At 45.4% G+C, this 144,179-nt stretch overlaps 1 protein-coding gene across 1 annotated transcript; it reads right to left on the bottom strand.

The window, feature by feature from the left end:
• Window positions 1-64,944: 64,944 nt before the first annotated feature.
• On the bottom strand, window positions 64,945-116,996 carry ABHD2 (abhydrolase domain containing 2, acylglycerol lipase). The gene is made up of 11 exons (XM_040414161.1): window positions 116,866-116,996; window positions 97,200-97,261; window positions 91,398-91,596; window positions 90,191-90,366; window positions 86,577-86,744; window positions 73,590-73,773; window positions 71,318-71,410; window positions 68,632-68,733; window positions 65,434-65,503; window positions 65,265-65,349; window positions 64,945-65,156 (listed from the first exon to the last, which is right to left on the bottom strand). Exons 3-11 carry the CDS (start codon window positions 91,589-91,591, stop codon window positions 64,960-64,962), a joined length of 1,269 nt encoding a protein of 422 aa, XP_040270095.1. The 5' UTR covers window positions 91,592-91,596; window positions 97,200-97,261; window positions 116,866-116,996; the 3' UTR covers window positions 64,945-64,959.
• Window positions 116,997-144,179: the final 27,183 nt, after the last annotated feature.

Raw genomic sequence — 144,179 nt, forward strand, 5'->3', positions numbered from 1 at the left:
CAGCGTTGCGTGAGAATAGAAGAATATAGATAGAACATGCTGCGATTTTCACGCAACGCACAAGTTATGCGTGAAAACCAACGCACATCTACACAGCCCCATTGAAATTATTTGGTCCGGATTCCATGTGAGCACAATGCGTTCGCATCACGCATTGCACCTGCGCGGAATACTCACTCGTCTGCAAGGGGCCTAAGTGTGTATACATAGATAGCTGTCAGTCACTGATAGTTGTACACAGGCAGGGGCGTAACTACCATTGCGGCAGACCATGTGACTGCTATGGGGCCCAGGGCAAGAGGGGGCCCAGTCTTAGTTGGGATTATTTCCTCTTCTACTGGAGGTGAAAACTTGGTCAGGACTCTACCCTGTAAAGGAACAACTTTTAGCAAATGAAGCAGTAGAATAATGGCCCAAGGGTCTTTGAAAAGGGTTTAGGCAGAAACCCTTCTGTCCTGTGTGGGAAGTCTGGTTTGATCCTTGCTATGGGGCCCTTACTTCTCTATGTATGCCACTGTACACAGGAGGTATTATCAGTGATTGATAGCATTCTCTGTGTAAGTGTGTATACAGAGATAGCTGTCAGTCACTGATAGATGTACATGGGGGAGGTGTTATCAGTGATTGATAGCATTGTCTGTGTAAGTGTGTATACATAGCTGTCAGCCACTGATAGCTGTACACGGAGGAGGTGTCATCAGTGATTGATAGCATTGTCTGTGTAAGTGTGTATACATAGCTGTCAGTGACTGATAGTTGTACACAGGAGGTGTTATTAGTCATTGATAACATTCTCTGTGTAAGTGTGTGTATATAGATAGCAGTCAGTGACTGATAGTTGTACACAGGAGGTGTTATTAGTCATTGAGAACATTCTCTGTGTAAGTGTGTATACATAGATATCTGTCAGTCACCCATAGCTGTAACCATGGAAGGTATTATCAGTGATTGATAACATTCTCTGTGTAAGTGTGTATACATAGATAGCTGTTAGTCACTGATAACTGGATATGGGGGGTGTTATCAGTGATTGATAGCATTCTCTTTGTAAGTGTGTATGCATAGATAACTTTCAGTCACTGATATATGTACACAGGGGAAGTGTTATTAGTGATTGATATGATTCTCTGTGTAAGTGTGTATATATAGATAGCTGTCAGTCACTGATAGATGTACTGTACATAGGGGCAGATTCAAACATAGAAATAGCTGAGATATAATGCCTAAATGACATGTTTTACTGAATCTTAACCCACAAAACTATACATAAATTTCTACTACACCAGTCTGCTCAGCATCTCCTACTCTATAACATGCCCCCTGCAGATTGCATTGCATTTTGTAGCGACAGCTCCTCTTTAAAGAGGTCCTGTCAATTCTTATGACATGTTTCTTAGTAACTACTTGCATCTTCCTTGTAATAACAATACTGGAGCATCTATTGTTATCACTCGGTGTTATGCCATTCCTTAATTATTCCTGCTAGAAGCTATGAATTAATTACTAGCAGTTTGCAATGAAGGTCCAGATGAGTGTTACCAGTTTGGGGGGGATCACTGCACAGTCTGACTTGATCAAATCAGTGCTACCAGTGACTGACTTTGAAGGGACACCCCCCCCCCACCCAACTGGTTACACCCAAACGAACCTTGATCATGGACTGCTAGCAATTCACTCATAACTTCTAGAATGAATAATAAAGTAATGGCACAACATAAAGCCATAAGGGTAGGTTGACACTTGCATTAAAACGGATCTGGCAGGCTGTTTCGATGGAAAAGCAGGCATATAGCGAAGATAGGTACCTACACATTCGGATAGACTATTGTCCTCTATGAGCACCCATCATCCAAGGGTGTGCAGATCTCATCCTTTCCAGTAGACAGCGTTGTTGCCTTGGCTGGGGCTGATCTAGTGTTTTTGACAGATTATTGTGCACTGACAAAATGTGGGTGAGGAGAATGTGTTTGTAGCAGTGATGTACCCCTGACATAAAGGATGACACCAGCACATCAGGTCCTCAGCACCAGTCCAGAACATTGCAGCAAACTTCAGATACATGCTAGTGCCATATACTGTCCATAAACTCACTAATGGAAGGTGAAAGGAAATGCTGACATTTTTCACATTGGTGGTAAATCGACAAAACGGTGAACACTAGAAAGTGTGTCTGTAATGTTTACATTGCCGGTATATGAAATTGACATTTCTGCTAAAAGTAGACCATAAGTGAGACATGTAGAGAGTGAACAGTTCCAGCATACAAATGAAGCATTATGCCTCCATCATCTGGCTTCACATCAAATCAAACAGGATGTCTGACATGTGGTCAATGACTCGGGAGGTGAAAGACGAGTGGGAAGAAGCCATTCTATATACAAAAGGGTTTTCACAAACTCTGAAAGATTATGAAGTACAGAATGACCTATTTAACAGTGTACGGGAATTATAGCTGTAAAACTAGTTCTCATAATTTGCCAAAACCTAGTTATCGGGGCTGGACTGGGAGTGAAATTCAGCCCTGGCATTTTAAAACACACTAGCCCACCTGCTGTGTGGTGAATGTGAAATACGTTTCTGCGCGCCCACCCCACCCCCACCTCAGTGCTAATGGCATATTTGTATGGACATTACATTATGCACTATCAAAAATACAGGAGATTACAGCACTACATACCTCTTACATCCAGTGATATCTCCTCTCACGTAGATGTTCTCTTTCCTCATCTTCTCCATTGGAAGCAGACCTCCATAATAAAATCTTTTAGCCACATCTTGTCTCTGCAGAGTTTATCACACATACATCTAAGATTTCTCACTTTTCCATCATCCCCCTCCCCCTCCTGGAGTCCTAGCAGTGTTATCCTACTGCTACCCCAAAAACTTTACCCGCTGTGCTCCCCAATGGCCACAAACACTATACTTCAGAAATAACAGTACCATTCAGATAGTCCCCCCATACAAATAGTGATTTCAAAAGCCCCACCAACTCTAATTATCTCCCAAAGTGCCCTCATTACTAATAGTGCCCCCTTAAAGTGAAACTGCTCCCTGAGAGTTAGTAGTAGTGTCCTCCATATCGTGCCCAATAATAATAGTGCCCTCAATAGTGATAAAGCTCCCCAAAGTGTCCCCAATAATAATAAGGCCCCTAAAGTGCCCCCACTGGTAATATGGCCATTTAAACTGCCTTCAGTAGTAATAAGGACCCCTAAAAAGTCCCCTGTGGTAATAAGGTCCCCTGAAGTGTTCCAGTAGTAATACTTCTCCCTGAAGTGCCCCCAGTAGCTATTAGCCCCCCCCCCCCCCAAGTACCCACAATCAAAATAAGGCCCCTTGAAGTTCTCTAGTAATATGGCCACCCTAAACTGCTCCCAGTAGTAATAAGGACCCCCTAGAGAGCCCCCATTAGTTATAAGGCCCCCTAAAGTGCCCTAATAGTAATAAGGCCCCCTAAAGTGCCCCCAGTATAAATAATGCCCCTTAGAGGGCCTACAGATGTAATAAGACCCCCTATAGTGCCCCCAGTACTAATAAGGTCCCCTTAAAGTGTCTTTAGTAGCAACAAGGCTCCCTGAAGAGCCCCCAGTAGTAAAAGACCCCATAAAGTTCCCCCAGTAGAGTCTCTGCAGAGTTTACCACACAGACATTTTAGATTTCTCATTTTTCCATTACCTCCCTCCCCTCTTCTGCTTCCCCAACAAGGTTATCCTGCTGCTATCCCCAATACTGTGCCTGCTGTGCTCCGGAAATGCCCCAAAACAGTGTACTGCAGAATTAATCGTACCATACAGATAGTCCCCTCCCCCCAGATTAACAGTGCTCTCAATGCTTCCAAAAGTCCCACCAATTCTAATTATCTCCCAGTGTGCCCTCATTACTAATAGTGCTCCTTGAGAGTGTCTGTTAGTAGTAGTGCCCTCCATATTGTGCCCAATAATAAAAATCATTCCCCCACAGAACCCCCATAAGTAACAATGCCCCACAGTGCCCTCAATAGTCAGAAAGCTCCCCAAAGCATCCCCGATAGTAATAAAGCACCTTAAACTGCCCACAGTAGTAATAAGGCCCTTAAAATGCCCCGTAGTAATAAGGCCCCAAATGGCCCCCTGTATTGCCCAAGTAGTTATAATGTCCGCCTGTTGTGTCCCAGGTAGTTATAATGCACCCCTGAATTGCCCTAGGTAGTTATATTGTCCCGTTTTGCCTCCAGTAGTTGTACAGTTCCCCTGTATGGTCCACCTCCTGTATTGTCTTCAAAAGTGACAAAAATAAAAATACACCTGATTCCCTCTTCTTGCCTCAGTCTGTGCAGCAGGCCTCTGCAACGGCCACACTTCCCCGCATTCTGATGCAATGATGTCATTCCAACCACCTAAGAACCATCACAGGCGGTCGCAATGATGTCATTAATTTGCGACTGCCTGCACTGCCTCATAGGCTTCAGTGGCCCATGAGAGTGAACCATTTTGTTTAATGTGCCCTGCCACACTATTAAGCTGTTTCACCATTCTGAGGATGGCAATACAGTTGTATTTGTGGTAGGACCCTACATTCGGGGTCCTGGGCAAAACATTCGGGGCCAAAGCTGTTATTTCTTCAGCACGGTATTTGCAGAGTAGAAGGAAAAGACATCCCTCGCCGCAAAGAACCAACCAGGTGCAGATGAAGAATCTTCAAAAATATTTATTGCAGAATCACTACGCGTTTCGGGGACCACTTCCCCTTCTTCAGGTGAATAGTGTTGCACTATTCACCTGAAGAAGGGGAAGTGGCCCCCAAAACGCATAGTGATTCTGCAATAAACATTTTTGAACATTCTTCATCTGCACCTGGTTGGTTCTTTGCGCCGAGGGATGTCTTTTCCTTCTACTCTGCATTAATCCTCTGTGAGGGCCCAGGCACGCTCACCTGAGGAGACCTGTATCCATGGCTGCATACCTACTTCTCCATTGGGGATTGATTTTATTCCCTACACGCCATCATTAGTGTTGTGCCTAATATTTGCACAATCATCTAAGGTGAGCCTCCAATTTGGAGTTTATTTTACCTTTCCCCATACGTTTTCACCCTATGGTGCGCCCTGTCTTTTGTTTATTTAGTAAATAAACACGTGAAAATTTGACAGCACAGTATTTGGGGACATTGGGAAGCACAGCGAGCAGAGTATTAGGGGTAGGAGCACCCTCAGGCAAGGGCAGTTGCTGAAACTCACATCGGGGTTGACGCATTACCCTTCTTATTTCAATACAGTCTAAGGTTTAGTATCTAGTCAATCTTTCTGTCTTAATCTTTATGGTATTTACTTGGTGTAATACTTGCTACTTACTAGCTATGGTCTAGAGGGTGTTTTTACTGGTGTTGAGGATACATTCTTTTCCCTCATCACTATAATGCTTGATTCATTATTTGTGTAGGTGTAGACTTTTCATTAAATTAATTGCATTTTTGACCATTTATAAACCCAGGGTTGAACGGGCCCACCAGAGTATCCTCTGGTGGGCCTAAGCTCTGACACAATAATGAGCCCCTTATAAAACAGATCTCCTAATGCCTAACAGAAGATAATTTGGAGCTGACTTTGGAGCCTACTAAATCAATCTCTGATGATAAGTCCTAAAGGTGTAATGATAACAAAAATTACTTTAAAGTGAACATGCACATGTCCTGTATACACAGAAGGTGGCCCCTTCCACTCACTTCCTCATTTCCACTTTTTCATTATTAGGGGGTTTGAATAGTATTTGTGGGCACTGGGAAGCACATTGAGCACAGTATTGGAGGTAGCAGTAGGATAACACAGTTGGGGCACTGGGTGGGATGATGAAAAAGTGTGGAATCTAAGATGTCTGTGGATCTTCTCCAGTCGAAACCCCCTGCAATAATGAAGCTTGTGGCGTACCATGCCAGTCTTAAGCAATAAACTTCATTGGCCAAACGTAATCCAGCAACAAGACAAGCACATCTTGGTGCCCTTGTAATTTATTTGAATAAATTGGGTTTTGCCCCTGACTCTTGAGGAAGGCATTTGAGCCATCTAAGCGTTAAGGTAGATTTAGACATGCAGGTAGTCGAGCAGAATATTGGGAACAAACATTCCCTACTAGGGATGAGAGAAGTGAGCTTCGGGTCCTAGATCCGACGTCACTTCGTTTTGAACTTGTTTTTATGCTGTACGGAGTTCCGTCTCCATACAGAATTTAAATGTATGGGCTCGGCAAAGAAATATGAGTTATCACCGAAGTCTTGCCATTTGATTATTAAACTTGAAAACTATTTTAAAACATGCATCTGCAGCCGACTTTGGAACCAAGTTTTGAAATGATTTTCAAGTTGAAAAATCTAATCCCGAACTTATTCACTGAACTCCCATGAGACTTTGGTGATAATGAATTTGGCTCGCTGGATCCCATACGTTTTAATGCTGCATGGAGACGAATTATCCATACAGCATTAAAACGAAGTTTGGAGCAAAGCGACATTGGATCTAGGATCCGAAGCTCTCTTTGTTCATCCCTAATTCCTAAGAGTGCTCGTTCACAACAATCGGCCTGTCTAAAGGTGCAGCTGATCACTCAACGAATGAGAAAAATGCTTGTTCACCAGGTGCAACTTTTGTTCGTGCAGGCACCTAAATTATCATTTCTGGGCAGCAGATCGTGCTGTCTAAACAGCGATCTGCTGCCCGGAAATAATGCAGCTATATGAGGATGAGCGATTGGAATAGGGATCCCTCGTCCAGTGGCATACCTCCAATGGAGGCAGACCACACAGCAGCTATGGGGTCCATGGGGAAGGAGGGCCCGCAGTGGACGAAAGACCTCACCCCCTAATTACATTGAACACAGGCTCCCATCTCACTCCAGTACGGATTCTCTGTCATCAGGGCAGAAAGCTAAAGGACCTGTAATGATGTACATCTAGAAGAGTTCCTCCCCTTTTATCTTCATTTGCCCCAATTCTCTGTTTTTACTCATACCTCACTCATATATAGTACTGCAGACAACTACAACCCCCAATACCTCATGTACCTCACACAGTGACCACAATGTATAACTGACCACATAACTGTACCCACTGCATCTATAATACCTCATACCTCTCACATCAGTACACGGCTGTATATACTATATACCTGTACTCACTGCATCTATTATACCTCATACTTCACATATCAGTACACTGCTGTATATAATATATATCTGTACACACTGCATCTATTATACCTCGTACCTCACATATCAGTATACTACGCTACATATTTTATATGATATAATATATGTAGTGGGTACAGATATAAGTATATCCAATGGTGCATTGATATGTTTGGTATGAGGTATAATAAATGAAGTGTGTACATATATACAGTATATACAGCAGTGTACTGATATGAGAGGTATGAGGTATAATTGATGCAGTGTGTACAGATATACAGTATATACAGCAGTGTACTGTTATGAGAGGTATGAGGTACAATTGATGCAGTGTGTACAGATATACAGTATATACAGCAGTGTACTGATATGAGAGGTATGAGGTATAATAGATGCAGTATTTACATATATACAGCAGTGTACTGTTATGAGAGGTATGAGGTATAATTGATGCAGTGTGTACAGATATACAGTATATACAGCAGTGTACTGATATGAGAGGTATGAGGTATAATAGATGCAATGTGTACAGATATACAGTATATGCAGCAGTGTACTGATATGAGAGGTATGAGGTATAATAGATGCAGTGTGTACATATATACAGTATATACAGCAGTGTACTGTTATGAGAGGTATGAGGTATAATAGATGCAGTGCATACAGATATACAGTATATACAGCAGTGTACTGATATGAGAGGTATAGGGTGTATACTATATACCTGTACACACTGCATCTATTATTACTCTTACTATCTGACCATCAGCAACATGACCTGTGACATCACACCTCCTTTTACCCACGTCATTCTATCTTCTACCAGAAGCCTCTGTCCCTCACATCCAGCCTCACTGCTCCTGTCCTGCAAGTCCAAAACAGAGGCGAGATATTTAAATGGGGACAATGATGCTGCTAGTGACGGAGGGGTTGTCAGGGGACAATAATGCTGGGTATTTGTACTTCATTGTGGTATTTATTTGGTGCTCTTGGGGAGATATTTTGTGCTACAATGTTGTATTTATATGGTGAAGGGAATTTGGCAATGCACACTGATTTCAGATGCTGCTGTGGAGGCGTTTTGAGCTTAATCGTGGTATTGCTGTTGGGGAGGGTAATGTATGTCCCTGACCACATGATAAGTCATTTTTGTGTTCTACTTTTTTTTCCTTTCTTGTATTGATGATTTACATAGGGGTATAGTAACATAGTTTATAAGGCTGAAAAAAGATGTGTTCATCCAGGTCAGTCTGTTATCCCACAAGTTGATCCAGAAGAAGGCAAAAAACAACCCATCTCTAGTGACTATAAGTAGAGATGAGCAAATTTCTCAAAAATTCGATTCTGACGGTTTGCCAAATTTTCCAAAAAGATTTGATTCGATCCGAATTTATTTGCGGCGAATCGCGTTAAAAAACTGCTATTTCCTGGCTGCAGAGAGACTGTATAGTGTTGTAGAACACTGTGCCTTGTAGTCACACGCATAGGGAGTCTGCCTTGGTAGTGAAACAATACTGTGAGTCAGTATGACATGCAGATGACAGGTGTGGCTCTTAGAATGACTGCACACTTCACTTATTTGGGCAGTTACGGGGCCAAAACTGACCAAATAACTAAAGTGTGAACTCAGCCTTACAGGTTGATGTTAGCGTCAGGTATAAAGAACCGTGCAGAGGCCCAAGATCCTACTGTAGCGTGAAAGAGCGCACTTCTTTCACACTGTCGTCAGCTGATTCCACATAGATATCTACAGAACCTGTTCTATTAAGGGCTCATTCAGACAGCTGTATGATATCAGCAAAAATGCGGATCCGTTTTTTTGCAATTTAGATGCTGACCCATTCACTTCTATGGGGCCCTTTTCTATTCCACGGTTCTGCAAAACAAATGAAACATGTCCTATACTTGTCCGGGAAAATCAGGACATGACCCCATTAAAGTCTATGGGTCCGCAAAAATACTGAATGCTATCCGTTTTTTTGTGGATCCTTGTGGATCTTTTGTTTTAGACTGTCAGTTCCAGCTACAAGTAGTAATAGCAGAGCATGTCCTGGTATTTTAGTGCTTGCACATGGAATCCTCTATGCTGATATAGATAGGACGGTGCTATATAGATCTGCTAACACAGCAACAAAGTGTGTGAATGAACGGGGTGTGCACCCCCGGCTCATATTCCAGCTAGGACACTAATACTGGAGTACTGACAGGATATCAGAAAGTTTTAATTCCTTTTGAGCTCACTTTCTTTTCATTCAGAAACTCTTAGTAGACTTAATAAAAGTTAAGGCTACTTTCACACCTGCATTAGGTGCGGATCCGTCTGGTATCTGCACAGATGGATCCACACCTATCATGCAAACGCTTGTATCCATTCAGAACGGATCCGTTTGCTTTATTCTTAAAAAAAAAAGTCTAAGTCAAAACGGATCCGTTTTCAATTGCACCATATTGTGTCAGTGAAAACGGATCCGTCCTTATTGACTTACATTGTCATCTGTTTGGCTCCGCATCGCCAGGCGGACACCAAAACGATGCAAGCAGCTTTTTGGTGTCCACATCCAGAACGGAATGGAGGCAGAACGGAGCCAAACTGATGCATTCTGAACAGATCCTTATCCATTCAGAATGCATTGGGGCTGAACTGATCCATTTTGAAACGTTTGTAAGATCCCTGAAATGGATCTCACAAACGGAATTCAAAACGCCAGTGTGAAAGTAGCCTAAGTTTTAATATCTGGGACAAGTGAGGTTAATAGCCTAAATAGGCCTGAGTTGTTGGTTAATAGTAAACCCTTCCCAGATAGGGTCTTGTTTTTTTGTTTAGTAGTAAGTTTGTATTGACGTCACTAATTATTTTGCCATTCCTCTGATCCGTCAGAACAATAACCCCCCAAAAAACGGGTCCTGTCTGTTGAGCATCCACCTTCACTCGGTCAGCATTTGGTCAGTAATCCATCAGTATTGCTAAAGCCAAAAAAAAAAAAAGGAGTGGATCCAAAACAGAGATGACACGTGAATGGAATATTTGCATGTCTTCTGTGTTTTGTACCCACTCCTGCTTTTGGCTACCAAATCATAAGCCAATTCTGATGGGACCAACACAGGCCTTACAGCTGCTACACAGACAAGATCTGTTGTGAGTCTCATTTCTCCTTCCTTCTGATAGATCAGATGAAGGGTCAAATAAATGATGATGTCAACCAGGCCAAAAAGGCAAAATAGTGGCCCAGTTATTGAGTGGGGAGGCTGGGAGAACAGCTTGAGAAGTGGACAGAGTGGCCCAATGACATAGTGTTGAGGTAGCAGCAGCATGAGGAGACCACAGAGTGGCCCAGTGACATAGTGGGGAGGTGGCGGCAGGAGCAGCAGCAGCATGAGGAGACCACAGAGGGGCCCATTTACATAGTGTTGAGGTGGCAGCAGCTTGAGGAAGCCACAGAGTGGCCCAGTGACATGGTGTTGAGTTAGCAGCAGAATGAGGAGGCCACAGACTGGCAAGTTGACATAGTGTAGAGGTGGCACCAGCAGGAGTATGAGGAGGCCACAGAGTGGCCCAGTGACATAGTGTTGAGTTATCAGCAGCATGAGGAGGCCACAGACTGGCAAGGTGACATAGTGTGGAGGTGGTAGCAGCAGCAGAATGAGGAGGCCCCAGAGTGGCACAATGACAGAGTGTGGAGGTGGCAGCAGCAGCATGAGACCACAGAGTGGCCCAGAGACAGAGTTGTGAGTTGGCAGCAGCATGAAGAGACCACAGAGTGGCATAATGACATAGTGTGGAGGTGGCAATAGCAGCATGAGACCTGAGTGGTGAGGTGGCAGCAGAATCAGGAGACCACAGAGTGACCCGGTGACAGAGTCGGGAGGTGGGTGGCAATAACAGTAGCCACTGATAATGGTGGGTGTAAGAAGGAGCACTTGGCATCAGATGTGTGGCATCAGGTGGGTGGCAGCATCAGAATAGTAGCTGAGGCAGGTAGCCAGAAGAAACCGGTCTCTTTTCTCAAGGTTTGGCAGCATGGATGATCTAATCTGATGCATCAAGCATTGGTGGGTGGAAATCCTGGCTGATCCACACCTGATTCATCTCGACAAAGGTCAGTTTCTCCACATTTTGGTTTACAGGCGAGTTCTCCTTGGGGTAACTATGGCCCCCGCCGAACTAAACACCCAATCTGATGCCACACTACTGGCCGGGCAGGACAGCTTTTCCAGGGCAAACTCTGCTATTTGTGGCCACAAAACCAGTTTGGCTGCCCAGTAGTCCAGCGGATCTTCAATGTGGGGTGGCAGGGTGCTGTCCAAGTATGCCACCACCTGCTGGTTCAGGTTCTGCTCCATATCTATCTGCTGCTGGTGAGTAGTTTCTTCACTAGGAGGGTGAAGAAACTTGCTCATCAGCGACTCTAGACTCAAGTTGCTGCTGATGGAGCTGGTACTGCTCCTACCCCCCATGACAGTGGAACATGAGCGCAGAGGGACCCCCCGGTCACACCTGCGAGAGGATGGACGATGGCGCAGATAGGCAGCGGCCAACTGACTACATAGGATGTCTCGATGGTAGTTCAGTTTGTCCTCCCTCTCAGCGGGTGTAAAAAAAGGCCCCCATTTTGGACCAGTAGCGAGCGTCTAACCTGGTGGAGAGCCAGTAGTCATCCCTGTGCCGAATGGTGACAATTCGGCTGTCACTGCGCAAGCAATTGAGCATGCATCGGGCCATTTGTGCAAGGGACTTGGAGGGACTCCCTGCTTCATCTCCACTGCATACTGCCACGGTGTGTCTGGGTCCTCTGCCTCCCTTTCCTCATCTCCCTCTTGCTCCTCCGGCTGCTCCTGCTCCTCCTCTCCTGTCACCTGTGTAGAAAAACAACCCATTTTGCTACACATCGCTTGTGCTCCAATGTCCTACTCCTCCTCCAGTTCAGCCCCCACAAAGCTCATGGATGGAAGACTTCAGGAAACGCTTGACAAGCAGATTGAACATGTGCGCCATGCAGGGCGCATGGCTCAGCCCTCCTTGACGCAGTGCCGACACCATGTTCTTCCGGTTGTCAGTCACCATGGTTGAGTTGCCGCCGAGAAAGCCAGGATTCGAATTCTTGATCAAGGACATGGAGCAGTTCCTCCCCTGTGTGACTCTGTTCACCCAGGCAAACTAGGTGCAGAATAGCATGACACCGCCGTGCCCTGCACATGTGGTATGCTGGTGGGGCACTGTGAATTGTCCCTGCAGTGGAGGCTGAGGACACGGTGGAGGATGAGGAAGCAGAGGCGGATATTGTCGCAGGACCAACGGCGTGAGAATGTGGAGGTGGAAGCGGAATCACCTGGCCAAGTTGCTGGTTTGGCTGGGCAGGAAGCACATTTACCCAGTGGGCCATAAAGGACATATATTGTCCTTGACCGTAGTCACAGCTCTACACGTCGGCGTGCCGTGCACTTTGGCAGACATCGACAGGCTCAAGAACTGGCCCACCTTTTGTTCTACATGCGTGTGCAGGGCTGGTACTGCCTTTTTGGCAAAGAAATGACAGCTTTGGACTCTCCCCCTCGGCTCGGCACAAGCCATCAGCTCTCTGAAAGGTGCAGAGTCCACCAGTTGGAAAGGGAGGGACTGCAGCACCAGTAACATGGCCAGGAGCATGTTCAGCTTCTGCGCCGTTGGATGAGTGCACGCATACTGTTGTCTCTTGGAAATCGCTTCGGTGATCGATTGCTAATGGAATGACTGACGAGTAGTAGGAGGGCAAGGAGCAGGAGCAGCAGGACTGGTAGATGATGGGAAGGAAAGACAGCTCCCTTTGGCTGAGGTGGTGGAGCATTGACTGCCTGAAATCGGGAGTGTGCCACTGGGTGATGCAGCTGTTGCTGCTGCAGGCTGGACCACCACATTGGAGCCACGGTTCTCCCAGGCCACTTTATGGTGACGCTGCATATGTTGACGCAGGGCCGTGGTGCCAACATTGGCACCCTGGCCACATTTCACTTTCTGCCCACAGATTCGGCAAACTGCCACACCGCCGAGTAGGTGATTTTGCCCCCAACACTCCGCACTGACTTACTGCTACTGCCGCTGCCTCTGTGAACCCCTACACCACTACTTTCAGAGAAGGTAGGCTCCTGCGAAGGAGGTGGTCTACCCTGGGCACGTTTGGCTCATGACCTCCCACTTCTGCCACCCTGCTGACTCCCGGTCACACTACCAACTTGCTGGCTCCGCCGCTGTCTCACGCGCCATCTGCCACCCTCTTCTCCCAATGATGATGAAGCCCCTTCGTCACCCGACTCCCAATTGCGATCGGCTACATCATCATCAAGTACTGTCTGCACGTCACTGATGTCCTCCTCAACGGTCTCTGAGCCAGGACCCTGACTGCTCGCAAGGCCAGCTCCGACGCCACTCTCTTAGTCACTTCTTGCCCACCTACCGGAGGAACCGACGGATGTCTCCTCCAGATCTTGGCTGTGCGGTAGCTGCTGACTCTCCTCTAGAAGCTCGTCCTTGCTGTATAGTGGAGCTGAGCCCACAGCATATAATACTTCTCTGGCTGAGGGAACAGAAAAGGACAGAGGCAGGTTGAGGACAGGTGAGGGCACAGAGCCTGCTCTCGGGCCATGCCAACTAAGGGTTGTGTCTGACGAACCCCCTGACTCTTGGCTGAGGGTGTCTGATGTCACTTGGGACGAAGTGGATGACCGAGTCAACCATTCGAGAACTTCTGGGTTGCTGGTCAAGACACGACCACTAGATGACATTGGGAGCTCAGGCCTCTCGAAGTGACCCCTGCTGCCATGCCCCCTTACTCTGCTGCGACCTGTACCTGCGCCAGAAACATTTAGGCCTCTGCCCCTCCCCTGTGAAGGGCCTGTCACTTCTCTGTCTGATATATGGTTAGATCCAATAAATAAATAAAAAGGAAATTAATACACCCTAAAAAAGGCTGAAATGTTCTCACTTCACCACACAACAGCTAATAAGCCCTTTTTTCCCACTAAAACACCCCAAAAAAAGTTTTAGAACATATAACTGCACTGCTGAACAGCTCATAAGCCCTTTTTATCCACTAATACACCCCAAAACAGGCTTTAGAACATATAACTGCACTGCTGAATGGCAAATAAGCCCTTAGTTTTTCCACTAATACACCCCCCAAAAAAAGGCTGTAATTTTCTCACTTCACCACGCAGTGGCTAATAAGCACTTTTTTACCATTAATACACCCCAAAAAAGGCTTTAGAACATATAACTGCATCGCTGAACGGCTAATAAGCCCTTATTTTTTCCCTCTTATACCTGCTAAAAAAGGCTTTAGAACGTATAACTGCACTGCACAAGGGCTAATAAGACGTATAAATATTTCCTAGTAATAAACCCTGTTAATAACTGTATCAAACAGCACTTGCACCCCAATAACAAGCAAAGTTTGCTGGAATTACAGAGGTATCATCTATTGCAAACCTGAAAGCAGCAGTATAATGGCAATTTGGATCCCCAGTCAGTGCAGCAAGGTGTAATAGGATTGTCCGTGTTACCCAAGCTGTACACTCCCCTATTGGACCCTGTTCTCCTTTATATAATTCCTCCCTATCCTTTCCCTACATTTCTAATGATCGTTCCCTGAACTTCTATAGAGCAAAATAAAAAAAATTATGTTTTTCATAGCACTTTCCCTAGCTCCTCCTAACGTCTCTCCCTGCACTAAGTACACTGGAAAATGGCTGAATCCAAGATGGCTGAGGCTATTTATAGGGCTGTGACATCACAGAGCTGGCTGGCTGCTGTTTGTCTGCATGCATGGCATTGTGGGTGATCCCTCGTTCCCAGAGTTCTATGCTCCATGTCCTAACATGCAGCAGCCATTTTAGGGAAAAATGCGATTTGTTAATATGAAGAGTCAGGAAATACGGAATCGGTGCAAATCAAAATTTTCCTCGATTCGCTCATCTCTAACTATAGCCTGTAATATTATTACACTCCAGAAATACATCCAGGCCCCTCTTGAGCTCTTTTAGTTAACTCACCATCACCACCTCTCTCACTCCTCTTACCGTAAAGAATCCTCTTCTATGTTTGTGTACAAACCTTCTTTCCTCCAGACGCAGAGGATGTCCCCTCATCTCAGTCACAGTCCTGGGGATAAAAAGATGACGGGAGAGCTCTCTGTACTAGCCCCTGATATACACTGCTCAAAAAAAATAAAGGGAACACTTAAACAACACAATGTAACTCCAAGTCAATCACACTTCTGTGAAATCAAACTGTCCACTTAGGAAGCAACACTGAGTGACAATCAATTTCACATACTGTTGTGCAAATGGGATAGACAACAGGTGAAAATTATAGGCAATTAGCAAGACACCCCCAATAAAGGAGTGGTTCTGCAGGTGGTGACCTGACCACTTCTCAGTTCCTATGCTTCCTGGCTGATGTTTTGGTCACTTTTGAATGCTGCCGGTGCTTTCACTCTAGTGGTAGCATGAGACGGAGTCTACAACCCACACAAGTGGCTCAGGTAGTGCAGCTTATCCAGGATGGCACATCAATGCGAGCTGTGGCAAGAAGGTTTGCTGTGTCTGTCAGCGTAGTGTCCAGAGCATGGAGGCGCTACCAGGAGACAGGCCAGTACATCAGGAGACGTGGAGGAGGCCGTTGGAGGGCAACAACCCATCAGCAGGACCGCTACCTCCGCCTTTGTGCAAGGAGGAACAGGAGGAGCACTGCCAGAGCCCTGCAAAATGACCTCCAGCAGGCCACAAATGTGCATGTGTCTGCTCAAACGGTCAGAAACAGACTCCATGAGGGTGATATGAGGGTCCGACGTCCACAGGTGGGGGTTGTGCTTACAGCCCAACACCGTGCAGGACGTTTGGCATTTGCCAGAAAACACCAAGATTGGCAAATTCGCCACTGGCGCCCTGTGCTCTTCACAGATGAAAGTAGGTTCACACTGAGCACATGTGACAGACGTGACAGAGTCTTGAGACGCCATGGAGAACGTTCTGCTGCCTGCAACATCCTCCAGCATGACCAGTTTGGCATTGGGTCAGTAATGGTGTGGGTGGCATTTCTTTGGAGGGCCGCACAGCCCTCCATGTGCTTGCCAGAGGTAGCCTGACTGCCATTAGGTACCGAGATGAGATCCTCAGACCCCTTGTGAGACCATATGCTGGTGCGGTTGGCCCTGGGTTCCTCCTAATGCAAGACAATGCTAGACCTCATGTGGCTGGAGTGTGTCAGCAGTTCCTGCAAGACGAAGGCATTGATGCTATGGACTGGCCCACCCGTTCCCCAGACCTGAATCCAATTGAGCACATCTGGGACATCACGTCTCGCTCTATCCACCAACGTCACGTTGCACCACAGACTGTCCAGGAGTTGGCAGATGCTTTAGTCCAGGTCTGGGAGGAGATCCCTCAGGAGACCGTCTGCCACCTTATCAGGAGCATGCACAGGCGTTGTAGGGAAGTCATACAGGCACGTGGAGGCCACACACACTACTGAGCCTCATTTTGACTTGTTTTAAGGACATTACATCAAAGTTGGATCAGCCTGTAGTGTGTTTTTCCACTTTAATTTTGAGGGTGACTCCAAATCTAGACCTCCATGGGTTAAAAAATTTGATTTCCATTTTTTATTTTTGTGTGATTTTGTTGTCAGCACATTCAACTATGTAAAGAACAAAGTATTTCAGAAGAATATTTAATTAATTCTGATCTAGGATGTGTTATTTTTTTGTTGTCTCTTTATTTTTTTGAGCAGTGTATTTATACATAGTTATTAGATCTCCCCTGAGTCGTCTTTTTTCTAAAGTGAATCTAAATAATCCTAATTTTGATAATCTTTCAGAGAACTGTAGTGCACCCATTCCAGTTATTACTTTAGTTGCCCTACTCTGAACCCTCTCCAGCTCTGCTATGTCTGCCTTGTTCACAGGAGCCCAGAACTGTACACAGTACTCCATATGTGGTCTGACTAGTGATTTGTAAAGTGGCAGGACTATGTTCTCATCATGGGCATCTAGGCCCCTTTTGATGCAAACCATTATCTTATTGGCCTTGGCAGCCGCTGTCTGACACTACATAGTAACATAGTACATAAGGCCGAAAAAAGACATTTGTCCATCCAGTTCGGCCTGTTATCCTGCAAGTTGATCCAGAGGAAGGCAAAAAAAAAAACCTGTGAGGTAGAAGCCAATTTTCCCCACTTTAGGGGAATAAAAATTTCCTTCCCGACTCCAATCAGGCAATCAGAATAACTCCCTGGATCAACGACCCCTCTCTAGTAGCCATAGCCTGTAATATTATTACGCTCCAGAAATACATCCAGGCCCCTCTTAAATTCCTTTATTGTACTCACCATCACCACCTCCTCAGGCAGAGAGTTCCATAGTCTCACTGCTCTTACCGTAAAGAATCCTTTTCTAAGTTTGTGTACAAACCTTCTTTCCTCCAGACGCAGAGGATGTCCCCTCGTCACAGTCACAGTTCTGGGGATAAATAGATGATGGGATAGATCTCTATACTGACCCCTGATATATTTATACATAGTTATTAGATCTCCCCTCAGTCATCTTTTTTCTAAAGTGAATAACCATAATTTTGATAATCTTTCAGGGTACTGTAGTTGCCCCATTCCAGTTATTACTTTAGTTACCCTCCTCTGGACCCTCTCCAGCTCTGCTATGTCTGCCTTGTTTACAGGAGCCCAGAACTGTACACAGTACTCCATGTGTGGTCTGACTAGTGATTTGTAAAGTGGTAGGACTATGTTCTTATCACGGGCATCTATGCCCCTTCTGATGCAACCCATTATCTTATTGGCCTTGGCAGCAGCTGCCTGACACTGGTTTTTGCAGCTTAGTTTGCTGTTTATTAAAATTCCTAGATCCTTTTCCATGTCAGTGTTACCGAGTCTTTTATCATTTAGTATGTACGGGTGACTTGCATTATTCCTTCCCATGTGCATAACTTTACATTTGTCAGTGTTAAACCTCATCTGCCACTTATCTGCCCAAGCATCCAATCTATCCAGATCCCTCTGTAGTAGTATACTGTCCTCTTCAGTGTAAATTACTTTACACAGTTTAGTGTCATCTGCGAAAATTGATACTTTACTATGCAAGCCTTCTACAAGATCATTAATAAATATATTGAAGAGAATAGGGCCCAATACTGACCCCTGAGGTACTCCACTAGTGACAGTGACCCAATCTGAGTATGTACCGTTAATAACCACCCTCTGTTTTCTATCATTGAGCCAGTTACTTACCCACATACAGACTTTTTCTCCCAGTCCGAGCATTCTCATTTTATATACTAACCTTTTATGTGGTACAGTGTCAAATGCTTTGGAGAAGTCCAGATATACGACATCCATTGATTCGCCGCTGTCAAGTCTAGAACTTACCTTCTCATAGAAACTGATTAAATTCGTTTGGCATGACCGATCCCTCACGAAGCCATGCTGATATGGCGTTATTTGCTTATTTCTGTTGAGATGCTCTAAGATAGCATCTCTCAGAAAACCTTCAAACAGTTTACCCACAACAGATGTTAAACTTACCGGCCTATAGTTTCCAGGCTCTGTTTTTGGACCCTTTTTGAATACTGGCACCAAATTTGCTATGCGTCAATCCTGTGGAACACTCCCTCTCAGTATAGTCCTTAAATATCAGAAATAAGCATCTGGCTATGACATTACTTAATTCTCTTAGGATACGGGGGTGTATGCCATCTGGTCCAGGCGATTTATCTATTTTAATCTTTTTAAGATGCCGCTGTACTTCTTCCTGGGTCAGACAGGGCCCTTTTTTAATGGGGAATTTACTTTCACATTCTGCATTTCATCTGACAGTTTATTTTCTTCAGTGAATACAGTGGAGAAAAAAATATTTAATAGCCTTGCTTTCTCCTCATCGCTGTCTGCAACTACCCCCTCATCACTCTATAAAGGGCCGACACCTTCAGATTTATACTTTTCACCATTTATATAATTGACCAAGTAAAACAAAATTTACCTCTGCAGTCTGCATTGCGCACTATTCTTTTTATGCAATATCCTATGTGGCTGGTGGGCCATGGGGCCCAAAGATTTCTATGTACGCCCCTGACCTCGTCCTCATAGTGTGGAGGTGATCACTGCAGTAATTAACTTCCACTTAATGAACAGCTGACTGTCGGGAAGAAGCACTTCCTTCCCGACAATCTGCTGCTCATCTACACTTCTAAATCCACCATTACATTCTGAATGGTCATATGTAATGCTACATTTCACCTCTAGTGGCCGCTGCAGGAGAAATTAGTAGTATTATCTGCGATAAGACAATCCAATTAAACATCTGCAGCTTGATGGAGACAGTTCCCCAATTTTGAGACTGACCTGTAGATGTAGGACAAACACTTGTTGGGTTAATTTGCCTAGATTAATGTGTATGGCTCATCTAATTTATGTACCATCTTTTGACCATATTACAGACCATAAAAATAATCTGACAGATAAAAAGGGTTGTCCCACAATTCAACATTACATTTCTGTTAGATCACATTAACGGTTTTCAGCTGGAATGATAAAACTGCTCCTGAGCCTAGATATTGCTGACACTTCTTATGGCACTCCCTAGTCTTCCTTGCAACTAATGTGTTCATTGCCAGTGAAAAGTTGCTACTAGTGCGCCAATTCTACAAAATACCTGCCACTGGTGTATGATGATCTGGGTGGTGGGACTTCGCTACTGAGCACGTGCGGCTACTGACTTTTTTACTTTTTTTTTACTAATAATTTCAGTTGAAAAATTGTTACGTTTTGCATTATCTGAGAAAATTAATACTGATTTAATATAATATTGATTTCCACATATACAGTGCCTTTCAAAATTACTTTTTCCCCTTGGTGTTTTTCCTGTTTTGTTTCTTTACTACCTAGAATGACAATTACAGAAGGAAGTATATGTCTATTAGGGGTATATGGGGTATATTGGGGTAGGGAAAACCCATATGTCACAGTCTGTGACCATCAGGCAACTAGTCTTCACATAACATACAGAGGGGGAGAATAAATAACACCTCTGTATGTTTAGAAAGACGAGGCTAAGACCTGACTAGCTAACTAGAATTACTAGGGTGAGCAAGTCAGGGAAACGGACACCAATATCAGTGTGAACGGATGCAGAGTGTGTGTATACCCGTGAACTTGTGGACTGTATCTGAGGACAATTCCGGGTGAATACCCACTGGTATATAAATCTCAATACACTAAGTCTCACTACCTCTATCAAATAGAAGTGTAATTGGATTTGAGACCACTAGATATAGAGTTTAGATAAATATGGCCTATGATCAGGACCTAACGTCGCAACTCTTTGTCCACAGCCAATATTAGCATACAGTCACTCAGAGCTAGTATATTATAGCTCCATACACACAACAACAGCCAGTATATTTTGGCTCATCCATACGTCACATATGTACTCTCAGGCTGACTAATAAGTTAGCATCTAGTGCAGTCCTGCCTAGAGAGCTGTGTCCTAGTTCATTTACAGCAGCTCTACGCGTTTCCACGTGATCTACACATTATCACGCTTCTTCAGGAGCTTGTTTTAGATATGTATGGCAAGACAGTTGGAGCCGCACTGTAGTGTGCTATGGCTCATGGCGCTGTAATGGCCGCATGCGGCCGATAGAACGCCGAGTTCATATGGCCGAAGCCCCACCCATCGAAGAAGGTGTGCAGGTAACATCTCCAATCAGAAGTGTGGGCGGGCACAATGGCTCCGCCCTCCGACCAGCCGATGCCGAAAGTGATACTGACACCTTCTAGCGCATGTAGCGCTTGTTACAGTAACAGGGGGAATGAAAGTCGCGGCCCGCACAATGCCATTAGATCCAGAGCAGATCCACTGGACGGGGTACCATAAGGATACATAAACCGAACCAGCAGGTACCGCTCACCATCCATGTCATATGACTCTAAACAGACTCTAATAAAGGTTTTGTTTTTTATTTTTAAACGTTCATCAGGCTGTTATCTTTCAAATATTCTACCGATTTAATTCTCCCAAGTGTGTAATTCATTTGAAGTAATTTCTAAGTCTGGGGAATGGCAGGCTTTTTGTCCCATGATCTGAGCTCCGAATGCTGGTTAGGGGATCCAAAGGAGGTATTTTCCGAAAAAGAATTACCTACTCAGTCAATCCAGACTAGTATCACTGCTTCCTTCAAAAATCTGAATAGGGTTTACAAAAATCATGTCAAATGTTGGTGGGAAGTACAGACACTTGACACTTATTTGAAAAATAATATAGTGCCAAGAGGTCTGAGGAACACCATTCTCCCGGTCACAAGACTGCGCTCTCCCGAGTTTCTCAAGAGGTGGGAGCAGGAGTCTATTGCGGGCTCCCTTCGCTTGATGAAACTGTTGGCTGAGGAAGAGCGTAAGCAGTTATCTAATAGTGAAATTGAATTGAAGGAGGCTGTTACACAGGCTCAGAAATTCAAGGATCACACTGACTTCATTAAGAAGGAGTCTCTATTACAGCAGAATATTGAACGGTTTACCTGTCAAGTAAAAGAGTAGAAACATAATCTGTTTAATAGAGACATTAGTGACTTTAGGGAGGGCCGTATTTTTGAGTTTGGACCTAGACGTCCGGTTGCGGCTGAGGTGGACACAGAAGTGTCGTCCTCAGAATGCGACACGGACGCCGAACAGGGTAGTGGATCCACAAGAGGACGAGGTGGCTACAGACGAGGGAATCGCAGAGCGCGTGGCTCCCAACAGGGAGGTAGATCTGGGAGAGGCGCCCGTTTTTTTTTTTTAGATTTCCCTCCGGTATCCGACTACCTACTGCGCCAAAAGAAGGCACCTTAGGTCCCCAAGTGGATGAACTACAAGTTGTCAACCTATCCAAACGTGTACTCTCCACCACAGAGATGAGTCTGTTGAAGAAGGGACTCTCTTTTGTACCCCTACAGAAATTTAACCTATTTAATTGGGTTAACGACTTGCAACTTTTTGCACGTAGACTTAAATGGAAGAAGTTTTTTAAAATCGCGACAGGAGAAGATGTCATGAACTTGGTATAGAGGTGGAGGAGTTGCAGGATGTTCTGCTGCTAGCAGGCCTATCGGAAGAGGGTGACAGAATGATAGGGGATGGTCCATTTACGGAGTTAAGGAATCTGTAAAAAATATTTCCCCCGGTTAGTGATACCACTCCGATTGACACTTTCCTGTATGTTGTCACACAGGACCTCCAAAGATTAGAGGGTATACCTCTGGGAAGGGACAACCTGACATCGGCCGAAAGACGGTCTTTGGAAGCACTAGAGACGGATACATCTATTGTCATTAAGCCCTCCGACAAAGGAGGCAATATTGTCGTGATGGAGCAGGAGGACTATCGCTTAATGTGTCTCCGGTTGCTGGAGGACCCTGCAACATACAGACGTCTTTCAACAAATCCCACCCCTGTATTTAGGCAAGAACTCGCGTGTTTGCTGAATAATGCTTTTGAAAATAAGCTGATCAGCAAAAATGAATTGGAATTTTTGCTTCCCAAATCCCCAGTTGTAGCAACATTTTATAGTCTGCCTAAACTGCATAAAGCAGGACCAGTATTGAAAGGCAGGCCCATTGTCTCGGGCATAGGTGGCCTTACTGCCAATGTAAGCACGTATTTGGACATAATCTTACGTCCATTCGTGGCATCCTTGCCATCCTATGCCCGTGATACGATGGATGTGCTACAACGTTTGGATGGGATTCAGTGCGAGGAAGGCGTCCTCCTCACAAGTTTGGATGTTGAGGCCTTGTACAGCTCTATACCCCATAAATCTGGGTGTAGAGCTGTCGAGGCCTTTATCCAACAGAGAGGTGAACAATGTCGCCGGCATAACTTCTTCCTGTTACAGTTACTGGATTTTGTCCTCACCCACAACGTCTTCCTGTTTGACCAGCACTTCTACCACCAGCTCAGGGGCGTCGCGATGGGCAGTCTCTGTGCCCCGACGTTTGCCAACTTGTACCTGGGCTGGTGGGAGAAGGAGGTTGTGTTCAGTGATGAGATGGAGCAGCACACGTCGAATGTACAATTATGGATTAGGTACATCGACGATGTGCTGATATTGTGGAAGGGGACGAAAGAACAATTTGCGTCATTTGTGGCGGCATTGAATATAAATCAGATGGGGCTATTTTTTACCTCTAAAGTACAAGAGCAACAGATAGCGTTTTTGGATTTGATGATCACCATAGGTACTGACAGAAAAATCACCACCAACCTGTTTAGGAAAAAGACCTCGACTAACAATTTGCTGCATTGGCAAAGTGGTCATCCCCTGGCCCTGAAAAGAGGTATCCCGAAGGGACAGTACCTCAGGGCCAGGAGGAATTGTTCAGGCCTAGGTGATTTCAGAGCTGCAGCATCTGACCTTAGAGACCGATTTTCTAATCGGGGATACCCAGAATATACTTTGAAACAAGCGTTCCATCACTCTATGGGTACAGATCGCACGCAGCTGTTGATTCCGAAACTCAGAAGCACTGCGGATTCCACGCCCAGAATTGTCGCAACCTTTGATAAGGCTCATAAAAATGTTCGCAACATTTTACTTAATCACTGGTCCATCTTGAAATCTGACCCAGATATTGGGGAGCTTATTCCGGATACTCCCTCAATCACGTACCGACGCAGTCTGAATTTACGTGACCACCTGGTGCATAGTCTATATACACAACCCAAATCTGAGACCTGGTTGAGAAATACCCTTAAAGGTACCTTTCCCTGTGGCTCATGCATCATCTGCAGAAACATCCTGAGAGGGGAATTTTTTACTAGCCATACAAAGGGCAAGAGGTACATGATACGGTCATTTATCAGATGTACCTCTGTGGGTATTGTATATTTAATCAGCTGCCATTGTGGGTCACAATACGTCGGAAAAACAAGACGTGAATTGAGACGCAGATTTGGGGAGCATTTATCTGACATCCGCAATAAGCGTGACACATCAGTGGCACGTCATGTATGCGATATGCATGACGGCAACCCTGATGTGTTAAAGGTACAGGGGATTGACCAAGTGAAAATGTCAATCCGTGGATGGGATATTGATATACCCCTACTACGGAAAGAAGCGATGTGGACATTTAAACTGCAGACAGTTCAACCACTTGGGCTTAATGAGTCCATATCCTTTGCCAGCTTCATCTAAACACGGCCTTTTATATATACGGTAGGGCATGTGTTATTTTATATCAGAACAGCAAGGCTAGTGTTATAGTGGTGCACATATCTCTGTTCTTCATGCCGCCTGTCACTACAAACATGGAAATGCAATTGATTCTTTTTCCATTTTTTCTATTTTCTATTTGCTGCATCCAGCATATATGTGGATTTAGATCTATGCATGAGGCGGACATAATCTGTATGCTGCATTTGTGCTGTGATGTGCAGCAAGCAACATAGTATATATTGTTAAGTCTGGTAATGTTTTGATTGATAGAACCCCTCCCTATGGATGTCATATGACATGGATGGTGAGCGGTACCTGCTGGTTCGGTTTATGTATCCTTATGGTACCCCGTCCAGTGGATCTGCTCTGGATCTAATGGCATTGTGCGGGCCGCGACTTTCATTCCCCCTGTTACTGTAACAAGCGCTACATGCGCTAGAAGGTGTCAGTATCACTTTCGGCATCGGCCGGTCGGAGGGCGGAGCCATTGTGCCCGCCCACACTTCTGATTGGAGATGTTACCTGCACACCTTCTTCGATGGGCGGGGCTTCTGCCATATGAACTCGGCGTTCTATCGGCCTCATGCGGCCATTACAGCGCCATGAGCCATAGCACACTACAGTGCGGCTCCAACTGTCTTGCCATATACATCTAAAACAAGCTCCTGAAGAAGCGTGATAATGTGTAGATCACGTGGAAACGCGTAGAGCTGCTGTAAATGAACTAGGACACAGCTCTCTAGGCAGGACTGCACTAGATGCTAACTTATTAGTCAGCCTGAGAGTACAAATGTGACGTATGGATGAGCCAAAATATACTGGCTGTTGTTGTGTGTATGGAGCTATAATATACTAGCTCTGAGTGACTGTATGCTAATATTGGCTGTGGACAAAGAGTTGCGACGTTAGGTCCTGATCATAGGCCATATTTATCTAAACTCTATATCTAGTGGTCTCAAATCCAATTACACTTCTATTTGATAGAGGTAGTGAGACTTAGTGTATTGAGATTTATATACCAGTGGGTATTCACCCGGAATTGTCCTCAGATACAGTCCACAAGTTCACGGGTATACACACACTCTGCATCCGTTCACACTGATATTGGTGTCCGTTTCCCTGACTTGCTCACCCTAGTAATTCTAGTTAGCTAGTCAGGTCTTAGCCTGGTCTTTCTAAACATACAGAGGTGTTATTTATTCTCCCCCTCTGTATGTTATGTGAAGACTAGTTGCCTGATGGTCACAGACTGTGACATATGGGTTTTCCCTACCCCAATTTTAAACAGACTCTAATAAAGGTTTTGTTTTTTATTTTTAAACGTTCATCAGGCTGTTATCTTTCAAATATTATAGGAACGTCTACCGATTTAATTCTCCCAAGTGTGTAATGCATATGGGGTAAATGTCTATTATCTTTTAGCACATCTAGATCCTAGGATTTCTGGCCATTCCAGGCAAAACTGCTCCAACTCCTTCAGTTTAGGCTACTTTCACATAAGCATTTTCAATTCCGCTATAGAGATCTGTCATAGGATCTCAATAGCGGAAGAAAACGCTTCAGTTTTGTCCCCATTCATTGTCAATGGGGACAAAACTGAACAAAACGGAATGCACCAAAATGCATTCCATTCCGTTTGATTGCGCTCCCATCGCATACAGAATAACACTGCAATAAGCATTTTTCTGTCCGCAATGTGGTGCGGAGCAAGATGGATCCACCCTGGCACACAATGTAAGTCAATGGGGACGGATCCGTTTTCTCTGACACAATAGAAAAGGGATCCGTCCCCCATTGACTTTCAATGGTGTTCATGATGGATCCTTCTTGGCTATATAAGACATAATACAACCGGATCCGTTCATGACGGATGCATGCGGTTGTATTATGGTAACGGAAGCGTTTTTGTAGATCCATGACGGAAATTGTGTCCGCTCACGAGAGGAGCAGGCACCATAGCCTCCAGGTGCCAGCTGTTTTAAACAGCAGACACCTGGGACTGATGTATGTAATCAAAGATAACGTCGATCAGATACATTTAACCCCTAAGGTGCCATGGTTAAAGACTGGGAGCACACACTCCAGGCTGTGTACTGGCTCACCCCAGCAAGGATTGGGGGAGCCAGATGTAGTCTGCGGCAGGAGTGGTGCAGGCTACCGCACGTTAGTTTCTATGGAGCCCCTGTCTGTGGCAGGGCTCCATAGGAACATAGTTAAATGATCATCAACTACAATGCTAACAGAAAAAAATAAAAGTTTTTAAAAAAATAAAGAAAACATAAAAATAACAATTCAAATCACCCACCTTTCCCCTAAATTAAAATACATAAATAATAAAAATTTATCCATCCACAGACAGCTGTTTCGGGGTGTTGCCCCTCATCAGTGTGGAGTAGGATTCTGGCTAACCGGGAGCAATGCCTTGGAGACTACTCAAACAAAACATTGTCTGATCTTAGGGAGACCAGCTACAGAAAACACTGTGGAGCCTCATTTAAGAGTCTCGACACAGCAATCCAAAGTGCAAAGCCCCCTGGGAAACAGTGATATGCAAAATAGTTGTGGAGCCCCAGTTTTGGGTCTTCAACACAGTGATAGCCAGATATCCCTCAAAGGAAGGAAAACCAAGCAAAGGGGTGTCCCCATTACAGAGATCACCAAATCCACCATATTAAGTGGCCCCTATGTCAAGATCCTGCTCTTTTACAAGCTTTACGGATGTCACGGGGAAGACCTAAGCCAGTTATCCATCCACAGACAGCTGTTTCGGGGTGTTGCCCCTCATCAGTGTGGAGTAGGATTCTGGCTAGACGGGAGCAATGCCTTGGAGACTACTCAAACAAAACAATGGCTGATCTTAGGGAGACCAGCTACAGAAAACACTGTGGAGCCTCATTTAAGGGGCTCCACAGTGTTTTCTATACCTATAAAGAGAGATTATTAGAGGCACAGCTGCCCTTACATGTTATGTTCCCCTTGCTGGCAGACTGGCCATTCAGAGCCACTCTGGCCACTTTGGAATTTCAGGAATTTCCCATTATCTGCTTAAATATGGAGACAAAATAACTTTCAATGGTCAACTGAGCTTAGATCTGAAAGAGTAACAGCTGGTTTTACTGGAGTGCATGTAATACTATTGCAAACCTTCTTTCAGGGAATAGGAAATTCCTCTGGTGATAAAAAATAGATAAGAGTACAATAAGTCTCTGTCATGTAAACAGAAAGGAGACTTGTGCCCTTCATATAATCTGTCACTACTCATCACTACTCCTGTTAGATTAGCTCAAGACACACAAACAATGTAGTCCTAGTATAAGGGACCATTTACACTGGCAAATACTGTAATCGGCCCATAACGAGCTCTGATTAACAATAAGGCCTCTTGCACACAAAAGTTTTTTTTCCCCGTTTACGTTCCTTTTTTGCGTTCCGTATACGGAACCATTCATTTCAATGGGTCCGCAAAAAAAACAATGTACTCCGTATACATTCCGTTTTTCCGTTTCATTCAAAGATAGAACATGTCTTATTATTGCCCGCAAATCACGTTCTGTGTCTCTATTCAAGTCAATGGGGCTGTAAAAAAAACAGAACGGATACGGAATGCATCCGTATGTCATACGTATCCATTCCGTTTTTGCGGAACCATCTATTGAAAATGTTATGCCCAGCCCAATTTTTCTATGTAATTACTGTATACTGTATATGCCATGCTTCTGTTTCCGTTTGCGATCTGCAAAAAACAGAAACCAAATGGAAAAACAGAACGGCAAAATGGAACGGAAGCAGAACGGAAACACTACTGAAACAAAAAACAAAAAAACTGATCCGTTTAAAATGGACTGCAAAACACTGAAAAAGCCATACGGTTGTGTGCAGGAGGCCTAAGTCTATCTGCGCTTGTTTACTTACGGAGCCAGAATCAGCAGTAGGTTCATGTTAGCTTTCATACCCATAAAGTTTGCATTATTGTTAGCATCACATCCCCTGTTTGTGCAAGGAGATGTGCTGCCATCAAACTATGAATTTGATGTCTGTATGAGAGACCCAATCAACGGCAGATGAGTGTGGGGTAATTGGCAGACATGTTTACATAGGGCAATGACTGGGAATGAGCATTAAATCCTTGAAAGGATGATGCTAAACTGCTAATTGCACTAAGAAAGGGCTGGGGTCAGCAGTACGAACATACAGTTTATCAGGAGTAACGCGAATATGAAGTTTTATTCTGCCCCTGCAAGTGCACTAGAGCACGGTCTGCACTGAGCTGCTTCACAGACCCAGAAAGCACTTCACAGTGAAACTTCACCTCCATGGCACAGAGTTACTAAGGCTACTTTCACACCAGTGTTTTTGCTGGATCTGTCGTGGATCACCAAAACCGCTTCTGTCACGATAATACAACCGCCTGCATCCGGACATATTACAACGGATCCGGTTGTATTATCTTTAAAATAGCCATGACGGATCCATCATGAACTGCATTGAAAGAAATCCGTTTTCTATTGTGTCTGAGAAAATGGATCCGTCCCTATTGACTTACATTGTGTGTCAGGATGGATCCGTCTTGCTCCGCACCACATCGCGGACAGAAAAATGCTGCTTACACTAGTTTTGTCAACATTGACAATGAATAGGGACAAAACTGAAGCATTTCCCCCCCCCGCTATTGAGATCCCATGACGGATCTCAATAGCCGGAAAGGGAAAGCGCAGATGTGAAAGTAGCCTAAGCTAAAGCTCCACAAAAGTTATGTTTGTCCTGCTCTCCCCAGCCCCTAACTAGTGCTGTCAGAGTCTATTTGATTTTCATACATTTGTAACAGTCACTTGATGTGGACCAGAACTTATTTTAGTGCATAGCTGAATGAGTACATGTATTGTTAGTGTGGAGAGGGGTCATTGCCAGACACCTCTGTTGGCAGTTTATCTGCCATGCAAAACAAGGAATCAGGCATGCTGAAATTCATATCAGTGGAGAGTTGGGACAACTCCATACCATTACCTGTTGAAATGTGTTTGGCCAACTTTACTCTCATCTGTGTGGGCAATAGTGATGGCCTTGCGGTTCGCGGCGAACTTTGCGCGTTCGCTATCCGCTGAACATGCGAACATATGGCAATGTCCGCGAGTCTCCATATTCTTTTGCATTGCGCCAAACTTTGACCCATGACACATCCATCAGGTGGGACAGGACAGCCAATTGAGATGTTTCAGCACATGGACATACCCCCAAGCCTATAACAGAACCCGATCTGGCAGCCATTTTACATTATGTGTTTTGCCAGTGAAGGGAGAGGTTGCATTTTGGAGCAGGGACAGGCTGTTTAGGAACTTAGGGACACAAAACGGTAGCTAATAGGGACACAAAAGTCCTTTTAAGGACTGGTAACCTTGTGCTATCGATAGTTGTGATACACAGACGGGTGTGATATACTTATAATATTCTTTCTAACATAAAAAGTATATTATAGTGCATTTGTATGCTTCCAGAAAATACTGATTGAGGGCTGCGGTCTATCAGCTTCCACAAAATGGTGATTGGAGGTTTTCCATATGGCCTCATGCACACAGCCGTGCCGTTTTTTGAGGTCCGAAAACCGCAGATCCGCAAAAAATGGATGCCGCCCGTGTTGCCTTCCACAATTTGCGGAACGGAACTGGCGCCGGCAATATAAATGCCTATTCTTGTCCGGACAAGAATAGGACATGTTATATTTTTTTAACGGGGCCGCCGAACGGAGCCACGGATGCGGACAGCACACGGAGTGCTGTCCGCATCTTTTGCGGCCCCATTGAGGTGAATGGGTCCGCATCCGAGACGCCAAAACGGCGGCTCAGATGCGAACCCAAACAATGGTCGTGTGCATGAGGCCTATACCTGCGTCCACAAAATTACTCCTTGAGGGTCATATATCAGCTTCAACTAACAACTGATTGAGGCCTGCCATATATCAGCTTCCACAAATACTTCTCTTCTCTAGGGACTTTGGCACAGGGTCATTTTGAAGGAGGATGAGGCAGGCCGTTCCACAGGGGTGGTAGGGGTCAGGCAGGTGCACCAGGCCGGAGCGTAAGTGGGAAGTTGGAGAAGGTGCGTGCGATTATGTAGCTCACTCAGCCTTCCGCTTCTGCACCTCCTTACTCTCTGCTGTGTGCAACCCCAAAAGACACCACCACCACCATAGCCCCTCCACTAGAGTCAGAGAAATTATTTCCCATCCATTCCCAGACCTTACCGATGCACAGCCATTCTTGGCATCGGATGATGAAGAGGAGGTAGCAACGGCCGCCACCCAGCGGTCTTATCACAGTACCCAGATCAGCCCAAGAAGGGTGGTCCCCGCTGTTGCTGCCTACTCCGAGATCTCTAATGTCAGTGGTGGTGAAGGTGACGATGATGACGTGACGATGGACGTCACGTGGGTGCCCACAAGAGAGGAAGAGGAGGGGAGTTCAGAGGGAGAGACGGAGCAGCAGATAGGGAGGAGAAGCAGGCAGAACTTGCAGTGCACAGGAGGCAAAAAGCAGACTTTAAATGTATCTGGAGCGAGCCATCCACGGTCACATCTTGCGCTCCCAGGACGCCAGCACATTGCTCTGCAGTGTGGGCTTTTTTTAACGTGTCAGCTGCTGACAATAGTGTTGCCATTTGCAGCCTGTGCTTTCAACGCATGTGTCGCGGTAATCCCAACACTCACCTAGGGACGACCGCCTTAAGAAGGCACCTGGCCTCCCATCACCAAGCCCAGTGGGAGCAACGCCGTCAGAACCCACAAAGCCACACTCCCGCCGCTCCACATCCTGCCTCTTCTCCTTCTCCTCCCATTTGTACTCCACTGCACCTTCCATCGTGCCGTCGCCGCGGTCTTCTGGCACAAGGTAGGCTTCCGTGGACCAAATGTTTGAGCGTAAAAAAATGATGACGCCGGATAATCGTCTTGCCCAACGGCTGACCGCTGGCTTGTCGGAACTGCTAGCCCACCAACTACTGCCAAAAAAATTGGTGGACTCGGAGGCCTTTAGAAAGTTTGTGGCCATTGGCACACCGCAATGGAAGGTCCCCAGAAGGTAATATTTCTCCCAGAAGGGCATCCCTGAACAATATGGCCACGTTCAGCGGCAAGTTAATATATCTCTGGCACACAGTGTCGGTGCCAAGAACATCTTACCACAGACACGTGGTCTAGCAAACACGGGCAGGGAAGGTGCATAACTTTTACTGCCCACTGGGTGAACCTTCTGACGGCCATCAAGCATGTAACCCGTTGCACCCGTTTGGATTTGGTGTTAATGCCACGGATTGCATGCAGGCCGGCCTCTGCATCATCTCCTCCTTCTACTTCATCCTCTGTATCCTCCTCGGCTGACTCCTCCTTTTCCACTGCTACTGCATCTTCCGCTGCACCCCCCAAGCTTCACAGAACCTATTCAACGTGCCAGGTGAGACGTTTCCATGCTATGCTACGGCTGTTGTGCTTGGAAGCCAAGAGCAACTAAAGACAAGAGTTGAACGGCACTCCTCATTTAGTAAGGACGGTGCTCAGTGGTAAATGTGATACTAATGTTTATAGGAAGACCACGGCACTCGAAAAAGAATGGTGCATAAATATCGTATTTATTTTCTTATATTTTTTGTGTATACACTGCTCAAAAAAATAAAGGGAACACAAAAATAACACATCCTAGATCTGAATTAATTAAATATTCTTCTGAAATACTTTGTTCTTTACATAGTTGAATGTGCTGACAACAAAATCACACAAAAATAAAAAAATGGAAATCAAATTTTTCAACCCATGGAGGTCTGGATTTGGAGTCACACTCAAAATTAAAGTGGAAAAACACACTACAGGCTGATCCAACTTTGATGTAATGTCCTTAAAACAAGTCAAAATGAGGCTCAGTAGTGTGCGTGGCCTCCACGTGCCTGTATGACCTCCCTACAACGCCTGTGCATGCTCCTGATGAGGTGGCGGACGGTCTCCTCAGGGATCTCCTCCCAGACCTGGACTAAAGCATCTGCCAACTCCTGGACAGTCTGTGGTGCAACGTTGGTGGATAGAGCGAGACATGATGTCCCAGATGTGCTCAATTGGATTCAGGTCTGGGGAACGGGCGGGCCAGTCCATAGCATCAATGCCTTCGTCTTGCAGGAACTGCTGACACACTCCAGCCACATGAGGTCTAGCATTGTCTTGCATTAGGAGGAACCCAGGGCCAACCGCACCAGCATATGGTCTCACAAGGGGTCTGAGGATCTCATCTCGGTACCTAATGGCAGTCAGGCTACCTCTGGCGAGCACATGGAGGGCTGTGCGGCCCTCCAAAGAAATGCCACCCCACACCATGACTGACCTAATGCAAAACCGGTCATGCTGGAGGATGTTGCAGGCAGCAGAACGTTCTCCACGGCGTCTCCAGACTCTGTCACGTCTGTCACATGTGCTCAGTGTGAACCTGCTTTCATCTGTGAAGAGCACAGGGCGCCAGTTGCGAATTTGCCAATCTTGGTGTTCTCTGGCAAATGTCAAACGTCCTGCACGGTGTTGGGCTGTAAGCACAACCCCCACCTGTGGACGTCTGGCCCTCATATCACCCTCATGGAGTCAGTTTCTGACCGTTTGAGCAGACACATGCACATTTGTGGCCTGCTGGAAGTCATTTTGCAGGGCTCTGGCAGTGCTCCTCCTGTTCCTCCTTGCACAAAGGCGCAGGTAGCAGTCCTGTTGTTGGGTTGTTGCCCTCCTACGGCCTCCTCCACGTCTCCTGATGTACTGGCCTGTCTCCTGGTAGCGCCTCCATGCTCTGGACACTACGCTAACAGACACAGCAAACCTTCTTGCCACAGCTCGCATTGATGTGCCATCCTGGATAAGAAACACAATACATGAAAGGACTTATCTAAACAAGCCGCAACAGAAGTCTTCAGCAGTGAACACATCAATCCAGGAAGTAGTATAAACCGCAAAGTGAGGCAGTATGGGAGGGAATATAAAGGGAGGCAATTAGTGTAAATAGGTGACAGCTGGGAGAAGGAAAGGAGATGACAAAGTGAAACCAAAACAAAGAACATCATGCAAGAGGTAGAGAAGAACGTCTGCCAGACCAGAACCGCAAACACAAATTATTCTAGTTTAGCATACAATTTATTCTCCCGCAGAATGAGCAAGACCTGACGTAGGTGGTCCCTATGAGTTTTGAAATCAGGAGAAAAAATCTAAATGTCATCTAGATCAGTGTTTCCCAACCAATGTGCCTCCAGCTGTTGCAAAACTACAACTCCCAGCATGCCCGGACAGCCTTTGGCTGTGCGGGCATGCTGGGAGTTGGAGTTTTGCAACAGCTGGAGGCACACTGGTTGGGAAACACTGATCTAGATACACCAGTACAAATTTCCCCATTAAATGATAAAAAATGGTGTTCACAAAATGTTGGAAGACGGCCGGAGCATTCAATAAACCAAAGGGCATAACCAAATTCTCAAAATGACCCTCAGGGGTATTGAAGGCAGTCTTCCATTCGTCCCCTTCCCTGACCCTGACTAGGTTGTATACCCCTCTTAAATCCAACTTAGAAAAAACTTTAGCCCCAACAATCTGGTTAAACAGGTCCGGGATCAGAGGAAGCGGATATGGGTCACGAATTGTGATACAGTTCAGCTACCTGAAATCCAGACAAGGTCTTAAAGAACCATCTTTTTTCTTAACAAAAAAAAAACCAGCGGCAAAAGGTGACTTCGAGGGTCGGATGTGTCCCTTTCTTACGCATAGCGACTCTTTCAGGTTGGGAGAGATTATATAAACGAGATTTTGGCAGCTTGGCGCCTGGGGTGAGATTAAAGGGCTTCTGTCACCCCATTAAACCGTTTTTTTTTTTTTTTCTTTACTAATAATCCCTATAGTGCGATCTCAGCATACATAAGCTAATTAATGATTTTCGTTCAGTAGAATTTGCTAAAAATCGATTTTTGAAATATGCTAATTACCTTGCTACCAGCAAGTAGGGCGGCTACTTGCTGGTAGCAGCCGCATCCTCCGATCGTAATGACGCCCCCTCTGCATTCTGATTGACAGGGCCAAGGAAGGGAATCGTTCTCTGCTGGCGCTGTTAGAATTTGAAATCTCGCGCCTGCGCCGTACCTGTCTTCAATCGGCGCAGGGGCACTGAGAGGCGGCCGCTCGCTCGACTGCTCCATCCTCAATGCGCCTGCGTCGATGACGTCATCGCATACACCCGGAAGAGAAGACGCCGGCATCGCTGGAAGGAGGCGGAGAGTCTGGATGACGTCGCTGGATGCTCGAATCAGGTAAGTATGTATGTAATAAGCATGCTGCCACAAACAATAAATGATTTTTATCAAAAGTACAATTATTAACACTATACCACCAACGAATATGAATAATAAGCCCTACTCAATAAATATACAGATGCTTATATATGACACATACTGTATATAAATATCTGTATATATCTGTCAAATAGTGTGTGTGTGTATATATATATATATATATATATATATATACAAATGCTCGCAGTCTAGGGAATAAGATCAATGAACTTGAGGCTATAATGGCATCTGAGAATATAGATGTAGTGGCTGTTACTGAGACGTGGTTCAAGGGGAGTAATGACTGGGATATATCAATACCAGGGTTCTCTCTATACAGGAAAGACAGAGAAGGCAAGAAGCGGGAGGGGTGGCCCTGTATGTGAAAGATAACATAAAATCTAATTTGATACAAGTTAGCGAGAACAATTTAGAGTCAGTTTGGGTTACCTTGCAGCTTGATAATCAGAAGGTAACTCGTGTAGGTGTGATATATAGACCACCTAGCCAAGTCAAAGAATTAGATGATCTACTAGTTGAGGAAATAGCTAAAATGACATTGAAGGGGGAAGTTATCATTATGGGAGACTTCAATCTTCCAGATGTAAACTGGAAAACCAAAATAGCTAGTTCTGCCAGGAGTACAGATTTTCTAGATTCCCTACTGGGATTATCTCTACAGCAAGTAGTGGAGGAGCCAACCCGGAAGGAGGCCATTTTAGATTTAGTATTCACAAATGGGAATTTGGTATCTGATATTACTGTAGGGGAAAGCTTGGGATCTAGTGATCACCAGTCAGTGTGGTTTACTATAAGTACAGTGACTGAGTCACACCACACAAAAACAAAAGTTTTAGATTTTAGAAAAACAGACTTTTCTAAAATTAGATTAGTGGTATACAAGTCCCTATCAGACTGGAACAGTTTCATTGGAGTCCAGGAGAAATGGGACTACTTAAAAGTGGCACTATTGAAGGCAACAGAAAATTGCACTAGGCTTGTCAGTAAAAGCAAAAAAAGGAAGAGACCACTGTAGTACTCAGCAGAAGTGGCCAAAATCATTAAAAACAAAAAAGATAGCATTTAGGAATTATAAAAAAAAAAAAAAACGAGGATGACAGACAAATTTATAAGATTAGGCAGAGAGAGGCCAAACAAGTTATAAGAGCTTCCAAAGCACAGGCAGAAGAGAAATTAGCTCAGTCAGGGAAAAAAAGGCCAGAAGGCATTCTTCAGATACATAAATGAAAAAAGGAAACTAAAACAAGGAATTACCAAATTAAAAACAAAAGAAGGAAGGTATATGGAAGAAGATAAAGAACTAGCTGACTGCCTCAATGAATATTTCTGTTCAGTTTTTACAAAGGAAAATGAAGGAGAAGGACCTCAGTTAGGAAAGAAGACTAATGAATCTTTTGATGCATGTGTCTTTACAGAGGAAGAAGTTCTAAGTCAGCTGTCTAAAATTAATACAAATAAGTCACAGGGGCCTGATGGGATACACCCAAAGCTAGACAGGTACGGCGCAGGCGCGAGATTTCATATTCTAACAGCGCCAGCAGAGAACGATTCCCTTCCCTGGCCCTGTCAATCAGAATGCAGAGGGGGCGTCATTACGATCGGAGGATGCGGCTGCTACCAGCAAGTAGCCGCCCTACTTGCTGGTAGCAAGGTAATTAGCATATTTCAAAAATCGATTTTTAGCAAATTCTACTGAACGAAAAGCATTAATTAGCTTATGTATGCTGAGATCGCACTATAGGGATTATTAGTAAAGAAAAAAAAACGGTTTAATGGGGTGACAGAAGCCCTGGCAATCGTACTCCCGGTGAGGGGGCAGCTCCTGGACACCACTCTCGGAAAACACATCCGAAAATTCAGAGAGAAAAGATGGTACAGTCTTGGTAGAAACCTCTGAAAGAGACGCCGTGAGGCAATTCTCTCTGCAAAAGTCACTCCAACCATTTATTTGCCTTGTTTGCCAATCAATGGTGGGGTTATGTTTAGTGAGCCAGGGTAGCCCTGACACTAGAGGAGTAGGTAATCCGCTTAGGACGAAACATGACATAGCCTCAACATGAGCATCACCCACAGTCAAACGGATATTGTGAACTATGCCCTTTAACGATTTTTGAGAAAGTGGAGCGGAATCGATAGCAAAAACAGGTATGTCCTTTTCCAAAGTGCATACCTGGAAACGATGTGTTATAGCAAATTGATTATCAATGAGATTGACAGCTGCTCCACTATCTACAAAAATCTCACAAACAATGTTCTTGCTATCTAGTGCCACCCTGGCAGGTAGGACAAAACAGGAACTACAAGCAAACGGCAAACCTTCAATTTCCGCATCAACCTTGCCAATAGTAGCAAATGGAAAGTTTTTAGAGTTTTTTTTTTTTTTTTTGTTTCTTTATTACCCTCAGAAAACTCCCTGAATCTCCTAGAGGGGCAAACATTAGCCAAATGATTTATACCCCCACAACAGAAACAAACCCTCCTCTGAGAGCTGAATCCTCTACTATCAGAAGCAAGCAAACCCAGCTGCATGGCCTCCTGCTCAGAGGGGATTGAGAGAGACTGAGGCCCCTGCGCACTGAATGAGACCGCCCCACTAATATGACAGGAAGGAGTGGTCTCTCCTCTCTCTCTAAGACGCCTGTCAATATGAACAGCTAGAGACATGGCAGACTCCAACGAGGCAGGTCTCTCATGAAAAGCAAATGCATCTTTCAATCCCTCTGAAAGACCATGGCAAAATTGACTTCGGAGTGCAGCATCGTTCCAACCAGAATTAGCTGCCCATCTCCGAAATTCAGAACAATATATCTCTGCGGACTGTTTACCTTGGCATAAAAGACGCAGTTTAGATTCAGCCAGAGCAATATGATCCGGGTCATCATATATCTGCCCCAGGGTTACAAAAAATTCATCCACCGATCGGAGGGGGCGTGCCCCCACCGGCAGCGAAAAGGCCCAAGACTGAGCGTTATCCCTGAGCAGCGAGATGATGATCCCCACCCTCTGCTCCTCATCACCAGAGGAATGGGTAAGTAGGCGAAAATGGAGTTTGCAAGCCTCTCTAAAGCGAACAAAATTCTCACTACCCCCGGAGAACGTATCCGGAAGCGAGATCTTAGGCTCGGAACAAACTCCATGAATGCAAGCAGAACCGGTCACCTGTTTTACGGAAATCTGCTACCTCCAGTGAAAGACCTTGCACGCAGTCAATCAAGGCTGAAATCGGATCCATACTTAAGACGGTAATGGCAGTTTATAATGTCACGGATGATGTTGCAGATAGCTGGAAGTTATGGATAAACATCCGATTGGCTTGATCCCAAACTAAGGAGCATAAAGGTGACCCCTATAAAACCCTAAGAGCTCACCCTGACTGCTAAGCACATACAAGGGTTTCAGAGGTAGACGATTGCATGCCCTCGTACCTAGACTGTGTGACACCTGAAAACCCTATAATAGTGAGGGGACACGACCACCGGCTCCCTGCACTTAATACGGAGGGAGTCAGGGTCACCTAGAATCAAGCCAGCAAGGAAACACAATACATGAAAGGACTTATCTGAACAAGCAGCAACAGAAGTCTTCAGCAGTGAACACATCAATCCAGCAAGTAGTATAAACCGCAAAGTGAGGCAGTATGGGAGGGAATATAAAAGGGAGGCAATTAGTGTAAATAGGTGACAGCCTGAGTTCTGTGAGTAGTGGATGCCATCCGATACCTCCACTACTCAGCTACACCGCCAGCTTTCTGAGAAGGTCTGGCAGACGTTCTTCTGTACCTCTTGCATGATGTTCTTTGTTTGAATAAGACCGAAATGTTGGCCAGTATACAACTATGAATAATTTTTTTCGGATGGATGTATATATACAAAAAATATAAGAAAATAAGATATTTATGCAACATTCTTTTTCGAGTGGCGTGGTCTTTCTATTAACATTGGAAGCCAAGAGCCACATTGGTCCTGTACTGCTTTCAGCTCTGCGGTCACAGGCCGATCAAGTGTCTAACCCCGCTCAATTTGACAGTTGGTAAAGTGGGTTGCGACAACGGTGCCAATCTGCTGAGCGCGCTGAAACAGGTCAAAATTACACACCTGCATGGCACATGTCCTGAACTTAGTCATGCAGTGATTGCCAAATCCCCCTGGGGTACAGGATGTCTTGCGGTAGGCCAAGAAAATCTCTGGCCATTTTAGATCTTACACGGCCATGGCTCACCTTGCAGACGTTCAGCGGCGACACCACTTGCCCGTCAGATGTCTGATTTGTGACTGCCCGACGCGCTGGAACTCTACCTTGTATATGCTTGATCGGCTGTTCCAGCCGAAACGCGCCGTTAACGATTACCTGTACAAACTCTGTGGCAGGATAGGTTCTGGGGAGTTTGGTTTCTTTTCACCGCACCAGTGGCTGCTCATGCGCAATGCATGCAGACTTCTGCAGCCATTTGATGAGATCACCAAACTGGTCAGTCACAGCAAGGGCACCATCAGTGACATCGTACCTTACGCCTTCTTTCTGGAGCGTGCATTGCATTGTGTCATTGATCAAGCCGTTGAGGAGCAGGAACTGGAAGATGAGGAAGTCGCAATGCTGAATGAATTTCCAGGGGGGCTACTCCATCTGAGACAAGTCAGCAGGAGTCTGAAGAGGAGTCAGAGGAGGAGAAAACTTTTCGGGGATCCCTGGTGTTGTCCCTGGCTGGGGGGAGGAGACCAAGGATGACATTCTCCTGGGCGATGAGCAGGAGCCAGGGCGCTCCACCACTTCCAATTTAGTGCAAATAGGGGGCCTTCATACTCCAGTGTTTGAAGAGGGACCCCATATAAAAAGCATAAAGGTCAAGGACCTGTACTGGGTGGCAACATACTTAGATCCCCGGTACAAACACAAAATGGCGGACATGTTACCAGCATCACAGAGGGCTGTCAGAATGCAGCATTTCCAGGCCTTGCTGCAAGAGATGCTGCATTCTGCTGTTGCAGGCACTGGCAGAGGAATTTCCATCCACAGTGAGTACCAATACTACCGCGCCTGCAAAAAGAAGGCTGTTTGAAGATGTGTTGGTCACTTCGGATATGAGATCATTCTTGCAGCCAACCCATCGACAACTGCCCTCTGGATCCAGCCTCAGGGAACGCCTAGACAGACAGGTGTCCGACTACATCGGGTTAATGGCCGATGTGGACGTTCTGAGAAGCGAGGAACCCCTTGACTACTGGGTGTGCAGGCTTGACCTGTGGCCAGAGCTGGCACAATTTGCCATGGAACTCTTGGCTTGCCCCTCGTCGAGTGTCCTGTCCGAAAGGACGTTCAGCGCAGCAGGGGGAATTGTGACCGATAAGTGCACTCGCCTAGCTCAAGACCGTGTGGACTACCTCACATTTTTTTAAATGAATGAGGCATAGATCTCGAAGGAATTCAACACCTGTGATGACCACGTGTAATTGAATTTCCTCATGCCAGCCCACACATATCCGCCACCATCTAGAACAAAGAATGGTCCTTGCCTTATGTATATACAGCGGCATAAAAGGCCTTTTATGTCAGGTGAATGCCTATTTTTTGGGGCCTGTACTGGCCGACAGTTACATATTTATTCTGTGACCTCCTAATGTACCTCCAGCCACAGAATCCAAAGTTCTTTGCTGTCAGGTGAATGCCTATTGGCTAATTTTTGGGGCCTGTACTGGCCGACAGTTAAATTTTTTATCTCTAGCCACATAATCACACCTTTGTCTCACTCTTCTGCCTTTCATTATGGTTGCGTATGAACCGCATTAACCATAAGGACCTTCTAATGTCACAGGGTCATGTGACTGTGCCCCCCACCCCGTACTGTGCCCCCTTATACCCTGCATTGTGCCCTCTTTCCACACCCTGTGCAGTGCCCCTTATTATTCCCTGTACTGTGCCCTCATACCCATTTATCTGGTCACGGTATGGCGGTGTTATTTGGTCAATGTATGGTGGTGGTATCCAATAACTGGATGGCCATAACTGCCCCCGCCATCCGTTTTTTAGACCTGGCATGAGCGGGAAAAATATGCAGATTGCGGTGCTAAGGACCTTTGCGCCACAATCCGTGTCAGAAATACGCTTAAAGAGGACCTTTCACCAGAAGAAAGTATCTAAACTAACTATACAGACATGTAGAGCGGCGCCCAGGGATCCCCCTGCACTTACTGTTATCCCCGGGCGCCGCTCCTTTCTCCATGTTATCCCCGGGCGCCGCTCCATTCTAGCCTGGCTATGAGCTGAGCGCTGCGATTGGCCAGCGCTACAGCATAGGAGAAAGAGACGCCGGCAGGTTCCCCTGGGTGGAGCCTAACTACGAACATACCGGAGGCTATAACCAGAGAACGGAGCAGCGCCCGGGGATAACAGTAAGTGCAGGGGGATCCCTGGGCGCCGCCCTACACGTCTGTATAGTCAGTTTAGATACTTTCTTCTGGTGAAAGGTCCTCTTTAACATAGACGTATTTCTATAGAATAAATGACCACCTAATTGTATTATTATTCGGGGGTAGGGCTAATATCTTTATATCATAGTGTATTATACTGTGCCCTGTATTTCCCAGTAGAAAATGATCCTTGGGAAACAGTCCTCAACCCTGACCACCAGGACCAATTAGCGCTCTGCCAGTACATAGCGGCCTCCCCTCTCCGCCACGCTGCTCTGCTGTGTACTGGTGCTTATTCTGAAACTAGGGCTGGGTTCACATTCTATTTTTGCCATCCATTTAATGCCTACCAAAAATGTATGCGTTAACAGATGCCTCAGACTGATGCCGTACAGTGGCGTCCGTTCACCAAACAGTTCCATGGTAGAAAAAATAAATAATTTTACGTTAATGTATGCATTATTATTTTTTTTTTTTAAGGACGCTGCAGGATACAAAAACGTGGAGTGCTGCACATTTGTATACATCAAACCGATATGAAAAAACATTTTTGAGAGTTTCCCTTTAAGACGCATAAAAATGGCCCCTGATTAAAATACATATTTTTTTGTGGGAATTTTTGCCAAGGATACTCCTCTGGTATTTCACTGTCCATGTTGTGGGACTATTTGTGTACTTCTAGTAAGTGTTTGCTGGCTACAAATATGAGCTGAAGGTTTTTCAGGTTTGCCTGCCATTAAAGTGAATGGGGCCCGTCGCGAATGCGCGGTTCGCGAACATTTGATTGCGAAATCGTCCCGGCCCATGTTCGTCCATCACTATTGGGCAACAAAGGGGTCCTCTGGTTTTAAAATTATTTTTTTTTATCTGCCCAGAGTATCCCAAACAATGCATATTTTTGTCCCATCTACCTGTTTTGCATGTCAGCACTTTTCTTACAATCTTTCAGCATCACTGCATCCTGGCAGGATGTTTACATGCAGAGCTTCCTGTTTTTACCAGCTTCCCGCTGGGTTTTCCAACTAAATCCAAGTGATGACAATATATGTAAAGTGCTATGAAATATGTTAATGATGAGATATATATATATATATATATATATATATATATATATTGTGAGGACCCCCAGACGCTATTCATCATTTTGAGGTTCCTTGTTAGAGCGCTCTAACTTCTATTATTCAAGCGGTATCCAACACCACGAGCATTTGGACCCTGCAACTCCGGTAACTACTCCTGACCAGAAGGAGACGCCGGAAGATCAGGACGAAGTCAGCGCTGTAGGCACGTTGGACGCCGCGGCCACAGGCATAAGCAGCATTAACTGACTGCTCCAAACAACAGGATTACAAAAATATTACCCGCGACAGATACGTAGTATATCGGCTGATCCCCTGCTGTACTGCGATATTGCCAGGCTGTGCTCCAGTCGAGTCATCAAACTGTAAGGACATTGCCTCCTAGCCCGATTACTTACAATTGCAGGAACTGCTGAAAGTTGCAACAACTACTAATGTATTCCAGGGTAGGATACCTCATTTCAATACTGTGGCGATACCTTGTTACACAATTGCCATTTATTGCAATAGCTATTGCAGTTTTTTTTTATAGTGGATGAACTTTTTATTATACTTTTACCAGTGCAATTCCGTTGTGGATGAAGGATCTGTACACACAATTTTCTATCATATAGAGGTGGAATCCTCCCTCTCTTTTTCCTTTTACCTTACAGGTGGAACGCTCCATACATAGGTGGAAACATCCTATATTTAAATGAACGTTTTATATTTTTTTTATAGGTGGACTCACTTTTTTTATTTAATTTTTAAAGGTGGACTCACGATATGAATTGATTATAATATTTAGGTGGTTTCATGATTTATTATATTTTTCACATTTGCATTTAATTTTATCATCTTTATCTTGTGGTCCCATTGTGGATACTGTTTTCACTTGGCTGAATTGTGGATGAATTCCGATCACTATATTGATGAATTTTGATTAATGATCATACCCGTTTGACGAGAATTGCCATTTTTTTTACATATATATATATATATATATATATATATATCGGATCAGCGCTATTGTATATGTGGGCGCCATCACTCCCCCAGGTAGTAATTCATTAGTCTTCCCTATTTGCACATGTGCACTATTACAGTTGATTCATGAATGATATATTGATGAGTTACAGGTGTAACCAATTATATGTCTTATGGTATTTTTACATGTAATTTACTGTATCTTGGAAATTTATTGTATGTAATGCACTAGTCACTTTAATAATCATGACCATTATGCGGTTTTTGCACATATTCGTACATTGCATGTATGTATTACTTTTAATGCATCAATTATGTTGTTTGATTGTATGTATTGGCACACCTTTATATACCTGCTACGCACTGTTCACCAATGCTTGAGAAAGGCTCATGCTTGAGCCGAAACGTCGCTTTTGCCACCTAATGGGTGAATAAAACACATTTTCTGAAGAGTTGCTTGGAGTGCAGTCCGATTTTTGTTCTCTATAAGTGGGTAAGCACCTTTTACCGTACTTGGACATTGCACCCGTCTATTTTTCCATACTTCTCAGGGTGGTGCTGCCAGTGGTTTCTTATTTTATTTTTTGTGATATTGGCTTAGCACACCTACCATTTTTATCATTGTGTTTTTGTACAACTTTGTTGTTGGTTTTGCACACCAACATGTCGCAATTGGATACACCCGGTGGTTGTGTCTTCACACAGGAGGATGCGGAGCGTATTATCGGTGGCATAGAGGGAGATACTGCCTTCCTCACGACTCCATCTTTGAAAGAATACAAAAGAAAATATGAAAACCTATCCAGACGGACATTGTCTTTAAAACTGCACATGACTACTCTTGGGCATTATTACAAAGAACAGCGGATCCCCAGAGGGATGCGATCCCATTTGCGCCCCAATCTGTTTTCTCATAGTGACTTTTTTTGTAAACGGTTTGAGGCCTTATCAAATAAATATTCCATGGACTTTATCTTGCTAAATATTGAATTCTTGCAACAGGAAGTAGCCACATTGACCAGTGATATGGCACAGATTGATCAACAGCTTCATATATGTATGACGGAGGAACAGTACTCAGAGTTCAGTGAGATGTTGAAGGGGCAGCTACAGCAGCTGCAGACTGAACTGGAGGATGGAAAGAGGATAAAATGGGCCCGAGATATCGAGGACTATAAAAAAGGTGACATTTACAGTTGGCAACCCGGCAATCCTTCATACAATATAAGGGATAACAAAAAAACAAGAAAAAACACCCAGATGCACAAAGGAGAACCGGAAGTTTTTTTTAGGGAACAAAGCGGAGTCCAGTGCAGCAAGAGGAAGCGAACCAGGAGAGGCGGTCGTAGATATAGACGAAACCACCAGAACACGCAATATGAAAACCAGGACTCAAATACAAAGAAAGAAGAAATAGCGGTTATCAACCTTTCCTCTAAAGCATTGACCCCAGCGCAGTTAACCGTTTTGGCTAAAGGACTATCATTTTGCCCTAATGCTCAGGTAAATTGGCTGGATGTTGAATCTGATCTTAGTAATTTTTTCCGCTCTATTAGGTTGAAGGCATGGTTCCAGGGAAAGAGTGGGGAGCAGGCAGCAAGAGGCAGTGAGTTTTCATGTAAAATGTTTAACTTGTCCAACAAGAGCTATTTTAATCCGGTGGTAAATGAGCCAGCCATTGATGCATACATCTCGGCCGTCAAGAATGAGATTGGTGCCCGGAAGGCTCTCCCTTGTTTGGAAGACTTCAGGTATCCCAACCTCACTGCGGCCGAGGTGTATGCATTGGTTGAGTTAAAAAAGGATAATGACCTAACGATAAAACCCGCCGATAAAGGCGGTGCCGTTGTAGTGATGGATACCATCAAATACATCAAAGAGATCACAAGACAATTAAATGACGTACAAGTATATAATGTATTACCACATGACCCCAAATTTAACATTATACGTACCATTGAACAATGTGTGACTAGGGCTGTACAAGCAGGGATTATAGATGAGGGGCTTAAGGAATATTTGGTTGTTTCTCACCCCATTACCCCAGTAATTTATGTGTTGCCAAAGGTGCACAAGACAATGGTGGACCCACCAGGACGCCCCATTGTCTCCGGCACCAATTCAGTATTTTGTCACATATCCATTTTTTTGGACAAAGTGTTACGAGGTTTCTCTACAGGGGGATTATTTTACATCAAAGATATGTCAGATTTCTTGACAAAATTGAGTAAGGTCGATTTTGAAGATGTGGGTAGGATCACACTGGTTTCGTTTGATGTCATATCCTTGTATACCTCTATTGATCACAAAAAGGGTATAGCTGCGGTACAAGGTATGTTGGATATGTCATCAATGACACCGGAGGCTTGCGCCTTTGTTGTCTCGCTTCTCACTATTGTATTGGAATGCAACTATTTCCTTTTCCAGGACACATACTATGTCCAGAAACGTGGCGTGGCGATGGGGTCCAATGTGGCCCCAACGTACACCAATATTTTTATGCGCAAGTTTGAGGAAGATGTCGTCTATGTGTCCCACCATGCCCAATACATCTTGGGGTGGTGGCGATACATAGACGACATCTTCCTCATCTGGACAGGAACTGAACAACAGCTGTTGGAGTTCCATGAGTACCTTAATGGTGCGGATAGTGAGCTACAGTTCACGGTGACCTACTCTGATACCTCAGTTCAGTTCCTTGATACTAATGTCATGGTTACGAATGGAGTGTTATCTACATCATTATACACTAAACCCACTGACAGGAATGTGATGCTGAGGTATGAAAGTTGTCATCCACGCAGCATGGTAAAGCATCTGCCATACTCACAATTTCTAAGAGCTAGGCGAATTGTAGCTGATGATGAAGCCCTGGAAAGTACGGTTGACAGCATGGTTGTCAAATTTAAACAACGGGGATATCCGGAGAAACTGCTTATGCAGCAGAGACAAAAAGCGCTGGCTGTGGATAGGGATTCCCTATTGCAGGGTAAGGATAATAGGAAGGTACAGAAAAGAATTACGTTTGTGTCCACCTATTCAGAATACAGCGGCACTATTAATAAAATCCTGAAAAGACACTGGCCAATACTTGGTAGTTGTTTAAAAACAGTACCAGAATTTGGAGCATCTCCCCTATGTGCCTACTGTAGGTGTAAAAACATAAGAGACCAATTGGTGAGAGCGGATATGGGACCCGGGTCTATTGTCAGGCAGACTAAGTTGGCACCATCGGGCACGGGCTGTTTCCCGTGCCTGCATTGTGTCAACTGTAGCCTGATCTGTAGATCCAGGACTTTTACGCATCCTGATACGGGACAAATATACCCCATTAAGTTTCACCTAACGTGTGACTCCTCATTTGTGGTCTATGTTCTATCCTGTCCATGCCAACTCCTATATGTAGGCGAAACCTCCACGGATTTTAAAACTAGGCTCAATAATCGCCGTTACACAATCAGAAAGGGACGCAAAGATTTGCCAGTGCCCAGACATTTTGGGTTACTGGGACATAAAGAAAAAGACCTTAAATGTTGGATCCTGGATCAAGTTCCAATGCCACGAAGGGGTGGAGATAGGGTATCTCTACTCAAAAAAAGAGAAATGCATTGGATTCAGACATTACAAAGTCTGCACCCCAAAGGTTTAAACATTGACTATAGATATGGTGGAGGACTGTGAGGAGGTCATTTTGCCCCTGTGTTTCATTGATGTGGGTTCCAAAATACCTCCTGCGGTTGACAGATTCATTGGTTTAAAAAAGAATAAGAAAAAATGTAAACATATAATTATGAGTAACAAATTGATTTTAATGTTATGGGTAATTTTACTATTTTATGACACTGACACTTTCATATTATCTTTCTAGATACACCTGCACAGAAGGCACCTTAGAAAACTGATGAACCTGATTGGTGGATGATGAGCCCACGAAAAAATAACTATGCTGAGATATATATAGTTTTTTCCTCTGGTTTCCAAGCGTATGTCCCGCTAAGATGAGTTTATAAAAATTGGGAATGAGCAATTTATATGTTCCTGCAGTAGGTATATACTGCCGCTTGCCCTAAATCGTTCAGTTATATGAGGAGTACCCTCACAGTTTTATGCTTTAGCAGGATAAGATCCTATAATGCTGACGACACTGACGTGCCGCTGGTATTGGGATGACGAGTGGATTAGGGTATACCATTTTGGAAAAGATGGTCACTCATCCACCCTGCGCTATAGTGGTATTCAACCACAACAACTGAATATGTAGAACGAGGAGGGTAGCAAACGACAGATCATACGAATATTCCTCTTTTGCTCGGATTCCCCTACTCAATATGGCGGCAAACAAGCCTGCTGCAGCTATTGCGCATGCGCCGCGATGTGGAGGCATCGATGGGAGAAGGCGGTGACATGCCATCGGGTGCGCCGCTGACGTCATCAGTAGGCGGCACTGTTATGCATCAGTCGGTCTTCCGGGATGTCGTGCAATAATTGGGACATGCGCACTGGTCTCCTGAGGACGCGCGGATCAGCGCTATTGTATATGTGGGCGCCATCACTCCCCCAGGTAGTAATTCATTAGTCTTCCCTATTTGCACATGTGCACTATTACAGTTGATTCATGAATAATATATTGATGAGTTACAGGTGTAACCAATTATATGTCTTATGGTATTTTTACATATAATTTACTGTATCTTGGAAATTTATTGTATGTAATGCACTAGTCACTTTAATAATCATGACCATTATGCGGTTTTTGCACATATTCGTACATTGCATGTATGTATTACTTTTAATGCATCAATTATGTTGTTTGATTGTATGTATTGGCACACCTTTATATACCTGCTACGCACTGTTCACCAATGCTTGAGAAAGGCTCATGCTTGAGCCGAAACGTCGCTTTTGCCACCTAATGGGTGAATAAAACACACGCTTGGAGTGCAGTCCGATTTTTGTCTTCTATAAGTGGGTAAGCACCTTTTACCGTACATGGACATTGCACCCGTCTATTTTTCCATACTTCTCAGGGTGGTGCTGCCAGTGGTTTCTTATTATATATACACATATATATATATATATATATATATATATATATATATATATATATATACACACACACACATATATATATATATATATATATATACACATATACACACACACACACTCACCTAAAGAATTATTAGGAACACCTGTTCTATGTCTCATTAATGCAATTATCTAGTCAACCAATCACATTGCAGTTGCTTCAATGCATTTAGGGGGGTGCTCCTGGTCAAGACAATCTCCTGAACTCCAAACTGAATGTCAGAATGGGAAAGAAAGGTGATTTAAGCAATTTTGAGCGTGGCATGGTTGTTGGTGCCAGACGGGCCGGTCTGAGTATTTCACAATCTGCTCAGTTACTGGGATTTTCACGCACAACCGTTTCTAGGGTTTACAAAGAATGGTGTGAAAAGGGAAAAACATCCAGTATGCGGCAGTCCTGTGGGCGAAAATGCCTTGTGGATGCTAGAGGTCAGAGGAGAATGGGCCGACTGATTCAAGCTGATAGAAGAGCAACGTTGACTGAAATAACCGCTCGTTACAACCGAGGTATGCAGCAAAGCATTTGTGAAGCCACAACACGCACAACCTTGAGGCGGATGGGCTACAACAGCAGAAGACCCCACCGGGTACCACTCATCTCCACTACAAATAGGAAAAAGAGGCTACAATTTGCACGAGCTCACCAAAATTGGACTGTTGAAAACTGGAAAAATGTTGCCTGGTCTGATGAGTCTCGATTTCTGTTGAGACATTCAAATGGTAGAGTCCGAATTTGGCGTAAACAGAATGAGAACATGTATCCATCCTCTGATGGCTACTTCCAGCAGGATAATGCACCATGTCACAAAGCTCGAATCATTTCAAATTGGTTTCTTGAACATGACAATGAGTTCACTGTACTAAAATGGCCTCCACAGTCACCAGATCTCAACCCAATAGAGCATCTTTGGGATGTGGTGGAACGGGAGCTTCGTGCCCTGGATGTGCATCCCTCAAATCTCCATCAACTGCAAGATGCTATCCTATCAATATGGGCCAACATTTCTAAAGAATGCTATCAGCACCTTGTTGAATCAATGCCACGTAGAATTAATGCAGTTCTGAAGGCAAAAGAGGGTCCAACACCGTATTAGTATGGTGTTCCTAATAATTCTTTAGGTGAGTGTGTATATATATATATATATATATATATATATATTTACAGTATCAATTATAGTACTCTTTCTGAACGGTCAGAGGTTTATAATCATATGGGGACTATCTGAGACACCCATTGGCTTACCTGACCCTGGTCCGCCCTTGAGTGTCTCTGAGACTCCTTATATACTGCCATATAACTATTGGATTAAATTTTAATCAATATATTTCTCTATGGGTTAGCTGTATTATTCCAAATGAGGTGTGCACAACTACTCTATCCTCTACATTGATCCTTTTGTATAGACGTGGTGAGTCTATATCAGTTGGGGCACCCACTCCATATGCAATAGTAGGGTGAGCCACTACAAACCAACATATTCATATATATACACGTATATGTGTGTATGTTCTGCAAACACTCAAAAACGCACCCATCGATTTCAACGAAACTTTGTATACACATCCCTTGCTACCTGGGCTCACAGCTCTCTAGGACGTACCGTTCCGGAGATATTCCCCAAAAATTACCTACATTAGCCAATACAAGCCTGCAAGTCTCTCTCTTCATATCCCAAATGCCATACACACGGTCACATAATCCTTACCAGACAGTTTTACTCCAGGTTTCCATAACAACCCAGCCATTTTCACTGCTGTAGGTCAGCTTTAGGCTAGGGCTGCACGACACATAGGGCACAACTACACTGCTGCAATGTTGTGTGACAATTTTTAGAATGATAGTCTATGGCAGTGATGGCGAACCTTTTAGAGACCAAGTGCCCAAACTGCAACCCAAAACCCACTTCTTTATCGCAAAGTGCCAACACGGCAATTTACCCTGAATACTACAGTCCAATATAATATATCTTTTATGTACTTTATCATTTAGCTATAATAGCCTGCCTACATTCTGTGTGCTGCCTGTGCTGTTCATAGCGCGCCTGGCTGATGAATGGCAGGAAAAGTGTTAGGCATACTGGCATGCCTTAGACTTTTTTCAGGGTGTGGGTGCCAACAGAGAGGGCTCCGAGTGTCGCCTCTTGCACCTGTGCCATAGGTTCGCCAACACTGGTCTTGGATGGATTTTTTGCAACTGTTGTGTCGCAGTATGTCACATGTCGCAGTGCGACACCCTCGTCTATCAATATAAAAATTGTTGATTAAATGTTGCACGACACATGCTGTCGTGTAGCACTAGCATTAAAGGGGCAGGGCGCTGTGGAGGTCACTGTTAAAGGGGCAGGTACTGTGGCACAGAGCAGGTCTAGAAAACTTTCCCATAGAAGTCAATGAGGTCCTCTCCTGAACATTGTGTCTATGGTCCACGGGGTTGTTGTAAAGCAATTTTCTTAATGCTTTTTAAATGCTGTTAAGAACAGCTCAGGCAAGATGGCTGCCCTCATAATCATGTTCAGGAAATAGAATTAAAAAATAAAATCTATAAATCAGAAAATAAAATCAGATTAGAAAAAAAGGAGATGTGTCACTATCTGGTTTTAACTGGCAGATAACATTTTGGTGACATTTCCTTTAAAGGGAACCTATCACCGGGATTTTGTGTATAGAGCTGAGGACATGGGTTGCTAGATGGCCGCTAGCACATCCGCAATACCCAGTCCCCATAGCGCTGTGTGCTTTTATTGTGTAAAAAAACCAAACGATTTGATACATATGCAAATTAACCTGAGATGAGTCCTGTCCCTTTTTAGATTATCATAGCTCACCCGTTTACACATGTTGAGACACGACAATAAGGATTATTTACAAGTGGTCACATGGACCAATAGTTGTCTCTTGGTTTATATGTGTTAATTTTAACCTATAGAAAACGTAACGTTTATTTCCTTTAATAAAATGTTTCTGTCTCTGAGTTTAATACTTCAATCGTTGTCACTAGGATTTGCACTGTTTTCCCACAGTGCAAGCTAGTTAAGAGGCTCTCATATGTTTCCTGCCTAGCAGGCTCCCCTGCTCCATACGGTTGCTGCTATTATGACATATGCTAGCACTGTTATTATTTCACAGTGCACTAAGGCTAGGAGTCTATGAAGCGTTCGCTCTTTTCAAGTCTTCCTATCCTATATAATGTACGTAATAGTCACTTCTCACAGGCACATGCTGTGTAAAATACACACACTAATCACACTCTGCCGCCCCCCCCGACATGTTTCGCCAAACACTTGGTGTCTTCAGGGGTTTTGGGCAGTCTCCCGACTCATCTCAGGGACAGGACTCATCTCAGGTTAATTTGCATATGTATCAAATCGTTTTTTTTTTTACACAATAAAAGCACACAGAGCTATGGGGACCGGGTATTGCAGATGTGCTAGCGGCCATCTAGCAACCCATGTCCTCAGCTCTATACACAAAATCTCAGTGAAAGGTTCCCTTTAGGATAATGCCCATATACAGATAACACAGGCTCACTCCATTCACAATAGATGATAAACACAGTATATCTGCTCTCCACCCTACAATATCTCTCCTTTTAACACATGCAGGGCTACCCCTTCTAACTGCAATGCTCGATGTAGCCCTATGTCCTGAAGTGGTGTGCACTTACGAGTAGTGCCTCACACCTCCACTTGCTACCTGACTAAAAGAGTATGGCTGGATCTGTCTTCAGCAGCAACTTCTCCCCTGCACACACTTTCTATCTGTCACATAAGATTAAGGTCCTGCATAATCAGATCATGTGATCAAAAAGGTCCTGTGCCCCCTAGAGACTACTACACAACAGCAATAACACCAGTGGCCACTAGGAGACAGCATAACCCTTGAACTAAAACAGTAATAGGCTCCATTTACACGTCCATAAAATGGGTCCGCATCCGTTCCGCAAACTGCGGAACGGGTGCGGACCCATTCATTGTCTATGGGGACAGAATGGATGCGGAGAGCACAATAAGTGCTCTCCGCATCTCTGCAGCGCGCCGCTGATCTTCCGGTCCGCAATTGCGGACAAGAATAGGCATTTCTATGGGGGTGCCGGCCGGGTGTATTGCGGATCCGCAATGAACTACGGACGTGTGAATGGAGCCTAAGGCAGTACAGTGCTGTTCACAACATACACATATGTAATGCCCATAGACTTCCTGCATGAGGGAATATGACTCAATTGGTAATTTCCTCTGATGTACAGTTCAGTAGGCTGCTCAGCCTATATAATAGCATTCAATAAATATCTCTGCCATTATTCTTCAGTAATCCGACATGTTATAGTCACACTACAGTTCAACACTTTAGCTTAGGCCTCTTTCACACTTGCGTTGTCCGGATCCGGCGTGTACTCCACTTGCCGGAATTACACTCCGGATCCGGAAAAAAGCAAGTGTACTGAAAGCATTTGAAGACGGAACCGTCTTCCAAATGCGTTCAGTGTTACTATGGCACCCAGGACGCTATTAAAGTCCTGGTTGCCATAGTAGTAGTGGGGAGCGGTATACTTACCATCCGTGCGGCTCCCGGGGCGCTCCAGAATGACGTCAGAGCGCCCCATGCGCATGGATGACGTGATCCATGCGATCACATGATCCATGCGCTTGGGGCGCCCTGACGTCACTCTGGAGCGCCCGGGGAGCCGCACAGACGGTAAGTATACTGCTCCCCACTACACTTTACCATGGCTGCCAGGACTTTAGCGTCCCGGCAGCCATGGTAACCATTCAGAAAAAGCTAAATGTCAGGTCCGGCAATGCGCCGAAACGACGTTTAGCTTAAGGCCGGATCCGGATTAATGCCTTTCAATGGGCATTAATTCCGGATCCGGCCTTGCGGCAAGTGTTCCGGATTTTTGGCCGGAGCAAAAAGCGCAGCATGCTGCGGTATTTTCTCCGGCCAAAAAACGTTCCGTTCCGGAACTGAAGACCTCCTGATGCATCCTGAACGGATTTCTCTCCATTCAGAATGCATTAGGATAATCCCGATCAGGATTAATCCGGCAAAGAGCCCCGACAACGGAACTCTATGCCGGAAGACAAGAACGCAAGTGTGAAAGAGCCCTTAGTTGGAGTGACCAAAGCGAGTCTAATGGTAATCCATACCAACAAGTTAACAGTAAAGGATATGTGGATTTCTTGTAAGAGGGACAAGGCAGTTTCCAACCCTCTAACAGACAGGTTAGAAAAAAATATATACGTATCAGTGTCTGGTTTTAACCGGTAAAGAAAAACATAGGAGATACATTCCCTTTAAACCCACATCGTCTTTTATCTGACTAAGAGGAAACAACAAAAACATTAAATAAGTGAGCATGCAGGAAATGCTCATAATACACAAAACCACAAATTGAGATCCCCACACAGATATCTCTGGTAGATTTCACAATACGTTAGTTTGTGTCATGTGAATAAAAGTAATAATCTCAGTTAAAATAATTTTTAAATAAAATACACTTTTTTTAAGAATCTATTTTGTATCGATGAGGTTTCCGGTTTCCACACATTATTATTTTCAACATACTCTTTACATTAATTCATTGCAGTTTTTAAGATCTTAAGAGAAACAATTATTGTTTACAATCCATGCATAAAAATCTGCCCTGGTTATGTGATTTAGCATAGGTAAATATAAAAAAAAATTTAAAAAAAATTATATATATCCGGAAATCCCCTTTAAGCACCCAAATGTCCATTACTTTAGATTGTTCCCAATTATTGTGTAGTGTAAACAAGCAGCAGCCGAACAATGAACGATAATGCACTCTTTTTATATTGACGTTTCTGGGCAGTATATCCATTCTGTAAACATGTATCTCTGCCTGCATGTGTAATGCAATAGGACAAGTAATCAAAAGAATGAGCGATCGCATTAAAAGGGGTTTTTCCAGGATTTTGATACTGATGACCTATCCTTGTATAGCAGCTGTGCTTGGTAAGCATGGAGAAGGCTGCGGCACTCGCAGATGCACTGCTGCCTTCTCAAAACAGGTTCTCGGGTGTCCCCCAGGATAAGTCATCAGCATAAAAACCCTGGTAAACCCCTTTAATGCAAAGGCACATGATTATTGTAACATGTAAAATTAAATCTTCAAAGTCTAAATGGCTGGCTATGTTGCTGATCAGCGCTGGTTAATGACATTTTATCCGTTTGTGTAAGGAGACCCTTAGAAGCCCCAGCACAACATAATACATAAATAATAATGAATGACTTGAACAGGACTGAGCTGCAATATGAGACACAGGCCAAGTAACAAGCATAGAAAATGCATAAAAATAAAAAATAAAATCCCAGCCACTCCTCCATATCCTTGATCCTATTCCATCTTAGGGTACATTCACATAGCAGTGAAAATAAATGGTTGTTAAAAATGGTCCCCTTTAAGTGTATGGTGACTGTTGGTCCATGAAAATGGGACAAAATAGGACATGTCCTATTTTTTGACGGCAGTTATTCACAGGCTGTCTGCATAAATAACCCCATAGACGACCATTGTTCTCAAAACGGCTGTGTGAATGTACCCTTCTATTACAATTAAAACTGAGAAATATGTGGAGAAATCTTTTCTATGTTCAGCCATGTAGCCCTCCTCCTCCTCACAGTCATGTGCCTTGTTGTAAAACAAATGGCTGGAGCCTCCCTGCTGTGCCTCGTCTGTAAAACCCCACCAACTCAGCCAGCCACCAGCCGAAGATAGAAGAGATCAGCAGGAGATACGCCAGTGATCCCTGCAGGACTTCTACAAGACTGTTTGTCAGGATCATGCAGGGAATGATGCAGTCTCACAAACTTTCTTGCATTTATGCTTAAATATATTTTTAGCCCCCCCTAGGGGACATGATTATGTGATCGTCTGATTGGTTCTCCCATAGACTGCAATGATTTACCATTGCAGTTTATGGGAGAACAATTCCGTTCCTATCAAGCCCTGCCACAGGCCAGGCTTTATAGGAACCTCACTATGACAGGCCTTCAAGCCTTCAGAAGGCCTGTGGCTGCCACCTTGATCTTGGAGTGATGGAGCCACTCAGATGCCACAGTTTGTTTATTTATTTATATTACGCATTTATATAGCACTACTATATTCTGCAGTTTACAGACATTAGCATAACATACATCAGTATGTCTTTGGAGTGTGGGAGGAAACCGGTGTAACCAGAGGAAACCCATGGTTACAACTGAAAGCTGGAAACACTAATTATGTTGGATTGTGCAAATGAATGTCAGACGGTTAAAAAAAAATTTTTTTTTTAAACTCCAACATGACAAAGTGGGCTTACCAACAAGCCAATCACCAGTCATACACTTTTTTTTTCAGCTGTTATTGGCTGAAACTACAAGAAAAATAAGCAAATTTGACAGAAAATTTGTATAGGGACAAGATGTCTCCTTGTAGAAATGGATAAGCTCATTAAAAGATCAGAATATAGTATTAGTACAATCTATACATTCAAGGTTTGCAGAGTGCTGGTGCATCATGTGTTTGTACTGGTATTACAGCCAAAGTTTTCCATAGCAAATACACATCGAATTTTTCTGACATGTATTTTTACCGTGCAAACATACCTTACTGTTGAAGAGTTTCACTGGACATATTGCCCCTTTAAGTAAATCCATGTGGCCTGCAGGTGAAATACAGATATGTACACTGGCAGCAGAGGCCCAGTACTAGACAATGGGTTCGGGTGACCCATGGTTTTATTTTGGCTCTTTGATATACTGTACTTTATATTGTACGTCCCCAAAAAAGTAGATTCTAAAATGTAATCCTGAGCTGTAGTTTACACACTGGTGCAGGTATTGTATGATGTAACATCTTGTTTTATTAATGTTTAGCTCACATAAAATATCACTCATTTGAAACAAAATGACTCGTATGAATTAAACAATCTTTATTTTATTATATTCAGTTCCATTAAATCCAAAAATTAACAAAAAATTCAGATTGCAGTGAATCATACATCGCATAATAAAATGAAAATAAGAAAATGCAAGAAAAAACAAAAGTAAGTTTTTAAGATAATGTGTATAGAAAATTGCATTGCTAGTTGCAAATCGTATCTCAAGAAGTGATGGGCCCCATGTTACGTAAAACTGCAGTCCGTTCTAGGCTAAGAGCTGAACCTTAAAGGGGTATTCCATCACATACAAGGGGGGCATATTGCTAGGATCACCTCTGGGACCCGCACCTACAACGAGAACAAAACGGGGTGGGGAGAGCTGTGGCTGGAGGACCCCGGATTTCCCGGGGTCCGTCCATCTCCACCACAAAGCGCTGCTCCCATAGAAGTGAATGGGAGTGCACCACGCATGTGCGGCCCCTGCTCCCATTCATTTCTATTGGGCAGACGGAAATAGCAGAGCCAGTGCTAGGCTATTTACGGCGGCCCCATAGAAATGAATGGAGGGCGGCTGCACATGCGCAGTGCGCCCTCCGTTCATTTCCCCACTCCGTTCTCATTGTACGTGCAGGTCCCTAGCGATATGCCCCCATTGTGTGTGATGGTAAAACCCCTTTAAACACAACCAAGGTGTTGGCAACCTGGGGCCAATCTTAAATATAGACTAACAGAAACTACTATCAAATCTGGTTAAACCACTCTTGTGACTGGAGAGCCACCTGACCAGTCACCGGTTGCTAGCTTGTGGACCAAACCATTTTAGGGCAGCATTTAAAGTTCTAAAATAAAACCGCCATAAGGGTTTCACGCACAGCAGTTTTTTTTTCTTTTTTTGAAAATCACCACAAACTACAGTTTCTGATGCAGTATTTCGAGCCAAAGCCAGAAGTACATTCAAAAGGAATAGGAAATAAGAATTAAGTACTTCTATTTCTTCCCTCTGGAGCCACTTCTCACGTTGGCTGCAACAAAAACTCAAGTTGCATTTTTCTGAAAAATGCTGTGGGTGTGAAGCCAGCCTAAATCTTAGGAGCAAGCCAACGTAACTGAAGAATACAGTGAAATCTCTCCGATGTGCACACGCTAGCACTTTCCCTGCTTATTAAGGCAGATGTGTTGGGGACAAGGACGCAACACAAGCAGATCGTTAATCTCAGCAACAAAAACATTCCAAAAATAAAGAGACTGATAGAAAGACTCCCCGAAATTTTGAGCACTGCTTTACAAAAAACTTGATGTACATTCCTTGAACAGGTTAATATGTGATAGAAAAGATAGTCATCACGATGTTGACTTGTGTAGACCACAAAGTCAGCACCTGAACAGAAACTATATTCTGTAGATATATGGCTTGCTCCAAAAGGCTTTTGTTCCTACATGTTCATTCTTGTTTTTTCCTGATTAGTGCTTTAAAAAAAAATATTGTGCATGCAGTATAAAGGCTAAAGGCCTAAGTACAAGAAGAGCCGTCTACACACAGTGTCTGCTGTGTAACTGAGCATATGTCCTTCACATCTAGGGACCTTCCAGACCTTTCTCTTGTAATGGTGCCATGACTACTGAATGCCAAGCAGAACTGACAGAAGACTAGAATGGCTCAGTGTTTTGTGAATGGTAACTGCCATAAATGCTGCCCTATTGAAAATGATTGCGATTTGAGTTAACCAGCAAACAAAAGAAATACCATCGTTTAGACAATAGAGCTAGAATTTACCTAAAACTTTTTGCACTGACAGAACCGCATGGGCAATGTGATGGAGGCAGCTATTTGATATTCAAGACAGTTCACTAGCAACCACAGACTACATTCTGCTATGAGACACTTCATTAATTTAAATGGCATTTATCGCCTGTGTTCACTGTACAAAATGGCTGTCTGCTTTCTAGGCACTGTATACAATGCAGATCAACTGAAAAACTCAAAGCAAACATTGAGATTATTTTGGAGATTTTAAATGAATATAGGCGGATTCACATGAGCATAATACGGGTTTTTTTCAGCCTGTATTACTTCTGTATGTTATGCCCTGATAGAGGGCTTAAAGGGGTTATCCAACCCCTGAAATACCCCACCATATGCCCGGGGCCCTGACACACAATGTACTTACCTCGCTCCCCGACACCCACGTCTCTTCTTATGCTGGAACAGCCACCACTGCACCTCCCCGTTGCACATGCAGGCTTCAAAGTACATTGAGTGTGAGGGGCCCGAGCATATCAGGGGTTGGATAACCCCCTTTAACTAACCCGAACTCTCAGCATCATAGATCCCTATGATGCTGAGAGTTCGGGTTAGTTAAACTCACGGTAAAACAGACATGAGTAATACGAACAGAAGTCCGTATTATGCTAATAATTCAGGAATTTCTTGTTAAATCCCATAACATATTTGGCTAACACACATACAGCAGTTACAATCAGACACATCGGGAATTTCTTTTTTTTTTTTATCAGAAACTGCTCTTCTTTAGTTCATGGCTTGTGTCTGTTTTGTAGCTCAGCCCTAAGCTGCAATACCTGAGAAAGCCATGTACAACAGTGGCACCATTTAGTCAACCTCATGCAACATCACCTTTAATAAACCATCTTTGCAACGCATTCTGAGACACTGATCCATAGAAAAATTTCTGATGACACTTCTCAAGATGGAACAAAACTTGCAAACATGATATGATGTAACTGGAAGAGTTTTTACAAATGTATATCGCAAGTAACACAGGGTGTGTGGCACCCATTTATAGTAACCAGTCTAAAAAGCCTTTATTTTACTTAGAGAGCAGGAATCAAAGCTAGACATGTAGATGACACAAGCTTCTAACTAACTCTAACCTAAACGTCTTCAAAAGGTGAGGAATTATCCCCGAAAAACTTTACAGAGGCAGATGTTAACATGGAAAAGACTCGAGGCAAAATGAAGGTCCTGAAATTGGTGGAATAAAGACGACATACTGGACACAACATCTTATCTTCTCCGAAAGCACTGGAAGTACCTAGACAATTAAGACTCCATGTGTCTACTACGCCTTTCTCAGACTTTCCAGTAATATGCTGACTTACACTGGCAATAACAACTTTCTAGAAACCTCTCCAAACGTCTAGAAATGTCTGTAAAGTCCTAACCACTTAGCACATAGGAAACCTGGTGCAAATTGGAGACCCTCAGATCATAGTTTAATAGACTGCTTATCAACAACATACAGCAGTGGTTCGGCAAGTAATCAGCCGATGGATTCCATAGATGACATCATTTGGAGAAATGGATTCACTGCCCAACCTGAGTAAAGTATATGCTGGTTATAACTGGATACTACTGTAAGTGCCAAGACAACTAACACAAGCACATCTGTGTTAAAGCAACCCTATAGTTAAAGACAAAAAAATCCCATTAACTGGAGAAAAAGTCCTATTAACCTCCTTTTCATCTTTTAAGCCATAGATCTGCAGATTCCTGGTCCCGTCTTTTTGCCATCAAGAAGGCCTTGTCCCTTCTCAGATCACCCAACACATTGGGCCAGATTTATCATGACTGACGGCTCACTCCACTTTCACATATGGGTAAAGTCAGTTTTAGCCAAGTCAGATTTATGATCGGCCCTTTTAGACTGTAATTAATGTGGTTTGACGTTAGCAGTTTATCTGTCAGTAAGCAGCTTTACAAAAGTCACACATCTTTACGAAAAAGTCGCAAGTTTTTACGAAAAAGTCGCATGTTCTATTAAAAAGTCTCGTAAGATAAGCATGGTTCTCAGTGGAGTGAAATTGCGCATTTTTTTTGCGACTTTTTAAATAGTCCCAATAGTAAATCTGTCTAGAGATTCATTTACATAAGAAAATATGCCCACTTTCAGAAAACTGGCGAGCATAGTGCAGAGCAGAAAAAAGTCGCAAATTTGTGCGCAGTTTTAGCGTTTGCGCATTTTTTTGCGACTTTTTCACTCCATTATTCTGACTTGAGCTAATGATAAATCTGGCCCATTGTGTGTTAGTAGTCCAAAACACTTCCTGCTCACATGACCGGAGCTGACCAAGAAGAGAGCCAGGACAAGCAGGTGGTGTCTGGGACTACCAAAGCATAGTGTGTCAGAAAAGAGAATTGGCCATCTTGGATGGCAGAGATGGGACCTGGAATTGGTGGATCTGTAGCTCAAAAGATGAAAATAAGGGAGCCATGAAGTGTTCAGTCCATTCCCCAGTTAATGGGATTTTTGTTGTTGTTCTGGACTGAAAGGTCACATTAAGTGCTGAACAACTACTGCCACTTCCTATTTTCTGAGCAGCCATCAAGCAGCGAGCCCCCAGTGAGGTCACTAGACGTCTAGGCCTCTTTCTCCGCAGGGGTACAAACGACACAAAAGGTCCCCTTTAGCAAGACCTGAACAAGAACATGCCAAGCATATTTTACAGATACAGTGGATTCTTTCTGAAAGGCCATAAAAAATGTTTTAAAATGCCTAATGAAAAGGCAATGCTGATCTTTCTGTGGATGCAAAATTGGAAAGGAAACTAAGTGACCCAAAACCAGCATAACCAATGGAGCAGAAATGAAAGCCTCCAGACCTTAATACATTTGATACATCAATGTCAGCAAATGTGATGCGTAGCAAAATAAATTATGCCGCCATCTTTATCTGCTTGCATGTTGACTACTGTGATCAGAATTCCCTTACTTCCAACTTAATACACTTTGGTGTGGCAGTAGCTATGTCCCTGAGTGTTAAACCACAGAAAAACAAAATATCCAAAACAATAATAAAGCGAGACTCAAGTATACCCAACAATACTGAAGCCTAAAACGTAACTGCTCAAATTCAGGACACACAAAAAAAAGAGAACACACACTTCCATAGATCAGCAGCACTAAAAATAATACAATTTATTATATTCTAAAAAACAAAAAACACAGGGGAACACTCATAAGAAACCATCAGACAGCCTTCCAGAAGTGGCCACACAGTCCTATACTTCAATGTATCCTCTCATGTCTGTATTTCCTTAAAGGGGTTATGCCATGATTGATGTAGAAAATGAAAATAAGATATCATAATATCATAAAGTACATGACAATACCTTTCTAAAAAAAATATAAAAAAGAGAAGAAGAAGAACCTAGAACCAGCCCTGTAACTCAGATGGAACCGGAGATTTCCCCATTCATTGCTCCAATTGTTCTGCTACATTTATTTCAGGTTGGCAGCTCAGGGGGCATGTCCTTTTTCAGGGAGTGTGTCATTTCTGCTGTAGCTCTTTCCTTGTAACTGCCACAGCTTCTAACAGAAGACATGACCGGTGGCAGTTGAAGATTTAAACTGAAAGTGAGTGACCACCTCAGTGAGGTGGGCAGAGGGAGAAATAAAGAAATAAAGAACAAACAGCAGGTGGCGCTAAACACATACATTTTATTGAATAGCTCAATGGTTATAGTAACGCTGGGTTCACACCTGAGCGTACTGACCTGAGCGCTCTGTATGCGCGATTCTCCGGGCGTCACATACGCGGCTCCGGAAGTAATAAGCGAACGCCCATTGTCGCGCGTTCCCGGAAGTCTATGTACGAGAACTCGCGACACTACGCCCCAAAGAAGCTCCTGTACTTCTTGGGGCGTAGGGCGTTTTACAGCACGTTCGTACGCGCTGTAAAACGCTCAGGTGAGAACCATTCCCATAGGGAATCATTGGTTCTCGCCTGTTGAGCGTTTTACAGTGCGTAGGAACGTGCTGTAAAACGCTCAGGTGTGAACCCAGCCTAAATGTTTTATTTACAGACTCTAATATATTATTTGTGGCACAACCCCTTTAAAGGAATAGTGTTACCAGTACGGTTCCTTTCTCCTGGCATGCAGATTATTGAGGTCACTGCAGTATGACACCTCTGCCAGCAGCGGCTTATCTCCCTCGATAATTAAAATGATCAGGCATGTTGAAGTTCAACACTTATTTCACCCCAAATCTGCCAGTGGGGGCGAGTTGAGCCACCCCATACAGGTAAGATGGCCAGCTGGTCCCGTAGAAATTGACAAGTTTGTCTGACATCTGTCTAATGTGTCTGGCCAGCTTTACTCGCCAAAACTGGGCTTCTTTAAATACATGACTCAAGGGTCCCTTTCAAACTGGAGACTAATCTGTAAAAAATACACAATCTGTCTAGATGTCTTCTTTGGAAAAGCCAGCAGAAACCTACAACACACAAAGAAAACAGCATCTTCTCCTATTTACCCATAAACATGACCATGAATGGAAAGTTCATCAGCGTGATAAAGAAGCATATCCACAAACTGTACCACAAGAGACACACAACATAACAGATAGGATGTTTTCTTGGAAGTTCTCAGACCAACATGTTTAAAGAACATATATACCACACACACACATTCACAAAAGTAATCTCACTGCAAAACTGATAGCTAAGAATCCAGGTATAGAAAAACACAGAGAAGATGCCAGCTTTCCAAGCCCTGTAAGTAAAGACCCTGTTTTCCAAGAAGCTGTAAAGTGCTGATCAGAGAGGAAAGAACATAAAACTACTTCCTAGATCTACAGCAGTCAGCAACTGCTTTATGGCTATGTGGACTACACTGTTATGCTGTAATCTAAAGCAAAAATAAGAATATCCCATTAAATACCTGGCCAATGGCTGTTCTTTAACTCTAAGCTTACAACTTTGGTAAAAACAAAACTAATAATGTGCAATTCAAAACACAGAAAATGCAAAAATGGAAATGTACTAGTTTATACAAGACAATAACCCTGCTTGTTCCCTAGGTCAGTCTAACCATAAATGATTAAAGTTCATACCTAACAAATAAACTTACATGAGAATGCACCCATCAGTTCACCAGGAGTCCATTTTAAGGGGGTTCTCCAGGAACGGTATAAAAATTGCCTCCAGCAACCCATCCTAGAATGTAACTTGTAGAGCTGCTTAGTGGGATAGAGGCCTCTGTACAGTGCACTCTAGCGCAGCATTCACTTCACAAAGCGGAGACCTGCTGTTAGGCTGCTCAGCCTGACAGCATATCTCATGTACGATTACTCCAGCACTATCCGCTGTAATGCTGCAACTCTGCTCTACAATAGATGGTAATGATGTGATCCTGTGGGCAATATGCTGTCATGGCTGAGTAGTCTGACAGGATTGCTCTGCAATAGACAGTGGTGATGCAGTCTTGCTCCCCACTACTGTCAGGCTGTTCAACCATGACACATATTGCACACAGAATCCCATCGTTACTATCTATTGTAGAGCAGAGTTCCTTCTCTACAATAGATAGTAATGGTGCAATTGTGCATGAGATACGTTGTCAGGCTCACCAGCCTGATAACAAATCTCAGCAGTGTACAGTGAATGCAGAGAAGGGTAATGAGGCCCCGTGCCCCTTCACCAGCATTACAAGTGGAAGCAAACCCGCCCTTGTCACATTTTTAGGCCATTTTTAAACCATTCCCAGAGAAACCCTTTAAAGTTAAACCGTTTTTTTTTACCTAAGGCTTCAGCACAATTCTGCCTCATTTATCAAAACGGTCTACATGAAAACCATTGTTGTCCAGAGCAAGCAACCAATTCCCAGCTTTCATGGTTTAAAACTGCCCTGGTAAAATGAAATCGGCTCTGTGATTGGTATGGGCAACAAAGAGTTTTTCTTTTAGACAATGACACCCAACTGTCTTGGCTTGTTCAAGTCAATAAAACATTTGGCCCACAGAGGTCAATAACTGGCCACAAAGCTGAATTATGCAGGCCCAAATATTGCTCATGAGGTAAATATGAATAAGCAATGGATGTAGAACAATGAAGTCTATGATGGTTTTCAGAGACGTTAAAGGCCACAAATTAGTTCCTATATATATACACCCCAATATTGGCATGACAGGGACATGAGGCATCATCCTAATATAAGTTCCTGGTGAAACTACAGGATGCAGATTGGTCTTTCTTACAAATTTCACCCATTTTAAAATGCAGCGTAACTATGACATTGATTCAACTTCTAGCCTTCTCCAGACAGAGTAGATTTTGGAAACCATTTAAAAATGGCCCAAGGCAACCAAGACAGTTTTTCTTTTAGTCAGTGTCATAATTCTGTCCCGTGTTTCTTCTTATGATGGGACATTACTTGGCATACGTACTACAAACAGACTGCATTACTCCGAAATAAGACAAATCCACAAGACAGACTGTCATCAGTTAAGTGCTGTGTCCCTCAAAAAATGTGTACCTCTAAAAACAACAGACCCCAATAGTACATTTTAAGATAAGTTAGCTCCCTTCAAGTGTCCAGTCTTGCTTCGTAGCAAAAGTCTAAGTTATACTGAACCAATGCAATGACTCACATAGGTGTCAACTTGACTTCCATAAAGTGGAATGCACGTTCAGCATTGAAAAATATCAATAGTCCAGACCAGGTGTTTGCAGGGTAGACAAATATCTACTTCAGCACACAATATATTGATAGAAATACAATGGCCTTGCTGTACTAAACAGCAATAAATAGAATATATATCCTACATAAAGCACTGCAGCAGCTAACCAGAATGGGAGTGCAGAAGGTCTGTAGGCTCACAGTGGAGTCATGGCCTCTTCCCTTCTAGTTTTACTGCAAAGATTATCTTGACAGACCCATGTAATGGTGGGCAGCTGCGCAAAAAAATAAAAATAATAAAAAAAGACAGTAACAGTTAGTAAGGAATTATAAATGGATAAAAAACTAAAATTGGTAGGCAGGTTTTTGGGAAGGTGACTGAAGTGCTGCCTTTAACGGTGTTCAGACTGCGCAGGCTCCTTGTCAGAGCACTGGGATTTATTTCGCTCCCACTGACAGATGGCATTGGAGTACTGCACCAGAAGTTTATCCATCCAAGTCAGGGGCTCTGGGAAGAGTACTGCACCTTCAAAGAAGCCAAGATGTCCCCCGTGAAGTGGCAAAACCACCATGACGGTCTCCTTCTTGTCTACACAAAAATCAAGCACAAAACAGGAGGTTAGTGGGATAGGTACAGGCCAGACGCTACCCGTATGTATCACCCATCAAAGTGTTCACAGCACAGCCAGACACTTACCTGCCAGAGACTTTGGAATGGACAGTAAGCTTTCATGGACTAGAGGGTCATCCACAGAATTAACCAACATGAGTGGCACATGAATCTGGAAAGAAACAGATTGACCTCAGAAGTGTACACACACAAAAAAAAGAAACATGACGTGAAAGCACAGTAAACCACTACTTACATTGTGCAGATAACGGACGCAGCTTTCTGCTTCGTAGTACTCCTTAAGAGACTTGTAGCCATGGAACTTTCTAATAGAAGACACAAAACAGAAAATTAAATCGTAACATAGAGAAGACATCTTAAATGGGTCTACAGATTTTTAATACTTATGGCCTAGCCTGAGAACAGGCCATCATTACCAGATCGGTGGGGGTCTGACATCTTGTACCTCCGCCAATTAGCTGCTTCAGAGTACAGAGAAATGAATGGGAGCAGCGCTGCAGTTACTGTACCACTTCTGTTCACTATACAATGAGGTGTAGTTCCGGCACAAACTTAAAGGGGTTGCCCTGCCATCTATCCTGATCATCAGGATAGGTCATCAATATCTGATCGGCGGCGATCACATGGCGTCTCCTCTGGAGCTGTGGCGTAGTGTAATTACAAGTACTCACTCTATTCAAGTGAGTGGAGCGAGTACTTGTTGTTACACTGCACCTCCGTAACTTCCGAGACGACGAGCAGTGTAATGAAGAGAAACCAGTGCTCGCATGGAGCACCGACTCCTCTTCAAACAACTGATCACCAAAGATTCCAGGTGTCAGACCCCTGCCGATCAGATATTGATCACCTATCCTGATGATAAGTCATCTAAGTGGCTGGACAACTCTTTTAAAGGTGTTGTCCCACAAAAAATATTCTACATTTTTCAAACTAGCACCTGTATCTGAATACTTTTCTAATTGTTAGTAAATGTAAGTTATTAAAAATAGGTGGTCGCACACGCTCAGTTTAAAGGGGTTTACCGAGACTTTTATACTGATGACCAATCTTCAGGATAGGTCATCAGTATCTGATCAGTGGGGGTCAGATACCCAGGACCCAAGACGATCAGATTTTTGAGAAGGCAGCGGCACTTGCAGTAGCAGCAGCTTTTCCTAGGCCAGCGACAACACAATTATCGATCACATGGTCAAGGTACAGCTCAGCACTACAGCCGCTATGGCGCTGTGCTTGGTAAGCTGCAAGAAGGACGCGGCACTCACAGGAGCGCCAGTGCTTCTCAAACAACTGATCGGCGGGGGTCCCGGGTGTCAGACCCCCACCGATCAGATACTGATGACATATCCAGAGTACAGGTCATCAGTATGTAAGTCTTGGAAAACCCTTTTAAAAAACTTAAGCAGCCACCAGTCACTTCTGTCAGGGACTGTGGCAGTTACAAGGAAAGAGCTACAGGAGAAAGGACACGACTCCTAAGTTTCCAGTCTGAAATAAATCTTGCAGACCAATTGACCCAATGAATGGGGGGGGGGGGGGGGGAGTTCTGGACCCATGTGAGGTACAGGGCTGGTTCTAGCTTTGTTAGAAAGGGATTGTCATGTACTATATGATATCTGACTTTCATTTTTTTTACATCAATCACAGCAATCCCTTTAAGGTCCTTTTACGTGGATCAATGCTTCAGTTAATCATGAATCAACAAACCAATTATTCCGATAATGATTAATTGTCGTTGGGGATGAGGGCTGAACTTACATGCAGCAATCACCTCCACTGTATGGGGACAGCCGCATTTAAATCCAGCAGATATCACAGACTGATCGGAAGCACAGAAACAATGATTTTTGGTGTTGGCTGACAGATACGATCTGATGAATGAGCGTTTGCATAGTTCACTGGGTAATCATCTGCAACGTTTACACTGGCCAATTATCAGGAATGAGCGTTTCTACAAACACTTATCCCCAATAATCATCCAATTATTGGTCCGCGTAAAAGGTCATTCACTCTGAGACAGCTGATCTGATAAAGCAAATCTTGAGGATAGATCATCAGTTTCAAAATACCCCTTTAAAGGGGTTTTACAAGACTTTAAAGGGAACCCGTCACTAGGATTTTGGGTATAGAGCTGAGGACATGGGTTGCTAGATCGCCGCTAGCACATCTGCAATACCCAGTCCCCATAGCTCTGTGTGCTTTTATTGAGTATAAAAACCGATTTGATACATCTGCAAATTAACCTGAGATGAGTCAGAGCTTGAAAATATGACTCTTCTCTGGTCACACAAGTAAGATATGACTCTTTTATGTTAATTAGCATATGTATCAAATCGGTTTTTATACACAATAAAAGCACACAGAGCTATGGGGACTGGATATTGCGGATGTGCTAGCGGCCATCTAGCAACCCATGTCCTCAGTTCTATACCCAAAATCCCGGTGACAGGTTCCCTTTAATACTGATGACCAAGCCTCTGGATCTAATTGGTGGGAGTCAGTCACCCGGAACCCCCGCTGATCAGCTTTTCAAGAAGGCAGCTGCGCTTGCAGCAGCACCGTTGCCTTCTTGCCGCTTTCCCTAGTTTAAGTGACGACATGATCATCGGACACGTGGCCTAGGCACAGATCAGCCTCATAGAAGTGAATGGGGATGAGTGGAAAACCAAGCAATGTTGCAATACAATGTACAGCGCTGTGCTTGGTAAGCATGGAGAAGGCCCCTGCACTCACAGGAGCGCTGGTGCCTCCTTAAAACATCTGATCAGCAGGGTTCCCGGGTGTCGGACCACCACCGATCAGATACTGGTGACCTATCCGGAGGATAGGTCATCAGTATAAAAATCTTAAAAAACCCTTTTAATGCAAACAGAATTCAGCACCACACAGTTAAAAAGTCAATACAACAAACATTTCCAAGAAAACCATCAGCCTAAGCTGATGCGGAACGGGTGCGGACCCATTCATTCTCTATGGGGACGGAATGGATGTGGAGAGCATCCGCATTTCCGAAGCGCGCTGTCGATCTTCCGGTTCGCGGCTCCCGAAAAAAAAAAAGAACATCTTCTATTCTTGTCCGCAATTGTGGACAAGAATAGGCATTTCTATGGGGGGTGCCGGATGGGTGTATTGCAGATCCGCAATGCACTATGGATGTGTTAATGAACTCTTAAGAATACTCCTAATCTGATATGTACCTCCGAACCAGATGCATCCAAGTTCATGCATTATGCACAGAATATCACCATTATAAGGATTTGTTCACTTAAGAGTATTTCCACATAACTTTTATTTTTTATTTTTTTTGTAATCTATTAAACTTTTTACCTGAGCAACCAATTATTATACTAATGGAAAAGTGTAATACTGATCAAGAAAAGCTGTCACTTGGAGTTGCTATTGGCCATAAATAAGATGAATGATATACTGCGCTTACCTCATGACAGTATCGTCAATCTGCATGAGAGACGTGGCTGTATACAGTCTACTGAGAACCGAATCTTCAAATATTTTTCTGCTGTCCGCAAATAGGGCATGTCTGGAAGGAAAAACAAGGTGGAGAAGAATCTGTCAAAATCAGTATACAATTCACAGCCATTCAGTTGCAAGCAGGAAAGCGGCCGTATCATGTGCAGGGAACAGTTCTCTATTTTTTTTGTAGAAAACCTGTCAGGAGCAATGTACTTCTATCAGATATGTAGCGTATACATCTAAGAAGCAAATTCTGTAAGGCCCATTTCTCATCTGCCTATGTCTTTACAGTGATCTTCGGTTGAGCCTGCGGCTGAAATGTGACATCTTATTAAAAGTAAAATCTTGATGACCAATCCTTAGCATAGGTCATTCATATCTGATCAGTGGGGGTCCGACTCCTGGCAACCCCCTGATCTGCTGCGGCACTCACTCTTCCTGGGCCGGTGATGTCATTCTCATCGGTCACATGGTCTATAAGCAACTTAGTCCTGTCCAAGTGAACGGACCTGGGCTGCTATACAATGTATGACAAATTGCATGGTAACCTGTGAGGAGGCTGCAGCGGTCACCAGAGCAAAGCAGCTTCTGTAAACTGACTGCCCGGGTGCCAGATCCCCCCTGATCAGCTATCCTGAGGAAAGGCCACTAGTATCGAACTACTGGAAAACCCCATGTACATCATTGGTCACAGATGAGGAATGTATGGAGAAAACTCAGGAGCCGGGCCTGTTCCATACACCGTGAGTGTCAGCAGTGCTGATTCCTGAAGTTTAACTGCCCTGTCCTCCAGTCACCAACTTCAATGTCATTATGAGGTGCCAATCAGTTGTCATGGCCGCTGAAGGCCTCCAATTTTACTGCTCACCCTGCATAAAATGAGCCGTCACACAGATCTGTCTACAGAAAAATGAAAGCGATGGGTGTCAGAATATGCTAACACAAACCATTTTTATTTTTTTTCATTTTTTAAAGTAGTGAAATATTATTGCCTTAACCATTCTGACCCACAAAATATTAACACTGTAAAAACAAAACCCAAAAGGAAAATTGTACATTATACAGAATATTAGAGAAAGACTCCATTTTGTATTGTTGCCCCCATTTGAATACTACATGAGACAAAGTAGTGCAATGATTGATCTTACCGGCCGCTGTATCAGGTCGCTCCAACCAGCCAATTCCCCTACCAGAAGTCAGGCTCTTTATTAATATCAGACAGCTTCATAGGAATGAATACAGAGCCTGACTGAGTCCACACTGAAGATGCTGAGGGAATTGGGTAATCAGAGTAGGGGTGACGTGGAGCAATACCGGACAGGAACGGAGCCTACACATCACAATACACTGGCCAGTAAACCCAGCCATTTCACCAATCAAGGCCTTATATCGAATTCAAACAATAATGACAATAAAAAAGAACTTAAAAGGGGGGTTTTACGGGATTTTAATATTGATGACCTATCCTCTGCCAATATAATATTGATGACCTATCCTGAGGATAGGCAATCAATATAAAAATCCCGGAAACCCCTTTAAAAAAAGCGGTGCTTCTTTAAATAGTGCCATTAAAAAATATATAGCTTGTCTTGCAAACAACAAGCCATATGTCGATGGAATTGTTTTATTCTTTGAAGGCGGGGATGAAAAAACTAAAATGTTGCTGCCAAAATTGGCCTGGTCCTTAAAAAAAGCACTCCCACAAACATTTTTATTCCCGGACCTGTTACAAAGGTACATGTAAAGAGGTAAACTGTAGTGAAGGTAATCTTCTTACCAGTGATGTATTTGTGAATAATAACCTCCCTTCTGATCCTCAGCTGTGTCATGTCACCAGCACTCTGATCTCCCAATGACACAGGACAGGAAGTCAGTTACTTCTCTGTTCATTTCTAGGAGACAGACATTGAGGCTCCCATAGGAATACATAGAGAAACTAACTTCCTGTCCACACATAAGATACTGTGTTATTTGGAAAGTCAGAGTGCTCTTCACAGGACACAGCTGCGGATCAGAAGAGAGGGGATAACTCACAAAAAAAGGATATGTCAGAAACAAAAGCCAGATGCAGATGTGAACAAAGCCCAATAGCATACGTATAGTAAATATCTGTTGCCCAAGAACACATGTTGGGAAATGGGCTGAAGATGTAATTGCTCGAGTCCATAAGTTCTAAGGACAAACTGCACACACAGAGGGGTTGGACAGTGCAATGCTGCCTTGATTCATTAGGCTATGTTCACATCTTGCTCCTATTTTCATTGCTTTGCTGCTTTATACTAGGTGAAAATCTAACAGAAGTGCCGTATCAGCTGCATGCCTTGAACATGAATTGCACCCAATGGACTGTTAGCTATAATGGGGTCTGTTGTATTTCCATCAGGGAGGTTGGCATCTTTACTAGACAGAATAGAGAAGGAATCTGTGGCACAGGCAGATATGAACCAAGCCTTACATTGGTTTTACATACAAATACTAGAACTCTTTTTTGATGTAAGGAATAAAAATAAAGGTAGAAATAAAGAAAATGCTGCGATACTCTAATCAGCTATTTATTTGATCACCTAAAAGGACAATTTTACAACACTACTTACTGCATAGGAGGTGACATGGTATTGCATTTACAATGGTATCATTAATAATGGTCATACCTGTGAGACAAAATGATTTTCTTCATGTTGTCAGCCATGAGGAAGTTGTAAAACCTTCGGAACTGATCCCACTGCTGAAAGGTGTCCTGTATGCTGCAAAACCCAAGGGTCACACATCAGGCGTTGGCCAATTACAATACCAAAGGAAAAACACTGATGGGAAACCAGGCAATGCAGGATGAGGAGGCCATTCTTCACAGAAGGCATACTTTGGGGTACACATTAGTCTAAAGTGGATCAAAGCAGATGATTTCAACCAAAAAGATCAGCCGATAAGTGAAATTTACCAACGAATTAAAGTGTTAGGGTACTTTGACACTTGCGTTTTTCTTTTCGAGCATAGAGTTCCATCACAGGGGCTCTATACCGGAAAATAACTGATCAGGTATGTCCCCATGCATTCTGAATGGAGAGTAATCCATTCAGGATGCATCAGGATGTCTTCAGTTCAGTCGTTTTGACTGATCAGGCAAAAGAGAAAACCGCAGCATGCTACGGTTTTATCTCCGGCTAAAAAAACTGACGACTTGCCTGAATGCATTTTTTCCCATAGGAATGTATTAGTGCCGGATCCGGCATTCAGAATACCGGAATGCCGGATCTGTCCTTCCGGTATGCGCATGCGCAGACTGAAAAAAAAGGTGAAAAAATAAATGCCGGATCCGTTTTTGCCGGATGACACCGGAAAGACGGATCCGGCATTTCAATGCATTTTTTCGACTGATAAGGCATTTTTAAGACTGATCAGGATCCTGATCAGTCTTACTAATGCCATCAGTTAGCATACATTTTGCCTGATCCGGCAGGCAGTTCCGGCGACGGAACTGCTTGCCGGATCTCTCTGCCGCAAGTGTGAAAGTAGCCTAAGATGGTCTTTGAAATTTTCGTCTGATAGTCGGACGAAAGACCTTACTTTGAAAGAATGCTCCCAGAAAGATTGTTTGTCCATTGTCCTGTTTCTCTCAATATGTATGGACAGTTTGAACAAAGGGAACGGACTGAAATGGGCAGTGTAATAGGTCTGGTTAGCAATGGGGTCCTAGGTTCGAATCCAACCAAGGACAACACCTGCATGGAGTTAGTATGTCCGCCCCGTGTTTGCATGGGTATTCTCCGGGTACTCCGGTTTCCTCCCACACTACCATACTGATAGGGAACTTCACTGTGGGACAACGGGCGATGATATATCTGTAAAGTACTGCGGAATGTGTCAGCGCTACATAAGTAAAACATAAAAGGTGTATGGCAGTGTGTGGGAAATGATCGTTCACCGGGTGTTTCTTGTCCAACATGCCTCCATCTAATGTGTACGGCCACCTTTATACAGTAAATGTATCTGTTCTTCAGAAAATGACTGATATACTAGATTGTGATATGGCTCTGTGCCCTGCCACGTGGAGACACACTACGCTCATCAATGAAGGAGCCCCGCTACACAAGATAAAGGACAGCCGATAAACATTAGTACTGCACTTTGTAAGAAATCAGACCTTGTAGTTACAGGACTAAAATACATAGGCTGACAATCGACATATGAAATGTCTACCAAATCCTAGAGGGGACCACTAGAGGGAGCAGATGAGCCACCAGGATGAAGAACGGGTGCATCTCCTAGTTATAAACCTCATTCATACTGGCAGTCAAACATCAAAATACATGCAGAAATATGAAAAAGTATCTGGGAGCGCGGTTTAAGTAAATGGATTATACAGAGTATAAAAATAAAAAAAATAGAATATAACTCATAATGACAAAAGTAAAACAAAAGCAGAAAAAATATGTACATACAAAAGAGAAATAGGGTTTACGCACACAATGTGTATTATGCTAATTTTTGCAGTGCGGATTATCGGGTGGAAAATCTGCATTGTAATACAGTACCAGCTAAGTGGATGAGATTTTCAAAAACTGTATGTAATCTGCTCAGCTGCTCCAGTCACACATCCGGCACTGGGAGTGCACTGCGTTTTCATGGGGATAGGTTCCCTTTAAGCGTTTTTAAGTGACACAACATGATTTTTGCTGTAGTGTTTGGTTCCAGTAGATCAGTGTTTCCCAACCAGTGTGCCTCCAGCTGTTGCAAAACTACAACTCCCAGCATGCCAGGACAGCCTTTGGCTGTGCGGGCATGCTGGGAGTTGTAGTTTTGCAACAGCTGGAGGCACACTGGTTGGGAAACACTGCAGTAGATTATCGGTTGACTCAATGAACTTATGGCTTTTTTCAATCTTAAATGTGAGCCACCAAGTGGTGAATATGGCACGTTACTTACCGGGATGCATTGTACCCCTGGCACACACTGACGCAACACAAGACTCGCTCCTGATTGGCTGCCGCTTCACCCAGGTATTTACAGACGATGTTCCCTCCAAGACTAAATCCTACAACTATCAGTTTGCTCTGTGGAAAGGTCTTCCTGATGTAGCTCACCATGGCGCCAAATTCCCAAGTGCAGCCTGGAGTAAAAGGAGAAGAAGAAGTTTTTCTAAGAAAGCCAGACAGATCTATTCACGCCATCACGTGATCCATGGAATGAAATATAAGATCACCTACAGCACAAACCTAAGTATGTGACATCAAATGAGGCACAGTGAATGATGCAGAGAATAAGGACAATGGTGACCGGTGATTGCACGGCCACGGTCAGGTTTCTGCAGGCAGTTTTGGAAGCCAATATCAGGAGTTGATGATAAAGAGAGAAAATATAAAAGGACAGATACGACTTCTCCTCGGTTTTTGAATACACTCCTGATTTTGGCTTCTAAAACTGCCTCAGGAGACCTGAATGTGTGGCCGTACCCTAGGCCTGTGATGGCTAACCTCCGGCACTCCAACTATGACCCCCAAGATGCCTCCTTGCTTGGCTGTTCTCAGAACTGCACAGATATGAATGGAGCATGCTGGGAGTCGTAGTTTCACCACAGCTGGAGTGCAGGAAGTCAGCCATCACTGCCCTAAGCCAATGGAACATCAATATCAGTCTCACCCTATAAAGTCAGTCTCATGTGAAACATTAAAGGGTTTGTCCAAGATGATTAGAAATATCTAAAATAAAAAAACATCCCGTGACACAGAAAGTGACTGCTGCAGCCAATTGCTGTCCTCAGCAGTCAGTGATCTGCAGGTCTACAGCAAATCACCCCTGCAGCCAATCACTCTGACAGTGACATGCAGACAATCATGGTCCCCAGCGGCAGATGGGCCCAGTGGAGCCGAGAACTGCACTGGATTTTAGACCACCCCTTTAAATGACAATTGAATTAACATTTTTTGTCCACAGTACTTCAAGGTTAACCAATCCATGGATTACAGAACCTTCCATGGAAAACACCTTTTCTGTCATCTACAAAGCAAAGACCAATATCTGCTCTGTAAGTTTGCTTTGCTGGCATCAGAGTACAATGATCATCCATGGGATCTATGCAATCACCAACATGGAGCTGGGGTATCGTTTCTCCAGTCAGATTGTTCTCTTTTGTTAAAGCAATGTGTTTGACTGCACATCAGGTTAGAGGCTTAGAAATATGAAAGATGGAAACTGATGGTCATGTCTTGTTTTTTTTTAACCCACAGAGCTTATCGGTACGATCATCACAATGGTATATGTAAAGTTAGTAAGAAAGTGGCCAACCCCTTTAAACTGATCATACACATAAGGCTACTTTCACATTAGCGTCTTTGGCGGCTCAGTCATGGATCTGCTTCCTTTACAATCATACAACCGCATGCATCCATCATAAATGGATCCAGTTGTATTATGTCTTCAATAGCCATGACGGATCCGTCTTGAAGTCAATGGAGACGGATCAGTTTTCTATTGTGCCAAATTGTGTCAAGAGAAAACTGATCCATCCCCATTGACTTAGATTATGTGCCAGGACGGATCCGTTTGATTCCGATTCGTCAGGCGAACAGCAAAACGCGTTTTGGTGTCCACCTCCAGAGCGGAATGGAGACTCATCGGAGGCAAACTGATGCATTCTGAGCGGATCCTTTTCCGTTCAGAATGCATTAGGGCAAAACTGATCCGTTTTGGACCGCTTGTGAGAGCCTTGATCGGATCTCACAAATGGAAAGCCAAAATGCTAGTGTGATAGTAGACTTGGATCAATGTCGCTGGGAACTGCTGATCTAATATGCATGAGACATCCCTACAGTCTGGGGAAAGAAAGAAAGACTGGGGATGTGAGGTTTCATTTTTGGTCAGCACAAAGATAAGAAGCTGCCTGGCAGCAGCTTGTCTCCCAGCCCCCACAGAAATAAAACATGCGGAGCGTGGATGCTTATAGAGGGTAGCTGTTAGTTAAAGGAGATTTGTCACCAGCTCAGATGATGCTAAACTGCTTCCAACTGTAGGCAGAGGAGAGCAGGACAAACATGCCTTTTGGTGAGCTTTTGTAATCAGGAGTAGTGTGAATACTAAGTTTTGTTGATTTTGTTACTGCAATTGCCCAGGAGGTGGAGCTTCACTGAGAAGTGCTCTTTGCTTACTGCATTGAGCTGTTTCACAGCCTCACCCCTCTGCTAAGTGAGCTGTAATGGTCTCCTGGTTGGATGCTACAGCTGTCAGTCACAGCAGAAAGGAGGGGCTGTGAAGCAGCTAATTGCAAAGAGCACATCAGTGAAGTCCCGCCTCCTGGGAACTTGCAGGAGCAGAATAAAACTTCATATTCACACTATTCCCCCATTCGAGAAGCTCTATAAAATCTCCAATTAAATAAGCGTTTGACTGACAGCTAGCCTGTCAACCATAGGAAGTGAAATGGCTAAAATAATCCCGCTCCCACCATGGCGGAAGCTTAGCAGCTCTGACTGGTGACAGTACCTAATGAAGACAGTCTTCTAGCTCGTTGATGGAATGATTGTTCTCAGTGCTAGCATTGAGCAGATGTTAGATTTGGGACAAGCTCTATTACTAATGCTCTCCTAGTCCCAGGAAGAAGTCATCTCCAGTTGAAAGTCTTCTCTGGGTAAGATGTGGGCTATTTGAGCTGCAGTATATATCTATTAGAAGTCAATGTATTAACAAAAGTTAAATCACTCCTAAATATATTTCTTCCTATTTAGCATTTCGGCCACGTATAGTGGGCAATGTAACAAAGCTCTGGAGCACATCTACATTTATGGGTCCATTCACACGTCCGCAATTTCGTTCCGCATTTTGCGGAACGGAATTGCGGAACGGAATTGCGGACCCATTCATTTCTATGGGGCAGCACGATGTGTCCGTATCCGCAATTCTATTCCCGAAAAAAATAGAACATGTCCTATTCTTGTCCGCAATTGCGGACAAGAATAGGCATTTTCTATTAAGTGTCGGCGATGCGGAACGCACATCGCCGATGTCCATGTTTTGCGCATCCACGGATCTGCAAAACACGCACGGACGTGTGAATGGACCCTAATTCAACAAAAAGGAGTGTCACACCATAGGCGCCAGCACAATGTGACCTCCTGGCGCTTGGGACTTATTTGTCCTTGCTGTAATACACATAAAGGTTCTTTAAACTTTTCTTCTGCCTGGAAGCCTCATGAATGTACAATTTGTAGTGCAGATGTTAATAACAGGAATTAAGGGTCAGTGACATGAACCAAATGCAAAAAGGCAAACATGTTTTCCTAGTCCCGGGTCACAGATTTCCCCCTGGAAATAGCCTGCTCTAAATAAATAAAAGCAAGCATGACGGCCATCACTGGTACACCAAGCTGTAACATGAGATGTATGCATCACTACAAAAGGGACACTGGACCAGGGGGTGGAAATGCCCTGCTACCAAATGGAAAAGAATTAAAAAAAGAACTTGCCAGTGATTCATGGAACCGATCAAATTGCATCTCACCTCATTTACGTGGTACTTCTATAATGAAGATTAATAGATTGCAATCATAACTGAAATAATATAATATATGTGAGTAAAATAGAAATCATGTTTTATTTCAAGTATTTCTGCTTCAGAAGAATCTGCTTAATTAAAGACAATCTGGGGGAGATTTATCAAACTGATGTAAAGTAGAACTGGCGTAGGGTACTTTCACATTAGTGAACGCTTCCGTTACAATATTGCAACGGATGCTTTCTTCATAAACGGATCCGGTTGTATTATACAGCCACAACGGATCAGTCATGAACACCATTGAAAGTCAATGGGGGACGGATCCGTTTTCTATTGTGTCAGAGAAAACTGATCCGTCCCCATTGACTTCCGTCCCCATCCGTCTTGTTCCACACCACATAGTGGACAGAAAAATGCTTCTTGCAGCGTTTTTCTGTCCCCGATGGGAGCGCAACCAAACGGAACGGAATGTATTCTGGCGACTCCGTTTCGTTCAGTTCTGTCCCCATAGACATTAATGGGGACAAAACTGAAGCGTTTTCTTCCGCTATTAAGATCCTATGACAGATCTCAATAGTGGAATTGAAAACACAGATGTGAAAGTAGCTTTAGGTCCTTTGGAAAATGAAAGGTGGAATCTGATTGGTTGCTGTGGGCAACTAAGCCAGTTCTACTTTACATCAGTTTAATAAATCCCCCCCTTTGTCTAGAAAATAACCCTAGAATGGCATAGCATCATACTTTAAAGCCACTTTTACACAGCAGTCTTCTTCATAAATATTCTAGACCAAAACCAGGAGCAAGTCCAAAATATGGAAGAGCTGAAAATATTTCCATGTAAAAGTGGCCTTAAAGAGGAGCTTTGACAGTTTTTTCCTGTTAACCAAGTACCTTTACAAGCGGAGTACTCTCTGCTGATGCTGCTATAACCTTTTTTTTTTGCCCCTTGGCTGCCCCATTGTGCCCCCGTTCTGTTTTCGCACCCTGTATGCTAATAAATAGCATCGGTGCGGGGAGGAGATGCCAGTGCTTCTCGGTGGGCGCCTCCTTCTGCCTGGCTGTGGCACGGTCCAATCACAGCGGACCACTTCACAGCCAGGGAGAAGGTGAGCTGTTTTTCCCTCCCTGGCTGAGACTTTGTCCGCTGCTATCAACTGAAGAGCGCTGGGGTCTCCTCCTCCCTGTACCAATGCTATCTATGCCATCTAGAAAACAGAACGGGGGCACCGCAGGGCAGCCGAGGGCCGTTTGAAGAAAAAAAATAAAAGTTATAGCAGCATCAGCAGAGTGCACCCTGCTCGTAAAGGTACTTAGGGGCTCATTTATCAAACTGGTGCAAAGTAGAACTGGCTTAGTTTCCCATAGCAACCAATAAGATTCCTCCTTTCATTTTCAAAAGGAGCTGTCCAAAATGAAAGGTGGAATCTGATTGGTTTCTATAGGCAACTAAGACAGTTCTACTTTACACCAGTTTTAATGACCCCCTTAGTTTAACAAAAAATAAAAACGTGAAAGGTCCTCTTTAAAGGGGTTGTCCCATCTTAAACATTTATGGCATATCCACAGGATGTGCCATAAATGCTCATTAGGTGTGGGTCCCAACTGTCTCTAGGACAGGAGCGCCTGACCCCATTAGGGTCCATTCACACGTCCGTATTGTATTGCGGATCTGCAATACACCCGGCCCGCACCCCCACAGAACTGCCTATTCTTGTCCGCAATTGCGGACAAGAATAGGACATGTTCTATTTTTTTCCGGAGCTGCGGACAAGAAGATTGGGAGCGCACTCCGGAAATGCGGATGCAGAGAGCACATAGTGTGCTGCCCGCCTCCATTCCTGCGACATCGAGAATGAATGGGTCCGCACCCGTTCCGGATATTGCGGAACGGATGCGGACCCATTCCACAGTGGAGTCAGGCTGCTGCATGTCGGCTCCGATTAGGCCTCATGTTGCAGTTTTGGTCAGCGTCCGATCTGCATACTCAGCACCAAATACCTACAGATGTCAATGAGGAGCCCAACAGAGGCAGGAGTCGCCGGCCACTGTGCTTAGGCACTCAACATGAATCCTAGAACCTGGATCCCACTAGAAAAACGTGCACAATCCCTTGAGCCCTGCAGAAACAAGACCTGTCATTTTTACAATAGGGAAGGCAAACTGAATTCAGCTGCTCAGCATTAGATATACCTGAGCTGAATCTACCACTTTACCCGCCACTACACTAACTTCTTTGAGGGAGGAATGCTTTTAGGGTTCCCAAGTTCACATTTTTCAGAGGTTACCCAGCGGTAATAAGGTTGGGAATGCTGTTCTGCTCATAGAGGTTCTAGTTTGCCTCCTGTTCCGTAAGTATGCAAGTGTCACGGTTTAAGGCAGGGGAGCACAACCTGTTGCCCAGGGGGCACCTATGGCCTACAATGCGTACAATCTTGTAGCCCCCAACCATCTGGTCACAGACATGTTTGTATATGTCCTGGTGTCCGCTCACATGTAGTTTCCATGTCAGAAGAAGTGGTCTACAGTGCAATAGTAGGGGCAGATAAGAACTAAGGGGGGGGGCGGAGAACATCTCAAGTCAGTTTAGCTTGAGTCTGTGTTAGAGCACTTTGTGCCACATTTATCCAAGTGAAGCTTATTAGCATAGCTAACCACACCCACTTTTCCACCCATATTACAAACCTGGAGTGAGTGGTGTAAAAATCCAAAAAGTCACAAAATTTTGCGCAAGTGCAAAAAAGTAGCAAAAGCACTATTTTGAGACTTTTTGAAGCCAGAATTCTGGAGTGAAGACATGATAAATCAGGGCCGATGACGGGGGTCCCTATAATACGGCAGAATGGGGGTCTCCAGGCTGCCTAGCAGAACAAGCGACATTGCTTCTGTAGCCCCTGGAGTTGTGGACGCAGCATTGCTTATCCTGCTACTCTGTGTAGCTTCCATTTACTACAAGAGGTAAGAATCGAGGGCCAAAGCATTTTCTCAGGGGTAGGAAAGGTTTAAAGTAAGCTCCAGTGTAGATACAATGGGTATACAGAGAGCTGCTCCTAAACCTCCAGAGGAAATATGCTGAAAGCGGATTACCAGCACGCCAAACAACAGTGTTGGCATCATATGGGGTGAGCACAAATGCCAATCTTCAAGATCCTGGAAAGAACATTGGAGATTAGGATAAGTACAAACACATTTCTTTTAATTGCCTAGCTTGGGCGATGGCCGCAAAGCTTTCTAAGGACCACAAATATAGGGAATAAATCCGAATGGCTTTCATGTCATGTGTATAGGTTGTGTGCGGCTTCATAGCACTCCAGCGCCTGGTGTAATGAACAGGTAGAAGTGGGCGGCAGGTTTTAATCATCTACCAGATTTTATGGAATATAAGATGGACCGAGGTTTAGACAACAGAAAAAAAAAAAAACACACAACACTATTTCAGACTCTGTGCAGACTGCGTTTCAGCCTTCTGTCTGGCATATCCTAGTCACACGTATCCACAGCGCCCCTTCACCTGGCGGACGCTAAAGGAGTGCCTTTTTTTCCCCTCTGTCGGACTGGTATACATTAGTATATCTTATTAACTGTCTAGGAGACTGCGCTTTCTTATACAGTAGGCCACTGCAAAACCACATACCATGCAGCATTTTGTTTTAACACTGTGGCCAATGGGTGATGCACCCCACTGTTGGCTATGCAGCGGCACATCAGGACCTTCTGTCTGAGGCATCTGTGTGCACAGCGTCCGAGACCTTCTTGAAGGTCTAAGGTAGTGGAATTTAATGCAGTAAGGCCTCATGCACACGACCGTTCCGTTTTTCTGCGGTCCGCAAACCACGGATTTGCAAAAAACGGAAGCCGCCCGTGTGCCTTCCGCAATTTGCAGAACGGAACGGGCGGCCCACTGTAGAAATGCCTATTCTTGTCCGCAAAAAACGGACAAGAATAGGACATGTTCTATTTTTTTTTGCGGGGCCACGGAACGGAGCAACGGATGCGGACAGCACACGGAGTGCTGGCCGCATCTTTTGCAGCCCCATTGAAGTGAATGGGTCCGCATCCGAGCCGCAAAAACGGCGGCTCGGATGCGGACCCAAACAACGGCCGTGTGCATGAGGCCTTATAACGTCACTAGCTCCACAGAAGGATAGAGCCTTAGGCCCCTTTCACACGAGCGAGTTTTACGTGGGTGCAAAGCGTCACGTGAACGCATTGCACCCGCACTGAATCCGGGCCCATCATTTCAATGGGTCTGTGTACATGAGCTTTTATATTTTTTTCACACATCAGTTCTGTGTTGCGTGAAAAACACAGCATGGTCTATATTCTGCGTTTTTCACGCAGCCCTGGCCCCATAAAAGTAAATGGGGCTTCCGTGAAAAGTGCATCGCATCAGCAAGCAAGCGTTTTTAACTGATGGTTGCTAGGAAATTTTGTTTTTCAGTTTATCACACGCGTGAAAAACGCATCAAAACGCACAGAAAAAAACTGAACTGAACGCATTTGAAGACAAAACTGACTGAACTTGCTTGCAAAATGGTGCGAGTTTAACTGAACGCATCCGGAGTCAATCCGTCACGCTCATGTGAAAGGGGCCTAAAGGGGTTATCGGGTAACTGATAATGATGACTTATCCTCAGGACAGGTGATCATTATCACATCAGCAGGGGTCCAAGTCCCGACACCCCTGACTATCAGCTGCACTCAGGTGAGCAATGCAGCCTTCCGGCAGCTTTCCAAGGACAGCGCTATACAATGTATAGTGGCAGTGCTTGGTACTGCAGCTCAGCTGACTTGAATGTCACTAAGGCTACTTTCACACTAGCGTTCGGGGCTCCGCTTGTGAGTTCCGTTTGAAGGCTCTCACAAGCGGCCCCGAACGGATCCGTCCAGCCCTAATGCATTCTGAGTGGATGCGGATCCGCTCAGAATGCATGAGTTTGGCGCCGTTTGTCCTCCGCTCCGCTCAGCAGGCGGACCCCTGAACGCTGCTTGCAGCGTTCGGGTGTCCGCCTGGCCGTGCGGAGGCAAACGGATCCGTCCAGACTTACAATGTAAGTCAATGGGGACGGATCTATTTGAAGTTGACACAATATGGCTCAATTTTCAAACGGATGCGTCCCCCATTGACTTTCAATGTAAAGTCAAAACGGATCAGTTTGCATTATCATGAACAAAAAAAAAATATTTTTTTTTTTTTTTGTTCATGGTAATGCAAACGGATCCGTTCTGAACGGATCTAAGAGTTTGCATTATAGGTGCGGATCCGTCTGTGCAGATACCAGACGGATCCGCACCTAACGCAGGTGTGAAAGTAGCCTTACCTAGGAAGAGGAAGCAGCGCTCTTCTAACAGTTGATGTCACACCCCCACAGAACTAATATTGATTACCTATCCTGAGGATAAGGGTCCATTCACACGTCCGCAAAATGGATCCGCATCCGTTCGGCAATTTTGCGGAACAGGTGCTGACCCATTCATGTTCAATGGGGCTGGAATGTGCGGTCTGCATCCACATTTGTGGATCCGCAAAAAAAATAGAACAGGTCCTATTCTTGTCCGCAATTGTGGATAAGAAAAGGCATTTTCTACGAGAGTGCCGGCGATGTGCGATCCGCAAACGCACATTGCCGGTGTACGTGTTTTGCGGATCCGCAAAACATATACAGATGTGTGAATGGATCCTAAGTCATAAATATATTTTCCTGATAACCACTTTAATATTTGATTCCCTGGTGGTTTGCTCAGCTCCCCTGGATCTAGCCATTCACCATGTTCTATGCCAATTGCATTTAGCTCCCCTTCTTGCCCAGAAAGGAGTGCGCTGCTTTGAACTTCCACACAGATCTCTCTATGATCAGGCAGAACGCTTTCAAGACACGCCCTGGTGCTGCTGTGTCTGTCTGAGAACGATGGAGTCCTAGAACTGCTTATTACTATTAAGGTACCCTCTATCCGAGCAGAAATTGTACAGGGGCATCTCAAAAGAGGTCAATAGTTTTGTGCCGGGCAATGCACATTGGCAGTCTAGTGATGACCCCAGGGGGTGGTTCTGTGTAAATGCTACAGGGATTCCTTTTCTTATCCATCTGCCATTACGCCAGCTGTTTACTGCACAGTGACCTTCTTTGATGTACTAATAGGACTTAGGTCTCTCTGATTATGTTCCCAAGTTAAGCGGACATCGATATTAGACAAGTTGCTGTCAGACGGCCAAGGTACACTGTCCTGGGACATCTCCTGACTGCTTAACGTCGTACAGATAGCAAGTGAAATATTGTTGTCCTTGCAGAACGTAGCAGAAAAGGCATTATGGGGGTCATTTATCAAACTGACTTAGTTGCCCATAGTAACCAGATTCCTCCTTTAATTTTTCACAGCTCCTTTGGAAACGAAATGAGTGGAATCTGAGTGGTTGCTATGGGCAACTGAGCCAGTTCTACTTTACACCAGTTTGATAAATGATCCCCTATATGTTCAAAAGATGTGCATATTACTACAAGTTCTGCCGGAGAAATTGGAAGGCGCCTTCACATGAGTGGACAATAAAGGGTTGTCAAACGAACCTTAACGACTCGAATAACAACTCAATGGTCGCTCAATTGAATCAATTATCTGCTTGTGTAAAGGGGCCTTGAGGTTTCATGCACCAAAGTGTGCGTTTCTGGTGCTGCGAACTGGAAACAGCGGTCCGCAATGCATGGACAACATCTGTGCGCACGCTGTTTGCAGATGCAGACCCACTGACTTGAATGGGTCCACGATCTGCAAGAGATGGTCCGCACCGTAAAAAAAGAAAAATTTAAAATAGGACATGTTCTATTTTTTTTGCGGTGCAGAGGCACTGACTGAAATCCCATGAAGCGCTTCGGAGTTCTTCCAATCCATGCCTCTGCTCCGTATCTTGAGGATTGCAGACCCATTCAAGTCAATTGCGGTCCGCAATACAGGCACAGGGCACACGTGCTTGTGTGTAGGAGCCCTTACACTTGGATTTCTGCTGCGGATCCACACAAGGATTAGCCCCACTCTCATTTTTTATATTTCTGTGCAAATTAGGCCCATCCATATCCATTTTGCGCTCTGCAAACCACGGATCCAAAAATACAGATACCGGCCGTGTGCATTCTGCAATTTTAACTCACCCGTCAGGACAAGAATAGGATATGTTCTATAATTTGTCCTAGAATATAATGGCCACACAGATGACATAGAACCATAGAAATGAATCGGTCTGCGTGCCATCCGCAAGAAGACATTTTCTGAAGCATGTGACGCTGGTTTTGGAATCCCCATTCACGTGTGAGAGATGCGGACTGTTCTCAGAATACCCACCAAAATCAGACATCTGTGAACAGGGCCTTACAAGACCGATGTATTTGTTTCATAAATCTCAAGGAGTCTTGTTCCTGAAAACCTTGATCAGTTAAATAATTTATAAAATGGGAAAAGTATCACTAAGGCTACTTTCACACCTGCGTTAGGTGCGGATCCGTCTGGTATCTGCACAGATGGATCCGCACCTATAATGCAAACGCTTGTATCCATTCAGAACGGATCTGTTTGCATTACCATGAACACTGAAAGTCAATGGGAGGCGGATCCGTTTTCAATTGCACCATATTTTGTCAGTGAAAACGGATCCATCCCCATTGACTTACATTGTGTTTGCCTCTGCATCGTCAGGCGGACACCAAAACGCTGCAAGCAGCGTTTTGGTGTCCGCCTCCAGAGCGGAATGGAGGCGCAACGGAGCCAAACTGATGCATTCTGAGCGGATCCTTATCCATTGAGAAGGCATTGGGGCTAAACTGATCCGTTTTGGGCCGCTGAAACGGATCTCACAGGCGGACCCAGAAACGCCAGTGTGAAAGTAGCCTAAAATGTAAAGAATGGGTTTTCAAATGTGATCCTGTTTCAGGGAATGCAGAAACGCCACTGACTCCATAATGCATCATATTGGACCATCTTATGATCAAGTGTATGAGTGTGCATGAATAATGAATGAAGTGGTAAAAATGACATGGCCACTGAACATGAATGCCCGCTGGCAATGTTCCCATATAGGCTGGCATAAGGTATCGCCAATGCAGTACAAAACTTAAAACAGATCTGGCATGTTGCAAACCTTTTTCATCCTGCAATTCCCTCTATTTTATTATTCAAGGGCAACCCATTTTCTTGTAAGTGAATTAAACTTTATTTCACCGTATGAGGCGTTACCTAGTGACCCGGATGCTGCTATGTGCTCGGACATTGAATCAGACTGGCCAGACACATGGAATAAATCGCCACATTAAGCCAATCGTGCCAAATACCAGCAGTTTCAGCTCACCAGGGGTGAAACCTTCCAACACGACAGATCATGTTTTCAGCAGATAAGTAGTCTGCTATCGCCATCATGAATACACATTTACATAAAATGATGGACCGGCAAAACCACCCCTCTTAGCCAAATTTTACTTCATGAGCATCTCAAGCAGCATCCGGTTATCCCACAGTTTTCAAACCAGCACCTGGATCTGAATACTTTTGTAATTGAAGGTCGTTAAATATTTAGTATAGCCCGAGCTACTCACTGAAATCTACTTGTATAGCGCCACCTGCTGTTTGCCCCTTTTTTTAAAATTCTCTGACCAGCTCACCGAGGTTGACATACATGCTTAGTTCTATCCTCAGAAAAAAGGACACACTCCTGAGAAAGTGCACACCGCCTGAGCTGCAATTGTGGCAATAAGTGATCAAATCTTTGGATCCATGTGAGGTACAGGGCGGTTCCACATCCTTTTTTTTTTTTTTTACTGATGAACTATCAGGCCTTCTCTCTGCTTTCCCTAGGCCAGTGACGTCACGTTCCTGTATCACGCGGCCTAGGAGCAGCTCAGTTCCCATTGAAGTGAAAAGGGCTGAGCTGCGATACCAAGCACATCCGTTAAACAATGTACGGCGCTGTGCTTGGTGAGCAGAGAAGGCAGCATCGCTCACAGGAGCACCGGTGTCTTCTCAAACAGCTGATCGCTGGGGGTCCTGGGTGTCAGCCCCCCACCAATCAGATACTGATGACCTATCCAGAGAACAGGCCATCAGTTTAAAAAAAAATAATCCTGGAAAACCTTATTAAACCTAGAATAAATGAAATGAAAGATTTAGCGGGTCATTTACCAAGCTGAAATATGCCTAAATTAGGCGTATTTCAGGCGCAGATGGTGGCGCAGCAGTTAGTCGCGCCGCTATCTGCGACTTCGCCCCGTTCATGCCAGTTCTACATTTTGAACTGGCGCTGGATGCGCTGAAGTTATGGAGAGGCCTGTGCATCTTCATAACTTTAGCAGATCCTTCACCAGCTTTGGGCTTTATTAAAACCTGCGTCTAAAACGGATCAGACATGAAAGAGAAAATACATAGACACTAGACAGTTAAAAGGTACATACCATAAGTGAACATGCGTGGAGACGTTAACTCAATGTTTGGCAAAGCTCCAAGGTGATTCAGCACGGCACATCTATAGCCATTTTTCTGGGCGTAGTCCACAAACGTCCGAATATACTGCTTTTCGCTGTGATTGGCTATCCCCGGGCATATGACCATGATAACACTCTCTGTTTAGGAATAAAGAAAATAATCTTTTGTGGCATATGTTAGGTACACAACTTTCAGCTAGAGCAGGTCCCATGTGGATAACCCCTGCTCACTGTAGGGTCAGCTTCTGTAACCTCCAGTTATTAGCGGTTACCACCAGGAGAAACCGGCTGCAGCCACAAATGCAGTATTAAGGTCCATTCACACAATTCTGCGGTACGGGTGCGGACCCATTCATTCTCTATGGGGAAGGAATGGATGCGTACAGCACACAGTGTGCTGTCCGCATCCGCATTTCCGGAGCGTGCCCCAATCTTCCGGTCCGCGGCTCAGGAAAAAAATAGAATAGGCAGTTCTATGGGGGTGCCATCCGGGTGTATTGCGGATCCGCAATACACTACGGACGTGTGAATGGACCCTTATGTCACTATGCCCTAACGAATGCACAACTTTCTTAATTATGGTCACATTAATAGGGGTTATCCTGGATTTTCATATGGATGGCCTATCCTCAGTATAGGTCATCAACATAAGTGATGTAAGCTGAAGGAGCTTACATCACGATATGCGGTCCATCTTTTTTTGTTGGGATTTAAGGCTAGAGAGAGACATACTAGCTTCATAAAATGTATACCTCTACGCACAGGAAAGAAACAGCAGGGAACACCATATTATTGGCAACTTCAGGTCACCCGTCACATTATTCATACTAGTGAGAGCCAGACGCAACTGCTCCAGCATGGAAGCTTTCATGCAGGAATCAGAACAAATTAGCAGCAGATTACACCCGAGATCTTATGCTGCACAGTGTGCACAGGGAGCTAAGAAAGGGGCTTGCTCCCTAGACAGGAATTCCTTAGTATTCCCCAATAAGTTTTGATTAAAAAACAAGAAAGCCATAGCGGTCAGACCTAAAAGCAGGCAGGTTACCTTTACTACAAGATATAGTGAGGAACATCAAGAGATTTGTAAAAAAAGTAAAGCGTCATTTGCCGGTCCTGGAATTTGACAGAGAGTGGAGTGGAATAGTGACCGCTGGAATCGTAAAGCACCTACTCTGGGTCAATTAGTCCTAGTTTATTTTATCAACGTCCGAAAATCAGACCCACATGGCTTACATGTAAAGGCAGCTATGAATGTGGCCATACGAAGTGTATCTGCTGTAATCACATGGTGGTCAGTAAAACCTTTCATTCTTTTGCAAATGACAGAGACTAGGATAGTAAGAAATATTTAAATTGCAATACCGATCATGCAGTACCGGTATATCTGATCACCTGCACAATTTGTCATTTACAATATGTAGGCTGCACAACGAACTCTATTAAAACCAGAGTTCGGAAACATCTATCTGATGTGCCGCATCATCTAACCCGTAATGTTTCTGCGGCGAGTTTGCACTTTGCCGTAGTGCACCAAGGGAAAACCTCTTCGCTTTCTGTACAGGGAATCGAAAGGGTGTCTCTACCTGTCAGAGGGGGCGATCACAGACGTAAGCTTCTCAGTCGAGAAACTTACTAGATGTTTGAGCTAGGAGCTCAATAAAAAGTATGATCTAATCTTGGAATACCATCAATATGTTCAAAAGGTTTGAGATATGTGCTTCATGTCTTTATAGTTCACTGTTTTTATAATGGGCAGATATCACAATGTTTTGTATTTTGTGGCACATGAGGTGTTAATTTTAAGGGAATTTGATCCTAGGTTTTCTCCTGTTCTTTACGAGTCACGTGACTCAGTACTCCAGTTGGATTGGCGGGACAGGGACTCATAAGGTCCACGAGTCTATGGTAGCATTGTCATGAGTAAGGACCGTGATTCATAGGTCCGAAACGTGTAGACCACATACCAGTCTTGTGTTTGGAAATTTTTACTGCATGAAATAAAAGGACAACTTTTTTAGAAGCTGGACTACAACCTTTCCTTCTACAGTTTAAACCGTTGAGTCCAGTCGTTCTTAAGTCGTTGGCTGCAGGTGAGCGCTGCTTTGCTTTTTTCAAATAGCTGTGCTTGGTATCGCAGCTCAGCCCAATTCACTTGAAAGGTACCGAGCTGCGCCTAGGCCATGTGACTGATGTATGGTGACGACACTGGCTTAGGAAGAGGCCTAAGTGTTCAGAGTGCAGTGGCCTCTACATATAGCTGCTCTGCGGGGGTGCCGAGAGTCAGACCCCACTAATCTGATAGTGATGACCTATCCTGAAGATAGGTCATCACTATCAAAATCCTGGAGAACCCCTTTAAGTCCACTAGTGCTGAGTTGAGTCCTATGAACCAGAGGGAAAACTACTGCAAAAAGGAGGATCTACAAAACAAATGCACCGCCATACACGGTAGTACATCGCAGGGGGTGTCCATAATCAACCAGCCCTTCTCTAGCATAATCACCTCTAAAAACCACCAGCATGGAAAACATAATACTGCATAGTGATCAATGTGAATATACCAGAGGCAGTTTTCCATTGTGGCAAAAGAGGGGATCCATTAAACAGCCCAGTCGGAATGACTGCAGGGGCAATATTAGATATTATATTACATTCACTCAATTGCTAAAGGTAGAGCTTGGTCTTGCACAAGCTTAAAAGGAGTTCTTTACCTTTTACCTCTGCCGATCAGATGCTGATGACCTATCCAATGGATATATTATCAGTAAGAAAAAAGGTAAAGAACCCTTTTAACTAAAGGTACATGACCAGACCTACAACTACTAGGGGATGTGGGAAGTTTTATCGCCTTGCCATGCTAGAAGGTGTTATGCTCCTAAGGTCCCACTAAGGCAACAGAAATCAGTCAGCTTCATTATATTAACCAATCACTCCTGTGAAGGAGGCTTGGAGAAAACAGGGTGGGGGGTTGAAATGTATGTGGTAAACTGGACCTCAGAAAAGGACAGGTAACATCTGACTGGTTAAGGCTACTTTCACACCAGTGTCGCTGGATTCTGCCAGATCCGGCAATCTGTATGCAAACTGATACCATTTGTAGACGGATGCGGATCAGTCTCACAAATGTATTGCAATAGCGGTTCCGTCTCTCTGGAAAATTGGATCCGTATTTATCTTTTTCACATTTTTAAAAGGTCTGCGCACGCGTAGACCGCAAAACTGGATCTGTTTTGCCAGAACACTTGGGGCCGGATCCGGCATTAATGCATTTCAATGTAAAATAATGCCGGATCAACACTTAATGCAAGTGTTCCGGAATTCTGGACGGAGAAAATACTGCAGTATGCTGCGGTATTTTCTCCGTCCAAAAACCGCACAGTGACTGAACTGAAGACATCCTGATGCATCCTATACAGAATGCTCTGCGTTCCGAATGCATTAGGATAAAACTGATTAGTTTTTTTCCGGTATTGAGCCCCCATGACGGAACTCAATACCGAAAAAGAAAAACCCTAGTGTGAAAGTACCCTAGACATGAATCTCTTTTACAGTCTGTTTAAAGCCATTATATCTTCACTTACCTCCAGTGCAATGTTCAGCAAGAGGCTCAAAGAGATCAAATGTTGCAGTAGCTCCATCGGGCATTGTTAGATACTTGCGCAATCCGTATGGATTCGGAGAGCTGACTCGTCCCATCTTTCCATATAGTGCAGTTTGGATATGTCCACTTTTTCCCCAGATTAGTGGTGGAATGTACCTAACAAAATGTCATTATTAGATGAATTCCTGGACTAGGCAGCCAACGTAATTAAAACACACCAAGTTTCAGCAGTGATTTAAAGTGGATTTCCAATAGCAAATCAAAGTTAGAGCGATCGCCTTTGGTTATTATGTTTTAAGAACAAAGACATTTTTCTACTCGGTTGAAGGAGCTAATTTTGCAGAAGTGACACATTTAGCCATACTGGTTCCAATCTTTCAATTCTCAGGAAACTGTCACTTTGTTTCGCTAAGTGACTCCTCACTGCTAAACGGCTTTAGTGGTGCCAGTGACCACGTCCATGCCCCGCACAGATATAAACAAGCCGGGGACCAGAAGATGACACAGCAGCCAGCTCGTAGGACAGGAATGGCATAGAGCAGGTAAGTATGAATCATTCAATAGGTGAAGCTGGCTAAGACCTTCAGGTAATTCTGAATTCATAAAAAAAATAAAAACTTTAAAGGGGGTCTTCCCAGAATTGACATTTATTACAAGATCAGGGATCATGTGCCCCCTTTCCTCCTCATTGCAGTGGGGAGCAGCATAAATGAAGCGGTGGTTAGTCATGCACTCTGTCGATCCATTCATTGCCTACGGGTAGCCCAAAAATAGCCAAATACAGCGCCTGACTACCTGCGTCAGTCCCATAGAGCAGAATGGATCAAGCTCTCCCATGCAGAGGAGGGGGATGTGTGCAGACATGGAACCCCTGATCTCGTAATCGGTGGCAGGTCCCATGATCCCATTTATCACCAATCCTGCTAGTTACTGGGGGTCCCAGCAGCTGGTGGCCCTTCTATCAAAATGGCAAAGTGGACAACCGCTAGAAAATCATGCACTATGCAAAGAAATGGCAAGCACCACATAGGTTAACTTCAGCGCAAAGTCCTCTCACTCCCCCATTACATTTCTTTATATCTACTTGATGCTTAGTTTCTGCCAAGCAAATGATTAACCTTTAACAATGGCAGGAACTGTACAAACCCTGCACAGGAAAAGCTGGGACTGCATAGCTGGTTACTCACTCTTTGGTCAGCAAGGAGCAGGATTTTAATAGGAAGCGGTTCAATGCCGTGTCTTGGTAGAGGAGACCTGGTTGAGCAGTTGGACTCTTTAAGTTTAAGCAGCGTACAATGACATAGAGGGCAGCGGCCACAGCCGCCAGCTTCATCCCGTCAAAGACAGCGGGCATCTCTGGGGTTTCCAACATCATACTCATCTTGACTGCAAAGAAAAAGAAAATCACCACTGCGTTAAGCCTTTCCCCACACAAGTCAATGAACATTTTTACTATTTTGATTGGTGACAAAATACTAATCTAAGGCCCTTTGTCAGAGGTATACGTCAGGAAGACTTCCCGGCTTACGCCACTGTAGGTGTACTGTGGCATGTGTCACCCACTGACTTCAATTGTAGAATTACAATAAAATAAAATAAAAATGGCTGCCATGGTGTCGGATACACGTGCGAGACGCCAACAAGGAGCACCAACAAAACTAAGCGGAGGTTAGAGACACTCAGTGCTCCATGACACGTGGGACGCCACCAGGAGCACTGAACTCCGTAATAACCCACGGGTAAGGCCTCTTTCACACTTGCGTTGTTGGGATCCGGCATGCACTTCCGTTGCCGGAGGTGCCTGCCGGATCCGGAAAAACGCAAGTGTACTGAAAGCATTTGAAGACTGAACCGTCTTCCAAATGCTTTCAGTGTTACTATGGCACCCAGGACGCTATTAAAGTCCTGGCTGCCATAGTAGTAGTGGGGAGCGGTATACTTACAGTCCGTGCGGCTCCCGGGGCGCTCCAGAATGACGTCAGAGCGCCCCATGCGCATGGATGACGTGATCCATGCGATCAAGTGATCCATGCGCTTGGGGCGCCCTGACGTCACTCTGGAGCGCCCGGGGAGCCGCACGGACGGTAAGTACACTGCTCCCCCGCTCCCCACTACACTTACCATGGCTGTCAGGACTTTAGCGTCCCGGCAGCCATGGTAACCACTCTGAAAAAGCTAAATGTCGGCTCCGGCAATGCGCCGAAACGACGTTTAGCTTAAGGCCGGATCCGGATCAATGCCTTCCAATGGGCATTAATTCCGGATCCGGCCTTGCGGCAAGTGTTCCGGATTTTTGGCCGGAGCAAAAAGCGCAGCATGCTGCGGTATTTTCTCCGGCCTAAAAACGTTCCGTTCCGGAACTGAAGACATCCTGATGCATCCTGAACGGATTTCACTCCATTCAGAATGCATTAGGATAATCCTGATCAGGATTCTTCCGGCATAGAGCCCCGACGACGGAACTCTATGCCGGAAGAAAAGAACGCAGGTGTGAAAGAGCCCTAAGTGAATACTATATATCAATATTTGCAGCGAGAGGACAATTGATTGAAAGCAACCTGTATGACAGCGGGATAGGGTTCCAGATGGGACACTAAGTAGACTGCAATTATACAACCAATACTGCATTGTATGTGCCCGTTCGAATTATCAGAGACTCTGTGTTTTTGGATACGCGGGCTGAAATAAATACTTGGACACAAAAGGCAGATAGAAAATGTACTCTTACCATTTGTGGATCTGATTTATTGAATAAGAGGAGTGCTATATCCTGCAATATGCTTACACTAGAAATTGGACTGTTTAACTTCAGTGAATAACTTTGCAATCAGAATTGGTAGTACTATTTAGGGATCGACCGATTATCGGTTTGGCCGATATTATCGGCCGATATTGAGGATTTTGAACGTTATCGGCATCTATTTTGCCGATATACCGATAACGTATGGGGAACACAGAACGCGCTGCTCTCAGCGCTCTCTGTGTTCCCTCCGCAGCACAGGGGAGAAGGAAGCAGTGTCTCCTCCCCCTGTGCTACTGCTGCCGCTGCCGCCAATGACAAAAGAGAAGACAAGAGGAGGGGAGGGGCTGTGGCCGCTGCGCCACCAATGAAGAGGAGTCTTTCATTCATTCATATACAGGAGGCGGGAGCTGGCTGCAGAATCACATAGCCGGCTCCCGACCTCTATGAATGGCAGCTGCGGTCCGCGGTAGTTAACTCCTCAGGTGCCGCGGATCGCAGCTACAGTTCATAGAGGTCGGGAGCCGGCTATGTGATTCTGCAGCCAGCTCCCGACTCCTGTATATGAATGATTGAGAGACTTATCTTCATTGGTGGCGCAGTGCGCCCCCCCCAAGCCCCCCAGTATTAATCATTGGTGGCGCAGTGCGCCCCCACCCCAATCCCAGCCAATAGTAAAAACATTGGTGGCGCAGTGCGCCCCCCCCCCCCCCCACCCAGTATTACTCATTGGTGGCAGTGGCCACAGGATCCCCTCTCCCCTGCTCCTCCGATCGGAGCCCCAGCAGTGTAAGCCTGGGGCTCCGATCGGTTACCATGGCTGCCAGGACGCTATTGAAGCCCTGGCTGCCATGTTCAGCTCCCTGCTGCTGTGTGCACAAAGTACAGAGCAGCAGGGACAGTGTGAGATCCTATTCACCCTGATAGAGATCTATCAGGGTGAATAGGACAAGGGTTCTAGTCCCTAAGGGGGCTAAAAGTTAGTAAAAAAAAAACAAAAAAAAACCCACAAAAATATTAAGTATAAATGAAAAAGATTTATGAAAAAATACACATTAACAATAAACAAAAAAATACACATTAACAATAAACATTAATTTTCAGCAGATTTGTGTAGGAATTTTTTTTTTTCTCAAAAATTAAAATTCCCAGAATATCGGTATAAATTATCGGCTATCGGCCTGAAAGTTCACAAATTATCGGTATCGGCCCTAAAAAATCAATATCGGTCGATCCCTAGTACTATTATACCCCCGAGAGTGCACAGGTAGGGGGATGCCTTTTAATTGATATCAATACATTTATTTTTTAAAAAATTTACCCATATGATTGTTTTATTTTTAAGATTTTTTTTACTTATAGGATGTATTCTGTATATACGAGTTTGTCTTCTTTTGGGATTATTGATTGGGATTATTATTATTATTATTATAGGTGATTGAGTGCCTATATACTTTTAAGAATATATACAATTAAGTGACTAGGAGCACTAAATGCAGAACTCAGACGCAGTGCGTACAGAGCTTTACAGCTGCTTTCAGTCAAGTAACAAACACCAAACGGATAATGCTGTGAAATTGCAGAAGGGTCCTCTAGAACAGTGGATCTCAACCTTTTCGTGCCAAGTGACCCTTGTAACAGAGTACCCCCAAGGAAGAGAACAGTGATGAAAGGTAGCACTCCGCTGTCATAGCTCCATTTTAAAGCCCTGTCAGCAGTTTCTTCAGATCTGACAGAGAGAATAGCCTGGCCTGAAGCACTAATCTTCCTGTCAAAATGACAGACTCTGATATTATCTATGTTCTTATGTTCTCTTTCCTCATCTTGTCCATTAGGACCAGAGCGCTAGGGCTGAAACGATTACTCGATTGAATCGAGTAATTCGACATCAAAAAAATTCGCAATTCAAATTTTTTGCATCAAGGATTTGTTGTTGTCATGTGACCACGGAGCAGGAGCGAAGCGCTTGCTATTACTCACCGCTCTGTGGTCACCCGTCGGCCTGCGCGCTGCACTGGATCCTGACACGTGTATGCGTGCACTATGACCCGACGCTGCGTGACATCAGGACGACAGTGCGCGGAGAAGACAGAGGAGTTGTGGAGCAGCGCCCATACAGGAAAGGTAAGTATAAAAGGGCTGCTGGAGACTAGGAGCGGAGATGGTGGCACTGGGGAAGATGAGGGCACGCTGGCATCGGAGGGGATGATGGCACAGAGGAGTGATGGCACTGGGGGGGGGAGCTGATGGCACAGAGGAGTGATGGCACTGGGGGGGGAGCTGATGGCACAGAGGAGTGATGGCACTGGGGGGGGGAGCTGATGGCACAGAGGAGTGATGGCACTGTGGGGGGGAGCTGATGGCACAGAGGAGTGATGGCACTGGGGGGGGGGGGAGCTGATGGCACAGAGGAGTGATGGCACTGGGGGGGGGAGCTGATGGCACAGAGGAGTGATGGCACTGGGGGGGGGGGGCTGATGGCACAGAGGAGTGATGGCACTGGGGGGGGGAGCTGATGGCACAGAGGAGTGATGGCACTGGGGGGGGGGAGCTGATGGCACAGAGGAGTGATGGCACTGGGGGGGGGGAGCTGATGGCACAGAGGAGTGATGGCACTGGGGGGGGGGGCTGATGGCACAGAGGAGTGATGGCACTGGGGGGGGAGCTGATGGCACAGAGGAGTGATGGCACTGGGGGGGGGAGCTGATGGCACAGAGGAGTGATGGCACTGGGGGGGGGGAGCTGATGGCACAGAGGAGTGATGGCACTGGGGGGAGCTGATGGCACAGAGGAGTGATGGCACTGGGGGGGGAGCTGATGGCACAGAGAAGTGATGGCACTGGGGGGGGGGAGCTGATGGCACAGAGGAGTGATGGCACTGGGGGACTGATGGCATAAGAGAGCTGATAGCACTGAAGGACTGATGGCATGGGGGGAGCTGATGGCACATGAGTGATGGCACAGAGGAGTGATGGCATGGGGGAGCTGATGGCATGGGGGTCTGATGACATTTTATAAAGAAAAACGTGTTTTTTTTCTTATTAGAGTACTCGATTAATCGTTAGATTACTTGATTACTAAAATAATTGATAGCTGCAGCCCTACAGACCGGCATGATTACTTCTTTCAATCATGTCTCGTCTATGCAGAGTATGTCACACAGACATCTTAGGTTCCCACTTTTTCATCATCCTTCTCAACACCTCGTTCTTCCATCCCCAATACTGTTGTTCTCTTGTTCTTCTGTGTTCTCCAATACTGTAGATTGAAAAATACTAGTACCACACAGAGAGCACAAATGATGTTGCTACACAGTGCCCTCAAATACAATTGTGCCCAGCAAATTGTGCCATAAACATACTGTGCTAAACTGATACTGTGCCAGGGTGCCCCCTACAGCAATAGTAGCTATTGTAGTAATAATGTCCCCCATTGTGCTCCAGAAGTAAAATGCTTCCATACTATCCACAGTAGTAATAATGTATTAATAAAGCCAACCATTATGCCCCCCAGTAGTAATTATTCCTCTTATAGTGTCCCCAGGAGTATCAGAGCCCACCATAATGTAATCCTATAGTGCCGCCAGTGGTAATAACGCATCAATAATGTGTCCCAGTAGAAAAAAATGCCCCCTTACAGTACTGGCAGTATTAATAGAGCTCCCATAACGTGAGCCAGTTGAAAAAAAGGCCCCCTTATAGTACTGCCTGCAGTACTAGTGCCCCCAGTAGAAAAAAAATATATATAAAATGACCAACACCCCATAGAGTGCCTTTAGTACTAATGCCTCCTTATATGTGCCATAAGACAATATTGACCCTCATATTATGAGCCCTAAGGAAAACAAATGTTAGTTTATACTGCAGCCAATATTAATAATGTCCCCAAAGTGCAACCTAATTTATAATAATGACCCCCCCCCCCAATAGTGGCCCAAGAGTTGGATGTTAAGAAAACCTCCCGCATATCCCCCTAACCTGCCACAGGTTGAGAATCACTGCTCCATTACATTACTGCTGGTGCAGGCACCAATTGCTCTTTTACCCTGTATTTACCACAGTACACAACCCACCCAATAGTCAAATATCCAATGCAGATATGAATATGTATCAATGAAATATTTATGACAGGACCTGCCTGACTCCCAGCAGTAGGTGCCTTAACGGGTTTTGCTTTGTTTTGTTTTTTTGCATTCTAGAGCTCTTTCTTTAAAAAATATATATATAATAATTCTAGGACCCAAACTCACCAATTTTGGAAGATCTTCTACAGTAAGAATTAAGATGCGCACAGTGATGCGGTCAATCTAATCTATAAGAGAAGAAAAAGATACAAACATCAGAACATGTATAAAACTATGAACCACTGTAGACCCAAAGCACTAAGCAAATAGGTTCAACCAGGACACACAAATCTCGGATTAAAATGAAGCTTCACCTTTCACTGGCTTTAAGATGCTGTTGACTTAATGCATTCCTTTACTTAAGTGCTACCCAGCGACAGTTGGTATAGACCAGTGGTGGTGAACCTATGGCAAGGGTGCCAGAGGCAGCACTCAGAGCCCTCTCTGTGGGCACCTGCATCCTGGAAAAAGTCTATGGTGTACCACTATGCCTTAGGGTACTTTCACTGTCACTAGCATTGTTAGAATCCGTCAGGCAGTTCCGGCAACGGATCTGTCTAATCCGTTATCATCTGGAATAACGGATCCGGTATTTAAATTTTTTTCAAAGATCAAAAGAGAAGAGAAACCTGCTCCTCCTATGTCCTGGCGCATGCGCAGACCGGAAAACCGGATCCAGCAATTTCCGGAACACTTGGTACCAGATCCAGCATTAATACATCTCTATGGAAATTAATGCCGGATCCGGCAAGTGCGGTATTGTTCTGGGATTTGGGCCAAAATACTCTAGCATGCTGTGGTATTTTGTCCGGTCAAATACCGTACAAGGGACGGAACGGAAGACATCCTGATGCATACAGAACCCATTGCTTTCCATTCAGAATGCATTAGGACAAAACGGATGCGTTTTTTTTCCGGTACCGAGACCTTTTACTGGATTTCAATACCACTAGTGTGAAAGTACCCTTAGGCTTTTCCTGTCATTCAAAACGAAAAGGGCGGCAGTAACTTAATAAAAACGTAACTTTTAATGGTATTTAGTAAATAAAATATAGGCCCCTACTTGACAAAAAAACAAACAAAAAAAAAAAAACACATGAAAAATGGCGGGCCCAGAGCTCTACTGGTGGCTGGTAGAGAACCGTCAGGAGCACTGGGTATATCCGTCAAGTGGCTGGATGAGTGCCGAATATGACTATACACAAGAAAACTAAAATAAATGTCTCACCATTGTAGCTGCATGTGTGGTAGGATGGAGAAGTGCAGTGCGTGTTAGGCCCTGTGCTCGGTTGGTAGGCAGATCTTAAGGTCTTATCCGGATACCCCCTTTCTTGGAATCTAGTCCTCAGGTCCCTCGCCTGGCGTTTGAACGCACCCTTTGCTTAGCAATTCCGTTTTTTTTTTTATCGCCGATACTGTCCCGTGGGTATCCCCTTCTTAAGGGGAATAGGGTGACAGCTGTCCCATCTGAGGGGAGAGTTTGTCGCTGTTGGTTTTCGATAGATGGTAGTTTGTAAGCCCCCCTCACAGTCCCTAGAAATAGAAACATCCAGGAAGGGGAGGCAATCCCTCACGATTAAAGAAGAAGTGAATCTGAGGTTAAGGGCATTAAGGTTAAGCTCAGACAAACCTGTTGAATTCCCTCTCTGGACCGCTCCATAGTACAAAGATGTCATCAATGTAGCGAGACCAGAGAGCAATGTAGTCCGTATGCCACTGTGACGGTTCCCCAAATACTACAGACTCTTCCCACCAGCCCAGGAGCAGATTCGCATAGGACAGCGCACAAGAGCTGCCCATAGCGGTGCCCCTGAGCTGGTGGTACATCCGGCCATCAAACAAAAAGAAGTTACTGGACAAAACAAAATTCAACAGTTCAAGGATAAAGTTGTTATGCGCCGAGAACTGTTGGTCCCTAGTCTTCAGAAAATGTGCAGTAGCCTCTATGCCCTTCTCGTGAGGGATAGAGGAATAGAGTGCCTCCACGTCAATGGAGGCCAGGAACCATTCCGGTTCAACACAAATATCCTCAAGCTTGCCGAGATGATCCCCTGTGTCCCTCACATAGGAGGGTAGGGACTGTACAAAAGGGCGTAAGATTTGGTCCACGTAAATGCCACAATTTTGTGACAAGCTACCCACCCCCGAGACGATGGGGCGTCCCTTAATGGGGGAGGTCCCCTTGTGGACCTTCGGGATACCAGTATTTTATTACTTTTTGTATATACAGTTTTTTAAGTTTTTCAGCCCCACATCTGGTACCATTCCAGCTACCTTTCCCACTCTGGATAGGGCTGGGTCTCTAACAGGACCAGGTTCCAACTGGGGCCACCCCTTGCGGGGTTTTTTGGACTCCATACCAAGGATATTATAGGGTGGACTAGGCCAAGTAGGGTGTGGTAGGGTTAGCTTTCCTCGCTTAGGTCTCATCCTCACTAGTCACCTGCTAGTCCGTGTAGGGTGCCATCCGTGACACGTTGCTCTACACCATTTGAGGAAACATACTTTCTACAATAGTGAGACATTTATTTTTGGTTTTCTTGTGTAGTCATATTCGGCACTCATCCAGCCACTTGACGGATATACCCAGTGCTCCTGACGGTTCTCTACCAACGACCAGCAGAGCTCTAGGCAAGTCATTTTTTATGTTTTTTTCTCAAGTAGGGGCCTATATTTTATTTACTAATATCATAAAAAGTTATGTTTTATTAAGTTACTGCCCTCCTTTTCGTTTTGCATTCCTTAGTTTTGGAGCAGTATTCAGGATTGGGTATATTTCTACCCCTCTTCCCTGATTGACCTATTCACCCGCTTAGCTTTCCTGTCATTCATCAGCGCAGGGCACACTATGAACAGCACAGGCAGCGCACTGAATGTAGGCAGGATATTATAGCTGAGTAATTAAAGTACATGGAAGATATACTATACTGGGCTGTAGTATTCAGGTTACATTGCCATGTTGGCACTTTGCAATAAATAAGTGGGTTCTGGGTTACAGTTTGGGCACTCGGCCTCTAAAAGGTTCACCATCGCTGGTATATACACCATATACAGATTGCTGCCCCAAACATAATATTACACAATAGTGTGTACATTCTATGTAAATATGGTCAGATTACTACACAGTGTATACACAGTTGCAAGAAAAAGTATGTGAACCCTTTGGAATGATATGGATTTCTGCACAAATTGGTCATAAAATGTGATCTGATTTTCATCTAAGTCACAACAATACAGGGAGTGCAGAATTATTAGGCAAGTTGTATTTTTGAGGATTAATTTTATTATTGAACAACAACCATGTTCTCAATGAACCCAAAAAACTCATTAATATCAAAGCTGAATATTTTTGGAAGTAGTTTTTAGTTTGTTTTTAATTTTAGCTATTTTAGGGGGATATTTGTGTGTGCAGGAGACTATTACTGTGCATAATTATTAGGCAACTTAACAAAAAACAAATATATACCCATTTCAATTATTTATTTTTACCAGTGAAACCAATATAACATCTCAACATTCACAAATATACATTTCTGACATTTAAAAACAAAACAAAAACAAATCAGTGACCAATATAGCCACCTTTCTTTGCAAGGACACTCAAAAGCCTGCCATCCATGGATTCTGTCAGTGTTTTGATCTGTTCACCATCAACATTGCGTGCAGCAGCAACCACAGCCTCCCAGACACTGTTCAGAGAGGTGTACTGTTTTCCCTCCTTGTAAATATCACATTTGATGATGGACCACAGGTTCTCAATGGGGTTCAGATCAGGTGAACAAGGAGGCCATGTCATTAGATTTTCTTCTTTTATACCCTTTCTTGCCACGCTGTGGAGTACTTGGACGCGTGTGATGGAGCATTGTCCTGCATGAAAATCATGTTTTTCTTGAAGGAAGCAGACTTCTTCCTGTACCACTGCTTGAAGAAGGTGTCTTCCAGAAACTGGCAGTAGGACTGGGAGTTGAGCTTGACTACATCCTCAACCCGAAAAGGCCCCACAAGCTCATCTTTGATGATACCAGCCCAAACCAGTACTCCACCTCCACCTTGCTGGCGTCTGAGTCGGACTGGAGCTGTCTGCCCTTTACCAATCCAGCCACGGGCCCATCCATCTGGCCCATCAAGACTCACTCTCATTTCATCAGTCCATAAAACCTTAGAAAAATCAGTCTTGAGATATTTCTTGGCCCAGTCTTGACGTTTCAGCTTGTGTGTCTTGTTCAGTGGTGGTCGTCTTTCAGCCTTTCTTACCTTGGCCATGTCTCTGAGTATTGCACACCTTGTGCTTTTGGGCACTCCAGTGATGTTGCAGCTCTGAAATATGGCCAAACTGGTGGCAAGTGGCATCTTGGCAGCTGCACGCTTGACTTTTCTCAGTTCATGGGCAGTTATTTTGCGCCTTGGTTTTTCCACACGCTTCTTGCGACCCTGTTGACTATTTTAAATGAAACGCTTGATTGTTCGATGATCACGCTTCAGAAGCTTTGCAATTTTAAGAGTGCTGCATCCCTCTGCAAGATATCTCACTATTTTTGACTTTTCTGAGCCTGTCAAGTCCTTCTTTTGACCCATTTTGCCAAAGGAAAGGAAGTTGCCTAATAATTATGCACACCTAATATAGGGTGTTGATGTCATTAGACCACACCCCTTCTCATTACAGAGATGCACATCACCTAATATGCTTAATTGGTAGTAGGCTTTCGAGCCTATACAGCTTGGAGTAAGACAACATGCATAAAGAGGATGATGTGGTCAAAATACTCATTTGCCTAATAATTCTGCACGTAGTGTAGACAATCACAGTCTGCTTAAACTAATAACACACAAAGAATTAAATGTTACCTTGTTTTTATTGAACACATCATGTAAACATTCACAGTGCAGGTGGAAAAAGTATGTGAACCCTTGGATTTAATAACTTCAACCAAACGTTTCCTGTAGTTGCAGATCAGACGTGCACAACGGTCAGGAGTAATTCTTGACCATTCCTCTTTACAGAACTGTTTCAGTTCAGCAATATTCTTGGGATGTCTGGTGTGAATCGCTTTCTTGAGGTAATGCCACAGCATCTCAATCAGGTTGAGGTCAGGACTCTGACTGGGCCACTCCAGAAGGCGTATTTTCTTCTGTTTAACCCATTCTGTTGTTGATTTACTTCTATGCTTTGGGTCGTTGTACTGTTGCAACACCCATCTTCTGTTGAGCTTCAGCTGGTGGACAGATGGCCTTAAGTTCTCCTGCAAAATGTCTTGATAAACTTGGGAATTCATTTTTCCTGATAGCAATCCGTCCAGGCCCTGACGCAGCAAAGCAGCCCCAAACCATGATGCCCCCACCACCATACTTCACAGTTGGGATGAGGTTTTGATGTTGGTGTGCTGTGCCTCTTTTTCTCCACACATAGTGTTGTGTGTTTCTTCCAAACAACTCAACTTTGGTTTCATCTGTCCACAGAATATTTTGCCAGTACTGCTGTGGAACATCCAGGTGCTATTGTGCAAACTGTAAACCTGCAGCAATGTTTTTTTGGACAGCAGTGGCTTCCTCTGTGGTATCCTCCCATGAAATCCATTCTTGTTTAGTGTTTTACATATCGTAGATTCGCTAACAGGGATGTTAGCATATGTCAGAGACTTTTGTAAGTCTTTAGCTGACACTCTAGGATTCTTCTTCACCTCATTGAGCAGTCTGCGCTGTGCTCTTGCAGTCATCTTTACAGGACGGCCACTCCTAGGGAGAGTAGCAGCAGTGCTGAACTTTCTCCTGATGAACAGCAAGGCTTTTGTAGATACTTTTATAACCCTTTCCAGCTTTATGCAAGTCAACAATTCTTAATCATAGGTCTTCTGAGAGCTCTTTTGTGAGAGGCATCATTCACATCAGGCAATGCTTCTTGTGAAAAGCAAACCCAGAACTGGTGTGTGTTTTTTTTATAGGGCGGGGCAGCTGTAACCAACACCTCCAATCTCATCTCATTGATTGGACTCCAGTTTGATGACACCTCACTCCAATTAGCTCTTGGAGAGGTCATTAGTCTAAGGGTTCACATACTTTTTTCACCTGCACTGTGAATGTTTACATGGTGTGTTCAATAAAAACATGGTAACATTTATTTATTTGTGTTTTTAGTTTAAGCAGACTGTAATTGTCTATTGTTGTGACTTAGATGAAGATCAGATCACATTTTATGACCAATTTGTGCAGAAATCCATATCATTCCAAAGGGTTCACATACTTTTTCTTGCAACTTTATATTGTAGGATCTGTGAAGTAGAATATATACACACACAACTTTTAAGACGGGCTTCAGGCTCTTTCTCGGAGGACCCAAGCGGATGTGCTCCTGTATCTTCCTATTCAGGTACATAATGTAGCTGCAGCTGAACAGGAAGAAACTGGAGCACATTTGGTCAGACTTCATTGGAAGAGCCTGCACCCAGTGGGGCGGTCATGTGATCACACTCGACATCGTGGCAGTACAACGAAGGGTAAGTCCTGCTGAAAATCTCTTCCTTCCACAGTTTAGCTGAAACAAAGAGCCCCTTTAATTGTAGGATATCCCCATTAGTTATCAGCTTACTGAAGGAAACAAGCTCTAGGATTTATATGAATGGATATGGTAATGTAATTCCTTTGTTGGCAATATTTTCTGCAGGATTATCATTGCTAGTATTTATTACAAGTATTATTTTTACCACATTCAAGCAGTGCGCTGCAGAGGCTAGTGATTGGTCTCAGTGGTCGTGTTGTCAATAAAAAAAATAAAAAATAAAAAGGGAGGGGGTGGGGGGGGTTGGTCGATCAGCACATCCCAATGTGCAGGTGCACGTTGTGTTTGCAGAGTGCTGTTTCATTGTGTTTTTTTTCTTCTTCTGACTAGCCTGTCTGCCCCAGGGGGGGTATAGAGTGGGCTCAGCATGCAAGTTAGTACCTGCATTCCATGGATATAATGGAGGCCATTATGGCACCAAAAATGGTAATGGCAGAGCGGACCTGGCATGCATGTGGAACCTGCACTCCCTGAATTTTGTGGAGGCCATTATGGCACATAACAGGTAGTATTTAGTGTTAGGTTCCTGTCTTATAGAGATCACCTTGACGTTTGGCAGACGGGCCCAAATAATTTTGTACAAAATGTATTTGCTAGGAATCTCAAATTTACAAAATAAGCATAGCATTAGCACCAAAATATTTTCACTCTCTATGGCATTATTGTACGTTATTTATGCTTGCAGAGTGCTGTTGCATTGTGTTTTTTCTTCATGTGTTGTCAATGTGACGTCCCCACTGCAGCCAGGTCCACAGAGCCCGGCTGGGAAGACCGGAGCGGAGGTGAGGGATCTGCTAGGTAAGTAACTGTCTGAAACCAAACAACCTCATTAACTCATATCACTGTTGACAGTAGTCTTTTGTGGATCCTGCCCCTCATGACCACAGGGCAGGAAACTGGCTGGTGAATCAGGTGTGTGAAACGTGGCTCAGAGGGGAGCTTCCTAGTGAATTTTCTGTTAGTATCCCATTGAAGTCTATGAGGGTCATAATACTGCTTTGTACAACCTGGAGGTAGCATAGATTCATACTACAGCCATGCAAACGAGAATGAGGAAGTTTAGTGTTTCAGAGTATATGGTGGCTTCTACTCCAAAAGACAAGTAGACGTGAACACTTAGTGCACGGGTGTCAAACACAAGGCCCGCGGGCCGAATCCGGCCCGCCAGACCTCGTCATGTGGCCCGCGCAGCCGGCGCCGATATGCGGCAGGCGAGCGAGCTGGCGGCGGCTGCTGGGCACAGGGAGATGAGCGCTTCCATTGTGGAAGCGCTCATCTCCAGTCATCTGTATCGCCGTCCTCAGGACAGCGATACAGATGCCTGCCTGTGCTGCGGTAGGGGAGGGAGAGGCGTGTCCCTTTCCCTTCCTCTGATGGCACTAGGCCGGCAGCCTATCAGAAGCCAGCGCAGGCGGTGCGATGACGTCATCGCGCTGCCTGAGCCATACAGCGTGGGACACAGGCCAGAAGAGGCCTGCATCGCATCACTGACATGGAGGTAAGTATGTGTTTTTTTTAATTATTTTTATTGGCGGGGGCTGTTATTACTGGCAAAGGGGGGGGGGCTGTTTGTTATTACTGGCAAAGGGGGGGGGCTGTTTGTTATTACTGGCAAAGGGGGGGCTGTTATTACTGGCAAAGGGGGGGGGCTGTTATTACTGGCAAAGGGGGGGGCTGTTATTACTGGCAAAGGGGGGGGCTGTTATTACTGGCAAAGGGGGGGGGGCTGTTATTACTGGCAAAGGGGGGGGGCTGTTATTACTGGCAAAGGGGGGGGGGCTGTTATTACTGGCAAAGGGGGGGGGGCTGTTATTACTGGCAAAGGGGGGGCTGTTATTACTGGCAAAGGGGGGGCTGTTATTACTGGCAAAGGGGGGGCTGTTATTACTGGCAAAGGGGGGGCTGTTATTACTGGCAAAGGGGGGGCTGTTATTACTGGCAAAGGGGGGGGCTGTTATTACTGGCAAAGGGGGGGGCTGTTATTACTGGCAAAGGGGGGAGGCTGTTATTACTGGCAAAGGGGGGGCTGTTATTACTGGCACAGAGGGGCTCTTATTACTGGGGGCTGTTATTACTGACACAGAGGGGCTCTTATTACTGGGGGCTGTTATTACTGACACAGAGGGGCTGTTATTACTGACACACAGGGGCTGTTATTACTGGGGGCTGTTATTACTGGCAAAGGGGGGCTGTTATTACTGGCAAAGGGGGGGCTGTTATTACTGGCAAAGGGGGGGCTGTTATTACTGGCAAAGGGGGGGCTGTTATTACTGGCAAAGGGGGGGCTGTTATTACTGGCAAAGGGGGGGCTGTTATTACTGGCAAAGGGGGGGCTGTTATTACTGGCAAAGGGGGGGCTGTTATTACTGGCAAAGGGGGGGCTGTTATTACTGGGGGCTGCTATTATCTCCAAATACTTATTATGAAATCTTTCTCATTAGGATAAAACACCTCATCAGCTCCACCGAGCCCCCGGCCAAAGTGTGGAAGTGGCGTCCGAGATCCCCAAGGGCCAAGCCAAGTAACTGTAAGTTTTCCGGCCCTTTGAGGGTGACCAAACTGCTGATGCGGCCCCCGATGAATTTGAGTTTGACACCCGTGACTTAGTGGCACACTAAAAAAGTGCTTTTCAAGGGTCTTTAATTTACACCTTCTCTCCATGAGCTAACATTTTTAGAAAATGTAAAAAAAAATATAAAAAATACAGCAACTACTTAATGTCTGTACATGATAAGGATCAGAAGGAAAACACATCCGCAATGAGCGACACAGTATCCCCGGCTGTAACAGTGAAACCTCTGATCTGCGTCTGGAAGGTGAGACATTGTGTGATCACAGCTCCTAACACGTTATCACACCACCAGCTACTTAGCTCCTATTTACACCGCAGGCTCTTCAGCCCGGACTTTCTGGTGTCCTCGTGATTTACACAGCATACAATTTAAGGAATGTCACATTACAACAAGTGTCTGATTGGTAAAGGAACAGAGGCCTCATTCAACTGGAGTGGCAAATGTAGTCCCAGACTCAGTGTAGAGTAGAATGGAGCAGCAGACAAGCACGCGTGTGTGTTGGTCCTGTCAATTGGGAAACACGAGCTCCCAGTAGTTGTACTCAGTCAGACACTTATACCGTATGTGGATAGTTTTTGCAATGGGACAACCCCTTTAAGACAGTCAACCAGTCCCACTAACACTACTGCGAGATTGGCTGACTTTACCGATGTTTATGGGCATCTTAAAGGGGTTTTCTGCGATTATTCTTTTTTTAACTGATGACCTATCCTCTGGAGAACACCTGGGACCCCCACCAATCAACTGTGAGAAGGCACCAGCACAGCAGCCTTCTCTCTGCTAACCAAGCACAGCTCCGTACATTGTATAGCGGCAATGCTTGGTATAGCAGGTCAGCCCCATTCACTTCAATGAGGCCGACCTGCACCTAGGCCACGTGACCGATGAATATGACATAACACGGCCTAGGGAAAGCAGCGAGAAGGCTGCAACGCTACTGTGAGCACTAGTGCCTTCTCAAACAGCTGATTGGCATGGGACTCAGGTGTCAGCCCCCCACTGATCAGATACTGATGACCTATACAGAGGACAGGTGCTCAGTAGTAAAATCCTAGAAAACTCGTGTAAGGCTTTGTTCATGCCACTGTGTGTATATTGGTGGAAACATTTCTAGGCGTATTGCCTTGACATACGTCATATAATTGCATAGCTCGCAGGTAGCACACATTCCTTATCTCTTGCTGATGGAGGTTGTCTAAATGTATGCTAGGACACTCTTCTGGTATATGTCAGGCCCATTATAGCCTCAGACAGGTTTGCCACATATGTCAGGGGACTGTGGTGAGCAAGTAACTTTAAAGAGGTACCGTATTTTTCGCCCTATAAGACGCACCTAGGTTTTAGAGGAGGACAATAAGAAAAAAGTATTTTTCATTACACGCTCAGGTTAGACCACTAATCAGACCTCAGCTGACAGCCCAATCGGACCCCCAAAATGTTAATAAAACCCCAATAAGACCTCAGTCCACACCCCAATGTAAATGACCCCCCAATCAGACCTCAGATAAGAGCCCCATGCCTCTTATCAGCCACCATGATCAGCCCTTATGCCTCTCATTACCCCAAGCTTTATAAAATAAAAAAACAAAACTTACCTATCCTGCTCCTGGACGCCGCCGCTCCTCAACACCCACCATCTTCTTCCTCCTGCTGTCGGCTGTGCTGTGAACTGGCACGCACAGCGTGAGGTCACAGAGCGCCCTCACACTTTGCACAGCCGACAGCCGAGGACCAGGAAGCGGTGAGTACAACGCCTTCACCGCTTCCTGGTTCTCCTGCACTAATGAGAGCTTCCATAATGGAAGCGCTCATTAGTATTCGCCCCATAAGACATCTTATGGGGTGAAAAATACGGTATTTCATTTTTATTTATTTATGTAATAGGAATCATACACTTTCTAATATACGTGCACTTAAAATTCTGCTTACCTTTTATATATTAGGCAGTTGACCTCAGTCATTCACGTGACACTCTTTACATCATATAATCCCTGACGTTCAGAAAACAGCAGTGTTTGGGCTCATGCACATAAATGTGTGCTGGATGGGCCCGTATTGCGGCCCGTAAACAGCGGGTCTGCAATATACGGGCAATGGCTATGTGCACACTGTACCACGGATACATTCACAGATGAGTACCAACATGGGGTTTCCCCGCACCACAACAAATTCCAGTTGAATGGGTCTGGATCCATATGTGCATTGGGGATCCGTATGTGCATTGCACGTTCGTGTGCATGAGCCCTTACACTACAGGGTAACACTGGTTGCAAGACAGGTGGACTGAGTAGCGGTCCTCCCATAGATCACCCATGGATTTCTTGCGACTCCCATGGCGGTCCCATTCATTTCTATGGGATCACCGCTACTCAGCAATCCTGGCCGCGACAGCTGTCACGTGACCAGTGCTGTCATGTAGACATAGCCTCCTTACAGGACATACATCTGTTTGGTCGGCTGGAATCATGATTTTTATTGTGACTATTACAATAACTACTGTGTATTTACACAGCTGCCCGTCTGTAGGTGATGTTGTTAATAAAGTTCAGAGTTAAAAAACAAAACAAAAACAAACAAAAAACACTGATCTGTTTCAACACAGACACTGACAAACATGACGACAAGCTGCTGCTCCAGGTACTAATACTGTATACTTTCTGCTCCTTGATATACTACTATTCACATGTTAGATACCTGGGGAGTTAAAGGGGTTGTCTCATCATGGACAATGGGGGTATATCGCTAGGATATGTCCCCATTGTCTTATAGGGGCAGGTCGCACTGCTGGGACCCGCACCTATATCAAGAACGGAGCCCCTCAAGTGAAGGAGGACGCACTGCGCATGCGCAGCTGCCCTCCGTTCATTTTCTATGGGGCCGGCAGTTCTGGAACAACATCCTATGGACAGATGAGACCAAGATCAACTTGTACCAGAGTGATGGAAGAGAAGAGTATGGAGAAGGAAAGAAACTGCTCATGATCCTAAGCTTACCACCTCATCAGTGAAGCATGGTGGTGGTAGTGTCATGGCGTGGACATGTATGGCTGCCAATGGAACTGGTTCTCTTGTATTTATTGATGATGTGACTGCTGACAAAAGCAGCAGGATGAATTCTGAAGTGTTTCGGGCCATATTATCTGCTCCTATTCAGCCAAATGCTTCAGAACTCATTGGACGACGCTTTACAGTGCAGATGGACAATGACCCAAAGCATACTGCAAAAGCAACCAAAGAGTTATTTAAGAGAAAGAAGTGGAATGTTATGCAATGGCCAAGTCAATCACCTGACCTGAATCCGATTGAGCATGCATTTCACTTGCTGAAGACAAAACTGAAGGGAAAATGCCCCAAGAACAAGCAGGAACTGGAGACAGTTGCAGTAGAGGCATGGCAGAGCATCACCAGGGATGAAACCCAGCGTCTGGTGATGTCTATGCGTTCCAGACTTCAGGCTGTAATTGACTGCAAAGGATTTGCAACCAAGTATTAAAAAGTGAAAGTTTGATTTATGATTTTTATTCTGTCCCATAACTTTTGGTCCCTTAACAAGTGGGAGGCACAGATGCAAATTGTTGTAATTCCTACACCGTTCACCTGATTTGGATGTAAATACCCTCAAATTAAAGCTGACAGTCTGCAGATAAAGCACATCTTGTTCGTTTCATTTCAAATCCATTGTGGTGGTGTATAGAGCCAAAAATGTTAGAATTGTGTCGATGTCCCAATATTTATGGACCTGATTGTATATTGGAAAATCGTTCAACATCCTATTCTAATAAAAAATGTAATCATTAAAAGAAATGTGTCACCAAAAATGTTATCTGCTAGATAGGGACACATCTTTTTTTCTAATCTGATTTTATTTTCTGATCACAGATTTTTTATTCTATTTCCTGAACATTATTATGGGGGCGGCCACCTTGAGCCTGAGCTATTCTTAACAGCATTTAAAAAAAAAAATAATTGCTTTACGGCAGCCCCGTAGACCATAGACACAATGGTCAGGAGAGGACCTCGGTGACATCTATGGGAGCGTTTTCTGGGCATGCTGTGTGCCCTGTGCAGAGGTTATTGTACAAGGAAAGAATAGATAATGTCTGACCATCACCTATTGTGAATGGAGGATCCTGTCTTATCCTTACACACAGGTGATACCATTACAGGCAGGATTAGATATATATTATATAACGGCAGTAAAGTGATCTGTACAGACCAAGAAGTGGGGCCAATTATTAGGCCTAGTGGCCAGTGCGAAAACAGCAAGATTTTATGTTTTTGTGTAAATATAGATGTTGACATGGAAAATTAAAAATAACAATCACCAGAAATTCTTTAAAAATATGTTAGACATAAAAATGTGATTTAAACAATAGGTCGTTTTCTGATAACACGTTCCCTTTAAAACCGGAATACCCCTTTATTAAACCTCTCTGAAATGCAAGCAGTGCTAACGATGGGCAGCCGGAGATTCTGTAGAGGGTGGCTGTCCTAAAAACGACCAGGACGAGCTGTGAGGAGTCAGATGGAAGGTATGCGCGTCGTCCTCGTGTCTCTGTTTTACACCCTGGAGGACACGTCATGGGATTGTGCATCGCTAGTGTCACGCCACGAAGCTGATTACACGTCTTACCAGGGCAGGTACTGGGCTAAATATAGGGAGCAGAGCCCGGGGGACCCTCACCAGGCACATAGGTGAAATCAGAGGCAGACCGAGGGCATCATAGAAGTCTATGGAGCCACAGGGCAGCTCGGGTCTAAGTATTATACGTGTAACGGATGGCTCGTTAGGTACAGTAATCACAACACCCCACACTGGATCTGAGGAAAATGACGATCCACCGGACTTTGACCTCTGTAGGAGATGACGATTGCTAATTACGATGCACATTGAACTTGTCAATGTTTTATTTCAAATAGTTTTTTTTCCCGATTAGGCAGTAGCTACAGCTGTCCCCATAGATAGTGGGGGGGGGGGATTTATTAAAACTATGGAATGGAAAACTGGATTAGGCTACTTTCACACTGGCGTTTTGGCTTTCCGTTTTCGAAATCCGTTCAAGGCTCTCACAAGCGGTCCAAAACGGATCAGTTTTTCCCTAATGCATTCTGAATGGAAAAGGATCCGCTCAGAATGCCTCAGTTTGCCTCCCTTCCGTCTCCATTCCTCTATGGAGGCAGCGTTTTGGTGTCCGTCTGATGAAACTGAGCCAAACGGATCCGTCCTGGCACATAATGTAAGTCAATAGGGACGGATCCGTTTTCTCTGACAATAGAAAACGGATCCGTGCCCCATTGACTTTCAATAGTGTTCAAGACGGATCCGTCATGGCTATAGAAGACTGGATCCGGCCAGGCGCTCCTCCTACTGGTAATTGAAAGGTCTGTGCTATAAGCAATGCGCCGCACAGACCTTTCACTTACCAGTAGGAGGAGCGCCCGGCCGGTCACAGACATCGCAGGTAAGTATAATGCTTCTAAAATTGCTAAGTAACCATGGCAGCCAGGACTGCAGTAGCGTCTTGGCTTCCATGGTAACTGATCGGAGCCCCAGCGATTAAACTGGGACTCCGATCGGAACTCTCCGCTGCCACCAATGATGGGGGGGGGGGGGTCGCACATTTTAATTAGGGGGGGGCGGCCGCACTGGCCACCAATGTGTTAAATACAGGGGGGGGGGGGGGGGGGGGGTCTACCAGGCAGCAGTCATGTACACAGTTCTTTTAGTATATTCTAACCTGAAGCGTCCCCATCACTAACACCTCTGTTAGAATATACTGTCGGATCTGAGTTTTCACGAAGTGAAAAATCAGATCTAAAAAGCGGATCTGTCTGTGTGAAAGTAGCCTACGGACAAGGATGACAATCTTGTGTGCATCCGTGTTTTTTCACGGACCCATAGACTTGAATGGGTCCATGAACCGTTGTCCGTCAAAAAAATTAGACAGGTCATTTTTTGGATGGACCAGAAACACGGATCACGGATGCGGCTGCAAAACGGTGCATTTTCCGATTTTTCCACGGACCCATTGAAAGTCAATGGGTCCACGGAAAATGGAACAACGGCCGCGGATGCACACAACAGTCGTGTGCATGAGGCCTAAGTGATTAGGAGGAGCGGAGTTCAGAACGAGAGATCACACACACGGTGGGGGAGATTCATCAAAATGGGTGTAAAGGAAAACTGGCTAAGTTGCCCACAGCAACCAATCAGAATCCCCCTTTCATTTTTCAGAGCTCAAAAAAAATAAATTAATTAAAGGTGGAATCTGATTGGTTGCTATGGGCAACTAAGGCCAAGTCCACATCTGCATGCAGGACATTTGTCTCTGCTCCAAAATTGATCCCCTGAATGGAAACCTAACGGGTCCCATTATAGTCTGTGGGGTCCGTAGGCTCCATTCGGCTCAGTTATGTGACAAAACTGTCCTTTGTGTTCTTTGGAAAGGCAAGCACAGATGTGAAGAGTTCCTTGCAGTGAACTCATCTGAGACTTGCTCGCACTTGCCCCACAAATGTTTTAACCAAAAAACCTCTTTAAAAAGTTATTTTTTAATTTCTGGTGTCAAGTGTAAGCAATTGTAGCTGATAAACATATACCGTACATCTGCCCAATCTGCCATCATGCGTGGCCATACAGCTCCTGAGACAACGTGCCCGGGGCGTCCCAGTATCCCTGGAGAGACCCTTTACACCCTTCTGCCACACGTCTCCACACTACTGGTCACATTTGAGTTAGGCTATATGCACACGACCGGTGTGTGTTTTGCGGATCCGCAAAACACGGATGGCGTCCATGTGCGTTCCGCAATTTGCGGAACGGCACGGACAGCCATTAATATAACTGCCTATTCTTGTCCGCAAAACGGACAAGAATAGGACAAGTTATTTTTTTTTGCGGGACCACGGAACGGAGAAACGGATGCGGACAGGACACAGAGTGCTGTCCGCATCTTTTGCAGCCCCATTTAAGTGAATGGGTCCGCATCCAAGCCGCAAAAACTGCGGCTCGGATGCGGACCAAAACAACGGTCGTGTGCATGAGGCCTTAGTTACGAGTCAAGAGGAGAAAATAAAGGAGGATAGCAGATCTGCACAGAGTCTACAATCCTGACGCACGGCGTACTGGCCTTGTAAACACGTAGGTGCAGCACTTGGGGTTATTTTGTGGCTGTAGAGGGAAGGGCTGAGCCGCGGGTGTGGTAAACATGACTCACAGAGAAAGCCAACACTGCTGTGTGTACCTAGAAGTCAGTTCAATCACCCAGAGTCGGGGCTGATATCTGGCAGCCATCTTGCCCTCGATTACAGCACGCATCCTGAGCGCTTCCACACGCTCAATATATGTGGAAGTTACTGAAAGAAGCCTTTTGGCGTATGTTCCATGGGCGCTGTGCGAGTTTAGAATGGACGGCACCTGGACTGAACACTGATCCATTCGACTGAACATCGCTTCACGCAACAATCATGTATTTAGATGATGGGGGGGGGGGGGGGGGGGGGTCATTTACGAATATTTTTATGCCAGCTTTTGGCGTAGAAATTGTCACAAGACCTTTTTTTGTTGCATGGGTGTTGTTGCGCCATCCTCGCCACTTGAGATTGGCGAGGGAGAGACAAGGGCCGGGTCAACACATTTAGGCTAGGGCTACATGGCGACATGTGTCAAGCGACATTTTTTAATAATGATAATCAATGATGTCACACTGCGACACGACAGTCGTAAAAAAAAAAAAATTCACCCAAGTTGGATTTCTGTGTGACCGTCGCATCGCAATCGCAGTGCGACACCACAGACTATTATTACAATGACTATCGGGGTGTAGTTATACCCTTTTGGCCGCGTGACACATGTCGCTGTGTAGCCCTAGCCTTACTGGGGGAGATTTATCAAACTGGTGTAAAGTAGAACTGACTTAGTTGCCCATAGCAACCAGATTCCAACTTTCATTTTCCATGGGAGCTGTAAAACATGAAAGGTGGAATCTGACTGGTTGCTATGGGCAACTAAGCCAGTTCTGATAACACCCCCATCTTTTACACCTGGAAACAGAGACTGGAGTGGTTTTTACTCCAGGTGCACAGACTGCCAGAGGTGCACCTAATTTATGACGAGTCCTGAGCCAGCGCAGGGGGGGGGACAAGGACCGGCTTTGTAAACCACACCCAAGGAGCCTAGAGGACAATTGGTCTGCCCACGGATGTCCTGTCTCATCATTCAGAAGACAGAGGAGTTTCCTATGGCCTTGGAAATGGACTCTGAGGATAGAGAAATACAGCCGAGATGTCAGAGGATTCCTGATCTACCGCTACCCACAGGGAATGGAGATCCCTATAGATCCATCATGTGGGTACAGAAGAGCAGATATAACGTCAGACCCTTCCCGCTGGGGTCCATTAAGATCAGCAAAACATACACGCATATATTCCCAGAAGACCCTCTGAAGGTCTTCATAAAACCCTAACCACTACATTAAACCATTTGCTACATTTAAAAAACCAGAAAAAAAATAAAAAAGCTGAATAAATCAAAATTGAAGCAAAGACTACAGAACGTATAACCTGATTGCTCCTTTTATTTATTAGGCTAGGACTACACGGTGACACTGGTCCGACCACGATCACACAGGAGCGGCGACCTCATGAACATGAATGGGATTGGAGGGCGAGTAGCAAACTGCTGGATTCTTTGCGACTTGCCCTGCGATTTCTACTGGATCCCCGCTACTCTGCAATCCTGGCCGCTATCAGTGCGGGGCTAGCCATAACCTCCACTGACTTCCCCAGAGCAACTCCTGTCTATAGGATCAGTACAAGCGGACCCCTACTATGAGCCACGGCAACCAGCCGGCTGTGGTGGACACGGGCCAGGACCAGCTGCTTTCAGAGGTTTGCCAGCTGCTCTCCTATTAAAGGCATTGTCATGGGGACAACCCCTTTAAAGTTTCTGGAATGATCCATAATAAGGAACGATGCAGAATCTGATTAACTCCTTGTTTCTTAGATGTTTGATCATCGTCACAAAAAACGCCATTCTCCACACTGGTATCTGGACAGTTACCACCGGCGTCCCCTAATGTCTGAGGGTCAGATACATGGGTGCTGAGCTGTAGTGGACGGTTACCACCGGCGTCCCCCCAATGTCTATGTGTCACATACATGGGCGCTGAGCTGTAGTGGACGGTTACCACCGGCGTCCCACAATATCTATGTGTCACATACATGGGCGCTGAGCTGTAGTGTACGGTTACCACCGGCGTCCCACAATATCTATGTGTCACATACATGGGCGCTGAGCTGTAGTGTACGGTTACCACCGGCGTCCCCCCAATGTCTATGTGTCACATACATGGGCGCTGAGCTGTAGTGTACGGTTACCACCGGCGTCCCCTAATGTCTGAGGGTCACATACATGGGCGCAGAGTTGTAGTGGACAGTTACCACCGGCGTCCCCTAATGTCTGAGGGTCAGATACATGGGTGCTGAGCTGTAGTGGACGGTTACCACCGGCGTCCCCCCAATGTCTATGTGTCACATACATGGGCGCTGAGCTGTAGTGGACGGTTACCACCGGCACCCCCCCAATGTCTGAAAGTTACATACAGGGTGCAGAGCTGTAGTGGACGGTTACCACCGGCGTCCCCTAATGTCTGAGGGTCACATACATGGGCACTGAGCTGTAGTGGACGGTTACCACCGGCGTCCCCCAATGTCTGAGGGTCACATACATGGGTGCAGAGCTGTAGTGGACAGTTACCACCGGCGTCCCCCCAATGTCTGAGGGTCACATACATGGGCGCTGAGCTGTAGTGGACAGTTACCACCGGCGTCCCCTAATGTCTGAGGGTCACATACATGGGCACTGAGCTGTAGTGGACGGTTAACACCGGCGTCCCCCCAATGTCTGAAAGTTACATACAGGGTGCAGAGCTGTAGTGGACAGTTACCACCGGCGTCCCCTAATGTCTGAGGGTCAGATACATGGGTGCTGAGCTGTAGTGGACAGTTACCACCGGCGTCCCACAATATCTATGTGTCACATACATGGGCACTGAGCTGTAGTGGACGGTTACCACCGGCGTCCCCCAATGTCTGAGGGTCACATACATGGGTGCTGAGCTGTAGTGGACAGTTACCACCGGCGTCCCCCCAATGTCTGAGGGTCACATACATGGGTGCTGAGCTGTAGTGGACAGTTACCACCGGCGTCCCCCCAATGTCTGAGGGTCACATACATGGGCGCTGAGCTGTAGTGGACAGTTACCACCGGCGTCCCCCAATGTCTGAGGGTCACATACATGGGTGCAGAGCTGTAGTGGACAGTTACCACCGGCGTCCCCCAATGTCTGAGGGTCACATACATGGGCGCTGAGCTGTAGTGGACAGTTACCACCGGCGTCCCCCAATGTCTGAGGGTCACATACATGGGTGCAGAGCTGTAGTGGACCCAGTCAGTGCACTCAGCACATCGGCAGACAGAGGGCCCTGAAAGGCCACTTCCTCCTTGCATATCTCCACTGTACAGCCTGCCCCTCCACCAGCACTGGAGCACTACACAATCCTGCAACTGTTGAGTCACATCCATGTCACAGTGAGGACGCTATTTATAACACACATCACATCCAGTCTCCAAAATACCAGGCCTGTCCCCTGCAGGAGCCTCTCACCTCACGAGTGTCGTAGTCAATAAGGAACAGTCCCAATGCACCTCAGCTCAGCTGGAAATGACATCCACAACGGCCCGGATGCTACTGCTGCCACCAAAAATCCTCTAGCGCCTTCTACCTCACAGCCCCCTGACAACAGTTACTTCCCTAACAACGCAGCTGCCGCTATCTCTTTCACGTGATTGGAGGAAATCCCCGTCAATCACTTGCTTCTGGCTGTGGTTGGTCAATAGATGCGACGCTTTCTATTGGCTGAGCTCTTCTCGCTGCTCCTGAGCCGGCTACACGTGAGTCATTAGGAGTAAGACCCAGCGCTGGTCTCTGATTGGCTGTCGGAGCTGTCAGTCATCTCTTTACGTAAACCTTGCTGGGCAGGCACGTGAAGAGTGTGGCCACTAGCGCTGCCCTTGAGGCTGATGCTTTCTTATTACGTGAGAAACAACTTTCCAGCCTCATTATTTTATTCCTATGGTCAGACATGCTGTAGGCAAGGGCCATAGCTGCTATAATAGGGCTATGTTCACACTGTTTAACGCAACCTAATCCTCATTCCCAACACAGGCCATGTTCACATGAGCACAGTCTACAGCTGAGAATCCACATCCAGAAACGTTATCATCAGAAGCCTCCATTGGCTTCAATGTAAAAACTCGACCATGGTCATATAGGGTTGACGACTTGCCCACCAATGTGTAAGATCCTACAGACGGATGTGGTACGGCGGGCACACAAGCTGCAGTATATTGATGATCATCTGGCAGGGCACCAGTCAGGAATTTGGTACCTTCATCATATGAACATCAAACTCCCATATAGGACCAACAGAGAGGAGTGGGATTTCCTGGATGTTAGGTTGCGAGTGGAGGAATCTCTACGGACCTCTGTCAATGCCCTGTTATCGGCTACATCTGCACATCCTGCCAAACTCTTGGCATACCAACAGGCCAATTTTTGAGAGCAAGACGGATTTGCTCCAATGATCAACTGTTTGAATTTCAGGCCCGGGAATTACGTAAAATAAGTTCCATGAAAGGGACTATGGAACGCGATCTATTGAGACGGCGTATCAGCGAGCCCGAAACTGCGAGACGCTCTGATCTCCGGAGAGAAAAAGCCAAGAAGAACAAATCTGAGGACATCCGTTTTATTACAACGTTTCATAGCAGCCATGATCAAATTGGTAAGATACTTTCTGAACACTGGGATATACTGAAAGTGGAGCCTCATTTGGGGGGTGTGGTTGCGGACCACCCACAGATTACTTACAGACGGTCCACAAATTTGAGGGACCATTTAGTAAGCAGCCATTATATGGCAAAGAACCCCGGCCTTTTTGGTTCCAAGGGCCCTCGGTGGGGTAATAGACACTGTGGGAAATGTGTGGCATGCCCTCATATGGACAGAGTTGATGCCACACATGAGAGAGAATACCGGATCACGCATTCCATCGTCTGCACCACCACAATGGGTGTAATCTACTGGGCTATGTGCCCTTGTAATAAGGTTTATGTCAGGATGACCACTCGCCAGTTCAAGAAACGTATTCGTGAGCACGTGCTTGCAATTGAAGCAGCTAAAGACATCACAGATGTGGATGGGTTAACAACGATACCCCGACATTTTAGAGATACACATGACTGTGATGGGTCTTTGTTTCGATTTAGGCCTCATGCACACGACCGTTGTTTTATTCCGTGTCCGTTGTTCCGTTTTTCGTGATTTTCTGCGGACCTTTTGACTTTCAATGGGTCCGTTGAAAACTCGGCTAATGCACCGTTTGTCATCCGCGTCCGTGATCCGTGGTTCCAGTCCGTCAAAAAAATATGACCTGTCCTATTTTTTTCACAGAAAACGGTTTGCGGACCCATTCAAGTCAATGGGACCGTGAAAAAACGCGGAGGCACACAAGATTGTCATCCGCGTCCGCGTCCGTTTTTTTCCTATCATTTGCATGGCAAACTTGACTTAGACTTTTTTTTACTTTCCTTCATGTCTGGTGGTCCTCCAAAAATAAAGGAAGACACACGGAAACAGATCACGGAACAACGGAACCCCATTTTGCGGAACGGAACACAACAACGGTCGTGTGCATGAGGCCTTAGGGGTATAGATCATGTGAGAATTTCCCCGAGAGGTGGTAATCGGAAAAGACTTCTTGCCCAACGTGAAACTCGGTGGATCTATACCCTGAAGTCGGCTACACCACTGGGTTTGAACGACTATAATAGTTTTGTACCTTTTTTGTAGACTTCCTTGTGCTCCTCTGTCCCGGGACTTGATGATCACCGGGTAAGTTTTTAATCTTTATTTTATTCTTAAGTTCAATTCTAACCTTTTTAACAGTTGGTTGGTCTGAATTACTATAATGTTTTATAATCATTATATGTTGTATTATAGTACCTGTGGTTGTCATACAGTTGCAAGAAAAAGTATGTGAACCCTTTGAAATGATATGGATTTCTGCACAAATTGGTCATAAAATGTGATCTGATCTTCATCTAAGTCACAACAATAGACAATCACAGTCTGCTTAAACTAATAACACACAAAGAATGAAATGTTACCATTTTTTTATTGAACACACCATGTAAACATTCACAGTGCAGGTGGAAAAGTATGTGAACCCTTGGATTTAATAACTGGTTGAACCTCCTTTGGCAGCAATAACTTCAACCAAACGTTTCCTGTAGTTGCAGATCAGACGTGCACAACGGTCAGGAGTAATTCTTGACAATTCCTCTTTACAGAACTGTTTCAGTTCAGCAATATTCTTGGGATGTCTGGTGTGAATCGCTTTCTTGAGGTCATGCCACAGCATCTCAATCGGGTTGAGGTTTAAGGCCCCTTTCACACGGGCGTTGCGGATTGGGGCCGGATGCGTTCAGGGAAAATGGTGCGATTTGACACTAAAACAAGTAAGTTTTCACTGTTTGCGTTCCATGTTTGCGTTTTTTCCGCGCGGGTGCAAAACATTGTGATGCGTTTTGCACGCGCGTGAGAAAAATCGGCATGTTTGGTACCCAGACCCGAACTTCTTCACAGAAGTTTGGGTTTGGGTTAGGTGTTGTGTAGATTTTATTATTTTCCCTTATAACATAGTTATAAGGGAAAATAATAGCATTCTTAATACGGAATGCATAGTACAATAGGCCTGGAGGGGTTAAAAAAAAATTAAAAAAAATTTAACTCACCTTAATCCACTTGTTCGCGCAGCCGGCATCTCTTCTGTTCTTCTTTTAGGAATAGGACCTTTGATGACGTCACTGTGCTCATCACATGGTCCATCACATGATCTTTTACCATGGTGATGGATCATGTGACGGACCATGTGATGAGCGCAGTGACGTCATCAAAGGTCCTTTTCCTGTGCACAGCAAAGAAGAAGACAGAAGAGATGCCGGCTGAGCGATCAAGTGGATTAAAGTGAGTTAAAAAATTTTTTAACCCCTCCAGCCCTATTGTACTATGCATTCTGTATTAAGAATGCTATTATTTTCCCTTATAACCATGTTATAAGGGAAAATAATAATGATCGGGTCCCCATCCCGATCGTCTCCTAGCAACCGTGCGTGAAAATCGCACCGCATCCGCACTTGGTTGCGGATACTTGCAATTTTCACGCAGCCCCATTCACTTCTATGGGGCCTGCGTTGCGTGAAAAACGCAGAATATAGAACATGCTGCGATTTTCACCCAACGCACAAGTGATGCGTGAAAATCACCGCTCGTGTGCACAGACCTATAGAAATGAATGGGTCCGGATTCAGTGCGGGTGCAATGCGTTCACGTCACGCATTGCACCCGCACGGAAAACTCGCTCGTGTGAAAGGGGCCTAAGCCATTCTGTTGTTGATTTACTTCTATGCTTTGGGTCGTTGTCCTGCTGCAACACCCATCTTCTTTTATATGGTGCCGAACGTTAGATGTTAAAACCCAACTAATCAGTCTAGTGGAACAATAAAACACGTGTGTGGTTCATGCTATTTTGCACATTGACTGTAAGGCCTCATGCACACGACCGTTGTGTGCATCCGTGTCTGTTGTTCCGTTTTCCGTGATTTTCTGCGGACCCATTGACTTTCAATGGGTCCGCTGAAAACTCGGAAAATGCACCGTTGTTCATCCGCGTCCGTGATCTGTGTTTCCTGTCCGTCAAAAAAATAAGACCTGTCCTATTTTTTTGACGGACAACGGATCGCGGACCCATTCAAGTCAATGGGTCCGTGAAAAAACACGGATGCACACAAGATTGTCATCCGCGTCCGTGATCCGTGTCCGTAGGCTACTTTCGCACAGACGGATCCGCAGATCCATCTGCATAGAGCTTTTTCAGATCTGAGTTTTCACATCGTGAAAACTCAGATCCGACAGTATATTCTAACACAGAGGTGTTCCTCTCCCCCCCCCCCTAAATAAAATCATTTCCCCGCCCCCATCATTGGTGGCAGCGGAGAGATCCGATCGCAGTCCCAGTTTAATCGCTGGGGCTCCGATCGGTTACCATGGCAACCAGTACGCTACTGCAGTCCTGGCTGCCATGGTTACTTAGCAATTTTAGAAGCATTATACTTACCTGCGCTGTCTGTGTCCGGCCGGGCGCTCCTCCTACTGGTAAGTGAAAGGTCTGTGCTATAAGCAATGCGCCGCACAGACCTGTCACATACCAGTAGAAGGAGCGCCCGGCCGGTCACAGACAGCGCAGGTAAGTTTAATGCTTCTAAAATTGCTAAGTAACCATGGCAGCCAGGACTGCAGTAGCGTCCTGGTTTCCATGGTAACCGATCGGAGCCCCAGCGATTAAACTGGGACTCCGATCGGATCTCTCCGCTGCCACCAATGATGGGGGCGGGGAAGTGATTTTATTTAGGGGGGGGGAGAGGAGAGGCCGCACTGGCCACCAATGAATTTAATACAGGGGAGGGAGGGAGGGAGGGAGGGGGGGCCGCACTGGCCACCAATGAATTTAATACTGGGGAGGGAGGGGGGGCCGCACTGGCCACCAATGAATTTAAAACTGGGGAGGGAGGCGGGGTCTGCCCCCTGCTGCTTGGCAGCACCTGATCTCTTACAGGGGGCTATGATACGCACAATTAACCCCTCAGAGATCGGGTGCTGCCAGCAGGGGGCAGTCATGTACACAGTTCTTAGTATATTCTAACTTGAAGCGTCCCCATCACTATGAGAACGCCTCTGTGTTAGAATATACTGTCGGATCTGAGTTTTGACGATCTAACTCAAATCCGATGGTATATTCTAACATAGAGGCGTTCCCATGGTGATGGGGACGCTTCAAGTTAAAATATACCATCGGATTGGAGAAAACTCTGATCCGATGGTATATTAATAGGGACTCCTGACTTTACATTGAAAGTCAATGTGGGACGGATCCGTTTGCAATTGCACCATATTGTGTCAACGTCAAACGGATCCGTCCCCATTGACTTGCATTGTAAGTAAGGACGGATCCGTTTGGCTTCGCACGGCCAGGCGGACACCAAAACAACTTTTTCCTTCATGTCCGTGGATCCTCCAAAAATCAAGGAAGACCCACGGAAGAAAAAACTGACACGGATCGCGAAACTACGAAATCCGTTTTTGGGGATCGCGTGCATGAGGCCAAAGGCTGTATTATTGCATTCTTTATCCCCACTACTGGAGGGATCCTTTCTCCATATTCCTGCTCTTCCATTATATACAGTCAGGTCCATAAATATTGGGACATCAACACAATTTTAACATTTTTTGCTCTATGCACCACCACAATGGATTTGAAATGAAACGAAGATGATGTGCTTTAACTGCAGACTGTCAGCTTTAATTTGAGGGTATTTACATCCAAATCAGGTGAACGGTGTAGGAATTACAACAGTTTGCATATGTGCCTCCCACTTGTTAAGGAACCAAAAGTAATGGGACAATTGTCTTCTCAGCTGTTCCATGGCCAGATGTGTGTTATTCCCTCATTATCCCAATTACAATGAGCAGATAAAAAGGTCCAGAGTTCATTTCAAGTGTGCTATTTGCATTTGGAATCTGTTGCTGTCAACTCTCAAGATGAGATCCAAAGAGCTGTCACTAGCAGTGAAGCAAGCCATCATTAGGCTGAAAAAAACAAAACAAACCCATCAGAGAGATAGCAAAAACATTAGGCGTGGCCAAAACAACTGTTTGGAACATTCTTGAAAAGAAGGAACACACCGGTGAGCTCAGCAACACCAAAAGACCCGGAAGACCACAGAAAACAACTGTGGTGGATGACCAAAGAATTCTTTCCCTGGTGAAGAAAACACCCTTTAACAACAGTTGGCTAGGTCAAGAACACTCTCCAGGAGGTAGGCGTATGTGTGTCAAAGTCAACAATCAAGAGAAGACTTCACCAGAGCGAATACAGAGGGTTCACCACAAGATGTAAACCATTGGTGAGCCTCAAAAACAGGAAGGCCAGATTAAAGTTTGTCAAACGACATCTAAAAAAGCCTTCACAGTTCTGGAACAACATCCTATGGACAGATGAGACCAAGATCAACTTGTACCAGAGTGATGGGAAGAGAAGAGTATGGAGAAGGAAAGGAACTGCTCATGATCCTAAGCATGCCACCTCATCAGTGAAGCATGGTGGTGGTAGTGTCATGGCATGGGCATGTATGGCTGCCAATGGAACTGGTTCTCTTGTATTTATTGATGATGTGACTGCTGACAAAAGCAGCAGGATGAATTCTGAAGTGTTTTGGGCAATATTATCTGCTCGTATTCAGCCAAATGCTTCAGAACTCATTAGACGGCGCTTCACAGTGCAGATGGACAATGACCCAAAGCATACTGCAAAAGCAACCAAAGAGTTTTTTAAGAGAAAGAAGTGGAATTTTATGCAATGGCCAACCCAATCTCCCGACCTGAATCCGATTGAGCATGAATTTCACTTGCTAAAGACAAAACTGAAGGGAAAATGCCCCAAGAACAAGCAGAAACTGGAGACAGTTGCCGTAGAGGCCTGGCAGAGCATCACCAGGGATGAAACCCAGCGTCTGGTGATGTCTATGCGTTCCAGACTTCAGGCTGTAATTGACTGCAAAATATTTGCAACCAAGTATTAAAAAGTGAAAGTTTGATTTTATGATTATTATTCTGTCCCATTACTTTTGGTCCCTTAACAAGTGGGAGGCACATATGCAAACTGTTGTAATTCCTGCACCGTTCACCTGATTTGGATGTAAATCCCCTTAAATTTAAGCTGACAGTCTGCAGTTAAATCACATCTTGTTCGTTTCATTTTATATCCATTGTGGTGGTGTATAGAGCCAAAAATGTTAGAATTGTGTCAATGTCCCAATATTTATGGACCTGACTGTATGTGATTTTGTAGATGTATGTCTTATATTGAAGTGTTAATAAAGATGTTGTTCATTATTTTGTGTGGTGTAAGATTTTTATAGGGGTTGATGTGTAAAATGGGGGTGTAGTTTTGGCGGCATAAGATGTGGTGTCATTACAGAGCTGGGTGGCGCGTCTTTGCTCTGTAAGCTGGGTGGCGCGTCTTTATGATGTCATCCCTGCAACACTGGGCGGATGCGCTAATCAGCTGCCAGCTGTGGACCACACCATTTAAGGACAAACTCAGTTTGTTACTTTACCTCCTAACGAAGCCTCTCCAGGTGAAACGTACGTCGAGGTGCAGCTTTTGGTCACATGCTCTGGGTCCAGCATATCATGGGTAATACATGTTTTGCTCAGTTAGTTGTTATTTTTCCTTTTATATTTCTATTACCACTTGCACTTGGCACATTTGCCTCTGTCTGTATTTTACAGTTCAATGGCTATGTGCATACTCTATGCGGCCATCCCAGGTCTTTGGGTGGGCTAGTTTGCCTTGTGCTATTTGTACATTTTTTTCATTTTTCTTTCTGTGCATGCAACATACATACCACCAGTACATGTTATTTTGAGTGAACCTACAGTTCTCACAATTTTCATGCTGATGTATACCTAGGGCTGTGACCTCTTTTTCCCTGCCAGCTGGGTGTTTGGGAGAGAGGTTGTATCTGACCTCCTTATATGAGGTCTCCCCCCCCCTCCTGTACACTTGTGCCTTATGTCTCATATAGTCTCATATTTGTTATTTGATCATGTCTTAATAAATTACATATATTTTATATGTGTGTCTCCCACTTTTCTTTAGGGTTATTGGTTTGGCCTTGATTAAACCTCTCTACCAGGCCGTCCGTTTGCGGGTGATAGACGGACGTCCGCAACGGTTTGATCTGTAGTAATTTACTGAGTTCCCTCATGACTTTTGACATAAAAGGGGTCCCCAGTCGGTCAGAATCTCTTTAGGTAGGCCCACTTGGGAAAACATCTCCATTAACTCTTTGTCTATGAGTTTGGCAGAGGTATGTCGCAGCAGCACCGCCTATGGGTACCGAGTGGCATAGTCCAGGACTACTAAGATGTGTTGGTGCCCTCTAGCGGACTTCCGTACTGGACCTATGAGATTCATAGCGATCCGCTTGAATGGAACCACAATAATCGGGAGAGGGACCAGGGGACTACGGAAATGTGGCTGGAGGCTGGTTATCTGGCAGGTTGGGCAAGACTTGCAATACTCTTCCACCTCTCTGAACACACTGGGCCAGTAAAACCGCTGTAGAATCCGGTCCTGCGTTTTCTGCTGGCCCAGGTGTCCCCCAAGAACATGTTGGTGGGCTAACTCCAACACGAGCTATGTTTTTATGCTGTCCACGTGGAAGTTGTGTCCATAAGATGGTCTAATAACAACAAGGACAAGGATAACAAGGGTTATCACATCCACATAATTGCTATCTTGTGGTCCACTGCGGGCATCCTTCACTGTATGCATTTTTGCTGGGGATCGCCATGAGCAACGGGCCACAAGTGCAGAATTTGCTCCCCTGTATATATATATGCACAACTGCATATGGGTTTGAGCACTTCCTGCCTGTTGAACACCACGCCATTCTTGTTAGTTTGCTTGTTTATGGAGGTGTATAAACTCCAATTTAAATGTGCCTGTTTTCCATCCACAGGCTACATTTAGGTGCACCTGTGAAGCGTAGGCCATACCAGCCTGTCTTGAGTGGGACTCGCAGACTCCTCCCTCCTCCCATTGCTAGAATGGTAGATGCTGGAATTAACTGGTGAGTTGTCTGTGAGTCGGTCCTCACAATCCTGTAGTTCGCCCACTGGCCCCTGGCTCAGGTAGGTGAGTGTTAGGACCAGAGCTACTTGAGAAACCTTGGCGCAGTGCTCGGGCTCAGACATTTCCTCCTGGTAGGGAGTTTAGTGCAGGTGATGAGTAATGTGTCTGGTATCATGACCCTCCATCAGCAGCCATCCTACGGACAGGACATCTATGCGGACAGCACAGAAGGTTATATTACTAAGTGTCATATACAAAGTTGAGTCACATTAATATGACCCCTTCCTACTTTCGGTGTTGGCAGTTCTTAGCTCATGAACGAAGTCACATGTTGTGAGCTGCTTGGTGGGTATATAAGGTGTGTGATAGTCTGTCGGCACACATATCCCTTGTTACAGTCATAGGTAAAAGTGGCAGAATTGCAAAACGGGATAATTATTGGCTTTTAGGCCAAGGGTTGCAGTACTGCTAAAACTGCACAGTTAGTGAACAGTTTGTGAACTGTTCGTGTGCTGTTGTCGTGAAAGTTTTCTTGAGCGGACAAATGGCTATCACGATCAGTGTGGGGGGAAAACACCACACAGAACACAGGAGGGAAGGGGAACAGTAACTGGGCCTGAAAACTAGGTAAGGAACAGGTCACCTCCTAAACAACCACAATCCGGGCCCTAACTACCTATCAATGTGAATAGACCTTGAAGGTAGGAATATTCATATGCAGGATACCTAGGCCCTTATTTCCCTATAAGACTCTGGAATAAGGTTAGGACCAGAGACAACCCATTCCTCCCCAGATGGACGAATGGAAGTCTCTGTTTCAGGCCCAGATACAAACAACAGGGAATATAACAAACACAAACAAACGCGACACAACTTCTGAAGAGAAGGACGAGCAGGAACACCAGAGACGACCTCACACCAGCTCAGCCAAACCCAAATTAAGCTATCTACCGCATGGTCAGAAGGGTAGAGTCAGACTATAAAGGGTAGAAGTGATAACCACTGAGCAACATCTGAGAAAAGGGAAGTGGTCATTAACCCTATCAATACTGAATCAAGAGAAATCAAGGAGGCTGTTAGATTCCTCCACACTCAGCCAGTCTCCCTGATCTCCTGACATCAGTCACCTGAGGGACCGTGACAATGTCACCATTGTGAATAAGAGAAGAAAAAAAGAAAAGAGGGCCTAACCACCGCGTGGGCGCCAATCCACAGATTATACTCTGGTCAGATGGATATACCAGATCCGTCAGTCTAAAATGAACATAAAATATAGAGATTGAGGTCCAAAGAATGGAAATATAAAAGTGGGAGTAGTACTGGAGACAATAGGATGGATCTAAAAATCTATTTGAGTTCGGGGTGAAAGATCTAAAGAGGCTTTCACCACTATCTGAATAGACGTGCCTGGTTATAGATCATCAGTTATTACTGGTCATAAAGATAAAATCATTCGTATAGATTATCAGGCCGGTAAAATCAATATTTGAAACAATAATTGAAATAAACGTGCAGATGCGTATTAGATAACTCACTTCACACGGGGAGATAGTCTATAGGATATAGCTCAAGACACCCATAGGCTAAATTCCCCGCCAGGATCACTTGTAGTCTCACAGGAATAACCGCAGCAACCATAGACGGTACTTCTGGAAAAATATCCCTTTATTGGAATCAAGACTCAATGCGTTTCGGGGGTTTACACAAACACCCCCTTCCTCAGGAGGCATAAACATAAAAGACATAAACATACATGTTGACTGTGGCTTTAAATGGTCTTTCAATCAGGAAGGAGCACATGGTGGGGTGGAGCCAGAAGTGAAAATCACTTCCAGTTCCTGTTTGGTATTCCAGGTATACAATACTGAATAAACTGGTAGACTACACTAAACACACATGTTTCTGGTGCGATTGTCACCTGTAGCGCACCACTCAGGGGTTTCTCAATATAATCCGAATGTTCGGGGGCCGCCAGCGGTTCTGAGCCAGTAAGTGCAATTACTTATGGTCCCTGGAGCGCACCGGTTGAACGCACCAGTCATGTGACTTTCGGTCACATGACAGGTATCGATGCCTCTGCGCCTCCGTGAGTTCCGCAACTTACCTCGACCAGAGAATCAATGGGTAGGATATTTCGGGGGCGGGGTTAAGATCGGAAGTGTTTACAAAAATAGGGGGAAGAGCGATATGCTGGCAGACGGCCCTTCTATAAATAGACAAAATAAATATGACATAAAGGAAAATGCAAGGAGTATTGCACAAATATCAAGATATACAGGTTAACCACCTCAGCCCCCAGTGCTTAAACACCCTGAAAGACCAGGCCACTTTTTACACTTCTGACCTACACTACTTTCACCATTTATTGCTCGGTCATGCAACTTACCACCCAAATGAATTTTACCTCCTTTTCTTCTCACTAATAGAGCTTTCATTTGGTGGTATTTCATTGCTGCTGACATTTTTACTTTTTTTGTTATTAATCGAAATTTAACGATTTTTTTTGCAAAAAAATGACATTTTTCACTTTCAGTTGTAAAATTTTGCAAAAAAAATGACATCCATATATAAATTTTGCTCTAAATTTATTGTTCTACATGTCTTTGATAAAAAAAAAATGTTTGGGTAAAAAAAAAATGGTTTGGGTAAAAGTTATAGCGTTTACAAACTATGGTACAAAAATGTGAATTTCCGCTTTTTGAAGCAGCTCTGACTTTCTGAGCACCTGTCATGTTTCCTGAGGTTCTACAATGCCCAGACAGTACAAACACCCCACAAATGACCCCATTTCGGAAAGTACACACCCTAAGGTATTCGCTGATGGGCATAGTGAGTTCATAGAACTTTTTATTTTTTGTCACAAGTTAGCGGAAAATGATGATTTTTTATTTTTATTTTTTTTTTCTTACAAAGTCTCATATTCCACTAACTTGTGACAAAAAATAAAAACTTCCATGAACTCACTATGCCCATCACGAAATACCTTGGGGTCTCTTCTTTCCAAAATGGGGTCACTTGTGGGGTAGTTATACTGCCCTGGCATTCTAGGGGCCCAAATGTGTGGTAAGGAGTTTGAAATCAAATTCTGTAAAAACTGACCAGTGAAATCCGAAAGGTGCTCTTTGGAATGTGGGCCCCTTTGCCCACCTAGGCTGCAAAAAAGTGTCACACATCTGGTATCTCCGTATTCAGTAGAAGTTGGGGAATGTGTTTTGGGGTGTCATTTTACATATACCCATGCTGGGTGAGATAAATATCTTGGTCAAATGCCAACTTTGTATAAAAAAATGGGAAAAGTTGTCTTTTGCCAAGATATTTCTCTCACCCAGCATGGGTATATGTAAAATGACACCCCAAAACACATTCCCCAACTTCTCCTGAATACGGAGATACCAGATGTGTGACACTTTTTTGCAGCCTAGGTGGGCAAAGGGGCCCATATTCCAAAGAGCACCTTTCGGATTTCACTCGTCATTTTTTACAGAATTTGATTTCAAACTCCTTACCACACATTTGGGCCCCTAGAATGCCAGGGCAGTATAACTACCCCACAAGTGACCCCATTTTGGAAAGAAGAGACCCCAAGGTATTCGCTGATGGGCATAGTGAGTTCATGGAAGTTTTTATTTTTTGTCACAAGTTAGTGGAATATGAGACTTTGTATGAAAAAAAAAAAAAAAAAAAAAAATCATCATTTTCCACTAACTTGTGACAAAAAATAAAAAATTCTAGGAACTCGCCATGCCCCTCACGGAATACCTTGGGGTGTCTTCTTTCCAAAATGGGGTCACTTGTGGGGTAGTTATACTGCCCTGGCATTTTCCAGGGGCCCTAATGTGTGGTAAGTAGGTAAATGACCAGTGAAATCCGAAAGGTGCTCTTTGGAATATGGGCCCCTTTGCCCACCTAGGCTGCAAAAAAGTGTCACACATCTGGTATCTCCGTACTCGGGAGAAGTTGGGGAATGTGTTTTGGGGTGTCTTTTTACATATACCCATGCTGGGTGAGAGAAATATCTTGGCAAAAGACAACTTTTCCCATTTTTTTATACAAAGTTGGCATTTGACCAAGATATTTCTCTCACCCAGCATGGGTATATGTAAAATGACACCCCAAAACACATTCCCCACCTTCTCCTGAGTACGGAGATACCAGATGTGTGACACTTTTTTGCAGCCTAGGTGGGCAAAGGGGCCCATATTCCAAAGAGCACCTTTCGGATTTCACTCGTCATTTTTTACAGAATTTGATTTCAAACTCCTTACCACACATTTGGGCCCCTAAAATACCAGGGCATTATACCTACCCCACAAGTGACCCCATTTTGGAAAGAATAGACCCCAAGGTATTCGCTGATGGGCATAGTGAGTTCATGGAAGTTTTTATTTTTTGTCACAAGTTAGTGGAATATGAGACTTTGTATGAAAAAAAAAAAAAAAAAAAAATCACCATTTTCCACTAACTTGTGACAAAAAATAAAAAATTCTAGGAACTCGCCATGCCCCTCACGGAATACCTTGGGGTGTCTTCTTTCCAAAATGGGGTCACTTGTGGGGTAGTTATACTGCCCTGGCATTTTCCAGGGGCCCTAATGTGTGGTAAGTAGGTAAATGACCAGTGAAATCAGAAAGGTGCTCTTTGGAATATGGGCCCCTTTGCCCACCTAGGCTGCAAAAAAGTGTCACACATCTGGTATCTCCGTACTCGGGAGAAGTTGGGGAATGTGTTTTGGGGTGTCTTTTTACATATACCCATGCTGGGTGAGAGAAATATCTTGGCAAAAGACAACTTTTCCCATTTTTTTATACAAAGTTGGCATTTGACCAAGATATTTATCTCACCCAGCATGGGTATATGTAAAATGACACCCCAAAACACATTCCCCAACTTCTCCTGAGTACGGCGATACCAGATGTGTGACACTTTTTTGCAGCCTAGATGCGCAAAGGGGCCCAAATTCCTTTTAGGAGGGCATTTTTAGACATTTGGATACCAGACTTCTTCTCACGCTTTGGGGCCCCTAGAATGCCAGGGCAGTATAAATACCCCACATGTGACCCCATTTTGGAAAGAAGACACCCCAAGGTATTCAATGAGGGGCATGGCGAGTTCATAGAAATTTTTTTTTTTTGGCACAAGTTAGCGGAAATTGATATTTTTTATTTTTTTCTCACAAAGTCTCCCGTTCCGCTAACTTGGGACAAAAATTTCAATCTTTCATGGACTCAATATGCCCCTCACTGAATACCTGGGGGTGTCTTCTTTCCGAAATGGGGTCACATGTGGGGTATTTATACTGCCCTGGCATTCTAGGGGCCCTAAAGCGTGAGAAGAAGTCTGGAATATAAATGTCTAAAAAATTTTACGCATTTGGATTCCGTGAGGGGTATGGTGAGTTCATGTCAAATTTTATTTTTTGTCACAAGTTAGTGGAATATGAGACTTTGTAAGAAAAAAAAATAATAATTCCGCTAACTTGGGCCAAAAAAATGTCTGAATGGAGCCTTACAGGGGGGTGATCAATGACAGGGGGGTGATCAATGACAGGGGGGGTGATCAATGACAGGGGGGGTGATCAATGACAGGGGGGGTGATCAATGACAGGGGGGGTGATCAATGACAGGGGGGGTGATCAATGACAGGGGTGGTGATCAATGACAGGGGGGTGATCAGGGAGTCTATATGGGGTGATAACCACAGTCATTGATCACGCCCGTGTAAGGCTTCATTCAGACGTCCGGATGCGTTTTGCGGATCCGATCCATCTATCAGTGGATCCGTAAAAATCATGCGGACGTCTGAATGGAGCTTTACAGGGGGGTGATCAATGACAGGGGGGTAATCAATGACAGGGGGGTGATCAGGGAGTCTATATGGGGTGATCACCACAGTCATTGATCATGCCCCTGTAAGGCTTCATTCAGACGTCCGGATGCGTTTTGCGGATCCGATCCATCTATCAGTGGATCCGTAAAAATCATGCGGACATCTGAATGGAGCTTTACAGGGGGGTGATCAATGACAGGGGGGTAATCAATGACAGGGGGGTGATCAGGGAGTCTATATGGGGTGATCACCACAGTCATTGATCATGCCCCTGTAAGGCTTCATTCAGACGTCCGGATGCGTTTTGCGGATCCGATCCATCTATCAGTGGATCCGTAAAAATCATGCGGACGTCTGAATGGAGCTTTACAGGGGGGTAATCAATGACAGGGGGGTGATCAATGACAGGGGGGTGATCAGGGAGTCTATATGGGGTGATAACCACAGTCATTGATCATGCCCCTGTAAGGCTTCATTCAGACGTCCGGATGCGTTTTGCGGATCCGATCCATCTATCAGTGGATCCGTAAAAATCATGCGGACATCTGAATGGAGCTTTACAGGGGGGTGATCAGGGAGTCTATATGGGGTGATCACCACAGTCATTGATCATGCCCCTGTAAGGCTTCATTCAGACGTCCGGATGCGTTTTGCGGATCCGATCCATCTATCAGTGGATCCGTAAAAATCATGCGGACGTCTGAATGGAGCTTTACAGGGGGGTAATCAATGACAGGGGGGTTATCAATGACGGGGGGGTGATCAGGGAGTCTATATGGGGTGATAACCACAGTCATTGATCATGCCCCTGTAAGGCTTCATTCAGACGTCCGGATGCGTTTTGCGGATCCGATCCATCTATCAGTGGATCCGTAAAAATCATGCGGACATCTGAATGGAGCTTTACAGGGGGTTGATCAATGACAGGGGGGTAATCAATGACAGGGGGGTGATCAGGGAGTCTATATGGGGTGATCAGGGGTGATCAGGGGCTAATAAGGGGTTAATAAGTGACGGGGGGGGGGTGTAGTGTAGTGTAGTGGTGCTTGGTGGGACTTTACTGAGCTACCTGTGTCCTCTGGTGGTCGATCCAAACAAATGGGACCACCAGAGGACCAGGTAGCAGGTATATTAGACGCTGTTATCAAAACAGCGTCTAATATACCTGTTAGGGGTTAAAAAAAACACATCTCCAGCCTGCCAGCGAACGATCGCCGCTGGCAGGCTGGAGATCAACTCTCTTACCTTCCGTTCCTGTGAGCGCGCGCGCCTGTGTGCGCGCGTTCACAGGAAATCTCGCGTCTCGCGAGAGGACGCGTATATGCGTCCAGGAGGAATGAATCAACCACCTCCAGGACGCGTCTGTGCGTACAGCGGTCCGGAGGTGGTTAAATCCATTGTGGGGCATTGTGGAGTTTTGGATAAAAAGGCCATCTCTGTACATAAGATAAGATGCCTTTATTGTCACTGTACAATACAATGTAATACAATGTAATGTTGTTTGGAGCAATCCTAGATGCCATGGACAGAGGAATAAGAACTGATATTTAAACTAAAGTATTACACTAGAAAAACCCTAAAACATTGCACTAGAAAGCATTACTATTCCCAGTTCACAGCATATATATACCCACTGATCAGACACCACTGCTGTCAGGATTCGAACCAGTGACCAGCCATGTCCCAGGCAGTAGCTCTAGCCACTAGACTACCAACCCTTCTGGACATTTCCTTCTACTGAACTCTTTGATCTACCTTGTTCCAGCCTTGCCTTGTTAATCTCTGTGATTCCTTGCACCTGCTACTTCCTCTTTATAAGCCCAGCCTCTTGCACCAGATCCCTGCTGGTTATTGTTCTTCTGGACTTGATCCTGCTGCATCTACTGCTGTTCCTCTGTTGCTACTGCTACCAACTCGACTGCTGCCAACCTTGGAATTGTCCCCGACTACTCTTCTGCTTGTCCCTACCAACTGAACTGCTTCCACCGTTCCCGATCCGGATTGTCTGACCACGCTCACTGCCGCCTGCCCTGACCCACCGCCTGCTAACCGATTACGCCTCTGCCTGACTTCCTGCAACTACAACCTGCCTGCGGTCCTTGCCACTGGGCTCCACCTCCAGCCAGCTGTCCTCTGACTCAGGTGAGCCTGTAGGATTGCAACAGAATAACCAGCCCAAAAATGGAGTCCGCGATGGCCACCCTGCGCAAACAAGTCTCCGAACTTCAGGAGTTTGGCACCTCTGCCCAAAAGGAAATGACTCAACTTCAAGGCGCAATCCAGAGCCAACAGAGGGAAATTATCGACTTACAGCGTCAACTACTGGACGTACGCGGCGCGGTCACAGACTCCCGCATGCCTCTCCCGTCAAAGTTTAACGGCGATCGGAGCCAGTTTCGGGGGTTCCTCAACCAGTGCCGTATCTACTTTCAGATGCAGCCGGGCTCCTTTTCCTCGGACAGAAAGAAGATCCTGTTCATCATTAACCTTCTAACTGACGAGGCCCTGGCATGGGCATCCCCATATGTGGAGTCCCACAGTCTCTTATTAAATAATCTAGACAACTTCACCGCAGCCATGAGCCAAGTCTTCGACGACCCTAACCGCTGCGCGACTGCCGAGGCTAGGCTGCACAGTCTACGGCAGGGAAGACGCTCTGTAGCCGAGTATACCTCCGAGTTCCGCCGCTGGGTCACGGACACCACCTGGAACCCCGCTGCTCAGAAAAGTCAATTTCGCCGCGGACTCTCCGAACTTATAAAGGATGAGCTCGCCAGGGTAGACGCCCCAGACGATCTGGATGACTTCGTCCAACTGTGCATCCGAATTGACCGGAGACTCGCGGAAAGAAGGAGAGAAAGACTCTGGTCCTTAGATAACAGGCCCGCGTACCCTTTCACTCCAATGACTCAGCCGGCTCACCAACCCTCCACCGAACCGATGCAGGTCGACACACTGCGCAAGACTCTATCGGCTGCTGAAAAGGAGAGACGACTGGCCGCGGGCCTCTGCCTTTACTGTGGCGAGCCAGGGCACTTCGCTATTAGGTGCCCCAATAAGACTTGCCGAACCATTGCTGTCACTGAATTACGGGAATTACAACAAGCTACAATTTCACCCTTGGCCTCTGAAACCATGGACACTACAGGTACCGGGTCCCACTTCATTGTTCCCATCCTTATCACCATTGGGGAACGACAGCTTCCCTGCTCCGCAATGCTTGACTCGGGGGCCGGCGGAAATTTCATGGACTTGACCTTCGCCCATGAGAACAACATACCACTGGTAACCAGGGCAGCCCCCATCGATCTGGAAACCGTCGATGGGACCCCGCTCTCTTCTGGGCCGGTTACGCACCAGACCGCTGATCTTCAACTTCTCGTCAAACCCGATCATCAGTAAACCATTCACTTCTCCCTGATCACCTCCCCTAAGTTTCCGGTGATCCTAGGCATCCCTTGGTTGGAAACTCACAACCCCTCGGTGGACTGGGATGCCCGCTGCATACGGTTCCGCTCGGACTTTTGTTCTCAGAACTGTTTACGTGAATCCGTCCCTTCTCCGCCCGAAGAACCTACCATATTCGGACTATCCACCAAGGAGCTTTTACCCCCTCAATATCTGGAGTTCCAGGATGTCTGTGACAAAAGAAATGCAGACAAACTGCCCCCGCATCGGCCTTATGACTGCCCGATTGAGCTGCTACCTGGAGCCGAAATACCCTTCGGCAGTATATACTCCCTCTCCGAGCCGGAACTAAAGGCCCTGAAGGAGTACTTAGACGAAAATCTAAAAAAAGGTTTTATCCGACCTTCCACATCCCCTGCAGGGGCCCCTTTCTTCTTCGTGGAGAAAAAAGACTCTTCTCTACGCCCTTGCATAGATTATCGAAAGCTCAACAACGTTACTGTGAAGAACCGGTACCCTCTCCCCCTGATTTCTGAACTCCTTGAGAGACTTCGGGCGGCAAAAGTCTTCACTAAGCTCGATCTCCGAGGAGCCTACAACCTGGTCCGAATTCGCCCGGGGGACGAGTGGAAAACCGCCTTCCGAACCCGCTATGGTCACTTTGAGTATCTGGTCATGCCTTTCGGCCTCTGCAATGCCCCTGCTACCTTCCAACATTTTATCAACGACGTCCTCAGGGACATGCTTGACCAATTTGTGGTAGCATATTTGGACGATATTTGGATTTTCTCAGAAGACCCTAAACAACATCGTGGGCATGTCCGCAGGGTGCTACAGAAACTCTGTGAACAGTCTCTCTATATTAAACTGGAGAAGTGCGAATTTGAACAGACTTCCACCCAATTCCTCGGCTATATTATTTCACCGGAGGGCTTAAGTATGGATCCCCGGAAGATCCAGGCCGTGACTGAGTGGCCCGCCCCGAAGAACGAAAAGGAGATCCAGAGGTTTGTAGGTTTTGCAAACTTTTATCGGAAGTTCATCAGGAACTTTTCAAAAATCATCGCCCCAATCACTCAACTAACAAAAAAGACTGTCCCCTTCGTGTGGACTCCGGAGGCACAGGAGGCCTTTGCTAAACTGAAGTCCCTCTTCACCTCTGCCCCGATCCTGGCCCACCCAAACCCTGAATTACCATTTACGGTCGAGGTGGACGCCTCCGACGCTGCGGTGGGCGCAATTCTGTCTCAACGTTCAGGGGAAAAGATGCTCCTACACCCTTGCGCTTTCTTCTCCCGCCAGATGTCCCCCGCTGAACGGAATTACAACATCGGGAATAAGGAACTGCTGGCAATCAAGGACGCTTTCACCGAGTGGAGACACTTGCTGGAGGGGGCCCATAATCCCATCTCTGTATACACTGACCACCGGAACCTAGAGTTTATCCGCAGCGCCAAGAGACTCGCCACCAGACAGGCCAGGTGGAGTCTGTTTTTCTCCAGATTCAATTTTGTTATCTCTTATCGCCCTGGGTCGAAGAACGGCAAAGCGGATGCTCTCTCAAGGATGTTCTCTGAACCCTCTCAGATCAATGAGGCTCCGGCCGGTATCCTTCCCGACAGAAGCATCATAGGAGCCACCTACTTGAGGGAACTCCTGGGTTCCCTCAAGGAAGGGTATGAGAACGATCACCTCCTCACCTACCCACCTGGAGCTGTAAACCTTACTCTCAAGGGTGGCTACTGGTTGTACCGGGATCAGCAGTTGTACGTACCAGAATCTGCACTACTTGACGTACTTAAACTCAACCACGATTCCAAACCGGCCGGCCATCTGGGTATCAGAAGGACCCAGGAGCTCCTCTCCCGTTTCTTCTGGTGGCCAACTTACAGAAAAGATACCGAGAGGTTTGTCTCCTCATGCACGACGTGCGCCCGCAACAAGACCCCCCGCTCCTCCCCCGTGGGCTTGCTATGTCCACTCCCGGTTCCCTCCCGCCCCCGGGGTTCAATCTCCATGGACTTTATTGTGGAACTTCCTCCCTCCAAAGGCATGAACACCGTTCTGGTCGTCGTCGACCGTCTCACCAAAATGGCCCACTTCATCCCCTGCAAGGGCCTACCTACCCCCAAACAGACGGCCGATCTCGTACTCCGAGAGGTTTTTAGGCTACATGGGGCCCCGGACGATGTTGTTTCGGATCGGGGAGTACAGTTCACTTCCAGGTTCTGGAGAAACTTCTGTCAAGCCCTTGGGATCAAGGTGAACCTGTCTTCTGCGTTCCACCCCCAATCCAATGGGCAGACCGAGAGAACGAATCAAACCCTCGAGCAATATTTGCGCTGTTTCGTCACCCATCTGCAGGACAACTGGCTGGACCACCTCTCTACGGCCGAGTTCGCCTATAACAATGCGGAGCACAGTTCTACCCAATACAGCCCGTTCTACGCTAACACCGGCCTACACCCAACCTTCATCCCTCACTTGCCCATTTCCACCACAGTCCCAGCTGTGGCCGAACGTCTTGCAAGTCTACAACAGGCACAGGAAAATATTCGGGACAATCTACATCGAGCCCAGAGCCGCTTCAAGCAGGCAGCGGATAAACACTGCAAACCCGCTCCGGAATTCCAGGTAGGGGACAAGGTGTGGCTCTCCACCAGAAACCTAAGCCCAAAGGTTCCCTCCCGAAAGTTGGGCCAAAAATACATGGGTCCTTTCCGGATCACGGCTCGAATCAACGAAGTCACCTTCCGACTCGACCTTCCCGACTCCATCCGAGTGCACCCGGTTTTCCACTGCTCTCTCTTGAAACCACATGTTGAGAACACTTTCCCAGGCCGCCACCCCCCTCCTCCTCCTCCGGTAAGAGTACAAGACCAGGAGGAATACACTGTGGCCAAGATCCTTGACTCCAGACTCCACCGTGGAAGGCTGCAGTATCTAGTTGGGTGGAAGGGCTATTCCCCCGAGGATAACTCCTGGGAGCCGGAGGAAAATGTCCATGCCCCCAGACTGGTAAAATCTTTCCACCAAAGACATCCCGATAAACCATCATCTGCGGTGCCCGGAGGTCACCTTGGAAGGGGGGGGAGTACTGTCAGGATTCGAACCAGTGACCAGCCATGTCCCAGGCAGTAGCTCTAGCCACTAGACTACCAACCCTTCTGGACATTTCCTTCTACTGAACTCTTTGATCTACCTTGTTCCAGCCTTGCCTTGTTAATCTCTGTGATTCCTTGCACCTGCTACTTCCTCTTTATAAGCCCAGCCTCTTGCATCAGATCCCTGCTGGTTATTGTTCTTCTGGACTTGATCCTGCTGCATCTACTGCTGTTCCTCTGTTGCTACTGCTACCAACTCGACTGCTGCCGACCTTGGAATTGTCCCCGACTACTCTTCTGCTTGTCCCTACCAACTGAACTGCTTCCACCGTTCCCGATCCGTATTGTCTGACCACGCTCACTGCCGCCTGCCCTGACCCACCGCCTGCTAACCGATTACGCCTCTGCCTGACTTCCTGCAACTACAACCTGCCTGCGGTCCTTGCCACTGGGCTCCACCTCCAGCCAGCTGTCCTCTGACTCAGGTGAGCCTGTAGGATTGCAACAACTGCAGACAAGAGATCATTATGGGTTCATGAATGCAGCAGTCACTTTCAGTCTGTGGTAGTTTCTATCCTTGGAAGGGGCAATAGTCTCTGAGCATTTAGGAGACTGATTGCTTTGGGGTAATATATTGTAGATTGCAGGGACATTGGAGTAGATAAATTATATTACTGGACCCACAGTTCATTTCATGTTTAAGTGTGAATCTTTCTTCTGAGATAGTACTAATGACTTTTTTTGTGTCGTGTGTTATGATGGTACAGCAGATACATCTTTTGTTGTCACATTTTGATACCCCTATCTTGGTTGGATTTTTTGATGGTTGTGAAGTAACTGTTTTCTTTTGGGATAGTTTTGGACAAGAGGGAGCTAGAATATTGTGTTTGAGTGTTTGGGCCCGTCGGTAAGTGACTGCAGGAAAACGTGGAATTTCATTCTTTAAAATTGGGTCGTTCAATAATACCTCCCAATGTTTGGAGAGTATTCGCCTGATAGGTAGCATGTTTCGAGTTATATCTAGTGATCAGATTCAACCTAGGGGTGGCTCTATCTTTTTTCAATGGGGTTGTCTTGAAAGGTTTAGGTTTCTTGACTTTCCTTCAGTGTCCTCTCTACAGAATCTTTTATGAGTTTTTTTTAGGGAATCCTTTCTCATGGAAACGGTCTGTAAGGGTTTTTAACTGTTGTTTACATGTGTGATCTTCTGAGCAGTTCCTCCTGACTCTTTTCATCTGGCTATATGGAATGTTCTTCAGCCATTTATGTTGGTGGCAACTCTTAAAGTCAAGGTAGCTGTTCGCATCCACCTTTTTGAAATGTGTTTTGGTAGTGATTCCATCCTGTGTCGCAGTGAGATGGACGTCCAGAAAAATGGCCTCTCTGGGGCTGTGTTCATGACTGAACGCAAGTCCCCAGTTGTCACGGAACCATGAACCAGACGTACAACAAGAGATAAGTGAAAATAAGAAGGCTTTATTGAAAATAAAGCTGTAAAGCAAAAGTCCAAACGGATGGTGAAACCGAGCAGAGTCTTTGCGAAGCCAGAGGTCAGGAACCAGAAGGGTAGTCAGACGAAGCCAGGATCAGGAACCAGCAGGGTAGTCAGACGAAGCCAGGATCAGGAACCAGAAGCAGCAGCAGTCTTAGAAGCATGTGAACACAAGAGGACCAAGCAAGGAACTGAAGCCACAGACCTCCTATATATATGAGCTAGGCATCCAGCTCCTCCCAGTGGGAAGGAGGAGCCGCAGGGTGGAAGGCTACAAGAAACCCAGAAACCAAGATGGCCGCCAGCACATGTCAAACGAAGGAGAACAGCAGGAAGGTAAGACCATGACAGTACCTCCCCCTCAAGGGCCCCTCCTCCGCGGAGCACAAAACGGTTTCTGAGGGAAGCGTGCGTGGAAGGCTCGGAGCAAGGCAGGAGCATGGACATCTGCGGAGGGAACCCAGGAACGCTCCTCTGGACCATAACCACGCCAATGGACCAAAAACTGCAACCGACCGCGGACCAGGCGTGAGTCCAGGATATTGCTCACCTCATATTCCTCACGATTGCCCACTTGGACCGGACGAGGCCGAGGAACCGAGGAAGTGAAACGATTACACACCAGTGGCTTCAACAGGGAGACATGAAACACGTTGGAGATCCGCATGCCAGGAGGAAGCGCAAGGGCATAGGCTACCGGGTTTACCCTGCGAAGCACTCGGAAGGGACCAACAAAGCGAGGCGCCAGCTTGGGAGTGGGCACTCGAAGGTTGAGGTTGCGGGTGGACAACCATACACGGTCTCCGACCTGGTAGGAAGGAGCAGGCGCTCGTCTGCGATCAGCCTGGAGTCTCTGGCGCTGCGCAGAGACCTCAAGGGACTTCTGGATCTGTACCCAAGAAGCACGTAGGACGGAAAGGTGATCCTCCACAGCCGGAATATCCTGGGGAGAGAATACCTCCGGTAACACGGCAGGTTGGAACCCATAATTGGCCATGAAGGGAGACGTCCCAGAGGAAGAGTTCACCGCCGTGTTCCTGGCAAACTCAGCCCAAGGCAGAAGGTCAACCCAATTGTCTTGGTGATCGGAGACATAGCAACGAAGGAATTGCTCCAAGGCCTGATTGGATCGTTCTGCGGCCCCATTGGACTGAGGGTGGTAGGCCGAGGAGAAGGAGAGATGAATCCCCAACTGGGAGCAAAAGGCGCGCCAGAACCTGGACACAAACTGACTCCCCCGATCCGACACAATCTCCTTGGGCAAACCGTGCAACCGGAAGACCTCCCTGGCAAAAATCGTGGCCAACTCTTGTGCAGAGGGTAACTTCTTGAGAGGAACACAGTGGCACATTTTGGAAAACCGATCCACAATCATGAGAATGACCGTATGGCCTCGGGATGCAGGGAGGGCCACAATGAAATCCATCCCCAGGTGTGACCATGGGCGCTCCCCGGTGGCTATGGGTTGCAGAAGGCCCAACGGAAGGTGCCGAGGGGACTTACTCTGGGCACAAACGGAGCATGCCGCTACATATGCGGCGATGTCGGAACGTAGGGAAGGCCACCAGAACAGACGTGAAACAGCCCAGGACAGCTGATTCTTTCCAGGATGCCCCGCGGTCTTGGAGTTATGGTAGGTTCGCAACAACCGAGTGCGCAACTCCTCAGGCACAAAACATCTGCCGTTGGGTCTCCCAGAGGGAGCACCAGATTGAGCCGCCAAAATCTGCTCACCCAGGGGAGAGGTCAGGCTGGTGCGAATGGCGGCCAGGATCTGATTCGGAGGTATGACCGAAGTCGGAATCGACTCCTCCCTGGACAGCTCGGAGTACTGCCGTGATAAGGCATCCGCCCTGATGTTCTTGGAACCGGGTAGGTAGGAGACCACGTAATTAAAACGTGACAAGAACAGAGCCCATCTGGCCTGACGTGGTGTCAATCTCTTGGCCTCAGAAAGGTAGGTCAGATTCTTGTGGTCCGTCAGGATGAGAACCGGAACCACCGAACCCTCGAGCAAGTGCCTCCATTCTTTAAGGGCCTGCACGATGGCCAATAACTCCCTGTCACCAATCTGATAGTTGCACTCCGCGGAAGACAGTTTCCGGGAGTAAAACCCACAGGGAAGCAGAGGACCCTCTGGTGTTCTACGCTGAGACAGAAGGGCGCCTACTCCCGTCTCAGACGCGTCCACCTCGAGGACAAAGGGCAACCCAGGGTTGGGATGCGACAGAATCGGAGCCGACACAAAGGCGGACTTTAGGGCCTCAAAAGCTCGGATGGCCTCGAGCGGCCAGACCTGGGAATTACTGCCCTTCCTGGTCAGATCCGTGAGAGGCTTGGCCAGCATGGAAAAGTCCCTGATGAACTTCCGATAATAATTGGCGAAGCCCAAAAAGCGCTGCAGGGAACGAAGACCACTGGGTTGGGGCCACTGTAAGACAGCCGAAACCTTCTCAGGATCCATGGAGAACCCCTCAGCGGAAATGATGTAACCTAAGAAGGTTACCTGGGATCGGTGAAATTCGCATTTCTCAAGCTTACCGAACAGCTTGTTCTCTCGTAACCGTTGCAACACTCGTCTGACATCCAGAATGTGGGCCTCCATGGATTCAGAATATACCAAGATGTCATCCAAATAGACCACCACACACTGCTGCAACAGGTCACGGAAAACATCGTTGATGAATTCCTGAAAGACTGCGGGCGCATTGCACAACCCAAAGGGCATAACCAAGGATTCATAATGACCGGTCCTGGTGTTAAACGCGGTCTTCCACTCATCGCCCGCCTTGATCCTTACCAGGTTATATGCCGCCCTCAGGTCGAGTTTGGTAAAGACCGTGGCCCCTTTAAGGCGATCGAACAGCTCGGAAATCAAGGGTATCAGGTAAGCGTTCTTGATCGTGATGCGATTGAGACCCCTGTAATCGATGCAAGGCCTCAACTCACCGCCCTTCTTTTTCACAAAGAAAAATCCAGCCCCTGCCGGGGACGAAGATTTGCGAATGTGTCCGCGTGAAAGCGCCTCCCTCACGTACTCCTCCATGGCCTCATTCTCCGCTACCGACAGTGGATAGACTTTGCCACGAGGAGGAACGGCACCAGATTGTAACTCTATGGCACAATCGTATGGGCGGTGCGGAGGTAGGGCAACCGCGCGCACCTTATCGAATACATCCCGGTACTCCTCGTATTCAGGAGGCAACAGAGAGTCCGAGGAAGTACACAGCAACTTGACAGACCCATGGATGCAACTAGCCCCACACTGCGGTGACCACGAGAGGATCTCGACCGATCTCCAATCGAAAGTCGGATTATGCTTCTGGAGCCAGGGGTACCCCAAGACCACCGAGTAGTGTGGAGACGAAATAACCTGGAGGCAGACCGACTCTCTGTGAACGGCACCAATGGCTATCCCCACTGGAAGGGTCTCATGAGTCACGTGTGGCGGCAGAAGGGGTCTGCCGTCTATCGCCTCAAGAGCCAGTGGGGAACCTCGAGCCTGCAGAGGAATGGAATTGGCGGCAGCGAACACACTATCAATGAACAAACCACCAGCACCAGAGTCCACCAACGCCTGGGTCGTCACCGAGCCCCCGACCCAGGAGAGGACAACAGTGATCAGTGGTTTGTCAACACGGGAAACCGGGGACGAGGAGACTCCACCCAAGATCTGCCCCCGACAGGATCTCAGGTACGAGCGTTTTCCCGGACGGTTCGGACATGCCAACCGAAAATGCCCACCGAGACCACAGTACATGCATCGGCCCTCGCGTCTCCGGAGTGCCCTCTCCCCCTCGGACAGGCGAGCAAACCCCAGCTGCATGGGTTCACCCCCAGACAAGTCATCCCCAGGAGGCGTGGGAGGAGAGGGAGGCACGGGTGGGACAGCAAACGTAGGCACCAATCTGTTAGAAGACCTCCGCAGGTTCTCCTTAAAGGTCTCTCCCTGAGTCTGGTGTCAATCAAAATCAGGAAAGAAATAAGAGACTCGAGCTCAACTGGTAGGTCCTTAGCTGCAACCTCATCCTTCAAGGCATCCAAGAGACCATGAGAGAAAGCAGCGACCAGAGCCTCATTATTCCAGCCCACCTCTGCTGCCAGGGTACGAAACTCAATGGCGTATTCAGCTACGGATCGTGAACCCTGTCTGATGGACATAAGGAGCTTCGCAGCAGAGGCAGCACGAGCCGGCACATCGAATACCTTCCGAAGAGAAGCAACAAAACCGGAAAACTCGGCAACCACCGGATTGTTGTTCTCCCATAAAGGGCTGGCCCAGGCCAAGGCCTTGTCCGAGAGCAGCGAGATCAAGAAGCCCACCTTTGAT

This window comes from Bufo bufo, chromosome 1, assembly GCF_905171765.1.
Source record: "Bufo bufo chromosome 1, aBufBuf1.1, whole genome shotgun sequence".
NCBI lineage: Eukaryota > Metazoa > Chordata > Amphibia > Anura > Bufonidae > Bufo > Bufo bufo.

Coding starts and splice junctions, on each gene's coding strand:
- ABHD2 (XM_040414161.1), bottom strand. CDS start 91,591: ATGAGTATGATGTTGGAAACCCCAGAGATGCCCGCTGTCTTTGACGGG. Junction 90,367..91,397: donor TGCTCCTTGCTGACCAAAGA/GTGAGTAACCAG, acceptor ACATTTTGTTAG/GTACATTCCACCACTAATCT. Junction 68,734..71,317: donor AAAATCATTTTGTCTCACAG/GTATGACCATTA, acceptor TTTTCCTTCCAG/ACATGCCCTATTTGCGGACA.